The 144,179-nt window shown below is 37.6% G+C and overlaps 5 protein-coding genes across 5 annotated transcripts; 1 reads left to right on the top strand and 4 right to left on the bottom strand.

Annotated features, from left to right (window-relative positions):
• Positions 1-26,300: 26,300 nt before the first annotated feature.
• LOC132849129 (uncharacterized) lies at positions 26,301-108,727 on the bottom strand. Its single transcript, XM_060875332.1, has 17 exons — positions 108,635-108,727; positions 43,642-43,710; positions 42,356-42,467; positions 42,007-42,119; positions 40,891-41,002; positions 40,542-40,654; positions 39,804-39,915; positions 39,455-39,567; positions 38,935-39,046; positions 38,623-38,735; positions 31,480-31,521; positions 30,983-31,024; positions 30,340-30,408; positions 29,826-29,867; positions 28,715-28,752; positions 26,566-26,634; positions 26,301-26,430 (listed from the first exon to the last, which is right to left on the bottom strand). The coding sequence occupies exons 2-16, from the start codon at positions 43,700-43,702 to the stop codon at positions 26,587-26,589; spliced, it is 1,242 nt and encodes a 413-aa protein (XP_060731315.1). The 5' UTR covers positions 43,703-43,710; positions 108,635-108,727; the 3' UTR covers positions 26,301-26,430; positions 26,566-26,586.
• On the top strand, positions 46,145-47,790 carry LOC132849269 (uncharacterized). Its single transcript, XM_060875521.1, has 3 exons — positions 46,145-46,401; positions 46,536-46,604; positions 47,120-47,790. Exons 1-3 carry the CDS (start codon positions 46,194-46,196, stop codon positions 47,788-47,790), a joined length of 948 nt encoding a protein of 315 aa, XP_060731504.1. The 5' UTR covers positions 46,145-46,193.
• LOC132849127 (uncharacterized) lies at positions 62,130-82,898 on the bottom strand. Its single transcript, XM_060875331.1, has 17 exons — positions 82,869-82,898; positions 75,037-75,251; positions 73,772-73,883; positions 73,412-73,524; positions 72,300-72,411; positions 71,953-72,065; positions 71,214-71,325; positions 70,865-70,977; positions 70,345-70,456; positions 70,033-70,145; positions 67,461-67,502; positions 66,987-67,028; positions 66,282-66,350; positions 65,788-65,829; positions 64,677-64,714; positions 62,405-62,473; positions 62,130-62,259 (listed from the first exon to the last, which is right to left on the bottom strand). Exons 2-16 carry the CDS (start codon positions 75,095-75,097, stop codon positions 62,426-62,428), a joined length of 1,242 nt encoding a protein of 413 aa, XP_060731314.1. The 5' UTR covers positions 75,098-75,251; positions 82,869-82,898; the 3' UTR covers positions 62,130-62,259; positions 62,405-62,425.
• Positions 91,793-103,037, bottom strand: LOC132849270 (C-C motif chemokine 3-like). The gene is made up of 3 exons (XM_060875522.1): positions 102,811-103,037; positions 100,978-101,089; positions 91,793-91,913 (listed from the first exon to the last, which is right to left on the bottom strand). Exons 1-3 carry the CDS (start codon positions 102,878-102,880, stop codon positions 91,793-91,795), a joined length of 303 nt encoding a protein of 100 aa, XP_060731505.1. The 5' UTR covers positions 102,881-103,037.
• A 22,724-nt stretch (positions 108,728-131,451) lies between the features above and the next one.
• Positions 131,452-134,516, bottom strand: LOC132848048 (type-2 ice-structuring protein-like). The gene is made up of 7 exons (XM_060873561.1): positions 134,437-134,516; positions 134,276-134,355; positions 133,827-133,850; positions 132,927-133,036; positions 132,004-132,138; positions 131,763-131,874; positions 131,452-131,651 (listed from the first exon to the last, which is right to left on the bottom strand). Exons 2-7 carry the CDS (start codon positions 134,334-134,336, stop codon positions 131,581-131,583), a joined length of 513 nt encoding a protein of 170 aa, XP_060729544.1. The 5' UTR covers positions 134,337-134,355; positions 134,437-134,516; the 3' UTR covers positions 131,452-131,580.
• Positions 134,517-144,179: the final 9,663 nt, after the last annotated feature.

Genomic DNA, 144,179 nt, shown 5'->3' on the forward strand with positions numbered 1-144,179 from the left:
ACAGATGCACGCACACACATACACATGCACACACACACACACACACACACACACACACACATACACACATATAGTACACACACACACATACACACACACTGTTACAACCCTTGTATAAATACATATATATCACTGTAAAGTTGTTCAATGTTACACTGGCAGTAGAGGCTGCCCTTTTTTCTTTAGGAGTGGGTTCCTTCTTTCCCCTGTGTTTTCGTAGTGAGTTTATGAAAGTTCCACTGTATTTTTATTTTCTTTGCTTTCAGGTAAGAATAGTCTTTGTCCATTTATTAAAAGGTAACAAATCACTGAATCCCGAGCTCTAACTCTGTACAGCTCAACCCATAGACTGGGATGTAACAACACACACACTAATACACTCACACACTAATACAATCACACACACTCACACACGCACACTCACACTCACTCATGCACACTCACACACACTAACACACTCACTCACGCACACTCACACACACACACACACACACACACACACACACACACACACACTCACACTCACACTCACACAGACACACACTTGTCCTGTTCCTGTTTTTGCCACCATTTCAATAAATTAAAAAGCCCCTTATTCCAAGAAGATTTGTGTTTTTGTTTTTCTACAAACACACAGGACAGTGATTAGTGATCTGACTTTACTATAAGTATCACGATATAAAAGTACAAAATAAAGAACAAACATTGGTGCTTGGTGATATTTCTATAAGTAACATTTTTATTTATTTTATTTATTTTTTGCATTTTTTCTACTTTTTTCTTGTTTTTTTTGAGAAAGAGTTTTAAACTATTTGTAATATTTGTACAGTGTTGCTGCATCCTAGAATTATTGTTAACAAACCTTCATAATGTTTAGGAATCCAGAAACATTCAGTCATTTTACTGCAGAGGTTTTATTATGATGCAACAATGGGGTTTCTGGTATGTTGCAGACATCCTGCAGCCTGTTGAATACAACCGCTGACCTCGAAACTTGCTGAGAAGGTGTTGATTCGTTTTTTTATAACAGCAGCTCTGGTTTATATTACTGCGCTCATTTAGATATTTTATGTTTCCATAAACTTCTCTGTCCTGGAGAAGTTCCAGCTTCTTCCTTATATGTCTGATGCACACAGTTGTATTGAATGTCTCAGTTTGCTGCAGCTTTACACTTTCCCTTAAAACTCAGGGACACAAACCCTTCTCCAGCACGACAATGCTGCTGTGCACAAAGCACAGAGCTCCATTAAGAAACAATGTGGAGATGAAGGTTGGAGTGAAGAACTCGAGGGTCCTGCACTGAGCTCTGACTGTGACTTAACCCCACTGAACACCTATATAATGAACTGGAACTGGAGTCTCCTCAACATCATCCTGAACATCAAAGTCTGATCTCACTGATGCTCTTGTAGCTGAATGAACACTAATCCACACACACACACACACTCCAACATCTATTGGTAAGACTTCCAGAAGAGAAGAGAAGAATGGAGCTGGTTATAACAGTAAACACTCAGGGACCTACACATGTAAGTGTGATGATCGGGGGCACAAAGTTTTCTCAAAATGATCAAAATCCCATAATATTATTTTAAATTAGAAATGACTTTTAAAGGAAATAGAAATGTCCAGGATGAAAATTTCTGCATTAACTTCTGATTCTTTTTAATATCTTATGAGAAATAGTCAGAGTGTGTGTGTGTGTGTGTGTGTGTGTGTGTGTGTGTGTGTGTGTGTGTGTGTTTTAATCTTACAGTTTTATTGAAACCTGACATAAACATACTCAGTTCTGAAAAGTATTTATTTTTTTCTTAAATCTCCATGAACATGGTTTGCATTAAAATGTAAAAACATAAATATTAACTTAAATATCCTTTTAATACATTTAATGCATATATTTTTAAAAAATCACAAATTTAAAATAATAAATAATGTTAGAATAATTTAAGCAAAGGATTTATATAGATTAAATAAAAACAAAGGCATTCTTATTGACCAAAAGAAAAATAAAAAGAGCATACAGATATAAACACTGGTATTAATGGACAAAGGATTTAAAGACTGGTGATTGCTGGTCAAGTTTGTTCATGTGGCTCTTCACCCAGTCGACGTGGGGATCTGCACACACCTGACGAGTGTCTTTCATGGTAAAGCTGCGGAGCAGAGAGAACATTTAAACAAGAACATCAGCAATTTGAACACTGAAGTTAGATTCTATTAAAGTTATATGATATTAAACTTCACTATAAAACATAAGCTTACATGATTCCAGGTTTTGAACACTGAGATTCTGTTATTTCATATTTTGTGATATATTTTACAGGGATTTGATTTGTCTGATAAGTGAAACAGCATTTCTTTGGTCCGTTTGCATCTGTGGAAAAAAAAAATTATTTTAGTTCTGTGATTAAATGATTTAAAAAAAAAACAACAACTCTAAACTCAGCACAGTTGAGTTCTGGCTCCTGATTGGTCAGAAAGTGTTGATTAGTTTTCCATAACAGTAGAATAGCTTTATATTAATCCGCTCGTTCTGATACCGTGTGGTTTCTATAGCAACAGCTCCTTCAGATTAAAAACGACTCTGTACAGAGATGTTTATATGTTTAGTTAAAGCTGTAACACCATCTTAATGACAAAATCAAGTCCATGAATGTTTATTGGTTGAAATAAATAATGGTGATTATAAAAATAAGTCCAAACAATAATGGATAATAAGTATAAAAATTAAATCTTACTCTGAGCCGTTGTGAAGGACTGAAGACAGGCGAGAACCAGCAGAACCAGCAGGAGAGAGCGAGAGATCATGACTGATGATGATGATGATGATTATGATGATGCTCTGGATGTGAAGAGATTAATGCAGATATCACTTCAGTCTTGAGTATATAAGCTGAATGGGGCGGGTCGGGGGGGGGGGGGGGGGGGGTTAGTTTTGGTGTCGAAAAAGCCAACATCCAAAAAAAAAAAAAAAAAAAATCCACCTCTTTCACAAGAAACGGCTGTGGTTTTCACCTACAATGAGGAAGAACTAAAAGAAGTGTTTAAATAGAACATAAATAAGTTCCTTTTTTTTTTTTTTTTTTTTTAGAAAATAATTAAATAAATAAAAACTCTGGGTTACAAACCCTAATATAAGGACATAATAAATAATTTAAATCATTTGCAGAAATTTGCATAATTATAAACAAAGCCATATTTTTTTTAAATGGGTGAAACATGAATTAAATACAAAGAATTCTTTTATATACAGTATATTTGAAAATTCCCTTGTGTAAATTCCCTTGTGATTATTCACCTGAGAAGTTCACAGTGAGCTACAAACATTCGCACGTGAATCAGTCTGGACTTGTGAGAGAGGAAGTGCATCATTTTTATCACGTAGCACAAAAATTTTGTAAGAGCATGAATGAGTGGGATGAGGATGACACACTGATTAGGGATTTGGACTCATTTAATCTGAACGCAGTTAAATGCTTAAATCTAATTGGTCAGAAAAACTGAATTATTTCTGTGTTATAGAAATTAACACTTTATTAATATGCTGATACTTATATGTTATCGTTTCCATAGTAACAGCTCATTGACCTGAAAAAAAAGATAAAAACAAAAAACAAAAAAGAAACCACCAACCACATTATTATCATCTATGTCATGGTCAGTGGGTTATAGAGTGTCATAAGGACTTTATAAGAATGGAAACTACAGAGGAAGAGATGGGGGGTGAACAGGAAGTAGATGAGGTCATGTATTTATATGACCAAGCTGAATTACACACACTTCCCTTTTATTATTACAATATGTCAATCTGGAAATTATTCCTCAGTCAGAAAGAATCGTCAGTAATTAATGATATCATTTTTATCTTCTCTTCATGACTCAGATTATTTATTTATTTATTTTTGCATCATAGCCTCAAAGAAATAATGCAAACTGGTTCAACTTGAGCTCCAAGACATTATCATAAGATTACTAAAATAACATATCAATGTCAACAAAGATCAAAATCAGATGGTTTTAAAAACATAAATCTACAAACACAAATTTTTCAATAAGAAAACAAATCTTGTTGAAACACTACACAGTCTGAAAAAAGAATTGAAATGGATGGAAAGCATCAGAAAAAAATTATGGGTAAAAAGAAATGAGTGGACATTAATGGATGGATAGATGGATGGATGGACAGTTGTATGGGTGAATATATGGATGGTGGGTTGAAAGTTAAAGTGGGTCAGAAGAAAACAGACAAGCAGATATTTTCTGAACAGAAGAGTAATGAATGAAGAAATGACAGGGTGGATGGATGGATGGATGGACAAGGGGACAGATGGATGAATGAATAGATGGATGAGAGAGCTTTGTGTCCTAATCACCGCTAAGCTGAACCACAGCAACAGCCCCTTCTTAGTGTCTAGTCTAGTGTCAGAATACAGGATATAAAGCAGCTGACTCTAGTTCTGTAAGATTCTGACAGATTCTGTGTGTTAAAGAAATGTGAAGAACATAAAAATATTTCTTACTATGAGACCTTACAGAGATTTTGTCTTGTGTGCAGGATAGGGACCCAAATGCAGGATAGGAAAACGGAACAGGGGTTTATTAACCAAATAGACACTAAACAGGACACAGACGAAGACAACAGTGGACAACACAGTAGATTCCACGCTGCACAAGGCAACGCGGCACGGTTAAATAGACAGGTAATTACAATAGGAAACAGGTGTGTGGAAACAGGAGGAGCAGACAAAGGCGGGGCAGACACGTGACGAGGAACATAAAAATGCACATGGCCAAAAGTCCTGACAGAGCTCCCCCCCAAGGCGCGGCTCCTGACACGCCAACCCGTCTTGATAGTCCCGATGGGGTCCGGGTGGGGGGAGCAAGGTACACGGCTAGGCAGGTGGGGGGAGCAAGGTACACGGCGAGACAGGTGGGGGGAGCAAGGCACACGGCGAGGCAGGTGGGGGGAGCAAGGCACACGGCGAGGCAGGTGGGGGGAGCAAGGCACACGGCGAGGCAGGTGGGGGGAGCAAGGCACACAGCGAAGCAGGTGGGGGGAGCAAGGCACACGGCAGCGTAGCCAGAGAGGGCCGAACGACGTCCACAGCTGAGCTGAAGGGCCGAGCAACGTCCACAGCCAAGCTGAAAGGCCGAGCGACGTCCACAGCCGAGCTGAAGGGCCGAGGGCAACCCCCTACACGAGTCCAGAACACCAGGAGGGGGGGAGGGGGGAAAGTCTTCCGCCCCGGGACAAAAAAAAATTATAATAATAAACAAATAAATAAAACAAAAATCCCCCTAGGGCAAAAACATACGGGCCTGCCACACCCCCCGCGGACAGAAAGTGGGGCGGCGTCCTCCACGGGAAAACCAGGAAGTGGAGCGACGTCCCCCACCAGACAGGTGCGGGGCAATGTCGCAGGACACCGAGAGAAACAGAAAAACCAAAAAATCGGGCTGATGACATGGACCGCAACCAGGAAGTGAGGCGACGCCCCCCCGCCGAATACCGGAAGCGGAGCGGCCCCATGCGGCCCCATGTCACCCACAAAACAAAAATCCCAAAAAACAAAACAGTCCAAAAGAACAAAATTACTCCCACAAAAAGCCGGTCCAAGCTGGTGTCCTATCCTGCTGGGTCCTAAAGTGGCGGAATCTTCTGTCATGTGTGCAGGATAAAACGGGACCCAAATGCAGGATAGGAAAACGGAACAGGGGTTTATTAACCAAATAGACACTAAACAGGACACAGACAAAGACAACAGTGGACAACACAGTAGATTCCGCACTGCACAAGGCAATGCGGCACGCTTAAATAGACAGGTAATTACAATAGGAAACAGGTGTGTGGAAACAGGAGGAGCAAACAAAGGCGGGGCAGACACGTGACGAGGAACATAACAAAGGCCAAAAGTCCGGGCTGAGTCCTGACAGATTTCAGACACCTTTCACTATACAGTAATACCTCGAGATACGAATTTAATTCATTCCGTGACCTTGCTCATATCTCAAATTGCTCGTATCTCAAAGCAATTTTCCCCATTTAAATTAATTGAAATCCCATTAATCCGTTCCAGCTCGCAAAATTCCACTCCAGTTGTTTTGTTTATGTGTTTTGAATATGAAAAATGTACAGTACCTGTATTTATAAATATTGTATAAAAACATACAGTGATAAAAGAGAATGTTAAAAAAAAATAAACTGGTTTTACTTTACGGATGATGCGCACGGAGGTTGAGGGAGGAGTAAACAGGCGGAGGAGTTAGGAGGAATTTTGTCTCGTACGTACACTTTCACTTTCGTTCACTTACTCGCTACTGTACAATCTTAATGCTACTTTACACTTAAATGGAACTTAACTAAACTTCACTAAAATTAACGAACTTAAATCAAGCATCGCGTTCAGGCAGGCCACGTCGTCAAGCATGCATCAGCTGTTAATCAGCTGTCCACGACGTGCACAATCCGGTCACGACATCCATATTACCCGACAATTTATATTCCCATTCATAGAGCTCTAGCGCTTCGCTGCTGCTGCAATCTAAACTCCCTCCTGCAACCCCGACTCCACCATGCCGGAACCCGTGTTCATTGTACCAGTTTACATGATAAATCTCCACATATTTTTCTCTCTCTCCCTCTCTCTCTAATTATCTAATTATTTATTTATCCATTCATTCATTTATTACTTTCCAAAAACGCGTAAGCGAGCATATCTAACACTATGCATGATTAATGGTTCTGTTATACGGGGGTCTATTATATTTTCTAGTCGCTGCTCTCCCAGCTCTGTCCATGCATGTGGTTTTTGCCCAGAACAGAACCATACCACAAACACTAACTGTATGCATATCATCTAATAAATTCTCTTTTGACAAAGTGGTTCTGACAGAACTGAAATTCTCTTAACTGAACTTAATTGCTACAATTTCTGTTTTCTTTAAATTAATTTTGCTTAATTTTCTTCATCGCTTTTCTCTTCACTTGTTTTTGCCTTTTTTGTCACTCTTTCCTCACTAACATCTGCCGGTCCTTTTAATAAAAACCTGTCCGGTCGGCATATCGGATGCGGTGTAGTCGCACAAGTTAAAATTTTTTAACGTATCCAACGCTCAAAACGGATCCGAAAATTACAGATCCGCAGATGGTCGGCACCTCACGCACCCCTTTGCGACTCTCCATAGGAAATGAATGACTTCCAATTTATCAGCCGTCGTTTGTCATGTGCAGTGGAAAGGCGGCTTTAACCGAGTGAGACGCGGGAAGCTGAGGTGGGGGAAACAGAGCACAAGTGGTTGTTGGGGATCTTTATCTCAAAAATTTGCTCGTATCTCAAGGCAAAAATTTGGTTGAATCACAGCTCGTATCTCAAAAAATTTGTATGTCAAAGCACTCGTATCTCAAGGTATCACTGTATTTAATAATAAATAATATATAAAAAAACATACTTAAAGCAGAACCTGTATAGTGACATATAAAACTGTTGTATTAAATATACTCAAAAATATTAAATATTAAACTATTTTGAGAACATCTTTTTCTCAGTCTGACTTTAATTCGCTGCTTTAACAAGTCCAGAAAGTGATTCAGAACCACAGCATCAGGAGTCATGATCATTATTAATGTATAGAACCAACAATTGAGGACGCTGCTGCCCAGGAAGAGTAGAGAGTACACACACACACACATACACACAAACAGTGGAAATTCCAGCTCTTTTCATTGAGTCAGCACATTTGGGCCCTTAGACGGCACTGCATCACATACAGGAATGCTACTGTAATGGAAATCACAACATGGGCTCAGGAATACTTCCAGAAAACATTTCCGGTGAACACAATCCACCGTGCATTCGCGGTTACTGTTGTATATCGTTCGATACACGTTTTGGTATCGCCACATCCAATTTATTTGTTCTCTCAGCGTCCGCTTCTAGCCGGCTAGCATAACTAGCCTGTTAGCCCGGCTACCGCTAGTGCACCTTTTCACACCAATTATGTCTGTTGTCCTTGCTCTATAACATCATGTTGGTTATGTCTCTGCCTTTGAGTGCAGGTGAGGACACATTCGAGCTGCACTCGGTGGAACTGGAGCTGGAGGCCGTGGAGAAGCAGATCCGCGACCTACAGGTGAAGCAGGCCGAGCTGCGGGAGTGGAAGCTCCCCAGTCGCTCCCCGGTCGGTCGCTCAACTGTCTCAGGTAAACTCCCGGCGTGTAATTACTACTCCCTCCACCTCTGCCCCGTGTGTTTCTCTGTCCAGGCCCAACGCACCCAGGAAGTGGTCTGTCCAAGCGCTGTTCACTCTGGCGCCAGGACACCGCGGATCCTGGGTGCAGCAGCGGAGGATGCCGGGCCCCGTTCGAGGACCTCTCCCCCCTCTACCGCCGCTGGTCTTTGAGATCCCCACTCGGAACTGCTTCGCCCCCCTTCGCGAGTCGGACCACGACACTGTGATCATCGGAGACTCCATCGTCCGATATGTCCGTGCTACTGTGGCTAAAGGTAAGGCCCGCACTCACTGCTTACCTGGTGCTCGTGTTCTTGATGTCGCTGCACAGGTACCTACGGTCATGAGCAGGAACATCGGAGCTGTGGTACTTCATGCCGGCTCGAACGACACCAGCCTGAGGCAGTCAGAGATCCTGAAGAGGGACTTCAACACCCTGGTGGAAACTTTTCGCATCACAGCGTCCACTGCAAGTATCATCGTGTCCGGACCGCTTCCAACGTACCAGCGAGGAATTGAAAGGTTCAGTAGACTTTTCGCTTTAAATGAATGGCTTCAGTCATGGTGTCAGGCTCAGAATCTACTCTTTGTTGATAACTGGAATGTTTTCTGGGAGCAGAAGTTGGAGCAGATCCCAGGGATCCCAGCAGAGTTGGAGCAGAGATCCTCTCGGACCACATCTCCAGGGCGCTGCACACCCTCTGACTGGTAAACTACGCTTTAAATCCAAAATTCTATAGCCATCCTTCACCTCAACACACTGACACAAATGCACACATAACTCATCCGATAGAAACAGTGTCTGTTCCCCGAGTAGTGAGATCAAAAAATAAATACATGGGAAATTCTCAAAATAATCTTACTGCAATCAGACCAGAAAAATGCCAAAGAAACATACAAAAACAGTTCCTAAAGTTTGGGCTCCTGAACATTAGATCACTTGCACCCAAAGCCCTTATTGTAAATGTAATCATCTCAGATAATAGCCTTACCGCACTCTGCCTTACCAAAACTTGGATTAAGCCAAATGACTACATCGGTCTAAATGAGTCTACACAATCAGGATATACCTATAAGCATGAGCCTCTCAGACTGGTCGTGGAGATGGTGTTGCCACTATCTTCAGTGATTTTCTCACCGTTACCCAGAGAACACAGTATAGATTTAATTATTTTGAAGTGCTTGTCCTTAATGTTACACTATCGCACATGCACACAAAAAAATCCCTGATGTCTCTTGCTCTAGCAACCGTGTATTTTCTTAGAGAATTTGCAGATTTTCTTTCAGACCTATTGGTTAACTTTGATAAAGCGTTAATTGTAGGAGATTTTAACATTCACGTTGACGACACAAACAATGCTTTACGACTCACATTTATGGACTTACTAAACTCATTTCGGGTTAAACAAAATATCACTACAGCAACTCATCGTCATAATCATACAGTACACTACTCACACTCACTCATTTTCTACCGCTTATCCGAACTACCTCGGGTCACAGGGAGCCTGTGCCTATCTCGGGTGTCATCGGGCATCAAGGCAGGATACACCCTGGACGGAGTGCCAACCCATTGCAGGGCACACACACACACACACACACACACACACACACACAATTTTCACAAATGTGTTTCACAAAAGACACAAATGTCTTTGCACCGGAGGAGGAAACCGGACTACCTGGAGGAAACCCCCGAGGCACGGGGAGAACATGCAAACTCCACACACACAAGGCGGAGGTGGGAATCGAACCCCCAACCCTGGAGGTGTGAGGCGAACGTGCTAACCACTAAGCCACCGTGCCCCCCAATCATACACTAGATTTAATAATATTACACAAAATAGACATCACTGATATAGATATCATACCTCAAAGTGATGACATCACAGACCATTACCTCATAACGTACACACTACCTGTAGAACAGACTAACTGTGTCTCACCACATTATCGACTCGGTAGAACTATTACTCCGACAGATTCAGATTAGTCAGATTCACAAATAACCTGCCTGATCTGTCTGGACATCTTACTGTACCCTTAGACACAAATGATCTAGATGTAATGACTAACAGCATAGGCGCTATATTCACTACCAAATTAGTCTCTGTTGCCCCAATCAGATTACAGAAGGTTAGAGATACAGTAAAATGCTTGCACCGTGGTATAATAGTCATACTTACACCCTCAAGAGAGAAACCCGTAACCTCAAGCGAAAGTGGACGAAAACTAAATTAGAGGTTTTTAGAATCGCGTATAAGGAAAGTATGTCCAACTATAGACAGGCTCTAAAAGCTGCCAGGGCTGAGCACCTGATCAAACTCATAGGAAATAACCAGAACAATCCTAGGTTTTTATTTAACACAGTGGCTAGATTAACAAAAAAACAGAAATCTGAACAAACTATTCCAGCTCAGTTGAGTAGTGAGGACTTCATGAGATTCTTCACTGATAAGATCGAAAGTATCAGGAATAAAATAGGTGATGCTCAACATACGAAAGCAACTAGTGACCCAGTCTCACCTAACCCTGCTGAAAAATCCAGCATAAACCAGCATGAATTCCATGCTGGTCCAGGCTTGTTTTTACTGGTTCATGCTGGTATAGTGCTGGTGTAATGCTGGTCAGTGCTTGTATAGTGCTAGTATAGCTGGGTGGCCAGCATAGTCATGGTGTTATCAAGCAAAACGGGGCTGGTGTAGCTGATTAACCAGTATGATCTTGCTGGAATGAGCTTCATGGGAACAAAATTTATTTTTGCTTGTGTATGTTTCTATGTAACACATTAATATAAGATTAAAACACAATATATTGGAATATATTTAATTATAAGTGTGTTATTTCTTTTGCTCCCTCTTTTGAATAAAGAACTGAAATAACAAAGCTCAAAAAGCTTTGAATAACAAAGAATAAAAACATTTAAAAATCGTTCGTTAGGGATTAAAGTGTCTCCACAAATTAAATATAGTAATACCAACAAATGTTGAGTATATATTTAAATATGTATATAAATAAATAAATATATATATATTTATACATATGCATATATAAAATAAAGAAGACATAGAGCAGGAGTTGTCTAAAGGCAAATGACTCTGGGTAGCACCTCCTAAAAAAACATGGTCATTGCCACCACATACTACTTGTTCCTCACTAAAAGAGAGAGCGGAAGCTAAGACCGAAAATGTGTGTTGTAAATTTTATATTGTGTAACGTTATTTGTGCACATGTGTATATTACAGTGTGATGGCAAATGTCATTATCCAATAAATATTTTAAACAAACTATATATATATATATATATATATATATATATATATATATATATATATATATATATATATATATAAATATGTATATAAAGAAAGCCATGTAAATGATAGGAATATCCAGAATGTTTTTCTTTATTAAAAAGTTAATTGCAATTCTCTAGAAAATTATCTTGGTCTTTATTTAACTATGAATATGCACTAAGAAATGTGATATGTAACAAATGGGTTTTGTTGTGGTCTTGTTGGGATTATACTAGCATCCAAAAGACAATATATGTTGACCAGCACACCACCATCCCAGGCTGGTCGGCCAGCACACCAGCAACCAGCAACTAATGCTGGACCAGCATACCACCATCCCAAGCTGGTCCCAGCATGCAAAACATACCTTATGCTGGACCAGCAATGCTGTCTTATTTAGCAGGGAAGGTTCTAGACACACAACTACAGTGCTTTACAAGTACAGGACAGGAAGAGTTAGATACACTTATTACAACAGCTAAATCAACAACTTGTTCACTAGACCCAATTCCAACTAAATTACTGAAAGAAGTGTTACATAAAGCTGGTGAGCCTCTTCTTTATATTATTAACTCCTCGCTATCTTTAGGTTATGTCCCTAAATCCTTCAAGTTGGCAGTCATTAGGCCACTCATCAAAAAACCTAATTTAGATTCAAATGACCTATCAAATTACAGACCTATTTCACATATTCCGTTTATGTCTAAAATACTTGAAAAGGTAGTGTCTGTTCAACTGAGCTCCTTCCTACAGGAGAACAATATCCTGGAAGAGTTTCAATCAGGTTTCAGGCCCCATCATAGCACAGAAACTGCACTTGTGAAAGTCACAAATGACTTGTTCTTAGCTTCAGACAAAGACTGTATGTCACTATTAGTTCTACTTGACCTTAGTGCTGCCTTTGACACTATAGCTCACAACATTTTCCTACAGTGTATTCATGGACAGGCAGGGCCGGCCCTGCACATAGGCAGAATAGGCAAATGCTAAGGGCGCCGCCCACCACTAGGGGCGCCCGAGCGCCCAAATTATTATTTTTATTAATATATATATATATATATATATATATATATATATATATATATATATATATATATATATATATATTTTTTTTTTTTTATATTAATATATATGTATATATATTTTATTACCTGAGAAGTATTTTATTTATATATTTATTATATATATTTTATTGCTGTAAGAAAGGCAAGGAAAGCAAGGTCTACGTAATATAGTTTTTTTTATATAGTTTGTGTGTGTTTCCAAAATATTTTCAAAATAAAGAAAAACAGGACAAAGCTGTGCAGTTTGTTTCTGTGTAAGTTTATGAACAAAATGATCGGAACACAATTGTCTGTGATTCCAGGGGCACCAGGTGAAATCTTGCCTAGGGCAGCAAATTGGCCAGGGCCGGCCCTGTGGACAGGCTTTAAGATGGTTTAGATCCTACCTGTCTGATCGATACCATTTTGTAGAATTAAATGGTGTATCCTCCAGTTTATTACCAGTTAATCATGGGGTCCCTCAAGGATCAGTTCTAGGACCTCTGCTTTTCTCGATATACATGCTTCCATTAGGGAACATCATTAGAAGACATGGGATTAGTTTCCACTGCTATGCTGTGGAATACAGTCATATATCTCATCAAAACCAGATGAAATAGCTAAAGTGTCCAAATTAACTCAATTCCTTAGAGAGATAAAAGACTGGATGAGCTGAAATTTTCTGTTGTTAAACTCTGATAAGACAGAAATACGACTTATAGGTCCAAAAACCAGTACACAGAAACTCTCACAATTTAACTTCCATTTAGAGGGATGTACTGTTACTAGTAGCTCGACAGTGAAAGACCTGGGTGTTATATTCGACAGCAACCTGTCTTTTGAAAATCACATCGTCCATACCACAAAAACAGCCTTCTTTCACCTTAGAAATATTGCCAAGCTGAGAAAGACCCTGTCTGTATCTGATGCTGAGAAGCTAGTTCATGCATTCATGACCTCTAGACTGGACTATTGTAATGCATTACTAGGTGGTTGTCCTGCATCTTTAATAAATAGGCTACAGTTAGTCCAAAATGCAGCTGCCAGAGTTCTCACTAGGACAAGAAAGTATGACCATACAGTATAACCCCAATTTTATCATCTCTAAACTGGCTACCTGTTAAGTTTAGAATTGATTACAAACTGCTGCTACTTACGTACAAGGCTCTTAATGGTTTAGCTCCCATGTATCTAACTAGTCTTCTAACACGTTACATTTACATTTACATTTACATTTACAGCATTTGGCAGACGCCCTTATCCAGAGTGACGTACATAAGTGCTTAAATCTCTAACATTGAATACATTAATGCTGGCTCACTAAGTTACATACTTAAGATACCATGAGTTTAAAACATTTGTTCAAAGTTACAATGAAAGTGTCAAAGGTGTGTTTTTTTTTTTTGTTTGTTTTTTTTTTTTTTTTTTAAATGCAAAAGATAATGAAAGAAGTGCTAGTTGAAGTGTTTCCTGAATAAGTAGGTCTTCAACCGCCGCTTGAAAATAGCCAGTGACTCAGCTGTCCGGACCTCTAGGGGAAGTTCGTTCCACCACCTTGGTGCCAGTAGAGAGAAGAGTCTTGTAGTATACACGTTACAATCCTTCACGCTCTCTGAGATCACAAAACTCAGGACTTCCGGTAGTTCCCAGAATATCTAAGTCCACTAAAGGTGGTAGAGCACTTTCTTATTTATCTCCCAATCTCTGGAATAATCTTCCTGATAGTGTTCGGGGCTCAGACACACTTTCCGAGTTCAAAAGCATTTTAAAAACTCATCTCTTTAGTCAGGCATACACATAATAAATCCCATAATCTTATGCACTATTACATTAGACACATTTTTATGAACAGCAGATATGTTAATCCCTCTCCACTGCTTCTCTCTTTCTACCCCATCCCGAGGCATCCAGACATTGTATCAGCTCCGATCGTCTTCCATGCAATGAAGATCTCGGACCTCCACTGAGATGAGGCCAACTCTGTGAGAATCATGAGACATCTACAGATCTACCAGCTCCAGTTGGACTCTGTGATACTAAGAGGAGATCTGAACTCCATGTGATCCCTACACCAATACAACATTTGTCTGACTGTATATTTGTAATCACACCCTCTAGCGTCACCCATATGAGGATGGGCCCCCTTTTGAGTCTGGTTCCTCTCAAGGTTTCTTCCTTAACAATTTAAGGGAGTTTTTCCTTGCCACTGCTGCCTGAGTCACCTCAGACTTGCTTATTGGGGATAAACACATATACATACATACATACATACATACATACATACATACATACATACATACATACATACAGTGAACTATATATATATCTTGAATTTTTATTATATTAATTCTTTATACTTCTCCTTATGTTTACCTTCTGCTCTATGTTTATGTTCTGTAAAGATGCTTTGAGACAATGTCCATTGTAAAAAGCGCTAAACAAATAAACTTGAATTGAATTGAATTGCTGGCTAAAACTCTATAGGTCAAAAAAGAAGCCATATCTAAACATGATCCAGAAGCGCAGGCGTTTTCTCTGTGTCAAGGCTCATTTAAAATGGACTGTGGCAAAGTGGAAACCTGTTCTGTGGTCAGACAAATCAAAATTTGAAGTTATTTTTGGAAAACTGGGACGCTATGTATGGAGGAGTAGGCCAAAATCCCTGCTGCAGTGTGTGCAAACCTATTCAAGAACTGCAGGAAACATATGATCTCTGTAATTGCAAACAAAGGTTTCTGTACCAAATATTAAGTTCTGCTTTTCGGATGTATCAAATATTTATGTCATGCAATAAAATGCAAATGAATTACTTAAAAATCATACAATGTGATTTTCTGGATTTTTGTTTTAGATTCCGTCACTCACAGTTGAAAATTACAGACTTCTACATGCTTTGTAAGTGGGCAAACCTGCAAAATCGGCAGTGTATCAAATACTTGTTCTCTCCACTGTAGGAGCGAATCCTGTCGTTCTGAAAACGAGGACGAAGGAAGGATAGGCGATTGCTGTAAGACAAACGGGAGTCTGGAGCTTGAATGACTGCAGAGAAAATCATGTTAGTACATGCAAGACCAGACAATGAGTGAGTGACTGAGAGTGGCTTATATAGTGTGTGTTGATTGATGAATGAGGAACAGGTGGTGCTAATTAGTACTCAGGTGAATGTGAATGCTGGTGAGTGAGGGAATGACCTGGTGACTCCCCTGCTGATCCGCTCCTGAGGACAGGGGAACACCAGAGCATTGAGGTGGCCTCTGGGTCATGGTGCGGGCCTGCCAAGATGTGACTCATGGAAGTCCTGGAGAAGATTGGAGTCTAGGATATCATTCCGGGGTACCCATGAACGTTCTTCAGGTCCATACCCAGCCCAATCGACGAGATACTGTAAAATTCCACCTCGAAGTCTGGAATCCAAGATCTCCTTTACTAAATAAATCCCAGCGTCTTCTTCAAGGATAGGTAGGAGGAGTACTACTTTAGCACCAGGACCTGGGAGAAAGGGAAGAGAGACAGGCGAGTAATACGGTTTGAAGTGAGATACGTGAAAGACTGGGTGTATCCAATGTTTATTGGATTTCAAAAGTCCGATGTACCGGGACTCAGTTTTTTGCAGGGAAGCTTGAGACGGATGTTCCTCATGGACAACCATACCTTCTGACCCACTTGGTAGGATGGAGTGGATGAACGATGAGTATCTGCTGCCCTTTTGTGACTACTAATGGCCCCCTGCAACTGATGATGCCCTCTCACACTCACAGAACCAGTAATCGATTGACGGAACATCCGAAGGTTCATCTGACCAGGGAAAGAAAGGTGGCTGGTAGCCGAGTACACACTGAAATGGCATTAAGCCATTGTTTTTTTGCCTCAGGGAGCTCTGTGCATGCTCAGCCCTTGGGAGGAACTGACCCCAGGTGTCCTGGTGGAGTTGACAGAACGCTCAAAGGAATACTTGACAGAACGCTCAGAGGAATCTACTGATGTCTTGGATCTTCCTCTTAGTCTGACCATTGGGGATGATTGGGGATGATATCCGGAGGAGAGACTGACGGCCACACCTAGGCATTGGATGAAAGCCTTCCAGACTCTGGAGATGTTTTGCACATACTGTCCAACATTTCAGTCATTTGCTGTTTTGCAGAATCCTATACATTTTCTCAGGGACCTGCTGTCAAGAAACTGTGTTCATTATAGTTTTACTGCACGCAATATTGTAGAACATACAGTATTTACACTGGTCGGCGCTGTTTCTGTTTATTGTCTTTTGTGTATTGTCTTTTTTGTATTTTTTGTCTTGTCACGTTTTGTCTGCACTGTCTTTTGTTCTGCACTGTCTTGTCTGTCTTTTCTGTCTTGTTTGTCTTGTCCTGCACTGTTTGCACCAGGTTGCACAGTTGCATTTTCTGGCTAGGACTACTTACTAAGTCCTAAGCCCTGTCTTTGGTTTATATAGCACCACAATCCTGGAGAAGCGTTGTCTCATTTCACTATGTACTGCAACAGCTATATATGATTGAAATGACAATAAAAGCTTCTTGACTGGACTTAACTTGAATTGGGTACCACGATCAGAGGCAATATCTTTAACGATTGCCTTACTGTTACCCAGAGAACACAGTATAGATTTAAGTCTTTTGAAGTGCTTGTCCTTAATGTTACACTATCGCACATGCACACGAAAAAATCCCTGATGTCTCTTGCGCTAGCGACCGTGTATAGACCTCCAGGGCCCTACACCGATTTTCTTAGAGATTTCACAGATTTTCTTTCTGACCTACTGGTTAGCTTTGATAAAGCATTAATTGTAGGAGATTTTAACATTCATGTTGACGACACAAATGATGCGCTAGGACTCACATTCATGGACTTACTAAACTCAGTTGGGCTTAAACAAAACGTCACTAGAGCAACTCACCATCGTAATCATACGCTAGATTTAATAATATCACACAGAATAGATGTCACTGATATAGATATCATTCCTCAAAGTGATGATATCACAGACCATTATCTCATAATGTACACACTACCTGTAGAACAGACTAACTGCGTTTCACCACATTATCGTCTCGGTAGAACTATTATTCCGACCACTAAAGACAGATTCACAAATAACCTGCCTGATCTGTCTGGACTTCTTGCTGCACCCTTAAACACAGACGATCTAGATGAAATTACTAACAGCATAGGCGCTATATTCACTAGCACACTAGACACTGTTGCCCCAATCAGATTACAGAAGGTTAGAGATAAAACGCTTGCACCATGGTATAATAGTCATACTCACACCCTCAAGAGAGAGACCCGTAACCTCGAGCGAAAGTGGAGAAAAACTAAATTAGAGGTTTTTAGAATTGCATATAAGGAAAGTATGTCCAGCTATAGACAGGCTCTAAAAGCAGCCAGGGCTGAGCACCTGAGCAAACTCATAGAAAATAACCAGAACAATCCCACGTTTTTATTTAGCACAGTGGCTAGACTAACAAAAAAACAAAAATCTGAACACACAATTCCATCACAGTTCAGTAGTGAGTAGTGTTCAGTTTATGAGATTCTTCACTGATAAAATCGAAAGTATCAGAAATAAAATAGGTGACGCTCAACACATAAGAGCAACTAGCATCCCGGTCTCACCTAAGGTTCTAAACACACAACTACATTGCTTTACAAGTACAGGTCAGGAAGAGTTAGTTAAACTTATTACTACAGCTAAATCAACAACTTGTTCACTAGACCCCATTCCAACTAAACTACTGAAAGAATTGTTATATAAAGCCGGTGAGCCTCTTCTTAATATTATTAACTCCTCGTTATCTTTAGGTCACGTCCCTAAATCCTTCAAGTTGGCAGTTATTAGGCCACTCATTAAGAAACCTAATTTAGATCCTAATGGACTTTCAAATTACAGACCGATTTCACACCTTCCGTTTATGTCTAAAATACTAGAAAAGGTTGTGTCTGTTCAACTGAGCTCCTTCTTACAGGAGAACAATATCTTTGAAGAGTTTCAGTCAGGTTTCAGGCCCCATCATAGCACAGAAACTGCACTTGTTAAAGTTACAAATGACTTGTTCTTAGCTTCGGACAAAGACTGTATGTCACTATTAGTTCTACTTGACCTTAGTGCTGCATTCGACACTATAGATCACAACATTCTCCTAGATCGCTTACAAAATTACACAGGTATTCATGGACAGGCTTTAAGTTGGTTTAGATCCTACCTGTCTGATCGATACCATTTTGTAGAATTAAATGGTGAATCCTCCAGTTTATTACCAGTTAATTATGGGGTCCCTCAAGGATCAGTTCTAGGACCTCTGCTCTTCTCGATATACATGCTTCCATTAGGGAACATTATTAGAAGACATGGGATTAGCTTCCATTGCTATGCTGACGACACACAGTTATATATCTCATCAAAACCAGATGAAATAACTAAATTGTCGAAATTAACTCAATGCCTTAGAGAGATAAAAGAGCTGTAACTTTCTGTTGTTAAACTCTGATAAGACAGAAACACTACTTATAGGCCCAAAAACTAGTACACAGAAACTCTCACAACTTAATTTCCAATTAGAGGGATGTACTGTTACTAGTAGCTCGACAGTGAAAGACCTGGGTGTTATATTAGACAGTAACTTGTCTTTTGAAAATCACGTCGCCCAAACCACAAAAACAGCCTTCTTCCACCTCAGAAATATTGCCAAGCTGAGAAACATCCTGTCTGTATCTGATGCTGAGAAGCTAGTTCATGCTTTCATGACCTCTAGACTGGACTATTGTAATGCATTACTAGGTGGTTGTCCTGCATCTTTAATAAATAAGCTACAGTTAGTCCAAAATGCAGCGGCCAGAGTTCTCACTACGACAAGAAAGTATGACCATATAACCCCAATTTTATCATCTCTACACTGGCTACCTGTTAAGTTTAGAATTGATTACAAACTGCTGCTACTTACGTACAAGGCTCTTAATGGTTTAGCTCCCATGTATCTAACTAGTCTTCTAACACGTTACAATCCTTCACACTCTCTGAGATCACAAAACTCAGGACTTCTGGTAGTTCCCAGAATATCTAAGTCTACTAAAGGTGGTAGAGCGTTTTCTTATTTAGCTCCCAAACTTTGGAATAGTCTTCCTGATAGTGTTCGGGGCTCAGACACACTTTCACAGTTTAAATGTAGATTAAAAACTCATCTCTTTAGTCAGGCGTACACATAATACATCCCATAAATATTGTGCACTATCACACTAGACTTGCACATTCTTATGAACAGCAGATATGTTAATCCCTATGCACTGCTCTTCTCTTCTCTTTTTCTACCCATGCTGAGACACCCATGCTAAGATCTTCTTCCGTGCGTTGAAATTTTTGGACCTCCACTGAGACAAGGCTGACTCTGTGAGAACCCTGAGACATCTACAGATCTACCGGCTCCAGTTGGACTCTGTGATACTTGTATATTTGTAACCACACCATCTAGTGTCACCCATTTGAGGATGGGTTCCCCTTGAGTCTGGTTCCTCTCAAGGTTTCTTCCTTTACCAATCTAAGGGAATTTTTCCTTGCCACTGTTGCCTGAGCCTCAGACTTGCTCATTGGGGACAAATACACATACACACATACATACATACATACACACTGTGAACTGTATATATCTTGAATTTTTATTATATTAATTCTTTATATTTCTCCTTATGTTTATCTTTTGTTTTATGTTTATGTTCTGTAAAGCTGCTTTGTGACAATGTCCATTGTAAAAAGCGCTATACAAATAAACTTGAATTGAATTGAATTGAATTGAATATCTTCAGGAATTCCAAAATACCTGAAGACATGCTCAAAGAGGAGTTCTGCAGTTTCCATTGCCATGGGGAGGTCTTTGAGGGGGATTAGCCTGATGGATTTAGAGAAACAGTCGACCACAACGAATATGCAGCTCTTACCGTCAGAGGCCAGCAGATCTGTGGCGAAGTCAATCCCTAAGTGTGACCATGGATGGTTGGGAATGGGAAGAGGGTGAAGTTTTCCAGTGAGCAGATGATGAGTTGTTTTGGTGTTGGCACAGACTGAGCATCCTAAAACGAACCTCCTGACATCTTGGCCCATCTCTGGCCACCAGAACTTACCCTGGAGGAGTGAGAGGGTTCAAATGATACCAGGGTGACCAGTGAAAACAGAGGTATGTATTTGATTGATGAGGGGCATGCGTTGAGATGAGGGTATGAACCAAACATTGGGTGAACATTCCGGTGGTGGATTTACAGGACTTTCCTCTGCAGGACTCCACTGAATGGGACTGATGAATATGGAGGATGAAAGAATGGTCTCTGGCGTAGTGGTCAAATGGGGCATGAGGTGATAGTATGCTGCGAAGCTCCACAGTAAAGACACAATCTTTGATTAAGTCTCCGCTGACGTTCTGAAAGTGAGAGATGAGTGGAATTGCATGGGTGTAGGTTCTGGAGGAGCGAACTCTGGCCAGCTGGGAGAAACAGTTGGTGAATTTTCCATCGTAGGACAACCTAGTCGGCGATGATCCGTGCAAATGGACAGTTGAATAAATTTCTCCAATCCCATTAGATCATCATAAGAGGCAAGATGTATCCGTAATGACAGATTCAATCTATTACGATATGCTGTCATCAACAAAGCTTCATTCCACCCACTCACTGCAGTTAGGGTGCGAAACGTTACAGCATAGTCAGTGACATTCATGCCCCCTTGTTGCAAGTGATACAATTCATCAAGTGCAGAGGAATCAGCATCAGAAAAATGAAAAACTTTCTTGAAATGAGAGAGGAATAATGGATATGACTGTACCGTCGAGGAGTTTTGTTGCCACAATGAGTCTGCCCATTGGGGAGCCTTCCCTCAGAGATGTGAAATGATGTAAGCAATTTTAGAGCGTTTGGTGGGATATTGTTGCGGTTGCATCTCGAACATCTGGTGCAATTCTCCGCAAAACCAGAGTAGGGCGCCAGGCTGGGCATGGGGGATGTGACTACGGTGGCAGAGGAAGACGTTCCTGTGACAGGTGCGGTGGTGCTGGATTGTAGCGATGAGTGAAGAAGATCCACTAGTTCATAAATGGGATCCAATGCTGGGATTTTCATCTTGCTTCCGGTATTTGGTCTGGTCTGTAATGATACACATGCTACAGACCAAGGGGGATTGCCATAGTACATATGATATTTATATAAACCCATTTAGAGTGAGGTTCATGTAAATTTACCATTCTCTATCTGTTTATCTTCCGACAGTGTAAAATTACAAGCGTGCTCCAAAGCATCCTTTGCCTGTTAGACGGGGGAATACTGCAGACCATCATGGAGTGCACGGTCCATGAAGCCCGCAGAACAGAGCTGGACTGGAATTGGCAATTCATGAACTGATGCCATTCATTTCAATTCTGTTTGTAAGAGCAATCATGTGTCCCGTTGGTGCCATTGTGGATTGCTGGTCAGAAAGCTTTCTGGTGCCATTAATCAAAGTGACAATGCCCTGAGATAGATTCATTTCAATTATGCAACACCTTCGATTTGATGACAAGGACACATGGGCAGAACGGGTGAAAACAGACAAATTTGCTGCGATCTCCGTCATCTGGACACGTTTCAACAAGAACTGTGCTGAGAGTTTTTACTCCAGGAGAACTCATGACCATAGATGAAAAGCTGTTCCCTACCAAGGTTCGCTGTCCATTCACACAGTATATCACAACCAAGCCAGACAAATTTGGGATCAAGTTCTGGATGGCCACGGATTTGGAGACCAAATATGTCTGCAATGCATCTCCTTACTTGGGAAAGGACTGCAGTCGTCAGAAGGGAGAGAGGCTGGCAGAGAGTGTGGTCATGAATCTGATGGAGCCATTTTTGGATGATGGGAGAAATGTCATGACGGACAATTTCTTTACTTCACTGTCACTGTCGCACAGACTGCTGCAGGGCAAAACAATGCTACTGGGCATGGTGAATAAAGTCCGGCGTAAACTTCCTCAACTTGCAAAAGACACTGCACAGCGAGAGGTATTCTCCACTTCAGTGCTTAGAAGTGTCAGTGTCTCCTTGACAATTTATGCACCTAAAAAAAACAAGACTGTGTGTGTTCTAAGTTCCATGCACCAAGACGTGACGATCAGTGACGGCAGAAAGAGGAAACCCAACACGATAACAGACTATAACCACATGAAGGTATGCGAATGTGTGTATAATTTTACACCAGTGCTACAATGTTTTCTGATGTGTACTATACCACTAGATTTACTGACTTTTTTATTCTCTGGTGCGGTCCCGAGGTGTGATTCCCCCCTGTTGAGATTTTCACAGTTCTTCAGCCATATATTGTGAATGTGTGTGTATGTATGTGTGTGTGTGTGCGCATGTGTGTGTGTGTGGTGTGTGATTTGAGTGCGTGTGTTAGTGGACATTTTATGTGTGCATTTTTGTGTCTGTATGTATGTTCATTGTGCTGAAAAGGGCAAAAGTGTGACCAATTGCCCCACTAAATGTGGCCGGGTCAAATTGACCCGCGAGGACTTGAGGAGGAAAGTATTTATTTTACGAACACATACTTCAACGAAAATAGAATTGCCATGCAGCTGCATTTTGGATCATTTGTAGAGGACATATTGCATTCATAGGTAGACCTGACTGCAGTGAGTTGCAGTACTCCAGTCTCAAATGTATAAAAATTTTCAAATGCTTCTCATGTTATAGAGAAGAAACTGAGCTGTGACTAAATGGGAGATCAGATCATTTTGTAGGGATATAGCCTTGTGGGACACCAGTGGAAAGTCTGCTTTGAGAAAATGTCACTACCCTCCATGTTTTCTGATACCAAATGCTAAATGCCTGATAGTGACCTTCCAGGTAGGACGCAAACTATTCTCATGCTGATCCACCGATTCCAAAATTCCTTAGGGTGGACAATAGAGTCTTATGGTTGACTATCAAATGCCACTGAAAGGTCGAGAAGGATGAGGATAGTTAAAGTTTGCACTGATGAAAATAGGACCACAGAATGCCCCGGAGGCGTTTGTGGACCTCTGAGCATGCCACGCAACTGTGAGGCTGGTCCAACTCGCAGTGGGTTGTCTGAGGCTGCCCCTATTTTTATCCATAATGAAGAAGCTCACTGCACTGGGGCCAGAAGCCTTGCTAAAAACCTCTTTGAATTCCTGGTACACATGAGATAGTTGGAAACTTTGGTCTCTTTGGACACAGAGGTGGATACCACTAATAATGTATGCCTGTTTGGACAGTGGTTGGCAGTATGGGGACAATCAGGTAAGTTGCCCCCTATGACCAGGACAGATAGGGGTTATGGAGCTCCATCCACGGCAGGCCCGGTATGACTGGGTATTTATTGGAGATAGAAACCAGCAGCTGAAGGTGCTCTTGATGGAGAGTGCAAAACTGGAGAAGTGGAGACTCTGTGCTATGGAAAATGAGGCCCCTCCAGTGGGCCCCCATTAATGTCTTGGATTATTATGGGTCGAAGGCAGTGGATCAGTGAGGAATCTGAGATCTGAATAGATCTGTTTGGCTTGACCTGCCATGTACTGTGATTAAATGCTTGGTAAGAAACTAGACATTTTTACATATAGTACAAGGTGTGCAATGAGCAAAAACAGTGTGCAAAAACTGTGAAAACTGTGTATCGCCATATCATTGATATGGTGATCAATTCTTTCAGGACAGAGGAGTTTATGCTTTGCAGTTTCCTGGTAAAATGACAATGTCTTATTAATTTGAAGAGGGAATTAAACAAAGCTGGTGAGGAAACCACTGTTTATAACAGTTAAATAACATAAATTGAATGACTGAAATAGGGATGTATCGATCCGATATTTTGGATCAGTATCGGTGCAGATCCAAGCATTCTGAGTGGATCGGGTATCAGTGGTGCGTGACCGATCCAAATCCGATACCCGTGGTCATGCGCGTCGGAACCGTCGGACAAGACCCACCCACATTTTAAGACCAATAATATTGGACCCACCCACTTTTACCGTCTCTATTCAGCGCATGTCTTTTTTTTATTACTTTTATTTTTATTATTTAGCGCTGCCAGTCGAATCCATTCTGCTTGAGGAATGCCCTAATAAATTAAACTCCATTCCACGTTTTACCTACAGCATTGCCCATGCTCCTGCTTCCTGAAATCCATGGGCGTCTGAACCATTATATGTGAATGGGACAGGACCCTTTTTATTTACTTCCGACGCCCATGCCTGTGGTGGCTGATTAATGAACAGCAAACATCATAGACTATTGCTTAAATTATAAGAAAAATACATTTATATATTAAATTACATTAATGAAAATAAATATAATAAATTGTATAGGAAATATGTTGCACAACCACCTGTGACAGACAGGCAAGTTTAGCAGGAACCTTTTCCATTTACCTCAGCGCATTAAACATGTCGCTCATTTGGGTGCAAGGATTACTGTTTAATATATTTTGCATTGTGTTTCAAGAGTTCTAATTTAAGATTCACTTTAAAATATTGCCTTTTCTACAGAAAATAATTTAATTTAATAATTGCAGTATATATGGTTTAGATTGTTATACCACTAACTGTTAAAAGTACTGTTTGCTACTGCATTAATACTTTTTTAAGGTTTCTTGTGTTTTCATTTTTCATCCAGTAATGAGCATTTTTGTTTTTCTTTGCCAGAAACAAATAAATCTTAACTAAACAAGTTGTATACATTATTTAGTTTTAAAGTTAGAAAAGAACACAGATATCGGATCAGTATCGGTATCGACCGATACTAGCGAAAGCTGGTATCGGTACATCCCTAGAATGAAACAGGACATGGAAGCCTTTATTATCTCCACATAAACATTAGAGCACAGTGAAATTCTTTTCTTTGCATATCCTCAACTGGGATATGCAAAGAAAAGAATTCTTTGATGTAGCTCTGATCATTTTACATGACCATATAATGCTAACTGATAAGCACTATACCACATATTTTACCACATGTATTGAGACATGATTTGATGATCTACAGGCATGGATAGGCAAGAAGTTTCTGATGTTGTTTGTTTTGTTAAGGTATAGATTGTGGTAAATAGATCATGGTCCTAATAAGATTTATTGATTTATTTAAGTGTTTATTTATCTTATCTCATCTTATAATTGTTATGTTAGAATTATACCATCTCTCTTTTCCTGGATCCAAGCCAAGTGCAAGCTACATGAAATCGCTCTTTGCCCCCTGGAACCGGCAGCACCACTGAGTGTGGCTCAGAGTGTGAGTGTGAGTGTGGACAAAAGTTAGTAAGAAGGGGTCAATAAGGTGAGGCCTCTAACTCCTCACCCTACAGGAGAAGGCAAGCTAGGAAGGTCTTGCTCAGCATTAGGGGATGTAAAGGTTTAAGTTTCCAGAAAGGAACTAATTGTGTGCAATTCCATCTGTGTGTGTCTGGAGATTCGCCTGACTAGAAACACAAATCTTCCCACTCTCTAAGTCGAGCCACGATCCTGGTACTGCCTTGCTGCCTCCAGCTTCACTGCACTCCCCAGCGCTGTTCAACTGCTGCAAAGATTTTCACCATTGGCTTTAAACTTTCATGTTAATAGAAATAAAAGAGCACTAGTTTCTTCTCACTGCCGTGGGTGTTACCAGAGATAAAGAAATAAATCATGCTTTGCAGCTTCATCATTGTATGGGAAATCTTTAATTTTAACAAAACACAGATTCAATACATATGCATGAATGTGCGTGTAATTGTGTACCTACAGTAAATATTTTGTTATTTGTGTATAAAAGTATATGAATTTGTGTTAGACACATAAACGTCTTTTTAATTCAACTAAGATGAAATTGGACCACACACAAACCTGCAATAAAAACAAAACAAAAAAAATTAAAATACTTGCAGTAAATAACTAACAGTAATTAGGTATCATAACATACATTTTAAATACTAGTAACTACCCTCCAAAGGGAAGAGTAACAACTGGTTGAAAACTTACATGGCTCCAGCTTTTGGTTGTTCACTTTCCTCCAGTATGTGAAGCAATACAAAACTCCTCCATTTTAACCTGTGTGAAAACATCTCTGCATTCATTTATCAGGAACAACAATACCTTGTTGTGAAACCAATAAAAATCCAGAAAATGCTTATCTAATACATTTGTTTGATTATTTATATAATTATTAGCTGCCTTCAGAATACTAATTTATAAGTCAAAGTGAGTATATTCGAAGTTAAATGTTAAATGGAGGTTTACTGTTAATAAATAGAAGATATAGAAGGGGAACATTTCCTAGGAGTGTTTCCTTGTCCTATTGTCTTATGTGATGCAATTATGTAATGAAAATTCTGTGTTTCATGATTTATTCGGATTTTCTGACCTACTGTATAATAAACATGGTGAAAGGTTAATGACTGAATTTTAAGACCCCATGCACAAGAAGAACATCCGTTTTTCAGTCACTTCCACCATTCAATGAAAATAGAAATGACTATGCTCCTGAACAGAAACATGCAAAATTATAAATAGGTGGATAAAGAGACGGGAATCTGTGGAAGGAAGCCAATAGTCCAACGCAGACAAGGAAGAATGTCAGTAGCCAAGCGATGACCTCAATAGGAAGTCATGGTACACAGTCAGAGACCCAAAGCGGCTACCCACTATGCCATAAAGGGAGTTGCCTGCTGCATTTACATGCTGTGAAGACGAGGGGCAGAGACACACTCATCACTGCTAATTTAATAACCACTAGCTTCTTCTCCTGCTCATCAAACATGGGATGAGGTAGCCAAACTGTCATTCAAAAGGTGACATACCCAAAGAGTGCCACAGTGTTTCATGGGCATACTCCACCCACATTAGGTGTTTTGCCAACATTAAAGGGTTCGAGAAAGCCAGATAACAGAGGGAGTGCACCAAATCTTGGTTAACCCTGTCTGTCTGGCCATTTGACTCCAGATGGAATCCCGAAGATAGGTTCAACCGTAGCACTTATTAGACAGCAAGATGCCTTCTAGAACTGACTAACAAATTGAGGGCATCGATCAAAAACCGAGTCAGATGGAAAGATATATGTCATTACTACATGCTGAAAGAGGAGCTCAGCAGTCTGCTTGGCTCAGGGGAGTTTGGGCATTGGGAAAAAAATAAAAATAAAATAAATAAGTGTGTCTCAGCAACTGTGGGATCACTGGCTCTACAAGACTGGATTGGGGGCTTTTTCTCGGGACAGTGACTGTAGAAGAAGCTTACTGGGGCTGCAGCAGGGCCTGGATCTGCCCCAGTCATATTACTATTTCTCAAACTTCAATAAACAAGGTTGCCAGGGCCTGCTCAGGTTTTCCCAGAGCATTGGCTTGGCAAGATGCAGCCCACCCTATCTACTCCTGATCTGCACACTTGTGGTCTGGTGCAGACATACTGTTAAAGAGGAAGGATACAGAGTGGAAGTGAGTGCTGAGCATGGCCCGTGATACGATTGGAAAAAGAGGTGGGAAACTGTGGACAGGAAGCCGGATCAATAGTCCAGCACAGATATGGAAGAATGCCACTTGCCAAGTGATGACTTCAATAATAATAATAATAATAATAATAATAATAATAATAATAATAATAATAATAATAATAATAATAATGATTTATAGGAATGATGGCAAGATCAGGACTCGAACCAAGCATTTTGTGTGAATTGCCATTTTAGTTGAAGGCATACATATATACATATATGATTATTAGAGTTTTTTTGACTTGTATGCCTGCTTAATTTCATAGAAGGGCCCCAGAGATACGGTAGTGAGTGTAAAAAAAATTACATTGGGGTCTGTGCGTGTTTATTTTTCATTAATTGATTTGATGGCACAGTGCACATTTATGTTTCTTTTAAATTGAATGGCACAAAGGCATAACAATTCTATGTTTGAGCCATTCTGTTGAGCTAGTTACCCTGGATAAGGACAAATGCTCTAAATGTACTGCTATTTTTACTCTAATACTAATACTGTGTTAGTCACAATTCCCATATTATACTAAAACAGTAAAATTACAGCCATACCCCCCACAACTATATAATTGCTTTATACTACAGTACTAATTAGGACCCTAGTAGAGATAATAAAATGTAAATTGTGTGGTTAATTAATTTACGTACCATAGTTAGTGTGACAGGAGAATCTGTCTTTCCAGACTCTGGTTTGAAAACAAAAAGCTGATTATAATTTTACATTAATTATAACAACATATACTGAAACACACAACTGTCTGTAATACTAGACAAACACCACACCACTGTAGAGACCACTATACTATATAATGTAGTTTACTTCCTATTATGCAAAGATGTTTTAGATTTTAATTTATTTGCTGTACTTTATGTCAGCAGTGTGTCTTTGTTAGGAATTGTTATTAGCTACTTGGACATTTCCCTGCCAGACCAACAGAAAGTGCTGGCAGGCATTTCTTCATAGCCGGCTTTCTGTTTGTTATTCCCCACGTGAGCTGTGCTTTACCCTTCCTATTGTTCCACATTTCAAATTATGTCACCTGTTCCTTATTTACCCTAATGTTTTGCTCTATCTATATCAGCCCTTTTCTATCTCTCTTTGTCAGTCATTGTTTTGTGTTTGCACAGTACATTCAGATGTGTTTCTAGGTTTCCATGTCATTGTTATATTTTGTTTTTAAGTTGTATTTGTCCCATGTTGGTTGTAAGTCTAATTGTATTTTATTTGTATTAATTAAAGCTGTGCTTTATTTGATCCTTCATTTGGGTTTGCTTCTCTGCACACAGGTGATCATGATTACCACAGAGACCGGGTTTAATCCCTGCTTTGGGTTGTTTCTCTCAAATGTTACAGAATTACTAACCTTCTGCAGGCCCAGCAGGATTGCACAGGTAGTTTCCTATTTTATTCCTAATGAAAAAATGAGCTGGCAACAATGGTAAAAGCTGGTAAAAGCCCTGGACTATATATATATAGCCCTTTTATATCTGTCTGTCAGTCACAGCTTTTTGTATGCACAGTACGGTCAGATGTGTTTTGAGGTTACCATATCATTGTTATGTTTTGTTGTTTGAGTTGTATTTGTCCCTTGCTTTATTTGATCCTGCATTTGGGTCTGATTTTGTGGGTGATTGTGATTACTGCAGAGATCTGCATTTGATCCCCACTTCAGTTTGTATCTCACTCAGTTACAGGAATCCATTAGAGGGAAAAATACTGCAGACACACATACTAAAAAAATAACAAATAACAAATTACCCAATTCCTCTGAGTCATCTTGCTGAGTTGGATGACTTTTAGCTAAAATAGAAAACAGCAAAACTTTACCAAGAGACAACAAGTGGAACCATAAGCTGTGAGGTAGTAATACTACACACTGTGCTAATTTACTGCAATTTTAGTTTATGCTATAATTATTCAGACCTGCTACCTTTACCACTCTTCCAAATGAGGCATCAGTACAGTTTTATGAGAGAAAAAGTGAAGACTGCTATGCTAACATTAGACCACTAGAGTTGTTGTTGTTATTATTATTATTATTATTATTATTATTATTATGTGGTATATTTGACGTATCATGATAGACACTACACTTCCTAGTACAACTACAGAAATGGTCTCTGTACCAGTTATGACCAAGCTGTTGTTTATTCTGTTATCCTTTTTTTTTGGTTTTTGTCTGTTTGTTGTTCTCTGATCTTGATTATGTTGTTTGTACATTGCTGACTTGTGGTTGTTTATAGATTATATGTTCAGTAAAAGCATTAGGTACCTGCACTTGTGTCCATACCCAAGTCCTGACTGGCTGATGAAGTAGAAACTTGTTCAGTAGTAACAGGCTCTGGTTAAAACAATAGTTATATAGTTATGTATAGTTATGTATACCAACATACAGTAAAACAGTGCAACAGTCTATACTACTATACTAACACCATTCCACTATAGATACCACTATGCAATGCAATTTGTTCAGATACACTTGTCCAGATCAATTTACATCATGTTTTATTTAATATTTATATATCTGAACACCGTCCTTCTATTTATATCATTATAATGTTAATTATAATACTGTTCCATGTATACCCTAATAACCCTATACGACTGTAGATACTAATATGGCATTGCAGATAAAGCTTTAGATATCACAGTACAATACAAGCAAATACTGTATAAATGATTACTTCCTATTTACTTACTGTATATATAATTAAATCACTTTTTGTACTATGTATAATAATTTATGTAATACCAAAATAGCAGTATACAACTGTAGATAATTTACTATTGTAGATAAAACTATACAATACCAAAAATCTAAATATTACAATACAACTATAGATATTAAAATATAATGCTACAATAAATACTAATATAAATACTTATTTACATGTGTAGGTGATTCATTTACTTACGTTCTATATTATCTGAGGTGATTAAAACTGGTTTGTCAGGCTCTGGTTAAAACAAGAAAAGATCATATAAGTCATTTTCCCTTCATACTAACATATACAAAAGCCATACAAAGGCCTATGCTACTACATTAACACTGTAATACTATTTATGCTACTCAACTTATACTTTCACTTTATAAATACTATAACACTAAGACTATACCACTATTCTAACACTATAAATACTTCTATTTTAGCAAAACTCAGATAGATTTATTAGATTTATATTTGTAACCATTATCCCTCTGTTTATATTATAATAAGAGATAATACTATACCATTTATACTAGTGTAGGTACTACCATAATAACAGTATAAACTGTAGATACAATTGATACTATGCCATTGTAGATAAAACTATACTATACTAGAAATCTAGAGATAACCATATAAGTAACAATAGCTACTAATATAAATACTTATATTCTACAAGAATTATTGTATATGTGATTACTTACGTTCAATTTTGTCTGAAGCAGGTAAAACTGGTTTGATAATCTCTAGTCAAAACAACAAAAAAAATCATATAATAAGTCATTTTGCTCATTCTCTAATATACAAAAATGTCTCAGGTTATGTACGCTGGTGAGAAAAGGTTTGGAAACACCTACACACTTATATTATTACACACTACACACACCTTTATGGATTAACCCTGATATAAAGAGAAGAAGAGGGTTTTTAAATCAGAAAACAATGAGGAGCTGTAAACGTTACAGAGGGAATTGAGAAAGAAGTTCAGGAAAGGAAAAGCATGCTGTTGTGTCTGCAGTCAGATAAATAATAACACGACACCATCGCTTGCGGTGCAACTCAGTTATTTCCTATTTACTGAACCGGAACTGAATGCAAAATAATACATCATTATATAGATCACCACTAGGGGGCAGGCTTATCACAAAACTATGACTCGCGTTATATAGTACATACATTACACTTTCCTCCCCCACTAGATTAATTATACTGAGAAACATGAAACACAAAACCAAAACGTACTGCATTACATCAACAGGTACTCTAACAAAATGTTTCTAATTTAACATAGCTACAAATCAAGCCTTTGAGGAGGTTTTCTACATCTCTCAGGATAACGTCTCTGTAAGCCTAGGTGAGATTCAGGTGCAGGTGCAGGCGCAACCGGCATTGTGACATCTGGTTCATCTTCATGCGACTCAGATTCATTCACGTTAACTGATGTAGGAGGGACAGTGTCGACAGCATTGTTGTCCTTGGCATGCGAATCAGGGGCAGGTAAAGGTGAGGATTTTGTCTGGCGATCCACCAACTGATCTACATGGCGTCTCCAAGTATTTTCTCCAACCTTCACTGTGTACGTCAAGGGTCCCGTTCTGGTGGTGATAGTACCTGGTTGCCACTTTTCCAGTCTGTAGTCGCGTGCTAAGACCTCTTGTCCAACTCGGAAATTTCTTGTAGGTCTGTCCTTTATCTGCTCAAATTGTTTATTTTCCACGTCACGTCGAACATTTGGTCTGATGAGATCCAAGCGAGATCTTAAGTTTCTTTTAAGGAACATCATCGCTGGTGTTTGGCCTGTCGTGGCGTGTGCTGCATTCCTGTACATGAAAAGAAAGTTGTCTATTTTGTGTTGTAGCGAAATGCTGTCATTGTCCATTGCTTTTATTGCTTTCTTGAAAGTCTGCACAAACCTTTCCGCCAAGCCATTAGTGGCAGGATGGTATGGCGCAGAAGTGATGTGTTTGACTCCATTCAGCTTCATGAATTTCCGAAACTCGTCTGAGACGAACTGTCGTCCATTATCTGTGCATATCTGCTCTGGCAACCCATTCCTGGAGAATATTGTTCTCAATACCGAAACAGTGTTTTCAGATGTGGTTGTCTTCATCGGAACAACTTCAGGCCATTTAGAATGTGCGTCCACGGCGATCAAGAACATGGAGTCCCTAAATGGACCAGCAAAGTCAACGTGCACTCGTTGCCATGGTGTTGACGGCCATTCCCAGGGATGCAAAGGAGCTAATGGTGGAGAGTTCTGGGTCCGTTGACATCCAGGACAAGCCTTTGCCAGATCCTCAATCTGCTTGTCGATTCCCGGCCACCACATATAACTACGTGCAAGATTCTTCATTTTTACTGTGCCCAAATGCCCTTCATGTAACGTGTCCAACATCTTACTACGCAATTTGGAGGGAACGACAACTCTTAATCCACACATCAGCGTTCCTTGACACACAGAAAGCTGTTCTCTTCTCGCTGAGAATGCTGGATACAGTGAGTTGCCGTGTGCTGGCCACCCGAGAACTGTGATGTCATAGACTTTGGACAATGTGGGGTCATTACGGGTTTCTTTCTGAATAGTGGCATTTGTTACAGGTAACTGACTCACAATTGTGGTGTGAAACACGTCAGCTGGATCCACACTATGTGACTCGTCTGTTGACTTCAGAGGCAGACGTGACAAGCCATCCGCGTTACCATGTAGTTTGGTGCCTTTGTACTCAATATCATATTGGTGAGCACCCAAGAAGAGTGACCAACGCTGCAGCCTAGCTGAGGCCATCGCTGAGACACCCCTCCGCACATTAAAGATCGAGACCAAGGGCTGATGGTCCGTGATCAGGGTGAATCTTTGACCATACAGGTAATGGTGGAACTTTTTTACACCCCACACAAGGCTAAGTGCTTCTCTGTCTATTTGTGCGTAGTTACGTTCTGCTGCCGTTAGTGATCTCGATGCAAAGGCTATCGGTTTTTCTGTGCCTTCTGGAAACTTGTGTGACAGCACAGCGCCAATTCCATACGGCGATGCGTCACATGCCAGCCTGATGGGTATGGATGGATCGAAATGAGTCAGCACTATATCAGAAGTTATGAGCATCTTGGTCTTCTGAAAAGCTTGTTCGCAACTGTCTGACCATTTCCACTGTGTTCTTGTTTGCAACAGTGTATTCAATGGGTGTAGCACGGTCGAGAGGTTTGGAAGAAATTTGTGATAATAGTTCACAAGTCCGAGATATGATCGGAGTTGAGACACATTCTGTGGGTGTGGTGCATTTAACACAGCTTCGATTTTGTCCTGTGACTTGTGTAGACCATCTTTGTCTATCACATGACCACAATAAGAAATCCGAGACTTGAAGAACTCACATTTCTCTTTGTTAGCTCTTAGTCCATACTCACACAGTCGAGTCAGCACACGTTGTAAGTTTTGGAGGTGATCTGCATCGTCCTTCCCTGTTACAATGATATCGTCCAGGTAACACTGCGTTCCTGGAATACCCTGCAGCACCTGGTCCATCGCTCTCTGCCACAAGGCAGGGGCTGATGCAATTCCAAAAACAAGACGGTTGTACTGATAGAGCCCTTTATGTGTGTTGATGGTCAAGAATTTCTTGGATTGCTCATCCATCTCCATCTGGAGGTATGCTTTGGCCAGGTCAATTTTTGAGAAGTGTTCTCCCCTGGACAAGGATGCGAAAATATCTTCAATGCGTGGCAGGGGATACTGTACTACATGAAGAGCTGGATTAACGGTCACTTTAAAGTCCCCACAAATACGCACATCCCCTGTCTTACCCTTTTTGATCACAGGAACTATGGGCGTTGCCCATTCACTCCGTTCAATTTTAGTCAGGATTCCTGTTCTTTCCAAATGATCCAGCTCTGCCTCCACCTTGGGACGAATTGCATATGGGACTGGGCGGGCTTTAAAGAATTTTGGAGAAGTGTCTTCTTTTAACTCCAGAGTCCCTTTTATTCCTTTAAGTGTTCCTATCCCTTTCCGAAACACAGCTTCTGCATTTTGTACAATTTGCGTTAAAGTAATTTGTGTCTCTTTGTTTGTAATTTGCTGGGACATATCCAAGTTTTTTATTGCGTGCCAGTCCAGAGGTATTTTCCTCAGCCATTCACGTCCGAACAATGCAGGCCCTCCATTTTCCAGTACATACAGGTTGAGCTGTTGCTGATTTTCTTTGTAATTCACAGTTACTGGTAATTTTCCTTTTGGAGACACTTTTTCACCAGTATAAGTCTTTAATATCACTGATGTCTGTTGCAGTGGTATTTTTGAAAACAGTCGTTTGTAATCAGCTGCTGAGATGACCGATAAGGCAGATCCAGTGTCTAACTCCATCTTGAGTTTAACACCTGATACTTCTGGCGTAAGCCAAATAACTCTTCGATCTGTCTCTTTAATACTGTACAGTTCCAGGCATGAGAGATCATCAGTATCTGAACTTGTGTTCGCTTCATTTTCAGTTACTTGATGTACAGTGGCAGATTTACGTTTCACTTTGTACATTCTGTCTTTCTGTACCTTCTGTTTATCCATTTTGCATGCTCTCTCGATGTGCCCCTTTTTATGGCATCTTCTACACTCTTTATCCTTGAACCAGCAGTCATTTGCATCATGAGACATTTTTCCACAGCGATAGCATTTTTGTTTTCTTTCCGATTTCAGTGCCAGTTTATTTGTTGCACATTCTATTGATTTTTGTTGCAATTCTAATGCATCTTTTGCTGCAGTCTCCATGGATATTGCAATGTTCAATGCACGATCGAGCGTCAAATCTTTTTCTGTCAGCAGTCTTTTTTGTGTACTTTCATTATGCATACCACAAACAAGTCTGTCTCTTAATGCATCTGCCAGCCCAGCTCCGAACTGACAATGCTCTGACAATCGGCGTAACTCAGCTATGTATTCGGAAACACTTTCTCCTTTAGCTTGGTTCCGCTTGTGGAATCTGAATCTTTCCGCAATTAGTAAAGGTTTGGGGCTCAAATGTTCATTTAAAATGTCCACTACTTGCTGGAACGATTTATCCGCTGGCCTTTCAGGGGTTAACAGACTACGAAGTAGTCCATAAGTTTTCGCTCCCATCACGCTCAGCAAAACAGCCACTTTCTTATCATTCTCAATGTCATTGGCCTCACAGTATAGCTCCACCCTTTCCACATAAGTTCCCCAATCCTCAGCATTACTATCAAATGCGGTGATAGTTCCAATCATTGACATTTTCGCTGGTTTGCAGTTTCACATGAGACATTAATTGGCTTCTCTTTCTGTTCAATGTAACTCACGCGCTCTTATCATGAATATTCCTTTCCGTTTCCAGACCATTCAGGTCTTTTTGTTGCATCCGTGTTTGTCGGTCCGAAAACTCGTCGCCAATTCTGTTGTGTCTGCAGTCAGATAAATAATAACACGACACCATCGCTTGCGGTGCAACTCAGTTATTTCCTATTTACTGAACCGGAACTGAATGCAAAATAATACATCATTATATAGATCACCACTAGGGGGCAGGCTTATCACAAAACTATGACTCGCGTTATATAGTACATACATTACACATGCTACAGGAGAAAGATGGAGTGTTAGTGGTGTGTGGAAGGGGCTCAAAACCATCACAGGTCATATGTCGCCCAGCTCTCAGGCTGAGGGTGACCTGAAGTGGGTAAATGACCAGAATCTTTATTTAACAGAACTAATCAGCTAAACACCCCTGCCCCCACTCAGTCCAGACAGCATCCGCTCCAGACTCCTTAAGACCAGTGCAGACCAGCTGTGCTGTGTATTGTTGTACATGTTTGGTCTGAGCCTGAAGTTGAGGAAGGTGCCACAGCTGTAAAAGACATCCTGCATGGTACCTGTACCAAAGGCGTCACGTCCAAAAGACTTTGGGGACTACAGACCAGTACCACTGACCTCACATCTGATGAAGACGGAGCAGCTCTGACTTCTGGTGAACCCATCAATGGATCCACATCAGTTTGCCTACCAGCCTTGAGCCATTGGAGTGGAAGACGCTGTCATCTTTCTCCTTAATAGGGCTTTTTCAGACCTGGAAAAGTTTGGGTTTTTTGACTTCCTCTGATATCCTCTGAATAACTCTAAACAGCCATGGAACTCAACCAAAGCCAGGCATTTTAGGCTCTCTTGTTTCAAGAGGTTTAACTTCTTGCTGTCTTACGTCATCCCAGCACCAAAAACAGCAAGCCCAACACTCTCTCTTGTAAGGTTGCCCCAGACCTTGCCTTGAAATCTGTATGCCCCCGATCACCTACGATCCCAGGTCCTTCATTGGAGCCACAGCTCCTGCCTGCTTTGTCACCCCAGGTTTCCCCACAATCTTTCAGTCCTCCAGCAGCGCCTTTTGTGGCTTAACTTCAAGAAGGATGTCCAGGAATTTGTGGCAGCATGCTCTGTCTTTTCCCAACAGGAAAACATTCAAGACTCCCCCAGCTGACTATCTCCCAAACATCAGCACAAACATATTGCATAGGCACACCTTGGATAAAGACTTTAATGAAGCCTACATGCCTACAGTGGAAGGCAGATTGTGCACCCCATAGGCCAGGAAATCGGCTCAAGTGCAGTATAAAGTGCAATAATATATAATACATATGTTATTATAATATGTAATAAAAAAATACAAGCAAAAAATTTTGTATATGAATCATACAGGGGGCATGGTGGCTTAGTGGATAGCATGTTTGCCTCACACCTCCAGCTTTGGGGGTTCGATTCCCGCCTCCACCTTGTGTGTGTGGAGTTTGCATGTTCTCCCCGTGCCTCGGGGGTTTCCTCCGGGTACTCCGGTTTCCTCCCCCGGTCCAAAGACATGCATGGTAGGTTGATTGGCATCTCTGGAAAAAAAATTGTCCGTAGTGTGTGATTGTGTGAGAGAATGAGAGTGTGTGTGCCCTGCGATGGGTTGGCACTCCGTCCAGGGTGTATCCTGCCTTGATGCCCGATGACGCCTGAGATAGGCACAGGCTCCCCGTGACCCGAGAAGTTTGGATAAGTAGTAGAAAATGAATGAATGAATGAATGAATGAATGAATAAATGAATCATACATGTACCACTTATATGTTACCATGCTAATAATATACCACTATAGACACCTCTATATGAGCATATATACTAACAGACACAGATATATTAACAGAAATAATGTATATCTGATCAGTTTTCTTCTGTTCTATATTGGCTGAGGCAGAAGAAAATGGCTTGTCTGACTCTAAAATAAAACAATAAAATACCAAATTAAATTTAACAGATCATTTATTTCTTATACCAAATTATGAATTCTGACAGTACAACTGTCTACACTATACTACACTAACACTATACTGTACATTTCTAAGTTCATTATATAGACAACATGCCTATTGCTATCATAACAGGATAAAATTCATAGAGCTAAAAAAGTTTGGAATCAAATTCTGTACTTTCTGATCATCTTCAGCTCCTGTCAGCAAATGTCTCATCCAGACTTTTTTGCTGTTCTGCTGTTCTTTTTGTAAATTAGGGAATAATTGCATAAAAACTTTTGATATTTTGTCATTTAATTATAAGTTTAACTAAAAGTTTATGAAAGAAAAAAAAATACAAAACAGCTGCTTAAACCTGATGTAAATAGGCTTATGATATTTTTCTAACAACAGAAACAGGTAGGTTTGTTATATATGAATTTATATAAATAAATCAAGCAAAAAATGTCAGTTTATATTAAAAAAAAATTCACCTGCTCCATTACAGGAAATGATCCATAAAATGATATTCTGTAAAATTAATAATAATTTTGTTATTAATGGATAAAGATTCCCTTACTACCTTCATTTTTCATTTTCAGAAGGTAAAACTGTAGCTCAATTTTGTTTATGTTGTTCTTCACCCACTCAACTTTGGGATCTGCACACACACGACGGCCATCGTTCTGGATAAAGCTGTAGAGGAGAGAGAAGATTTACATCAGTGTGAAACTGTATATTATCTTGGAGGTCATGAAGCATGTCAGATTGTCTGATTTTATTACAATTAGATTATATTACTCACTAATATAAAGAAACAATATACATGAAAAACAAAACACATTTTATTATGAATTCAAATTAATTGAAAAAAATAAAGTAGCTGAACACTTACATGATTCCAGGTTTTAGACACTGAAGCTCTGTTTCTCTATACTCTGTAGTGACTCCTACAGGGATTGGTTGTGTCTGAAATCTCACACAACACCGAAAATGTCCAAGTGCATCTGTGTGAAAACATTTCTACATTTAGTTCTGTGATTAAATGTTCAGTAAGAAAATATTAGACACTTTTATATCTAGTATCAGATGCAGATTATTGTAGCTATTAAACTGTATTATCTTAATGTAAGTGAGAACAGGAACTAGCTTGTATATAAAAAGTTTGTAATCAATTCCTGTATGAAAGACCAACAAAGTGTCTTTTAATTACAAGTTTACAATATTAGAAACAGGTATGTTAGTGTATTATATTATATTATTTAAATAATGGTAGAATAAATCAAGAAAAAATAATTTAAAAATGATTTAGATTTATTTATTTTTTTTAAATAACGTATTCCACCTGCTCTTTTACAGGACATTTTGTACAAAATAAATAACAATTTGATATTAATGGATAGAGGTTTACTAACCTTCAGTGTTGTTCAGATTAATAAGCAGAAGCTGGTCAATTCTGTTCATGTGATTCTTCACCCACGTGTCTTGGGGATCTGCACACAAAGGACGACCGTTCTGTAGAGTAAAGCTGTAGAGGAGAGAGAAGATTTACATCAGTGTGAAACTGTAATAAAATCAGAAAATCAGACACTCTGACACGCCTCAAACCTCCAAGATAATATAAAGTTAGATTCATATATAAGATTTATAAGTTAGATTCAGTACCAAGATCAATTCTATTACACATAAACATAAAGAATTAATAGACATAAAAATATTAACTTTTATTATTAATTAAAAATAAACAAGGGACTGAACACTTACATGACTCCAGGATTTGTACACAGAATATCTGTTTCTTTATAATATGTAATGACTCTTATAGGGATTGGTCGTATCTGAAAGCTGAAACAGCACTGATCTGGTCCAACTACAACTGTGTGAAAACATTTCTACATTTAGTTCTGTGATTAAATGTTCAATAAGAAAATATTAGACTCTTTTATATCTAGTATCAGATGCAGATTATTGTAGCTATTAAACTGTATTATCTTAATGTAAGTGAGAACAGGAACTAGCTTGTATATAAAAGTTTGTAATCAATTCCTGTATGAAAGACCAACAAAGTGTTTAATAAATAATAAATAATTCATTACTCCTGATACTTTCTGATACTCTTCAGCTCCTGTCATCAAATGAGTCTCATCCAGTTTTATTTGCTGTTATTTTTGTAAATTAGAGAATAATTACATAAATAATTTTGATATTTTGTCTTTTAATTACAAGTTTACAATTTTACAAGTTTATGGAAAAAACCAACAGACAAAAAGCTGCTTAACCTGCTTTAAATATGCAGAACTTATTTATTTTTCTAAAAACAGAAACTATGTTATTGTATTATATTATATTATGTATATAATGGTAGAAAAAAATGATTTGAAAAATATCTAGAAATTAAGTCAATTTATAGTTAAAAAAGGACAGTATTCCACCTGCTCTATTACAGGAAATAATGCACAAAATAAATAATAATTTGTTATTAATGGATAGAGATTCACTCACCTTCAGTGTTTCTCAGGCTGTAAAACAGATGCTGCTCAATTGTGTACATGTGATTCATCACCCACAAGTCTTTGGGATCTGCACACACAAGACGACCGTCCTGTAGAGTAAAGCTGTAGAGGGGAGAGAAGATTTACATCAGTGTGAAACTGTAATAAAATCAGAAAATCAGACACTCTGACACGCCTCAAACCTCCAAGATAATATAAAGTTAGATTCATATATAAGATTTATAAGTTAGATTCAGTACCAAGATCAATTCTATTACACATAAACATAAAGAATTAATAGACATAAAAATATTAACTTTATTTATTCATTAAAAATAAATAAGGGACTGAACACTTACATGACTCCAGGTTTTGTACACAGAATATCTGTTTCTTTATAATCTGTAATGACTCTTATAGGGATTGGTCGTATCTGAAATCTGAAACAGCACTGATCTGGTCCATCTACAGCTGTGTGAAAACATTTCTACATTTAGTTCTGTTATTAAATGTTCAATAAGAAAACATTAGACACTTTTATATCTAGTATCAGATGCAGATTATTGTAGCTATTAAACTGTATTATCTTAATGTAAGTGAGAACAGGAACTAGCTTGTATATAAAAAGTTTGTAATCAATTCCTGTATGAAAGAACAACAAAGTGTTTAATAAATAATAAATAATTCATTACTCCTGATACTTTCTGATACTCTTCAGCTCCTGTCATCAAATGCATCTCATCCTATGTTTTTAATGTTCTTTTTGTAAATTAGTGAATAATTACAGGGGGGGCACGGTGGCTTAGTGGTTAGCACGTTCCTCTCACACCTCCAGGGTCGGGGTTCGATTCCCACCTCCACCTTGTGTGTGTGGAGTTTGCATGTTCTCCCTGTGCCTCGGGGGTTTCCTCCGGGTACTCCGGTTTCCTCCCTCGGTCCAAAGACATGCATGGTAGGTTGATTCGCATCTCTGGAAAAATTGTCCGTAGTGTATGAGTGCGTGAGTGAATGAGAGTGTTTGTGTGTGCCCTGCGATGGGTTGGCACTCTGTCCAGGGTGTATCCTGCCTTGACGCCTGAGATAGGCACAGGCTCCCCGTAACCCGAGGTAGTTGGATAAGCGGTAGAAGATGAATGAATGAATAATTACATAAATAATTTTGATATTTTGTCTTTTAATTACAAGTTTACAATTTCACAGTTTCAAAGTTTACATGAGGAAAAAAACAAAAAGCTGCTTAACCGGCTTTAAATATGCAGAACTTATTTCTTTTTCTAAAAACAGAAACAGGTATGTTATTCTATTATATTACATTATGTATATAATGGTAAAATAAATAAAGAAAAATGATTTTTAAAAAAAATTTGAAATTAAGTCAATTTATAGTTTAAAAAACATATTCCACCTGCTCTATTACAGGAAATGAAGCACAAAATAAATAATAATTTGTTACTAATGGATAGAGATTCACTCACCTTTAGTGTTGTTCAGGCTGTTAATCAGACGCTGCCCAATTCTGATAATTTGATCCTTCACCCACTTGTTTTTGGGATCTGCACACACATGACGACCGTCCTGTAGAGTAAAGCTGTAGAGGAGAGAGAAGATTTACATCAGTGTGAAACTGTAATAAAATCAGAAAATCAGACACTCTGACACGCCTCAAACCTCCAAGATAATATAAAGTTAGATTCATATATAAGATTTATAAGTTAGATTCAGTACCAAGTTCAATTCTATTACACATAAACATAAAGAATTAATAGACATAAAAATATTAACTTTAATTATTCATTAAAAATAAACAAGGGACTGAACACTTACATGACTCCAGGATTTAGACACTCAGGATCTGTTACATTATAGTCTGTAATGACTCTTGCATTGATTGGTTGTGTCTGAAATCTGAAACAGCACTGATCTGGTCCAACTACAACTGTGTGAAAACATTTCTACATTTAGTTCTGTTATTAAATGTTCAATAAGAAAATATTAGTATCAGATGTGTGATACTCTTTTATATCTAGTATCAGATGCAGATTATTGTAGCTATTAAACTGTATTATCTTAATGTAAGTGAGAACAGGAACTAGCTTGTATATAAAAAGTTTGTAATCAATTCCTGTATGAAAGACCAACAAAGTGTTTAATAAATAATAAATAATTCATTACTCCTGATACTTTCTGATAATTACAAGTTATTTCTGTTTAGGCCTGTGACTGTTACTTTCTTTGTTATATTATCCCTTGCTACTATCACCATCAATTCCCTTGTCTTTTTCTATATTAAAACCTATGTGATTGGGAGTTATGTGCGTTCTGCATCTTTAGGTTCATTCCCCCTGCTCGCTGAGAGCTCTGAACTCTGAACTCTGAGCTCTGTAACGCAGGTTTATATTAATGTACTTATTCTAATAGGTTATTGTTTCCATAACAACCACCCATTCACAACGATGTGTAGAGCAGATGTGACATTTAAACTGCTTAAAATAAATGTTTAACACATTTGACACATTTGTTTAACATAAATAGAATAGCATTTATTTATTGACTCCAGTGTCAGGGCTTCCTTTGTCCACCATTCCAACATCTTCAGTACAGACGAGTTTACACTTTGCAGTTTCTTAGTAATATGACAAGATGTATTTTTGTTTTGTTTTATTAAATTGAAGAGAGAATAAAAGAGCAGCTGGTGAGGAACTAATGTTTATAATTGGTCTAATGTGAGTGAGAACAGGAACTACAGGGTAGCTTGTCTCACTGACATGTTCAAAACATGGGAAAGGTTACACTTTAAGACCTATATATTGTAACCGTTGAACATTTGCTGTGGTTTAAGAGAATAAAACAGTTGTGGACGTTCTGTTACAGAACAATCCTCATCTTTTCAGTGTAACAGTAACTCTGCTTCATCACACCACCACATCACTCAGTATTTTACTGTAACAGTGTGACAAACACACAGTGGTTTATTAATGCTGCTTATTTACAGAAACCTGATCAGCTTTTTAGGAAATTCATAATAATAATAATAATAATAATAATAATAATAATAATAATAATAATAATAATAATAATAATAATAATAATAAAGATTAACTTTATCTTACACTGGGCTGTTGTGAAGAGCTGAATGCAGGCGAGAACCAGCAGGAGAGAACGAGAGATCATGACTGCTGCTGATGATGATAAAGATAATGAGGATGTTGATGGTCAGATGAGCAGGCTTAGTTATTAGTGCAGATCTCACCTCACACTTCAGTCTTATATAGCTGGTGAGAGGTGAGGGAGAGTGTGGTTTGGGTGTTATGGTGACAAAAAGAAAAAAAAAACTCTCATAGGAAACACGTCTGTGGTTTTCAGCTAAGTGAGAAAGAACTGAATGTTTAACATGTTGTAACCAACCTCATCTTACACTACTGCATTAGTCATAAAATAAAAATTAAAGAAAATTGTCAGACGTCAATAAGATTTGTCTATAATGTCAGCTCTCTGTGAATACACAGAGATTTTTTAAAAAAACTCTTGTTATTAAAAGTCGTATATTTATTTTTCTTTTCTTACTTTATAAACAAACAGTTTTTTTAAATTATACATCAATTTTACACATAAAGGTTGTTGAAGGAAATTGGAGAAAGGATTGCAAAGGATTATCGCAAGAAGGAACATAACTCAATTCCTATAAGGAAACAGAGTAAGGTTAAATGGGCTAGAAGAGAAAAGCTCAAAATCAGAAAAGATAGACAGGAAAAGATAAATGAAAATAGATGACAACCTAATTAAGATAGAGTGCCTAGTAGAGATGGTGAGGAACTTAAATATTAATATAAAATAAAATGTTAGTATGAAACGAAGTATGATCATCTTTGTCGGGCTCTTCATGCTTTTTCTGAAGAGCCCGACAAAGATGATCATACTTCGTTAAGTTTTGTTTTTCAGAAGTTTAAGAGAACTCTGAGTCATTTTCTTTTATTACTTTTATGTAACTTTGTATAACCTGATATATAACTTTTTAGATTGTATGTAGGATTAAGTTGCAGCGAGCCTTGACTTAGATGAGTTTATGATTATCTTGTGCACTTGCAGAAGAGCACTGTGACCTGGATATCTTAACCACAGGTTTAACCAAATGTATATGACTATTGCTTGCTTAGCAGGGACATGTAACCAGAGCTTAGCAGCAAGAAAATTTAACTGTGTCAGATATATAACCATAGATGGCCATTTAAGTCTTTTGAATGATAAACCGGAAGAGACTCTGATGTACAGAGGGTATGGATGACAGAAAGAAATAGTGGTGACAGCAAGAGTTGCTGCGACCTATGTGTAATGTTGAACAATAACTGATGTAGAAAATGTGTATAAAAACCTATCTTGAAATATACACAGTGTGCATTCTAGTGTAGCCAGGCTCAGAGTGTGTTATACTCTGTGTGCATCAGAAAACAAACGCAAGCATACACTTGGAGAGTGTTTCTTGGTTTGTTACTGTTTTTGCATTTTAATTACGTTTACTTATTCTAATATTGTTTGATTATTTGATTATTATTTTATTTGTACTTTTCTTTTATTTTACTTTACATATGTAACACACATTTATCTGTATTACACTACTTTTAATAAAAACAAGGCTTCCCATTGTGAGGACCTTGAAAAGACAAGAAGGTCTAAGTCTGACTCCTTCATCTAAAGATTCAAACAATAGATTAGGTAGAAGAACTTGAAGAAGATCCTTTGTTAGAAGACCGAGGGACTTTGAAGGACACCGGCGTTCAAGGTAAAACCAACTCTGATAGTTGATCTTGTGTTTTCAAAACTAACCCGTGCAAACTAGGACACATTCCTAAGTGCGATTGTGGAAGGGTTTCCTACGCAGTTCGAAACAAGTGTCACTAAGGGACATGTATGTCAGTATAAATTACTTCATGGTCAATAAAGGTCCCACTTAGCAACCTTTTATATTTTCTCATTTTTAAATGATATTTAAGACGGAAAATAATTATTGCTATTCATCTGCCAGAAATTTAAAAAACATTGTTGAATTCATCTATTTGATATATCGTCGCTGTCGGGTGGAAACCTCCTATGTCCAAATTTGGTCAATTTCATATTTTTTCACATATCGATGCTATTGGTCAGTCCCCACGTGGGTCTGTTATTTTTACAAGTTATTAACCAATCTAAAGTCTTGAAAATAGCTTGAGCACAAATCTCTTAACTCCATTGGACGCTTCAACTGTCTGAGAAATCTCGTAACTCCACCTCTTCTTCACTCCGCAGGAGAGCTTCGCGGCATATTACTCCTCAAGATTAAGAGTTGCAACGAATCAACACGTCTTCTGAGGTAAATGTCTTCAAAACACTGGTTATTCATGATTCAGTTATATGAATTGTATAATAACAGTTTATATATTATATATAACATTTTTATCTCGAAGTAATGGTAACTTTTAGTGCTAAGGTGTAATGTACTGTATCGTTTCTGAGGCTGCTAGGCATGTCAAGGCAAACCATTATGTTCAACAAGTAGCTGCCTTTGCCGTCATGCTTATCACTTTAAGCAAGCTGGCTGGCTTTTTGCCTCGTTATTATATGCAAACATGGCGTATAACGTAGTGAAACGATAATTTGACCTTTATTAATTTTATTTTTTGCAGCAACCATGTCTGTGTCCTTAAAGGAACTCTGTCAGATGGTCAATGTGCCATATGATCAGGCAAGGGCCCTAATAGATAGTGAGAGCTCTGATGGTAGTGAGAGCTCTGATGGAGAGAGTGTAGAGAGAGAGGAAGCAACAGTGGTGGAGGATACAGTTGTGCAGGATACAGTGGTGCAGGATACAGTGGTGCAGGATACAGTGGTGCATGCTGGTAGAGAAAATTTCTGAGAGATATTTATGATTTCACATGCCAAAATGTATAAGTTTTATGCAGATGGATTTCACAACAATAGACTTTTCTTTAAAAATAAATTTTCACACTAATTGTACCATGTGTTTGAAAAGATTTCTCTGGTGGTCTGGAAGGAGAGGAGGCCTCGCTGCTGGCTGCAGGGCAGGTGCAGTTTGACACAGGTAGGTTAGATGCTTTTCTATCATTTGGATAAGGTCTATCAAAGGTAACACTTTACAATAATGTTCAGTTATAAGTCACATAATTATAAATTATTAGTAATTGATGAACTAATCATTTACCAAATGACTATATGTTCATAAATGATTAATAAGTGATATGATAACATTTTATGAATGTTGTATAAACTCAGTTATAAGTTAGTTTTAAATTATTAGTTAATACGTTCACAAATGATTAATAAGTGGTATGCTATACTGCATATCTGTATATATCAGTGATGAATAGTTTACACTTCTGATTAAGGGCTTCAGAAAGCTTTGTGAATAATTTATAAAATGTTAGCATGTCACTTGTTAATTATGTATAAATGTATAGTCATGTTTTGTAAATTATTAGTTCATCATTAACTAATAACTTATAAGTAAGTTATAAAGTGTTAGCTAGCCCTCAATGTTGACAGTTTATAAAGATGTAACTCATTCATGCACGTTTGGTTTGTGTGTGTATTTTGAAGTTTGCCATGGTGGAAGCGAAGAGGACCTGGATGCAGAGAATTTGTGCTCAGACGCTGAGGAAGATGCACCTCCAAGGAAAAGACTGAGAGCTGAAAACACCTGGAAGAAAGTCATCAACAAGAAAAGAAGAATGGTTGGGAAGTCATACACTGGAAAACAGAAGCAGAAGGAAATAATGAGGGAGCCACGGGCTATTGGGCCTAGATGTTTATCAGCAGCATGTGCCAAGTCAGCTAAACATCACTGCAGTGCAATCGGCGAGCCTGAGCGGAATAGCATATTCAATTACTTTTGGCAACATATGACCTGGGAGGAGAAGAGGATGCATGTGCATGCTCTAATTGATGTGGTCCCCGTGCCAAGGAGAAGGGGGACTGAAAATTCCCGAAGATCAAATTCCCTGTTGTTTTTTTTACGGGTCAGCGGGCAGAGAAGATGCGTCTTCAAAAGTATGTTTTTGTCTACCCTAGGAATAGGCGAGTGGTCTGCCCTAAACTGGGCAAAGGAGGGATACACGCAAGCAGACACTGAGGGACAAACACACAACAACGCACGTCGTTCAGTGGCAGGCCATGAATTCATCCGCAGCTTTTTGCAGGACCTGCCAAAGGTGCCCTCACACTACTGTAGATCCACAACATCCAAACAGTATCTGGAACCTGTGTTTTAGTCGATGGCTGATCTGTATGCAGTGTATTGTTGCGTTGCAGCAGAGAAGAATGTAACACCTTTGTCAAGGCAAGTGTTTACAGATGAGTTCAAGCGTCTCAACCTAGGCATTTACCACCCAAAAAAGGACCAGTGCAACATCTGTTGTGCTTTCAAGACCAGCAACTTACCTGATGACAAGTGGCAGCACCACCTCCTTCAAAAAGAAGAGGCCCGCACCGAAAAGCTGTCCGACAAAAGCAAGGCCAGCAACAAGATCATGGTCATATGTATGGACTTACAAGGCCTCCTTTTGTGCCCAAAGCTAAAAGCCTCTTCCTTGTATTATAAAACAAAGCTTGCGGTTCACAATTTCACCATGTACAACATGCTGACACACAGTGCTACATGTAATGTCTGGCATGAAGGTGAGGGATCCCTGTCTGCCAGTGAGTTTGCTTCATGCATTGTTGACTACCTCTCTGCACACACTGAGGCTGACACATTTATTCTGTTTAGTGACGGCTGCGGGTATCAGAACAGGGCACTAGAGAAAGGGCATACTCAGATGGAATGCGACTCCGTTCACAGCGTCATCGAGAGGCGTCTGAGGGACCAGGATGTGTATCTCCCAGCGGAGTATGTTAACTTGATGAAGAGGGCCCGTGTGAAGCCTCATCCATACAAAGTCAAGTACATCGACCACACCTTCTTCCAGGACTTCACCAAGCGGAGGCTCTGCAAGTCTCTGCGCTCTGGAGTAAGGCCTGGTGACCTAACTGTCCATGATATCAGAGCCATCAGGTAATTGCCAATGTAAATCTTATGTCTTACCAATATACTGTAGGCATGACATTATGATGTTGCATATTTTTTAATGAAACAGTGATTACAGTGATTACTTTGTTGTGTTATATTTTGTGCTATTAGGTACAATAACAATGGAATGATGGACTTGAAAATAAACCATTCTGATGACTGGCGTCCACATCCGAGTCACAAACTCCGAAACTCCACCTCAGACAGCCACACAGTCACCCCACTCTATTCAGACAGCCTGAAGATCAAAGAGCTGAAATTTTAAACATCTCCAAGACCTGAAGGAAGTCATCTCAAAGGACTTTCACAGCTTTTATGACAATTTGCTCTACTAGTTTAATACACACAGAGCATCACAGATACATGCACACAGACACACAGACAAGGGCTCACCCTACTCACAAACACAAATACACTCAGCAATGGGCTTAGTAAAGCAAGTCTTAAAAGGATAGTTCACCCAAAAATAAGAATTCTGTCAACATTTTCTCACCCTCATGTTGTTACAAACCTGAACACAAAGGAAGATATTTTGAGAAATGTTTGTAACCAAACCATTCATGGACCCCATTTACAGTACTTCCATAGTATTATTTTTTCCCTACAAGTTTTTTCCCAATCCTGGAAGTGAACGGGGTCCACGAACGGTTTGGTTACAAACATTTCTCGAAATATCTTCCTTTGTGTTCATCAGAACAAGGAAATGTATACAGGTTTGTAACAACATGAGAGTGCGTAAATGATGACAGAATTTTCATTTTTGGGTGAACTATCCCTTTAACTATGATTTTATCTATGTTTATCTGTGTTATTGATGAATTTTAAATATCTTTATATTACTATTTATTACTGCTTATTATACATGTTCATTGACGTTTTATAATGTTTCGAATATAATATTTGAATTAAATTGAATGTTTTGGATTCCACTATTAAATTATTGTTTTTATTATTATTTTACTGACTTTAAGTCAGCCTACTTATAGACAATGCCTCTCTTGGCACTGTGCATGTAAAACACTGTTTTTTCTAACAAGTGAACATAGTTAGGTTAGATACATTTGAGTAGGCCTGTTTTGTTAAAAATCAATAGCTGTAATGCTTCTGTGCAGAAAGAAACCCGTGAGCCACGGAGGTAAGTTTGCGAGCAGATTAGACTAATTTCCACCTATTACACAGCCTAATCAGCTTATCGTGTTTTGTATTGCATCACTTATAGCTCTTAGACCTTTAAAATAGAGTTTAGGAGTTCAGCGACGTCTGTGTCCGTACCATTCTTATCAATGACAGCATAATCTCGTATCTCCCTGCTCCCAAGTCATAAAGCTTGTATCTTCGATAAAACGTGACTTTGGGAAAATGTTGTGTTCATGTTGGTACACAACAGTATATGATAGCAATATAAGGTATAATAACAACTTTAACGATACAATGTTTAATAACTCAAAAAAATATGCCATTTTTAATTTCCTGAAAAATAATGGTTTTGGAGATACGAGGATTCCGCCCGACAGCGACGATATGTGAGTATATATATATATATATATATATATATATATATATATATATATATATATATATATATATATATATTTATTTATTTTTTTTTTAAACATGAAAATATTATATTGGGAAAGATAACTGGACATAATATTCCAATGTACGTTATATAAAAGTCTAGACGATTTTATGTCATTTTATATCTGTCAGTGTTCAGTTTTGGACATCAAAGTTTTCTGTATCTCAGTGACGATATTATAATAATTATATACTTGATCAACGCTTTGATGTGCATTTGAAAATATTTTTGTGCTTTTGATTTTCTTTAATGTTAACATGGCTGGTCCCAGTCATTCTAGTGTAACAGTTAAATGGTTGTAAATATATTGCATGAAGAAAATAAGGCAGTTCTTAGTCCTGATTCAGAGTCTGAAATATCTGATGCGTACGATCTAGACTTTGTGCCATAGGGTCAATCTGGAATGTCGCACATCAAAGTATGCTGCTACGATTTGTCACTTCAAAATACGCATTTTAAAAAACCATTGATGCCTTTGAGTTCAACTGTCTGTGCATTTGCGCACCAGGCAATGCACCTATGGGGTAACTGCATTGGGCAACAACCTGTGAAAATAATAATTCGACTAATCATAGCGCCAGTTTAAAACTCTTCAATGCTACAAGAGGAGAGCCGTCAAAACGAATGTGGTTTTCATCTGTCTCTGTCCGTCTTCAATTCTTCTTACAGTGACTGTTTTTTACAAGTGAGGACTTAACGTTTCAAAGGTAAATGGCCAGAATTGTGAATTTCATCCATTTTAATAAGCCTGCCGAACCACAGGCGTCGTTAGACTCCTTTGGGCATGTGCCCAAGTGTCCGGTGTTGTGCCTCAAGTTTTACGCACAGATCAAGTTTTACTTTATTTGCCAGTATTTATATAGGAAACGTAAGTCATGCCTGTAAATGCATTGCCGTCATACTTTAACGGAAAAGACAATCTGGCGCGAGCACGCAGAAATCAATATCCGCAAGCATCTGTGTATCCCTTTTATAGCAGTCATGCTATAACATGACGAAACTAATGTCATTTTTTAAATATCAATCGTATTCTGACTCGATTGTTACTGGCTCCTGTAGATCACATCTGATGGACATCAGATTTTTTTGTGGAAAGCAGTGAAATAGAAGCAGAAAGTAGAAATGATGAGGGAGGTATTATTATATGATCAGCCAGTCAAAACCATAGTGAAGTCTAGAGTCTTGCATTATTGCTGAGAAAATTAACACATGTATGTGTTGTCAGATATGAAGTTACTGTTTAGTTCATTAAATCTAATTTATGCCAATACATAAAGAGTTGTTAAAATAGTATGCAGATATTATACACAAACGATCATGCACATAACGTTATACTCTATATTTTAGTTGCTACTCAAAAGTAAAGTAAGTTGAGTAAGTTGCTACTCAAAAAATTTTTCCAAGGTTGGCAGGTCTTCAAATAGAAAAGTTCTGAAATGAATACGAATGAACAACTGAGAGAGAAAAAGTGGTTATACATACATATATATATACGTATATGTGTGTGTGTGTGTGTGAGGGTCAAGTGGTAATGCAAAGATGACAGTAATTAGCATGCTATGTAGCATGTAAATCACACAGAAGTGTATTACCATGAAACATTATCATTTCTATAGTAACTGCTCATTGACAAGGACAGGATTTGAAATGTGTCCCCATTTTGAAAACTCCCTCGAGTTTTCAGATCCACATTGGCATGATAATTTTTACTGCATAGAACCACCACTTGGGGGCGCTGCTGCTCAGGAAGCATAGAGAATACACAGACATGATAGGAATTCAATCTACTTTTAAAGGGATGGTAAAACACGTTTTTTCGAAGGCTTGATTGTGTTTGTGGAGTGCACTGTAACATGTGTTCATGCTTCGTTTTTTAAAAAATTGCATTATTTTTCATATTTTTCCTTTATTCTACACTGCTCTGTCCCTCCTTGTAAAATGGTCTGATGGTTTCCGGGTTCTATGAAGCCAGTCCCTCAAAAATAGCAATGGGCTTAGATTGGTTAGCTGTGGCCCAGTGTGTTGTGATTCGCTAACCGCCTAGTGCACGTTTTTCGGAAACATCACAAGCCTTACCTTTACCAGTAGTCTTATTTAATATTCTCAGAGGAGGGGTTTATGTAAATATTGGGCTTAGTGACGTCAGCAACCCTGGAGGAATGTTGTGTAGTCCCTACCGGCCGTTTGCTGTAGTCCTTAGAAATGGATTTCTTTAAAAGCAAATATCTCCCTTTGCTTAAAACTTTGAACGTTGTAACTTTGAAGATGTTGTTTATGCTCAAACAGGAACATTACACACTAGCTAAAGTTAGAAAAGTGAAATCATGTTTTACCACCCCTTTAATTGAATCTGCATTGAATGAAGCTAAGAGTCGATTCCATCTGCTCACAAATGATTCATTTCCATTTTCCCTAAAATGGATAGTCTATGATCTGTGATCTAAACAGTGACCTCTATAATGACCGGTGATTGTGCTTCTTTGTCTAACTGTGGACAAATTTTACATACTCTCATTAGACTGTACAATACGGTGGCCGAGAAGTGCAAAACACATTAACAAATCTGAAAACAAAACAACAAATGCAAAAACAAATGAACAAATCCGAGAACACATTAACAAATCCGAAATTCCCTTGTATTTTTTGCATCTATACAACATTTATCAGACTGTATATTTATAATCACACCCTCCAGTGTCACCCATATGAGGATGAGGTTCCCCTTTGAGTCTGGTTCCTCTCAAGGTTTCTTCCTTTATCATCTAAGGGAGTTTTTCCTCCCCACAGTCACCTGAGTCACCTCAGATTTGCTCATTGGGGATAAATACATACACATTGTGATCTAAATATATCTAATATTAATCTTGAATTTTGTATTCTATTAATCTTTATATTATTCTTTATATTAACCTTTTGTTCTATGTTTATTTTCTGTAAAGCTGCTTTGAGACAATGTCAGTTGTAAAAAGCGCTATACAAATAAACTTGAATTGAATTGAATGGGGTGGAAATGCGGATAAGAATGTTATATATTATTTATTTTGTATTGATAATGTTCAAAATATGTAAAGTGAAGGCAAAGAGAGTTAAAAGTGATGTGTGCAGTGTGCAAAGTATGGTGATCGAAAAGGTTCGTCGAGGTAGTAATGCCATGTGTGAGTATGAGTCCATAGACATCTGGTTCTAGGTGTACTGTTGGTTCACGAATTGGATGGCCTGTGGGAAGAAGCTCCTCCTCGTTCTCTCTGAGTTTGCCTTCAGAGAATGGAAACGTTTTCCTGACTGCAACAAAGAAAGGAGTCCATTGTTGGGATGGCTGAGGTCCTTTACAATCTTCCTGGCTTTGTTCCATCATCGCTTGCTGTAGATTGACTTCAGTTCAGGACTCGTCAGTGGCGGCTGGTGCGTTCGGCTGATCCTCAGGATCACTTGAGTCCGGGTCCAAAAACAGCGGTTGTTGAGTTTGTTGTACACCAATAGAAATAAAAGTGTCTCTGTCATATGTAATAATGGCCATCGTGAAGATATGTAGCTGTCTGGGCTAGAAAAACTGCAAAATATTTACAAAAATGAACAAAGTGTGATCGGAGCAGTCGCGATGGCAGCAGACCTCACCGGCGCCATTCCCATTTGAAATGTGTCCCCATTTTTAGAACTTTTCAGATCCACATTTTTGAATCGTACCTTTTTTCAGAACCACAGCGTCAGGTGTCATGATCATTTTTACTGCATGGAACCACAACTTGGGGGCGCTGCTGCTCATGAAATATAGAGAGTAAACAGACATGACGTGAATTCAGTCTGCTTTAATCTAAGCTCAGGGGGCACGGTGGCTTAGTGGTTAGCACGTTTGCCTCACACCTCCAGGGTTGGGGGTTCGATTCCTGCCTCCGCCTTATGTGTATGGAGTTTGTATGTTCTCCCCGTGCCTCGGGGGTTTCCTCCGGGTACTCCGGTTTCCTCCCCCGGTCCAAAGACATGCATGGTAGGTTGATTGGCATCTCTGAAAAATTGTCCGTAGTGTGTGATTGCGTGAGTGAATGAGAGTGTGTGTGTGCCCTGCGATGGGTTGGCACCCCGTCCAGGGTGTATCCTGCCTTGATGCCCGATGACGATGCCCGATAAGCACAGGCTCCCTGTGACCTGAGGTAGTTCGGATAAGCGGTAGAAAATGAGTGAGTGAGAGAGAGAGTAATCTAAGATCAATGAAGCGAAAAGTCGAATTCCATCAGCTCACAAACGATTTATTTATTTTATTGCCATTTTCTGTGGCCAAATCTTAAATATTCTCATTAGACTGTACACCCTTCTGTTTGGTTCATTTTCTCTCTTTTCTTTTAAAAAATAAATTAAATAAAATAAATAAATAAATACATAAATAAATACCATTTAAATAAAATATTAATAAAATATGAAGTATCTTTTTGGGGTTATTTGTATGTTATCTGGTCCATCTCCATCTGTGTGAAAACAGGGGGGATGTGGTAGCCTAATGTTTAAGGTGTTGGGCTACCAATCGGAAGGTTGTGAGTTCGATTCCTGCATACGCCAAGCTGCCATTGCTGGGCCCCTGAGCAAGGCCCTTAATCCTCAATTGCTCATTTGTATAAAAATGAGATAAAAAATGTAAGTCGCTCTGGATAAGGGCGTCTGCTAAATGCTGTAAATGTTAAACATTTCTACATTTAGTTCTGTGATTAAATGTCCAATAAGAAAATATTAGACTATTTTATAACTAGATTTCAGATGCAGACTATTGTAGCTATTAAACTGTATTATCCTAATGTAAGTGTTATAGACTGAGCTATGGATGATTGACCTGTAGGGGGCGATCTATTGCCAATCTATCAATCTATTTGACCTGGGTTAAATACTCCCCCCCCAACTGCTCCCTGGGCGCCACAACATAAATGGCTGCCCACTGCTCCGGGTGTGTGTTCACGTCACTACAGCAAAGAAGAAGATGTTAATTGTGGATATAATCCACCTGTGATCCTGTGAAATGTGTGTGTATGGTTTGCCTGGTTCCTCCTGACTAAATTGCCTCTTGATCAGATATGTCTCTCTCAAGTTATTACATTTTGGCGACAAGGGCGAAAGCAAGGAGAATAAAGTTTTGAAAAGGTGAAAAAGCTGGATCCGTACAAGCGGGAGCTTTGGAAAAGATGGCCAACATGGTAGGAACACTCACACCATTTGATAATCAATCGCAATCTTGGGAAGAATATTGTGAAATCTTGCAACATTTCTTTGAAGCAAATGAGATTACAGATGCAGCAAAGCAAAAAGCTATACTGTTGATCATTGTAGGAAATCAAACATACAGTCTACTGGGAATTTATTGAGTCCAGTTAAACCAGGAACAAAGACTTTTTTTTAGAATTAGTGGATTTACTGAAATCCAAAACCCAGTGAGATTGTTCAACAGGATAAATTCAATTCAAGATCAAGAGATGACGGGGAAAGTGTTCTTGAGTATGTGGCAGTATTAAGGAAATTGGCTAATGATTGTTATTATGAAGAAAAATTAACAGAGATGCTGTGGGAGAGACTGGTCTGTGGAATAAATGCTGACCGTATTCAATGTAGACTGCTGGCAGAATCAGAGTTAACGTTTGAGGAGGCGTTGAAAATAGCTCAAGCATTGGAAACAGCCAATAAAGATGTAAAGGATTTGCAAGCTCAACATTCAGAAACCTCCATTTCAATGAGAGTGCATAAAATGTCAGTAAAGCAAGATAGTCAAGGTATAGCATGTTACCGATGTGGGAATTTGCAACATTTGGCCAGTGAGTGTAGATTTATTTAAGAGAAATGTCAGAAATGTGGGAAACAAGGACATATAATGAAAGTATGTAGATCAAAAATTTCCATCAAAGAAACAAGCTTTCAAGGGGGAGAAAGACACAAGCAAGTTGTGGCCAGAAGAGGACAGAGATCACATTATGTCAGCAGAGATGAAAAAAGTGAATCCGATGAAGAAGGTATTTTTACAGTGTACAGTTTGAAAGAGACAGAGATTCCTAAGATTGCTCCTCTGACTATTACATTGGCTGTAAATGATTCAAACATACCTTTTGAAGTGGATACCTGCTGTGGCGTGACTGTAATGAATGGGTCAATTTTTTGCAAATTATGGGAAGAACATAAAAATCCAGAAAGACCTGTTCTTTGAAGTTAAATACTTGTACTGGTCAAGCCCTACCAGTGGGGCATGATGGGGCATGAGGTGATAGTATGCTGCGAAGCTCCACAGTAAAGACACAATCTTTGATTAAGTCTCCGCTGACGTTCTGAAAGTGAGAGATGAGTGGAATTGCATGGGTGTAGGTTCTGGAGGAGCGAACTCTGGCCGGCTGGGAGAAACAGTTGGTGAATTTTCCATCGTAGGACAACCTAGTCGGCGATGATCCGTGCAAATGGACAGTTGAATAAATTTCTCCAATCCCATTAGATCATCGTAAGAGGCGAGATGTATCCGTAATGACAGATTCAATCCATTACGATATGCTGTCATCAACAAAGCTTCATTCCACCCACTCACTGCAGTTAGGGTGCGAAACTTTACAGCATAGTCAGTGACATTCATGCCCCCTTGTTGCAAGTGATACAATTCATCAAGTGCAGAGGAATCAGCATCAGAAATATGAAAAACTTTCTTGAAATGAGAGAGGAATAATGGATATGACTGTACCGTCGGGGAGTTTTGTTGCCACAATGAGTCTGCCCATTGGAGAGCCTTCCCTCAGAGATGTGAAATGATGGAAGCAATTTTAGAGCGTTTGGTGGGATATTGTTGCGGTTGCATCTCGAACATCTGGTGCAATTCTCCGCAAAACCAGAGTAGGGCGCCAGGCTGGGAATGGGGGATGTGACTACGGTGGCAGAGGAAGACGTTCCTGTGACAGGTGCGGTGGTGCTGGATTGTAGCGATGAGTGAAGAAGATCCACTAGTTCATAAATGGGATCCAATGCTGGGATTTTCATCTTGCTTTCGGTATTTGGTCTGGCCTTCTGTAATGATACACATGCTACAGACCAAGGGGGATTGCCATAGTACATATGATATTTATATAAACCCATTTAGAATGAGGTTCATGTAAATTTACCATTCTCTATTTGTTTATCTTCCGACAGTGTAAAATTACAAGCGTGCTCCAAAGATTCCTTTGCCTGTTAGACGGGGGAATGCTGCAGACCATCATGGAGTGCACGGTCCATGAAGCCCGCAGAACAGAGCCGGACTGGAATTGGCAATTCATGAACTGATGCCATTCATTTCAATTCTGTTTGTAAGAGCAATCATGTGTCCCGTTGGTGCCATTGTGGATTGCTGGCCAGAAAGCTTTCTGGTGCCATTAATCAAAGTGACAATGTCCCGAGATAGATTCATTTCAATTATGCAACACCTTCGATTTGATGACAAGGACACGCGGGAAGAACGGGTGAAAACAGACAAATTTGCTGCGATCTCCGTCATCTGGACACGTTTCAACAAGAACTGTGCTGAGAGTTTTTACTCCAGGAGAACACATGACCATAGATGAAAAGCTGTTCCCTACCAAGGTTCGCTGTCCATTCACACAGTATATCGCAACCAAGCCAGACAAATTTGGGATCGAGTTCTGGATGGCCACGGATTTGGAGACCAAATATGTCTGCAATGCATCTCCTTACTTGGGAAAGGACAGCAGTCGTCAGAAGGGAGAGAGGCTGGCAGAGAGCGTGGTCATGAATCTGATGGAGCCATTTTTGGATGATGGGAGAAATGTCATGACGGACAATTTCTTTACTTCACTGTCACTGTCGCACAGACTGCTGCAGGGCAAAACAATGCTACTGGGCATGGTGAATAAAGTCTGCCGTGAACTTCCTCAACTTGCAAAAGACACTGCACAGCGAGAGGTATTCTCCACTTCAGTGCTTAGAAGTATCAGTGTCTCCTTGACAATTTATGCACCTAAAAAAAACAAGACTGTGTGTGTTCTAAGTTCCATGCACCAAGACGTGCCGATCAGTGACGGCAGAAAGAGGAAACCCAACACGATAACAGACTATAACCACATGAAGGTATGCGAATGTGTGTATAATTTTACACCAGTGCTACAATGTTTTCTGATGTGTACTATACAGGCCTATAGAAAAAAAGCACATATACTCATGACTCTCTCTCTCTCTCTCTGTTTTTACAGTGTGGTGGCCAGTAGCGGTTTTTTTACAATATGCTGGACCTGGCGGCGGTGAATGCCTACATTTTGTACAAGGCATGTACAGGGTGGACAGGCAAAAGAAGATTGTTTCTGAGTCTTCTAGCTAAGGAACTTCATTGCCGATTCATGCAGCACAAGGAAATACTGGCACAGAGGCCTTCTGCTGAAGCTGCTGCAGCTGCTGTGCCAGGGAGTGTACAGACAACGCAGTGCCAGGTGCAAGAGAGCTGCAACAGGAATCGCAGCAGGTTTACCTGTGCAACATGTCAGAAATTCACCTGTGCCAAATGCAGGGATGATGGACACTGGGTCTGCAAACGCTGTGAAGTTTGAAACACTTTAATATAAAACAGACTTGTGTATCCATATATTGTGAATGTGTGTCTTTTGTATAAATTCGGCAGGCATTTCTGAAGGTTTCCATGTCACACACAAAGGTTCGGCCTGCCTTGGTTTGAGCTAACAAATGCAAATGTGCCAGGCCTCACAGGTAATGGGTGTATTTGCACAACAAAAGCAGGAGAACAAAAAAGCTGGTCCATTTTTGGATTTATAGGCAATCAGTGTTTTCAACCTGATGCATGCAGCTACCAGAAACCAGTGGAGGAGAGCAGCAGTGGGGTGGTGTGGTGAACTTGAGCAGGTTGAAAACAAGTAATGCAGCTGCATTTTGGATCATTTGTAGAGGACATATTGCATTCATAGGTAGACCTGACTGCAGTGAGTTGCAGTAGTCCAGTCTCAAATGTATAAAAAATTTCAAATGCTTCTCATGTTATAGAGAAGAAACTGAGCTGTGACTAAATGGGAGATCAGATCATTTTGTAGGGATATAGCCTTGTGGGACACCAGTGGAAAGTCTGCTTTGAGAAAATGTCACTACCCTCCATGTTTTCTGATACCAAATGCTAAATGCCTGATAGTGACCTTCCAGGTAGGACGCAAACTATTCTCATGCTGATCCACCGATTCCAAAATTCCTTAGGGTGGACAATAGAGTCTTATGGTTGACTATCAAATGCCACTGAAAGGTCGAGAAGGATGAGGATAGTTAAAGTTTGCACTGATGAAAATAGGACCACAGAATGCCCCGGAGGCGTTTGTGAACCTCTGAGCATGCCACGCAACTGTGAGGCTGGTCCAACTCGCAGTGGGTTGTCTGAGGCTGCCCCTATTTTTATCCATAATGAAGAAGCTCACTGCACTGGGGCCAGAAGCCTTGCTAAAAACCTCTTTGAATTCCTGGTACACATGAGATAGTTGGAAACTTTGGTCTCTTTGGACACAGAGGTGGATACCACTAATAATGTATGCCTGTTTGGACAGTGGTTGGCAGTATGGGGACAATCAGGTAAGTTGCCCCCTATGACCAGGACAGATAGGGGTTATGGAGCTCCATCCACGGCAGGCCCGGTATGACTGGGTATTTATTGGAGATAGTAACCAGCAGCTGAAGGTGCTCTTGATGGAGAGTGCAAAACTGGAGAAGTGGAGACTCTGTGCTATGGAAAATATGGGCCCAGTGGGCCCCCATTAATGTCTTGGATTATTATGGGTCGAAGGCAGTGGATCAGTGAGGAATCTGAGATCTGAATGGATCTGTTTGGCTTGACCTGCCATGTACTGTGATTAAATGCTTGGTAAGAAACTAGACATTTTACATATAGTACAAGGTGTGCAATGAGCAAAAACAGTGTGCAAAAACTGTGAAAACTGTGTATCGCCATATCATTGATATGGTGATCAATTCTTTCAGGACAGAGGAGTTTATGCTTTGCAGTTTCCTGGTAAAATGACAATGTCTTATTAATTTGAAGAGGGAATTAAACAAAGCTGGTGAGGAAACCACTGTTTATAGCAGTTAAATAACATAAATTGAATGAATGAAATAGGGATGTATCGATCCGATATTTTGGATCGGTATCGGTGCAGATCCAAGCATTCTGAGTGGATCAGGTATCATGGGGTGCGTGACCGATCCAAATCCGATACCCGTGGTCATGGGCGTCGGAACCGTCGGACAAGACCCACCCACTTTTTAAGACCAATAATATTGGACCCACCCACTTTTACCGTCTCTATTCAGCACATATGTCTTTTTTTTATTACTTTTATTTTTATTATTTAGTGCTGCCAGTCGAATCCATTCTGCTTGAGGAATGCCCTAATAAATTAAACTCCATTCCACGTTTTACCTACAGCATTGCCCACACTCCTGCTTCCTGAAATCCATGGGCGTCTGAACCATTATATGTGTGTGGGACAGGACCCATCCACTTTTTATTTACTTCCGACGCCCATGCCTGTGGTGGCTGATTAATGAACAGCAAACATCATAGACTATTGCTTAAATTATAAGAAAAATACACTTTTATATTAAATTACATTAATGAAAATAAATATAATAAATTTTATAGGAAATATGTTGCACAACCACCTGTGACAGACAGGCAAGTTTAGCAGGCGCCCTTTCCATTTACCTCAGCGCATTAAACATGTCGCTCATTTGGGTGCAAGGATTACTGTTTAATATATTTTGCATTGTGTTTCAAGAGTTCTAATTTAAGATTCACTTTAAAATATTGCCTTTTCTACAGAAAATAATTTAAGTTAATAATTGCAGTATATATGGTTTAGATTGTTATACCACTAACTGTTAAAAGTACTGTTTGCTACTGCATTAATACTTTTTTAAGGTTTCTTGTGTTTTTTTACATTATTTAGTTTTAAAGGTAGAAAAGAACACAGATATCGGATCAGTATCGGTATCGACCGATACTAGCAAAAGCTGGTATCGGTACATCCCTAGAATGAAACAGGACATGGAAGCCTTTATTATCTCCACATAAACATTAGAGCACAGTGGAATTCTTTTCTTCGCATATGCCAGTTGAGGAGGTTGGGGTACTTGAAACTGTTTTTTGTCATATATTTGCAATAGTGTGTTGATGTAGCTTTGATCATTTTACATGACCATATAATGCTAACTGATAAGCACTATACCACATATTTTACCACATGTATTGAGACATGATTTGATGATCAACAGGCATGGATAGGCAAGAAGTTTCTGATGTTGTTTGTTTTGTTAAGGTATAGATTGTGGTAAATAGATCATGGTCCTAATAAGATTTATTGATTTATTTAAGTGTTTATTTTATCTTATCTCATCTTATAATTGTTATGTTAGAATTATACCATCTCTCTTTTCCTGGATCCAAGCCAAGTGCAAGCTACATGAAATCGCTCTTTGCCCCTTGGAACCGGCAGCACCACTGAGTGTGGCTCAGAGTGTGAGTGTGAGTGTGGTCAAAAGTTAGTAAGAAGGGGTCAATAAAGTGAGGCCTCTAACTCCTCACCCTACAGGAGAAGGCAAGCTGGGAGGGTCTTGCTCAGCATTAGGGGATGTAAAGGTTTAAGTTTCCAGAAAGGAACTAATTGTGTGCAATTCCATCTGTGTGTGTCTGGAGATTCGCCTGACTAGAAACACAAATCTTCCCACTCTCTAAGTCGAGCCACGATCCTGGTACTGCCTTGCTGCCTCCAGCTTCACTGCACTCCCCAGTGCTGTTCAACTGCTGCAAAGATTTTCACCATTGCCTTTAAACTTTCATGTTAATAGAAATAAAAGAGCACTAGTTTCTTCTCACTGCCGTGGGTGTTACCAGAGATAAAGAAATAAATCATGCTTTGCAGCTTCATCATTGTATGGGAAATCTTTAATTTTAACAAAACACAGATTCAATACATATGCATGAATGTGCGTGTAATTGTGTACCTACAGTAAATATTTTGTTATTTGTGTATAAAAGTATATGAATTTGTGTTAGACACATAAACGTCTTTTTAATTCAACTAAGATGAAATTGGACCACACACAAACCTGCAATAAAAACAAAACAAAAAAAATTAAAATACTTGCAGTAAATAACTAACAGTAATTAGGTATCATAACTTATCATAACATACATTTTAAATACTAGTAACTACCCTCCAAAGGGAAGAGTAACAACTGGTTGAAAACTTACATGGCTCCAGCTTTTGGTTGTTCACTTTCCTCCAGTATGTGAAGCAATACAAAACTCCTCCATTTTAACCTGTGTGAAAACATCTCTGCATTCATTTATCAGGAACAACAATATTCATATGTTTTACACAAACATTTATAGAGAAAAAGTATTCAGACTCACTCCATAAATTACCAACATTAGTACCTTGTTGTGAAAGCAATAAAAATCCAGAAAATGCTTATCTAATACATTTGTTTGATTATTTATATAATTATTAGCTGCCTTCAGAATACTAATTTATAAGTCAAAGTGAGTATATTCGAAGTTGATATATTAAATGGAGGTTTACTGTTAATAAATGGAAGATATAGAAGGGGAACATTTCCTAGGAGTGTTTCCTTGTCCTATTGTCTTATGTGATGCAATTATGTAATGAAAATTCTGTGTTTCATGATTTATTCGGATTTTCTGACCTACTGTATAATAAACATGGTGAAAGGTTAATGACTGAATTTTAAGACCCCATGCACAAGAAGAACATCCGTTTTTCAGTCACTTCCACCATTCAGTGAAAATAGAAATGACTATGCTCCTGAACAGAAACATGCAAAATTATAAATAGGTGGATAAAGAGACAGGAATCTGTGGAAGGAAGCCAATAGTCCAACGCAGACAAGGAAGAATGTCAGTAGCCAAGCGATGACCTCAATAGGAAGTCATGGTACACAGTCAGAGACCCAAAGCGGCTACCCACTATGCCATAAAGGGAGTTGCCTGCTGCATTTACATGCTGTGAAGACGAGGGGCAGAGACCCACTCATCACTGCTAATTTAATAACCACTAGCTTCTTCTCCTGCTCATCAAACATGGGATGAGGTAGCCAAACTGTCATTCAAAAGGTGACATACCCAAAGAGTGCCACAGTGTTTCATGGGCATACTCCACCCACATTAGGTGTTTTGCCAACATTAAAGGGTTCGAGAAAGCCAGATAACAGAGGGAGTGCACCAAATCTTGGTTAACCCTGTCTGTCTGGCCATTTGACTCCAGATGGAATCCCGAAGATAGGTTCAACCGTAGCACTTATTAGACAGCAAGATGCCTTCTAGAACTGACTAACAAATTGAGGGCATCGATCAAAAACCGAGTCAGATGGAAAGATATATGTCATTACTACATGCTGAAAGAGGAGCTCAGCAGTCTGCTTGGCTCAGGGGAGTTTGGGCATTGGGAAAAAAATTAAAATAAAATAAATAAGTGTGTCTCAGCAACTGTGGGGATCACTGGCTTTACAAGACTGGATTGGGGGCTTTTTCTCGGGACAGTGACTGTAGAAGAAGCTTACTGGGGCTGCAGCAGGGCCTGGATCTGCCCCAGTCATATTAATATTTCTCAAACTTCAGTAAACAAGGTTGCCAGGGCCTGCTCAGGTTTTCCCAGAGCATTGGCTTGGCAAGACGCAGCCCACCCTATCCACTCCTGATCTGCACACTTGTGGTCTGGTGCAGACATACTGTTAAAGAGGAGGGATACAGAGTGGAAGTGAGTGCTGAGCATGGCCCATTATCCGATTGGAAAAAGAGGTGGGAAACTGTGGACAGGAAGCCGGATCAATAGTCCAGCACAGATATGGAAGAATGCCACTTGCCAAGTGATGACTTCAATAATAATAATAATAATAATAATAATAATAATAATAATAACAATAATAATAATAATAATAATAATAATAATAATAATAATAATAATAATAATAATAATAATAATGATTTATAGGAATGATGGCAAGATCAGGACTCGAACCAAGCATTTTGTGTGAATTGCCATTTTAGTTGAAGGCATACATATATACATATATGATTATTAGAGTTTTTTTGACTTGTATGCCTGCTTAATTTCATAGAAGGGCCCCAGAGATACGGTAGTGAGTGTAAAAAAAATTACATTGGGGTCTGTGCGTGCGTATTTTTTATTAATTGATTTTATACATTTGAATGGCACAGTGCACATTTATGTTTCTTTTAAATTGAATGGCACAAAGGCATAACAATTCTATGTTTGAGCCATTCTGTTGAGCTAGTTACCCTGGATAAGGACAAATGCTCTAAATGTACTGCTATTTTTACTCTAATACTAATACTGTGGTAGTCACAATTCCCATATTATACTAAAACAGTAAAATTACAGCCATACCCCCAACAATTATATAATTGCTTTATACTACAGTACTATTTAGGACCCTAGTAGAGATAATAAAATGTAAATTGTGTGGTTAATTAATTTACGTACCATAGTTAGTGTGACAGGAGAATCTGTCTTTCCAGACTCTGGTTTGAAAACAAAAAGCTGATTATAATTTTACATTAATTATAACAACATATACTGAAACACACAACTGTCTGTAATACTAGACAAACACTGTACCACTATAGAGACCACTATACTATATAATGTAGTTTACTTCCTATTATGCAAAGCTGTTTTGGATTTTAATTTATTTGCTGTACTTTATGTCAGCAGTGTGTCTTTGTTAGGAATTGTTATTAGCTACTTGGACATTTCCCTGCCAGACCAACAGAAAGTGCTGGCAGGCATTTCTTCATAGCCGGCTTTCTGTTTGTTATTCCCCACGTGAGCTGTGCTTTACCCTTCCTATTGTTCCACATTTCAAATCATGTCACCTGTTCCTTATTTACCCTAATGTTTTGCTCTATCTATATCAGCCCTTTTCTATCTCTCTTTGTCAGTCATTGTTTTGTGTTTGAACAGTACATTCAGATGTGTTTCTAGGTTTCCATGTCATTGTTATATTTTGTTTTTAAGTTGTATTTGTCCCATGTTGGTTGTAAGTCTAATTGTATTTTATTTGTATTAATTAAAGCTGTGCTTTATTTGATCCTTCATTTGGGTTTGCTTCTCTGCACACAGGTGATCATGATTATCACAGAGACCGGGTTTAATCCCTGCTTTGGGTTGTTTCTCTCAAATGTTACAGAATTACTAACCTTCTGCAGGCCCAGCAGGATTGCACAGGTAGTTTCCTATTTTATTCCTAATGAAAAAATGAGCTGGCAACAATGGTAAAAGCTGGTAAAAGCCCTGGACTATATATATTTAGCCCTTTTATATCTGTCTGTCAGTCACAGCTTTATGTATGCACAGTACAGTCAGATGTGTTTTGAGGTTCCCATATTATTGTTATGTTTTGTTATTTGAGTTGTATTTGTCCCTTGCTTTATTTGATCCTGCATTTGGGTCTGATTTTGTGGGTGATTGTGATTACTGCAGAGATCTGCATTTGATCCCCACTTCAGTTTGTATCTCAGTCAGTTACAGGAATCCATTAGAGGGAAAAATACTGCAGACACACATACTAAAAAAATAACAAATAACAAATTACCCAATTCCTCTGAGTCATCTTGCTGAGTTGGATGACTTTTAGCTAAAATAGAAAACAGTAAAAACTTTACCAAGAGACAAGTGGAACCATAAGCTGTGAGGTAGTAATACTACACACTGTGCTAATTTACTGCAATTTTAGTTTTATACTATAATTATTCAGACCTGCTACCATTACCACTCTTCCAAATGAGGCATCAGTACAGTTTTATGAGAGAAAAAGTGAAGACTGCTATGCTAACATTAGACCACTAGAGTTGTTGTTGTTATTATTATTATTATTATTATATTTGACATATCATGATAGACACTACACTTCCTAGTACAACTACAGAAATGGTCTCTGTACCAGTTATGACCAAGCTGTTGTTTATTCTGTTATCCTTTTTTTTTGGTTTTTGTCTGTTTGTTGTTCTCTGATCTTGATTATGCTGTTTGTACATTGCTGACTTGTGGTTGTTTATAGATTATATGTTCAGTAAAAGCATTAGGTACCTGCACTTGTGTCCATACCCAAGTCCTGACTGGCTGATGAAGTAGAAACTTGTTCAGTAGTAACAGGCTCTGGTTAAAACAATAGTTATATAGTTATGTATAGTTATGTATACCAACATACAGTAAAACAGTGCAACAGTCTATACTACTATACTAACACTATACCACTATGGATTCTCCTATGCTTAACTCTTGACACTGTATATACTACTATACTAACACCATTCCACTATAGATACCACTATGCAATGCAATTTGTTCAGATGCACTTGTTCAGATCAATTTACATCATGTTTTATTTAATATTTATATATCTGAACACCGTCCTTCTATTTATATCATTATAATGTTAATTATAATACTGTTCCATGTATACCCTAATAACCCTATACGACTGTAGATTCTAATATGGCATTGCAGATAAAGCTTTAGATATCACAGTACAATACAAGCAAATACTGTATAAATGATTACTTCCTACTTACTTACTGTATATATAATTAAATAACTTTTTGTACTATGTATAATAATTTATGTAATACCAAAATAGCAGTATACAACTGTAGATAATTTACTATTGTAGATAAAACTATACAATACCAAAAATCTAAATATTACAATACAACTATAGATATTAAAATATAATGCTACAATAAATACTAATATAAATACTTATTTACATGTGTAGGTGATTCATTTACTTACGTTCTATATTATCTGAGGTGATTAAAACTGGTTTGTCAGGCTCTGGTTAAAACAATAAAAGATCATATAAGTCATTTTCCATTCATACTAACATATACAAAAGCCATACAAAGGCCTATGCTACTACATTAACACTGTAATACTATTTATGCTACTCAACTTATACTTTCACTTTATAAATACTATAACACTAAGACTATACCACTATACTAAGACTATAAATACTTCTATTTTAGCAAAACTCAGATAGATTTATTAGATTTATATTTGTAACCATTATCCCTCTGTTTATATTATAGTAAGAGATAATACTATACCATTTGTACTAGTGTAGGTACTACCATAATAACAGTATAAACTGTAGATACAATTGATACTATGCCATTGTAGATAAAACTATACTATACTAAAAATCTAGAGATAACCATATAAGTAACAATAGCTACTAATATAAATATAAATGTGATTACTTACGTTCAATTTTGTCTGAAGCAGGTAAAACTGGTTTGATAATCTCTAGTCAAAACAACAAATAAAATCATATAATAAGTCATTTTGCTCATTCTCTAATATACAAAAATGTCTCAGGTTATGTACGCTGGTGAGAAAAGGTTTGGAAACACCTACACACTTATATTATTACACACTACACACACCTTTATGGATTAACCCTGATATAAAGAGAAGAAGAGGGTTTTTAAATCAGAAAACAATGAGGAGCTGTAAACGTTACAGAGGGAATTGAGAAAGAAGTTCAGGAAAGGAAAAGCATGCTACAGGAGAAAGATTAGTGGTGTTAGTGGTGTGTGGAAGGGGCTCAAAACCATCACAGGTCATATGTCGCCCAGCTCTCAGGCTGAGGGTGACCTGAAGTGGGTAAATGACCAGAATCTTTATTTAACAGAATTAATCAGCTAAACACCCCTGCCCCCACTCAGTCCAGACAGCATCCGCTCCAGACTCCTTAAGACCAGTGCAGACCAGCTGTGCTGTGTATTGTTGTACATGTTTGGTCTGAGCCTGAAGTTGAGGAAGGTGCCACAGCTGTAAAAGACATCCTGCATGGTACCTGTACCAAAGGCGTCACGTCCAAAAGACTTTGGGGACTACAGACCAGTACCACTGACCTCACATCTGATGAAGACGGAGCAGCTCTGACTTCTGGTGAACCCATCAATGGATCCACATCAGTTTGCCTACCAGCCTTGAGCCATTGGAGTGGAAGACGCTGTCATCTTTCTCCTTAATAGGGCTTTTTCAGACCTGGAAAAGTCTGGGTTTTTTGACTTCCTCTGATATCCTCTGAATAACTCTAAACAGCCATGGAACTCAACCAAAGCCAGGCATTTTAGGCTCTCTTGTTTCAGGAGGTTTAACTTCTTGCTGTCTTACGTCATCCCAGCACCAAAAACAGCAAGCCCAACACTCTCTCTTGTAAGGTTGCCCCAGACCTTGCCTTGAAATCTGTATGCCCCCGATCACCTACGATCCCAGGTCCTTCATTGGAGCCACAGCTCCTGCCTGCTTTGTAACCCCAGGTTTCCCCACAATCTTTCAGTCCTCCAGCAGCGCCTTTTGTGGCTTAACTTCAAGAAGGATGTCCAGGAATTTGTGGCAGCATGCTCTGTCTTTTCCCAACAGGAAAACATTCAAGACTCCCCCAGCTGACTATCTCCCAAACATCAGCACAAACATATTGCATAGGCACACCTTGGATAAAGACTTTAATGAAGCCTACATGCCTACAGTGGAAGGCAGATTGTGCACCCCATAGGCCAGGAAATCGGCTCAAGTACAGTATAAAGTGCAATAATATATAATACATATGTTATTATAATATGTAATAAAAAAATACAAGCAAAAAATTTTGTATATGAATCATACAGGGGGCATGGTGGCTTAGTGGTTAGCATGTTTGCCTCACACCTCCAGGTTTGGGGGTTCGATTCCCGCCTCCACCTTGTGTGTGTGGAGTTTGCATGTTCTCCCCGTGCCTCGGGGGTTTCCTCCGGGTACTCCGGTTTCCTCCCCCGGTCCAAAGACATGCATGGTAGGTTGATTGGCATCTCTGGAAAAAAAATTGTCCGTAGTGTGTGATTGTGTGAGAGAATGAGAGTGTGTGTGCCCTGCGATGGGTTGGCACTCCGTCCAGGGTGTATCCTGCCTTGATGCCCGATGACGCCTGAGATAGGCACAGGCTCCCCGTGACCCGAGAAGTTTGGATAAGTAGTAGAAAATGAATGAATGAATGAATGAATAAATGAATCATACATGTACCACTTATATGTTACCATGCTAATAATATACCACTATAGACACCTCTATATGAGCATATATACTAACAGACACAGATATATTAACAGAAATAATGTATATCTGATCAGTTTTCTTCTGTTCTATATTGGCTGAGGCAGAAGAAAATGGCTTGTCTGACTCTAAAATAAAACAATAAAATACCAAATTAAATTTAACAGATCATTTATTTCTTATACCAAATTATGAATTCTGACAGTACAACTGTCTACACTATACTACACTAACACTATACTGTACATTTCTAAGTTCATTATATAGACAACATGCCTATTGCTATCATAACAGGATAAAATTCATAGAGCTAAAAAAGTTTGGAATCAAATTCTGTACTTTCTGATCATCTTCAGCTCCTGTCAGCAAATGTCTCATCCAGACTTTTTTGCTGTTCTGCTGTTCGTTTTGTAAATTAGGGAATAATTGCATAAAAACTTTTGATATTTTGTCTTTTAATTATAAGTTTAACTAAATGTTCATGAAAAAGAGAAAGATTACAAAGCAGCTGCTTAAACCTGATGCGCACAACATATTTTTCTAAAAACAGAAATAGGTAGGTTATTTTTTTATATTTATTTATATAAATAAATCAAGCAAAAAAAAGTTGATTTAAAAAATGTCAGTTTATAGTAAAAAAAAAACTCCACCTGCTCCATTACAGGGAATGATGCACAAAATGATATTCTGTAAAATTAATATTAATTTTGTTATTAATGGATAAAGATTCCCTTACTACCTTCATTTTTCATTTTCAGAAGGTAAAACTGTAGCTCAATTTTGTTTATGTTGTTCTTCACCCACTCAACTTTGGGATCTGCACACACACGACGGCCATCGTTCTGGATAAAGCTGTAGAGGAGAGAGAAGATTTACATCAGTGTGAAACTGTATATTATCTTGGAGGTCATGAAGCATGTCAGATTGTCTGATTTTATTACAATTAGATTATATTACTCACTAATATAAAGAAACAATATACATGAAAAACAAAACACATTTTATTATGAATTCAAATTAATTGAAAAAAATAAAGTAGCTGAACACTTACATGATTCCAGGTTTTAGACACTGAAGCTCTGTTTCTCTATACTCTGTAGTGACTCCTACAGGGATTGGTTGTGTCTGAAATCTCACACAGCACCGAAAATGTCCAAGTGCATCTGTGTGAAAACATTTCTACATTTAGTTCTGTGATTAAATGTTCAGTAAGAAAATATTAGACACTTTTATATCTAGTATCAGATGCAGATTATTGTAGCTATTAAACTGTATTATCTTAATGTAAGTGAGAACAGGAACTAGCTTGTATATAAAAAGTTTGTAATCAATTCCTGTATGAAAGACCAACAAAGTGTCTTTTAATTACAAGTTTACAATATTAGAAACAGGTATGTTAGTGTATTATATTATATTATTTAAATAATGGTAGAATAAATCAAGAAAAAATAATTTAAAAATGATTTAGATTTATTTATTTTTTTTAAATAACGTATTCCACCTGCTCTTTTACAGGACATTTTGTACAAAATAAATAACAATTTGATATTAATGGATAGAGGTTTACTAACCTTCAGTGTTGTTCAGATTAATAAGCAGAAGCTGGTCAATTCTGTTCATGTGATTCTTCACCCACGTGTCTTGGGGATCTGCACACAAAGGACGACCGTTCTGTAGAGTAAAGCTGTAGAGGAGAGAGAAGATTTACATCAGTGTGAAACTGTAATAAAATCAGAAAATCAGACACTCTGACACGCCTCAAACCTCCAAGATAATATAAAGTTAGATTCATATATAAGATTTATAAGTTAGATTCAGTACCAAGATCAATTCTATTACACATAAACATAAAGAATTAATAGACATGAAAATATTAACTTTAATTATTCATTAAAAATAAACAAGGGACTGAACACTTACATGACTCCAGGATTTGTACACAGAATATCTGTTTCTTTATAATATGTAATGACTCTTATAGGGATTGGTAGTATCTGAAAGCTGAAACAGCACTGATCTGGTCCAACTACAACTGTGTGAAAACATTTCTACATTTAGTTCTGTGATTAAATGTTCAATAAGAAAATATTAGACACTTTTATATCTAGTATCAGATGCAGATTATTGTAGCTATTAAACTGTATTATCCTAATGTAAGTGAGAACAGGAACTAGCTTGTATATAAAAGTTTGTAATCAATTCCTGTATGAAAGACCAACAAAGTGTTTAATAAATAATAAATAATTCATTACTCCTGATACTTTCTGATACTCTTCAGCTCATGTCATCAAATGAGTCTCATCCAGTTTTATTTGCTGTTCTTTTTGTAAATTAGAGAATAATTACATAAATAATTTTGATATTTTGTCTTTTAATTACAAGTTTACAATTTTACAAGTTTATGGAAAAAAACCAACAGACAAAAAGCTCCTTAACCTGCTTTAAATATGCAGAACTTATTTATTTTTCTAAAAACAGAAATTATGTTATTGTATTATATTATATTATGTATATAATGGTAGAAAAAAATGATTTAAAAAATATCTAGAAATTAAGTCAATTTATAGTTAAAAAATGACAGTATTCCACCTGCTCTATTACAGGAAATAATGCACAAAATAAATAATAATTTGTTATTAATGGATAGAGATTCACTCACCTTTAGTGTTTCTCAGGCTGTAAAACAGATGCTGCTCAATTGTGTACATGTGATTCATCACCCACAAGTCTTTGGGATCTGCACACACATGACGACCGTCCTGTAGAGTAAAGCTGTAGAGGAGAGAGAAGATTTACATCAGTGTGAAACTGTAATAAAATCAGAAAATCAGACACTCTGACACGCCTCAAACCTCCAAGATAATATAAAGTTAGATTCATACATAAGATTTATAAGTTAGATTCAGTACCAAGTTCAATTCTATTACACAAACATAAAGAATTAATAGACATAAAAATATTAACTTTATTTATTCATTAAAAATAAATAAGGGACTGAACACTTACATGACTCCAGGTTTTGTACACAGAATATCTGTTTCTTTATAATCTGTAATGACTCTTATAGGGATTGGTCGTATCTGAAAGCTGAAACAGCACTGATCTGGTCCATCTACATCTGTGTGAAAACATTTCTACATTTAGTTCTGTGATTAAATGTTCAATAAGAAAACATTAGACACTTTTATATCTAGTATCAGATGCAGATTATTGTAGCTATTAAACTGTATTATCTTAATGTAAGTGAGAACAGGAACTAGCTTGTATATAAAAAGTTTGTAATCAATTCCTGTATGAAAGACCAACAAAGTGTTTAATAAATAATAAATAATTCATTACTCCTGATACTTTCTGATACTCTTCAGCTCCTGTCATCAAATGAGTCTCATCCTATGTTTTTAATGTTCTTTTTGTAAATTAGTGAATAATTACAGGGGGGGCACGGTGGCTTAGTGGTTAGCACGTTCCTCTCACACCTCCAGGGTCGGGGTTCGATTCCCACCTCCACCTTGTGTGTGTGTGGAGTTTGCATGTTCTCCCTGTGCCTCGGGGGTTTCCTCCGGGTACTCCGGTTTCCTCCCTCGGTCCAAAGACATGCATGGTAGGTTGATTCGCATCTCTGGAAAAATTGTCCGTAGTGTATGAGTGCGTGAGTGAATGAGAGTGTTTGTGTGTGCCCTGCGATGGGTTGGCACTCTGTCCAGGGTGTATCCTGCCTTGACGCCTGAGATAGGCACAGGCTCCCCGTGACCCGAGGTAGTTTGGATAAGCGGTAGAAGATGAATGAATGAATAATTACATAAATAATTTTGATATTTTGTCTTTTAATTACAAGTTTACAATTTCACAAGTTTACATGAGGAAAAAAACAAAAAGCTGCTTAACCTGCTTTAAATATGCAGAACTTATTTATTTTTCTAAAAACAGAAACAGGTATGTTATTGTATTATATTACATTATGTATATAATTGTAAAATAAATAAAGAAAAATGATTTTTAAAAAAATTTAGAAATTAAGTCAATTTATAGTTTAAAAAACATATTCCACCTGCTCTATTACAGGAAATGGTGCACAAAATAAATAATAATTTGTTACTAATGGATAGAGATTCACTCACCTTCAGTGTTGTTCAGGCTGTTAATCAGACGCTGCCCAATTCTGATAATTTGATCCTTCACCCACTTGTCTTTGGGATCTGCACACACATGACGACCGTCCTGTAGAGTAAAGCTGTAGAGGAGAGAGAAGATTTACATCAGTGTGAAACTGTAATAAAATCAGAAAATCAGACACTCTGACACGCCTCAAACCTCCAAGATAATATAAAGTTAGATTCATATATAAGATTTATAAGTTAGATTCAGTACCAAGTTCAATTCTATTACACATAAACAAACAATTAATAGACATGAAAATATTAATAATAATATTTAACTTTAATTATTCATTAAAAATAAACAAGGGACTGAACACTTACATGACTCCATGATTTAGACACTCAGGATCTGTTACATTATAGTCTGTAATGACTCTTGCAGGGATTTGTCCTGTCAGAAATCTGAAACAGCACTGAGCTGGTCCAACTACAACTGTGTGAAAACATTTCTACATTTAGTTCTGTGATTAAATGTTCAATAAGAAAATATTAGACACTTTTATATCTAGTATCAGATGCAGATTATTGTAGCTATTAAACTGTATTATCTTAATGTAAGTGAGAACAGGAACTAGCTTGTATATAAAAAGTTTGTAATCAATTCCTGTATGAAAGACCAACAAAGTGTTTAATAAATAATAAATAATTAATTTCTCCTGATACTTTCTGATAATTACAAGTTATTTCTGTTTAGCCCTGTGACTGTTACTTTCTTTTTCTGTTTTCTTTGTTATATTATCCTTTGCTACTATCACCAAACAATTCCCTTGTCTTTTTCTATATTAAAACCTATGTGATTGGGAGTTATGTGCGTTCTGCATCTTTAGGTTCATTCCCCCTGCTCGCTGACAGCTCTGAACTCTGAACTCTGAGCTCTGTAACGCAGGTTTATATTAATGTACTTATTCTAATAGGTTATTGTTTCCATAACAACCACCCATTCACAACGATGTGTAGAGCAGATGTGACATTTAAACTGCTTAAAATAAATGTTTAACACATTTGACACATTTGTTTAACATAAATAGAATAGCATTTATTTATTGACTCCAGTGTCAGGGCTTCCTTTGTCCACCATTCCAACATCTTCAGGACAGACGAGTTTACACTTTGCAGTTTCTTAGTAATATGACAAGATGTATTTTTGTTTTGTTTTATTAAATTGAAGAGAGAATAAAAAAGCAGCTGGTGAAGAACTAATGTTTCTAATTGGTCTAATGTGAGTGAGAACAGGAACTACAGTGTAGCTTGTCTCACTGACATGTTCAAAACATGGGAAAGGTCACTCTTTAAGACCTATATATTGTAACTGTTGAACATTTGCTGTGGTTTAAGAGAATAAAACACTTGTGGACGTTCTGTTACAGAACAATCCTCATCTTTACAGTGTAACAGTAACTCTGCTTCATCACACCACCACATCACTCAGTATTTTACTGTAACAGTGTGACAAACACACAGCGGTTTATTAATTTATTAATGCTGTTTATTTACAGAAACCTGATCAGCTTTTTAGGAAATTCATAATAATAATAATAATAATAATAATAATAATAATAATAATAATAATAATAACTTTATCTTACACTGGGCTGTTGTGAAGAGCTGAATGCAGGCGAGAACCAGCAGGAGAGAACAAGAGATCATGACTGCTGCTGATGATGATGAAGATGATGAAGATATTGATGGTCAAATGAGCAGGCTTATTTATTAGTGCAGATCTCACCTCACTCTTCAGTCTATATAGCTGGTGAGGGAGAGTGTGGTTTGGGTGTTATGGTGAGAAAAAGTTCCACTTTGACTAAGAGATAAAAGAAAAAACCTCTTATAGGAAACACGTCTGCAGTTTTCAGCTAAGTGAGAAAGAGCTGAATGTTTAACACTTTGAAACCAAACTCATCTTACACTACTGCATTAGTCATAAAATAAAAAATAATAATAATTTGTTAGATGTCAATAAGATTTGTCTATAATGTCAGCTCTCTGTGAATACACAGAGATTTTTTAAAAAAACTCTTGTTATTAAAAGTCGTATATTTATTTTTCTTTTCTTACTTTATAAACAAACAGTTTTTTTTAATTATACATCAATTTTACACATAAAGGTTGTTGGAGGAAATTGGAGAAAGGATCGCAAAGGATTATCGCAAGAAGGAACATAACTCAATTCCTATAAGGAAACATAGTAAGGTTAAATGGGCTAGAAGAGAAAAGCTCAAAATCAGAAAAGATAGACAGGAAAAGATAAATGAAAATAGATGACAACCTAATTAAGATAGAGTGCCTAGTAGAGATGGTGAGGAACTTAAATATTAATATAAAATAAAATGTTCCTGACAAATGAAGACATCACGGATCAGACACTGTACCTAGACAGTTAGAAAAAGCATGAAGAGCCCGACAAAGATGATCATACTTCGTCGAGTTTTATTTTTCAGAAGTTTAAGAGAACTCTGTGGCGTTTTCTTTTATTACTTTTATGTAACTTTGTATAACCTGATATATAACTTTTTAGATTGTATGTAGGATTAAGTTGCAGCTAGCTTTGACTTAGATGAGTTTATGATTATCTTGTGTACTCACAGAAGAGCACTGTGACCTGGATATCTTAACCACGGGTTTAACTAAATGTATATGACTATTGCTTGCTTAACATGTAACCAGAGCTTAGCAGCAAGAAAATTTAACTGTGTCAGATATATAATCCATAGATGGTCATTTAAGTGTTTTGAATGTTAAACCGGAACTCTGATGTACAGAGGGTATGGATGACAGAAAGAAATAGTGGTGACAGCAAGAGTTGCTGCGACCTATGTGTAATGTTGAACAACAACTGATGGTGTAGAAAAAATGTAGAAAAACCTATCTTGAAATATACACGGTGTGCATTCTAGTGTAGCCAGGCTCAGTGTGTGTTATACTCTGTGTGCATCAGAAAACAAACACAAGCATACACTTGGAGAGTGTTTCTTGGTTTGTTACTGTTTTTGCATTTTAATTACGTTTACTTATTCTAATATTGAAGGAGATTTTATTTGTACTTTTATTTTACTTTACATATGTAACACACATTTATCTGTATTACACTACTTTTAATAAAAACAAGGCCTCCCATTGTGAGGACCTTGAAAAGACAAGAAGGTCTAAGTCTGACTCCTTCATCTAAAGATTCAAACAATAGATTAGGTAGAAGAACTTGAAGAAGATCCTTTGTTAGAAGACCGAGGGACTTTGAAGGACACCTGCGTTCAAGGTAAAACCAACTCTGATAGTTGATCTTGTGTTTTCAAAACTAACCCGTGCAAACTAGGACACATTCCTAAGTGGGATTGTGGAAGGGTTTCCTACGCAGTTCGAAAACAAGTGTCACTAAGGGACATGTATGTCAGTATAAATTACTTCATGGTCAAAAAAGGTCCCACTTAGCAAAAAACTTTTATATTTTCTCATTTTTAAACGATATTTAAGACGGAACATAATTATTGCTATTCATCTGCCAGAAATTTAAAAAACATTGTTGAATTCATCTATTTGATATATCGTCGCTGTCGGGCGGAAACCTCCTATGTCCAAATTTTGTCAATTTCATATTTTTTCACATATCGATGCTATTGGTCAGTCCCCACGTGGGTCTGTTATTTTTACAAGTTATTAACCAATCTAAAGTCTTGAAAATAGCTTGAGCGCAAATCTCTTAACTCCATTGGACGCTTCAACTGCCTGAGAAATCTCGTAACTCAACCTCTTCTTCACTCCGCAGGAGAGCTTCGTGGCATATTACTCCTCAAGATTAAGAGTTGCAACGAATCAACACGTCTTCTGAGGTAAATGTCTTCAAAACACTGGTTATTCATGATTCAGTTATATGAATTGTATAATAACAGTTTATATATTATATATAACAGTTTTATCTCGAAGTAATGGTAACTTTTAGTGCTAAGGTGTAATGTACTGTATCGTTTCTGAGGCTGCTAGGCATGTCAAGGCAGACCATTATGTTCAACAAGTAGCTGCCTTTGCCGTCATGCTTATCACTTTAAGCAAGCTGGCTGGCTTTTGGCCTCGTTATTATATGCAAACATGCTGTATAACGTAGTGAAACGATAATTTGACCTTTATTAATTTTATTTTGTGCAGCAACCATGTCTGTGTCTTTAAAGGAACTCTGTCAGATGGTCAATGTGCCATATGATCAGGCAAGGGCCCTAATAGATAGTGAGAGCTCTGATGGTAGTGAGAGCTCTGATGGAGAGAGTGTAGAGAGAGAGGAAGCAACAGTGGTGGAGGATACAGCTGTGCAGGCTACAGTTGTGCAGGATACAGTGGTGCAGGATACAGTGGTGCATGCTGGTAGAGAAAATTTCTGAGAGATATTTATGATTTCAAATGCCAAAATGTATAAGTTTTATGCAGATGGATTTCACAACAATAGACTTTTCTTTAAAAATAAATTTTCACACTAATTGTACCATGTGTTTGAAAAGATTTCTCTGGTGGTCTGGAAGGAGAGGAGGACTCGCTGCTGCCTGCAGAGCAGGTGCAGTTTGACACAGGTAGGTTAGATGCTTTTCTATAATTTGGATAAGGTCTATCAAAGGTAACACTTTATAATAATGTTCAGTTATAAGTCACATAATTATAAATTATTAGTAATTGATGAACTAATCATTTACCAAATGACTATATGTTCATAAATGATTAATAAGTGATATGCTAACATTTTATGAATGTTGTATAAACTCAGTTATAAGTTAGTTTTAAATTATTAGTTAATACGTTCACAAATGATTAATAAGTGGTATGCTATACTGCATATCTGTATATATCAGTGATGAATAGTTTACACTTCTGATTAAGGGCTGCAGAAAGCTTTGTGAATAATTTATAAAATGTTAGCATGTCACTTGTTAATTATGTATAAATGTATAGTCATGTTTTGTAAATTATTAGTTCATCATTAACTAATAACTTATAAGTAAGTTATAAAGTGTTAGCTAGCCCTCAATGTTGACAGTTTATAAAGATGTAACTCATTCATGCACGTTTGGTTTGTGTGTGTATTTTGAAGTTTGCCATGGTGGAAGCGAAGAGGACCTGGATGCAGAGAATTTGTGCTCAGACGCTGAGGAAGATGCACCTCCAAGGAAAAGACTGAGAGCTGAAAACACCTGGAAGAAAGTCATCAACAAGAAAAGAAGAATGGTTGGGAAGTCATACACTGGAAAACAGAAGCAGAAGGAAATAATGAGGGAGCCACGGGCTATTGGGCCTAGATGTTTATCAGCAGCATGTGCCAAGTCAGCTAAACATCACTGCGGTGCAATGGGCGAGCCTGAGCGGAATAGAATATTCAATTACTTTTGGCAACATATGACCTGGGAGGAGAAGAGGATGTATGTGCATGCTCTAATTGATGTGGTCCCCGTGCCAAGGAGAAGGGGGACTGAAAATTCCCGAAGATCAAATTCCCTGTTGTTTTTTTTTACGGGTCAGCGGGCAGAGAAGACGCGTCTGCAAAAGTATGTTTTTGTCTACCCTAGGAATAGGCGAGTGGTCTGCCCTAAACTGGGCAAAGGAGGGATACACGCAAGCAGACACTGAGGAACAAACACACAACAACGCACGTCGTTCAGTGGCAGGCCATGAATTCAACCGCAGCTTTTTGCAGGACCTGCCAAAGGTGCCCTCACACTACTGTAGATCCACAACATCCAAACAGTATCTGGAACCTGTGTTTTAGTCGATGGCTGATCTGTATGCAGTGTATTGTCGCGCTGCAGCAGAGAAGAATGTAACACCTTTGTCAAGGCAAGTGTTCACAGATGAGTTCAAGCGTCTCAACCTAGGCATTTACCACCCAAAAAAGGACCAGTGCAACATCTGTTGTGCTTTCAAGACCAGCAACTTACCTGATGACAAGTGGCAGCACCACCTCCTTCAAAAAGAAGAGGCCCGCACCGAAAAGCTGTCCGACAAAAGCAAGGCCAGCAACAAGATCATGGTCATATGTATGGACTTACAAGGCCTCCTTTTGTGCCCAAAGCTAAAAGCCTCTTCCTTGTATTATAAAACAAAGCTTGCGGTTCACAATTTCACCATGTACAACATGCTGACACACAGTGCTACATGTAATGTCTGGCATGAAGGTGAGGGATCCCTGTCTGCCAGTGAGTTTGCTTCATGCATTGTTGACTACCTCTCTGCACACACTGAGGCTGACACATTTATTCTGTGGAGTGACGGCTGTGGGTATCAGAACAGGGCACTAGAGAAAGGGCATACTCAGATGGAATGCGACTCCGTTCACAACGTCATCGAGAGGCGTCTGAGGGACCAGGATGTGTATCTCCCAGCGGAGTATGTTAACTTGATGAAGAGGGCCCGTGTGAAGCCTCATCCATACAAAGTCAAGTACATCGACCACACCTTCTTCCAGGACTTCACCAAGCGGAGGCTCTGCAAGTCTCTGCGCTCTGGAGTAAGGCCTGGTGACCTAACTGTCCATGATATCAGAGCCATCAGGTAATTGCCAATGTAAATCTTATGTCTTACCAATATACTGTAGGCATGACATTATGATGTTGCATATTTTTTAATGAAACAGTGATTACAGTGATTACTTTGTTGTGTTATATTTTGTGCTATTAGGTACAATAACAATGGAATGATGGACTTGAAAATAAACCATTCTGATGACTGACGTCCACATCCGAGTCACAAACTCCGAAACTCAGAAAACCTCAGACAGCCACACAGTCACCCCACTCTATTCAGACAGCCTGAAGATCAAAGAGCTGAACTTTTAAACATCTCCAAGACCTGAAGGAAGTCATCTCAAAGGACTTTCACAGCTTTTATGACAATTTGCTCTACTAGTTTAATACACACAGAGCATCACAGATACATGCACACAGACACACAGACAAGGGCTCACCCTACTCACAAACACAAATACACTCAGCAATGGGCTTAGTAAAGCAAGTCTTAAAAGGATAGTTCACCCAAAAATAAAAATTCTGTCAACATTTTCTCACCCTCATGTTGTTACAAACCTGTATACATTTCCTTGTTCTGATGAACACAAAGGAAGATATTTTGAGAAATGTTTGGAACCAAACCATTCATGGACCCCATTTACAGTACTTCCATAGTATTATTTTTTTCCCTACAAGTTTTTTTCCCATTCCTGGAAGTGAATGGGGTCCACGAACGGTTTGGTTACAAACATTTCTCAAAATATCTTCCTTTGTGTTCATCAGAACAAGGAAATGTATACAGGTTTGTAACAACATGAGAGTGCGTAAATGATGACAGAATTTTCATTTTTGGGTGAACTATCCCTTTAACTATGATTTTATCTATGTTTATCTGTGTTATTGATGAATTTTAAATATCTTTATATTACTATTTATTACTGCTTATTATACATGTTCATTGACGTTTTATAATGTTTCGAATATAATATTTGAATTAAATTGAATGTTTTGGATACCACTATTAAATTATTGTTTTTATTATTATTTTACTGACTTTAAGTCAGCCTACTTATAGACAATGCCTCTCTTGGCACTGTGCATGTAAAACACTGTTTTTTCTAACAAGTGAAAATAGTTAGGTTAGATACATTTGAGTAGGCCTGTTTTGTTAAAAATCAATAGCTGTAATGTTTCTGTGCAGAAAGTTTGCGAGCAGATTAGACTAATTTCCACATATTACACAGCCTAATCAGCTTATCGTGTTTTGTATTGCATCACTTATAGCTCTTAGACCTTCAAAATAGAGTTTAGGAGTTCAGCGACGTCTGTGTCCGTACCATTCTTATCAATGACAGCATAATCTCGTATCTCCCTGCTCCCAAGTCATAAAGCTTGTATCTTCGATAAAACGTGACTTTGGGAAAATGTTGTGTTCATGTTGGTACACAACAGTATATGATAGCAATATAAGGTATAATAACAACTTTAACGATACAATGTTTAATAACTCAAAAAAATATGCCATTTTTAATTTCCTGAAAAATAATGGTTTTGGAGATACGAGGATTCCGCCCGACAGCGATGATATGTGAGTATATATATATATATATATATATATATATATATATATATATATATATATATATATTTATTTATTTTTTTTTTAAACATGAAAATATTATATTGGGAAAAATAACTGTACATATATGAAAAAGTCTAGACAATTTTATATCTGTCATTTTATATCTGTCAGTGTTCAGTTTTGGACATCAAAGTTTTCTGTATCTCAGTGACGATATTATAATAATTATATACTTGATCAACGCTTTGATGTGCATTTGAAAATATTTTTGTGCTTTTGATTTTCTTTAATGTTAACATGGCTGGTCCCAGTCATTCTAGTGTAACAGTTAAATAGTTGTAAATATATTACATGAAAAAAAATGAGGCAATTCTTAGTCCTGATTCAGAGCCTGAAATATCTGATGCGTATGATCTAGACTTTGTGCCATAGGGTCAATCTGGAAAGCCACATTGAAGACATCAAACACATGTCTGATGAGTCCTCTGTAGAGGAAACTGAGTCCCAGTCTAATAGACTGAATAAAAAGGGGTCATGAAACCATCAAAACTGAGGGAGAAGTGTTACAGGTACCGGCTGGCGACACATAAACAGCGTATATATGCTCTCTCTGGAAATAGGAGAAATAAATCAGACAGGGCAAACTCTGCATCCGTTTTCTCATCTCGCTCAGCAGAAAGAGACAAAGAGGATTTATTATACATTCACAATTTACATCCTCCTCAGTTACCAACACTCAATGTCCACTTTGACATAAACACAGTTAAATACAAAAAATATTACATAAACACAAAAATACCATTTGTCCTTTTTTTTCCCTTCATCTTTCAGCAAATACTGAGTTTTAAGTTTGGTGTGATTACATAAATCAAAATAACAATAACCAGTGTTACTCTATAAGTTGTCTTTTTAACTCAAAATAAAACTTGTCATCATCTACATATGGTTCCTAAATGCATTTTGCATTTCCAGATAAAAGTTATCTTTACTCTCCCTAAAATACTTGAGCTGACGGATTTTTAACTTCTGTTTTAACCACTTATAAAATTTATCACATTTGTTTTTATCCTTAACTTCCAACCATGACAAACATTAACATTAGCTTTTAACATTTTAAACAATATCAGACGTTCCAAAAGTATTAAAATGTTTGAGGAGCTAAAAATAGATCTCTGTCTGACGTGACTTTGGCTGCAACAGGTGACGTCATCAGGCGCGAAAATGTGACTGCTGCTATATATACACATATATATATATCCCCATTTTCGTAACACAGCCTTATTAACGGACATTCAAACATTCGGAAACATTTTACCATATTAAACTTTAGGTACTTAGCTTAATCTACTATTTCACCAACCTGGAAACAGGAGAAATAAATCAGACAAACTCTGCATCCGTTTTCTCATCTCGCTCAGCAGAAAGAGGAAAACCGCAAAGCGGACCGAACTGACGCAAAGCCCCCTGGAGCACGATAAGCGCCATATTACCCCCCGCTGGCGAACTCCACAATTACTCCTGACATTTATAAAAATGATTTACTGCAAGAATGGTGGGACCAGTTCCATTACAGCTGAACAAATATCCACAAACATTAATTCCAATGAACGAATATTCACAAACAATAATTATAAAATTATAGAAATTACCACAAATGTGATAACACTTTGGTGGGCATCACAGAAGCATAGCTAAGAATGTGTATTCAGTGGCAAGTAGACCGTGATAATCTATGTGCCAGAGAAGGGAAAGGCTGTTGTCCTCCTGAGCACCATGCATGATGACAACAGCCTTAAGAAGAAACCAGAAATGGTCCAGTACTATAATGAAGCTAAAGAGGAGTGGACACAATGATCAGATGGTCACACCTACTCATGTAAGTGTAAAACACAGAGGTGGTCCATGGTGCAATGGTACAATGTGCTAGATGTTGCTACTCTCAGTGCCTACACCAGCGTCACTGCACAACAGATTACATGGGATTACATTCACATATGAAGAGGTGCTTGGATACCTACCTTTGGATACCTGAAGTTATACCTTCATATAACAGAAGCATTGGGAAGATGTGGGATAAAATAACAAAACGCAGATACCACCTGGCCACAGGAGGACATCAGACAGTAGGGGCAGTAAAAGATAAAGGGGTGCAGGATCCGCCCAGCTGCTGGAGACAGAAAAACCAGCAGCTAGTGTTCCCATTGCATCAGGCCTGTGTGTAAGGAGCACAAATATGTAGTATTTGTGAGGAATGTTAGCACTGAGATGGCAATTTGTGATGGCACCGTGATTTTATTCAGTCACATTCATTACAATTCTCTACAGTTGCACATGATATGTTAATCATGCATGCATAGATAAGTTATTTTTGACCCATCTAATTAAACTTGATGTAGAGACAAAACCTAGGAACAGTACAATACACCATGATGGAATCACACCACTTGCAAAGATTGTGAAGTCCTTCACAACTTCAAACATCAGACCCTTCTTGATTTGCATGATGTGGTAAAAAATCATTCTAAAGTGAAATCTTTTGAAGCTAATCTATCTGACTCCAATCACCACACTGACCAGACTAGCTCAGTCGAACAAGAACACTAAACTAAAATAAAGAACAAAAGACAATTCTTCATTCTGGATAATTACAGAGATGAGGTTTACTGTAATCAGCACTAAGTACAAGTTATCATCTGCTCACAAAAACATCCCATCAACCCCATGACCTTCAGTTTAAAAGCTCAGTGCTTATGTTCATGTGTTTTATCACACTTGATGACCTCAGCCTAATTCACCAAGACAAAATGCTCCAACTATTTTTTTCTTTTTGGGCATTCCCCTGACACATTTATTATACATTTCCTATCCCCATTATAATTAAGCTTTAATACATAACATATATGTTATAACTTAAATTATAATGGGAAATCAATGATGTCAACTGTGAGGTAATTGGAATGGATAGAGGCAGGTTTATTGCTTCAATCTCCTCAAACTGTGTGGAGAGGTGATTCCTGTGGCTTTGGCAAGTTCAGTCTACAAATGGCAGTTAATTCCAAGCCAATTTCCAGGCAGAGAAAATTGACAGGTTTACATTTTGCTGATTGACATTTTATATGACATGTTTTTGCCTCTGTTTAGTTGTACTATTTTCACAAAGCACCACATAGAGATGCCCCCAGGGGTGGTGGTAAACAGCCACCTCTTACAACCAAGGCTATACTTGATAATAACTTTAGTAATTCATGTAAATTACACACAAAAACAATGCTCCATATTCAGAAACCTCTTAACAGGAAAGTTGACCACATTTGGCAACTTACATTTATCTCATTTATACAGCTGAGCGAATCAATGGCTCAGGGGCCTTGCTCAGGGGCCCAGGAGTTATAGCTTGGTGGACCTGGGATTAGAACTCACAATCTTCTGATCAGCAGTCCAACACCTTGACCACTAAGCTACCACATCCCCATATGGACAGATTATGCTAATAAGTGGCTAGTAAATCACTGGGGCTCCAACCAACCAAAAAGAAAGGGTCACAAAATGGTGTAACCCGAATGCAGTTCAGTTTTATTTAACACTGAATTTAACCAGGGCATATTGGCATATCCCCTTTACCTCTTGGGAAAACTGCCCTTTTCTCTCCATTTGGGATACACCATTTTGTTTGTTGGATAAAGCCCCAGTGACATACTAGCCACTTATGAGCAGAATTCTCCGTTCACATGCCGCTTATGATGTGCAGCTCTTGCAGCATCTGAGGGATTTCCTGAGATTGCTGAAACCAGCAGGACTCATCTAAAGAAATGTACGGCTGGACGAGTGGAAGTAGAGTGTATGGGTCTCCACTTGGACCATTGGCAGATACATACCCAAATTGCTGTGTGTATCTTCAGCATCATTAAAACCAATATAATATTAGGTTCAGAAAACTATGAATAAAGGAAGTGAACATTATCATAGTCTGAGCCATTGTGAGGATTTGATGGCATGCAAGAACCAGTGGAAGAGAACTTGACTGGTGATGATGATGAAGGTGATGATGATATAAGCACAATTCTCCTTTTGCAGAGATCAGCTCTGATCCTATGATTGGAATATGATATGATCTGTAGAGTGTGGTTTAGGTTAAAGGGGAAAATGTTTTAGTTTTTAGAAATGTGTTTTTTTAGAAGAAAAAAAACACACACGTCTTCCACAGGAAATCCAGCTGTGGTTAAAGTGAGACAGATCTGTGCAGACTTTAACACGACTTTAACACGACTTTAACACAGCTAAACTTACATCAATGCACAAAATAAAATAGATAAAAATGAGTGCAGTTTTATTGGGGTGAAACAATAAAGAGTCCAAACTCAGATCTTATGTTAAACAACACACCACATTACACAATACAGACACAGCCACCAAAGTTACACAAAGGTTTATTTAAGTTAGAAAGGTACATAAAATATCTTGTTTACAAAGGTTTGGATAAATGATTAGCAAAGCTGAATGTTAGTTTTTTTGGATTAAAGACAAATCATAGTGATTTTTGTTCCATAGTATAACTAATTATTAGCATGAAGTTTTTAAAAAGTAGCTTTTCAAAAGTCAGAAAAAAATCAGATATGTCAAGATAGCAAATACAGACCTGCCAACCTTTACATATTTTGTGTAGCAGATACGCATTTAGACATCAAAGTATGCTGCTACGATTTGTCACTTCAAAATACGCATTTTAAAAAACCATTGATGCCTTTGAGTTCAACTGTCTGTGCATTTGCGCACCAGGCAATGCACCTATGGGGTAACTGCATTAGGCAACAACCTGTGAAAATAATAATTCGACTAATCATAGCGCCAGTTTAAAACTCTTCAATGCTACAAGAGGAGAGCCGTCAAAACGAATGTGGTTTTCATCTGTCTCTGTCCGTCTTCAATTCTTCTTACAGTGACTGTTTTTTACAAGTGAGGACTTAACGTTTCAAAGGTAAATGGCCAGAATTGTGAATTTCATCCATTTTAATAAGCCTGCCGAACCACAGGCGTCGTTAGACTCCTTTACTGGGGCATGTGCCCAAGTGTCCGGTGTTGTGCCTCAAGTTTTACGCACAGATCAAGTTTTACTTTATTTGCCAGTATTTATATAGGAAATGTAAGTCATGCCTGTAAATGCATTGCCGTCATACTTTAACGGAAAACAATCTGGCGCGAGCACGCAGAAATCAATATCCACAAGCATCTGTGTATCCCTTTTATAGCAGTCATGCTATAACATGACGAAACTAATGTCATTTTTTAAATATCAATCGTTTTCTGACTCGATTGTTACTGGCTCCTGTAGATCACATCTGATGGACATCAGATTTTTTTGTGAAAAGCAGTGAAATAGAAGCAGAAATTAGAAATGATGAGGGAGGTATTATTATATGATCAGCCAGTCAAAACCATAGTGAAGTCTAGAGTCTTGCATTATTGCTGAGAAAATTAACACATGTATGTGTTGTCAGATATGAAGTTACTGTTTAGTTCATTAAATCTAATTTATGGCAATACATAAAGAGTTGTTAAAATAGTATGCAGATATTATACACAAACGATCATGCACATAACGTTAGACTCTATATTTTAGTTGCTACTCAAAAGTAAAGTAAGTTGAGTAAGTTGCTACTCAAAAAATTTTTCCAAGGTTGGCAGGTCTGCAAATAGAAAAGTTCTGAAATGAATACGAATGAACAACTGAGAGAGAAAAAGTGGGTAAACATACATATATATATATATATATATATATATATATATATATATATATATATATATATGTGTGTGTGTGTGTGTGTGTGTGTGTGTGTGTGTGTGTGTGTGAGGGTCAAGTGGTAATGCAAAGATGACAGTAATTAGCATGCTATGTAGCATGTAAATCACACAGAAGTGTATTACCATGAAACATTATCATTTCTATAGTAACTGCTCATTGACAAGGACAGGATTTGAAATGTGTCCCCATTTTGAAAACTCCCTCGAGTTTTCAGATCCACATTGGCATGATAATTTTTACTGCATAGAACCACCACTTGGGGGCGCTGCTGCTCAGGAAGCATAGAGAATACACAGACATGATGGGAATTCAATCTACTTTAAAGGGATGGTAAAACACGTTTTTTCGAAGGCTTGATTGTGTTTGTGGGGTGCACTGTAACATGTGTTCATGCTTCGTTTTTTAAAAAATTGCATTATTTTTCATATATTTTACCTTTATTCTACACTGCTCTGTCCCTCCTTGTAAAATGGTCTGATGGTTTCCGGGTTCTATGAAGCCAGTCCCTCAAAAATAGCAATGGGCTTAGATTGGTTAGCTGTGGCCCAGTGTGTTGTGATTCGCTAACCGCCTAGTGCACGTTTTTCGGAAACATCACAAGCCTTACCTTTACCAGTAGTCTTATTTAATATTCTCAGAGGAGGGGTTTATGTAAATATTGGGCTTAGTGACGTCAGCAACCCTGGAGGAATGTTGTGTAGTCCCTACCGGCCGTTTGCTGTAGTCCTTAGAAATGGATTTCTTTAAAAGCAAATATCTCCCTTTGCTTAAAACTTTGAACATTGTAACTTTGAAGATGTTGTTTATGCTCAAACAGGAACATTACACACTAGCTAAAGTTAGAAAAGTGAAATCATGTTTTACCACCCCTTTAATTGAATCTACATTGAATGAAGCTAAGAGTCGATTCCATCTGCTCACAAATGATTCATTTCCATTTTCCCTAAAATGGATAGTCTATGATCTGTGATCTAAACAGTGACCTTCTCTATAATGACCGGTGATTGTGCTTCTTTGTCTAACTGTGCACAAATTTTACATACTCTCATTAGACTGTACAATACGGTGGCCGAGAAGTGCAAAACACATTAACAAATCCGAAAACAAAACAACAAATGCAAAAACAAATTAACAAATCCGAGAACACATTAACAAATCCGAAATTCCCTTGTATTTTTTGCATCTGTACAACATTTATCAGACTGTATATTTATAATCACACCCCCAGTGTCACCCATATGAGGATGAGGTTCCCCTTTGAGTCTGGTTCCTCTCAAGGTTTCTTCCTTTATCATCTAAGGGAGTTTTTCCTCCCCACAGTCACCTGAGTCACCTCAGACTTGCTCATTGGGGATAAATACATACACATTGTGATCTAAATATATCTAATATTAATCTTGAATTTTGTATTCTATTAATCTTTTTATTATTCTTTATATTAACCTTTTGTTCTATGTTTATGTTCTGTAAAGCTGCTTTGAGACAATGTCAGTTGTAAAAAGCGCTATACAAATAAACTTGAATTGAATTGAATGGGGTGGAAATGCGGATAAGAATGTTATATGTAATTTATTTTGTATTGATAATGTTCAAACTATGTAAAGTGAAGGCAAAGAGAGTTAAAAGTGATGTGTGCAGTGTGCAATGTATGGTGATCGAAAAGGTTCGTCGAGGTAGTAATGCCATGTGTGAGTATGAGTCCATAGACATCTGGTTCTAGGTGTACTGTTGGTTCACGACTTGGATGGCCTGTGGGAAGAAGCTCCTCCTCGTTCTCTCCAAGTTTGCCTTCAGAGAATGGAAACGTTTTCCTGACTGCAACAATGAAAGGAGTCCATTGTTGGGATGGCTGAGGTGCTTTACAATCTTCCTGGCTTTGTTCCATCATCGCTTGCTGTAGATCGACTTCAGTTCAGGACTCGTCAGTGGCGGCTGGTGCATTCGGCTGATCCTCAGGATCACTTGAGTCCGGGTCCAAAAACAGCAGTTGTTGAGTTTGTTGTACACCAATAGAAATAAAAGTGTCTCTGTCATATGTAATAATGGCCATCGTGAAGATATGTAGCTGTCTGGGCTAGAAAAACTGCAAAATATTTACAAAAATGAACAAAGTGTGATCGGAGCAGACCTCACCGGCGCCATCTTGGATTCTATCCAAGAAATGTATACACAAACATTACATAAAATTAAGAAACCATTTTCTTGTTTAATAACTCAGTCATCTACCTTCATCTGATTTGACTGTCTCTAGAATCTCCCCTTTATGTAAGAGAATAGCCACCCCAGCTGAATGCCTATAGTATATTGAATTACCCCATTGATTTTTCAAACTTTTAGTGTCTGACTCACCTGAATGTGTCTCCAGGAGCAGTAAAATCACAGAGTCTAAGAGAAATTCCTGCATCTCAAAATAAAGGTACATTTAAGCTGTTTATTTGTCTCACAGCTCGTCACCCAACAACTATGTACCACTAGCAGTAATGTACAATATCCTGAAGTTAACTGTAAATAATTTATCATTCATTTACTCTAATTGTGATAACTTGTAAAATAAATTTTTTTTTGTTATTAATGTTCACAAACCATCCCTATGTAGCATGTAAATCACACAGAAACATTACCTTTGAAACATTATCGTTTCTATAGTAACCGCTCATTCACAGGGACTCATCCCCATTTGAAATGTGTCCCCATTTTTAGAACTTTTCAGATCCACATTTTTAATCGTTGCTTTCTTCAGAACCACTGCATCAGGAGTCATGATCATTTTTACTGCATGGAACCACAACTTGGGGGCGCTGCTGCTCATGAAATATAGAGAGTAAACAGACATGACGTGAATTCAGTCTGCTTTAATCTAAGCTCAGGGGCCACGGTGGCTTAGTGGTTAGCACGTTTGCCTCACACCTCCAGGGTTGGGGGTTCGATTCCTGCCTCCGCCTTATGTGTATGGAGTTTGTATGTTCTCCCCGTGCCTCGGGGGTTTCCTCCGGGTACTCTGGTTTCCTCCCCCAGTCCAAAGACATGCATTGGTAGGTTGAATGGTAGGTTGATTGGCATCTCTGAAAAATTGTCCGTAGTGTGTGATTGCGTGAGTGAATGAGAGTGTGTGTGTGACCTGCGGTGGGTTGGCACTCCGTCCAGGGTGTATCCTGCCTTGATGCCCGATGACGCCTGAGATAAGATAAGCACAGGCTCCCTGTGACCTGAGGTAGTTCGGATAAGCGGTAGAAAATGAGTGAGTGAGAGAGAGTAATCTAAGATCAATGAAGCGAAAAGTCGAATTCCATCAGCTCACAAACGATTTATTTATTTTATTGCCATTTTCTGTGGCCAAATCTTATATATTCTCATTAGACTGTACACCCTTCTGTTTGGTTCATTTTCTCTCTTTTCTTTTAAAAAATAAATTAAATTAAATTAAATAAATAAATAATTAAATAAATAAATAAATAAATAAATAAATAAATAAATAAATACCATTTAAATAAAATATTAATAAAATATGAAGTATCTTTTTGGGCTTATTTGTATGTTACATCACAGGAAACTCATTTTATCATCTTTTTAACAATATATTTTATTTTTCTTTAATTCCTTTAACTTCCTCTCTATATGTATATTTCTGTATCAGTTAGTCTAAATAAATACAGAGAAATGTTGAGGATTTCAACTTCTGCATGAACCACAAACACGTCTCATAATACAGCGATTATTTATTGAACTTCATTCTTCTACTATTTTATAACAATTCAAATCACTAGTGAGAGAGAAAGAAGAAAAGATATGATGTAAATCTGCACGAAGACAGAAACAAATCAGACACAATTTTAAGTGTGAAACTGTAATAAAATCAGAAAATCAGACACTCTGACACGCCTCAAACCTCCAAGATAATATAAAGTTAGATTCATATATAAGATTTATAAGTTAGATTCAGTACCAAGTTCAATTCTATTACACATAAACATAAAGAATTAATAGACATGAAAATATTAACTTTAATTATTCATTAAAAATAAACAAGGGACTGAACATTTACATGACTCCAGGATTTAGACACTCAGTATCTGTTACATATAATATAATTAATTCCTGTATGAAAGACCAACAAAGTGTTTAATAAATAATAAATAATTCATTACTCTTGATACTTTCTGATACTCATCCAGTTTTATTTGCTGTTATTTTTGTAAATTAGAGAAAAACTGCATACATAATTTTGATATTTTGTTTTTTATTTACAATTTTACAAGTTTATGAGAAAAAAACAGACAAATAACTGTTTTCAATAGGCAGAACTCATTTATTTTTCTAAAAACAGAAACAGGTATGTTATTGTATTATATTATGTTATATAAATATAGGTAGAATTAAAAAAAGTTTTAGAAAATAAGTACATTTATTTAGAAAAAAGTATTTCCCCTGCTCTATTACAGGAAATGATGCACAAAATAAATAATAATTAGAGATTAGATAGAGATTCACTCACATTCAGGTTTGTTCAGACTGTTAAATAGATGCTGGTCAATTTTCTTCATGTGATTCTTCACCCACTTGAAGCTGGGATCTACACACACATGACGACCGTCCTGTAGAGTAAAGCTGTAAAAACTGTAATAAAATCAGAAAATCAGACACTCTGACACGCCTCAAACCTCCAAGATAATATAAAGTTAGATTCATATATAAGATTTATAAGTTAGATCCAGTACATTGTTCAATTCTATTACACATAAACATAAAGGATTAATACTTACATGACTCAACACTTACATGACTCCAGGTTTTGGACACTGAAGATCTGTTACTTCATACTCTGTAATGAAGCTTATATTGATTGGTCATGTCTGAAATCTGAAAAAGCACTGATCTAGTCCATCTCCATCTGTGTGAACAGGGGGGATGTGGTAGCCTAATGTTTAAGGTGTTGGGCTACCAATCGGAAGGTTGTGAGTTCGATTCCTGCATACGCCAAACTGCCATTGCTGGGCCCCTGAGCAAGGCCCTTAATCCTCAATTGCTCATTTGTATAAAAATGAGATAAAAAATGTAAGTCGCTCTGGATAAGGGCGTCTGCTAAATGCTGTAAATGTTAAACATTTCTACATTTAGTTCTGTGATTAAATGTCCAATAAGAAAATATTAGACTATTTTATATCTAGATTTCAGATGCAGACTATTGTAGCTATTAAACTATATTATCCTAATGTAAGTGTTATAGACTGAGCTATGGTTGATTGACCTGTAGGGGGCAATCTATTGCCATTTGACCTGGGTTAAATTATTGTAACATTTAATCTTTTTATCATTTAACATTTAACATTTATCTTGCAACATTTCTTCGAAGCAAATGAGATTACAAATGCAGCAAAGCAAAAAGCTATACTGTTGATCATTGTAGGAAATCAAACATACAGTCTACAGGGAATTTATTGAGTCCAGTTAAACCAGGAACAAAGACTTTTGGAGAATTAGTGGATTTACTGAAATCCAAAACCCAGTGAGATTGTTCAACAGGATAAATTCAATTCAAGATCAAGAGATGACGGGGAAAGTGTTCTTGAGTATGTGGCAGTATTAAGGAAATTGGCTAATGATTGTTATTATGAAGAAAAATTAACAGAGATGCTGTGGGAGAGACTGGTCTGTGGAATAAATGCTGACTGTATTCAATGTAGACTGCTGGCAGAATCAGAGTTAACGTTTGAGGAGGTGTTGAAAATAGCTCAAGCATTGGAAACAGCCAATAAAGATGTAAAGGATTTGCAAGCTCAACATTCAGAAACCTCCATTTCAATGAGAGTGCATAAAATGTCAGTAAAGCAAGATAGTCAAGGTAGAGCATGTTACCGATGTGGGAATTTGCAACATTTGGCCAGTAAGTGTAGATTTATTTAAGAGAAATGTCACAAATGTGGGAAACAAGGACATATAATGAAAGTATGTAGATCAAAAATTTCCATCAAAGAAACAAGCTTTCAAGGGGGAGAAAGACACAAGCAAGTTGTGGCCAGAAGAGGACAGAGATCACATTACGTCATCAGAGATGAAAAAAAGTGAATCTGATGAAGAAGGTATTTTTACAGTGTACAGTTTGAAAGAGACAGAGATTCCTAAGATTGCTCCTCTGACTATTACATTGGCTGTAAATGATTCAAACATACCTTTTGAAGAGGATACCGGCTGTGGCGTGACTGTAATGAATGGGTCAATTTTTTGGTGGTCGTCAGACACAAGGGAACAGTGAAGGAATTGCCAGTAGTGGTAGTGCCTGGAACAGAACCTAATTTATTGGGCAGAGGTTGGATCAAGGAGCTGGGCATGAAATGGGAGGCTATACACAAGATTCAAGTGGATGAAAAGTTAACCTTGCCTGACGTACTTAGCAAACATACAGAACTGTTCAAAGAGGAGTTGGTGAATGGAAAGGTCCACCAGCAAAGATTTATGTGGACAAAGAAGCCATCCCCAGATTTTTCAAAGCCAGACCAGTTCCTTATGGAATGAAAGCAAAGGTAGAAGTTGAAATAGAACGCCTGTTAAGAGAACACATTATAGAACCTGTTAAACATTCTGAACAGGCTGCACCTGTAGTGCCAATTGTAAACCCTGATAACACAGTATGACTGTGTGGTGATTACAAGCTAACAGTAAATCGAGTTTCAAAGTTGGAACAGTACCAAATCCCTTGATTAGATGATCTGTTTGCAACATTGTAAGGAGGGCAGAAGTTCACCAAACTGGATATGAGTCATGCTTGCCATCAGATTGCATTAGATGCCGTTATCTATCTTCCAAAGGACCATGGAGGGAGTACTGCAAGGTCTTCCTTATGTGGCAGTTTTCCTGGATGACATCTTGCTGATCGGTCACAATGATGTGGAGCATCTTCAAAGGCTGGCCAGGGTATTGAGAAGGTTGCAGGAAGCAGGACTGCATTTGAAACGGAGTAAATGTACATTCATGGAAAAATAGGTAATGTACTTGGGTCATAAAGTAGATGGGACTGGCCTACATCCAGTACCCGAAAATGTGACTGCTATTCAAAATGCTCCCTCGCCAAAGACTGACTGAGTTGAAGGCCAATTTGGCACTGTTAAACTACTATAACAAATTTACTGTTTTAAAGCAAACAAGAAGCTGCATTTGTTCAGTCTAAACAATTGATCCAATCAGTACAAGTTGTGGTCCATTATGACCCCCAGAAGGATGTGATTTTATCATGTGATGCTTCTCCTTATGGCTTAGGTGCCATTCTGTCACATAAGATGCCAGATGGTAGTGAAAGACCCATTGGATTTATGTCACGGACATTGAATCAAGCTGAGTGGAATTATTCACATTTGGACAAGGAAGGATTGGCTGTAATGTTCGGCTTACAGCACTTTCATAAGTATTTGTATGGTCGGAGGTTTACCATCGTTACAGATCATAAACCCTTGTTGTCTTTGTTTAACGAGTTAAAATCTGTTCCTCAAAATGTCATCTCCTAGGATCCAGCGATGGGCTGTGACATTAAGAGCATATGAATACAACATAATCTACAAACCTGGCAAAGATCATGCAAATGCAGGTGTCTAAGTCGGTTACCCTTGCCAACAAAATCTGTCTCTCAACAGGAGGAAAGAGTACTAATGCTGGAGAATGCAGACATAAACTTGATTACAGCAGAACAGGTGAAAAGTTGGACACAAAAAGACCCGGTATTATCCAGAGTGAGAGAAATGGTGCAATGAGGATTCCTGCAGGAATTAATAGGAACAAAGTTTGATCCATTCACATCAAGAAAAGATGAATTAAGTGTACAGGATGGTTGTGTGCTTTGGGGCTCGTGTAATCATGCCCAGTGTGGGTAGATCAGAAGTCTTGAAACAGCTGCATCAGTTTCACCCTGGAGTGGCTATGAAAGTGTTAGCCCGAAGTTACAGTATGTGTGGTGGCCTAAATTGGACCAGGATGTGGAAAGGTTAGTTAAAACCTGTATCTGTCAAGAACATAGAAACATTCCCGCTGTAGCTCCACTGCATCCTTAGAATTGGCCCAAAAAACCATGGCAAAGACTGCATGTGAATTATGCAGGACCCTTCATGGGGAAAATGTTCTTGGCCTTGATTGATGCACATTCAAAATGTGTATCCTGTGAACTCCGCTACATCTGCTGTAACCATTCAATGTTTGCATACTACTGTAGCTTCAGTAACCATGGACTACCTGAACTGATTGTATCAGATAATGCCACTTGTTTTGTGAGTGCGTAATTCAAAGAGTTCCCGAGAAAAATGGAGTACGACATGTTACTTCTGCACCCTATCATGCGTCCAGTAATGGGTTAGTAGAACGGGCCGTGCAAATTGTTAAAGGCATGTTTAAAAAATGTGTTGAAGGAACAATGGCAACTAAATTGGCTCGAGTGTTATTCAGTTACAGGATTACTCCTCAGACCACCACAGGACCTTCTCCAGCTGAACTGTTGCAAGGACGGAAATTGCGATGTTCTTTGGATTTTATACATCCTGATTTAACAGGGAAGATTCAGGAACAACAACAAAAGCAAAAAGTTCATGATAACAAAAAGGCCCATGAACGTAGCTTTGGTGTTGGAGATCCAGTACTTGTACGGAATTTTACTTATGGACCAAAATGGATTCCGGGACATATTGAGACTGTGACTGGACCACTGTCTTATAAAGTGATGCTGGGTGATGGGAGAGTGGTCCGAAGACATTTGGATCAAATTCATGCCCGACAGAAATTGCTTGTGAGCCTTTCAGAGTAGGTTATGGACTGTAAATATCCTGATTTGGACTTCTCTGATAACTCAGCTCCTGTAGTGGCTAAAGAGACTGATGGAACAGAGACTGAGGACATTTCTAATGAGACTAATCCCATTGAGATAACTGGGGATTCTGCTCAACTTGGTGAGATAACCACTGAATCACTGACAAAATCCTTTAGCCCTGTTGTGAGACAGTCAGAGAACCAGGAAATTGCCTGGTCATTTAAAATATTATGAACTGAATATTATGAAGTAAAAAAAAAAAAAAAAAAAAAAAAAAAAAATTAGTGAATTATATTGTAACATGTTTGTTGAATGAAGTTTATTGTATTGTGATATCTGAAGAAATATTGCTATGGTTGATTGACCTATAGGGGCAATCTATTGCCGTTTGCCCACGGTTAAATAGAGCAAAGAAGATGTTAATTGTACATACTGTATAATCCACCTGTGATCTTGTGAATTGTGTGTGTATGGTTTGCTGCTGGTTCCTCCTGAGTAAATTTCCTGTAATTATAATAATAATAATAATTAATTACTCCTGATGTTTTCTGATAGTGATGGCAAAGTGAAGCTTTATTGAAGCAGTAAAGCTTTCAACCCAATTGTATCGGAAAAAGGTTCATTACTCAAAGCTTTTCAAATCAGAGCTCAATGAGGACCTCTGCTGGTGAAAGAGCTATCACAAAAAGTTCCACAACCAAACAACGTATTAATTTTAGAAGCAAAAATTAATGGATTGACAAATTAAGGATAGATTAATAAATAAATGTATCAATATATTAAATACATGACCAAAGCATGTTCCATTCCATATGCATGGTAACCCCAAACAAAAATGTAATAAAGATAACTTTTTCTATGGTGAATGTGGACATTTTGACTGTTTTTAGAAAAAAAAAATCAAACTCATGAATCTTGAAGGTACATAAGTGCAGACACACTTTTACACGATTACAAATCTGCCTTACAGACTACTGTACTGTAGGCCAGATGGATGCTTTGTGCTTAATTATGTTTTATTAAAAATCAGCAATCAGCTGTCCACCTGTTCAGCATGACTATATACTGTAGACACACAGTCTTATTTATAAGTGTGAACTCGTGAAATGGAGATTGTAAGTGTTATTGAATGAGTGACATGGATGATGTATTATTATTATAGTCCAGCTGCTGGGAGCAAATCAAACACTGGACCTAAAAACAGATTAAGGATAGACCTTGTCTCAAAAGTATAAAGTGTGAACCATTTAAAAAAAGATCACGGTATTAAGCGCTGCACAAAAGGCTTTTCTTGCATTCCTATATTTTATTAACTTATTACTATCCAATAAATATATATATGACAATATATATGACATGAAATGTTGTTGATGCTGTTCTACACTGCAGTCATTGAATCGGTCCTGTGCACATCCATCACCATCTGGTTTGGTGCAGCAAATAAACAGGACAGAAACAGACTGCAACGCACAGTAAAAACAGCAGAAAAAATAATTGGCGCCCCCTGCCCACTCTCCAGAACTTGTACGACACAAGAACCAGAAACCGGGCAGGAAAAATCACCACTGACACTTCACACCCTGGACACAACCTCTTTCAGCTCCTCCCTTCTGGCAGCGCTACAGAACTCTGCTTACTAAAACTGCCAGACTCAGGAACTGTTTCTTACCCCAGACAATCACCCTGATCAACAACTCACCATAATTATATTCACTGCTTCTTATCATAAGTACTGCATTATCAGGACTGTCAGTCATCACAACATCTGTATATTACACACTACTGCTGTTGTATATTGTACAAAAGCATAATATTGCACAATATTTGCACTCCCACACTTTATGTACATAACTGATCTGTCATATTCTTTATTCATATTTTATACATTTTATTCATTCTATATTCATATTCTATACTCATTCTGTCTATGTTGTATCCCATCGTATGTATTGTCTTGTATAGTTTGTATAGTATTGTGCATGTCTGTACTTTTGAGAGTCACAATCTGCTGGAACCAAATTCCTTGTGTGTGTCAACACAACTTGGCCAATTTTTGTTTTATTGGCTTTTTTGAGCCAATAAAATTGAGCCAATTTTATTTTTGCTCTAACCTGTTTTTTTTTTTGTAACAGGCTCCATTGACAACTAGTAACAATAAGGCCTCCTAAACTCGCTATACAGTAATAGATTCCGTGTAATGCTCCAATACAACACACGAGCCGCGTGTCGTGCACGATTTTAAACCTTTGAATCAGATAACGAAGCAGTCACGCGAGTGTGTGTGAAACGAAGCTTAGGACGTCATTGGTCACATGGTTTTGCCAGAACGAATCAAGCTTCGATACAAGCATCAATGAAAATCGGTTCATTTTTTTTGACACACGCCTCAGAGCTTCGGTGTCACTGGTAACATCACTACTTTCTGATACTCTTCAGCTCCTGTCATCAAATGAGTCTCATCCAGTTTTATTTGCTGTTCTTTTTGTAAATAGAGAATAATTGCATAAATAATTTTTATATTTTTTATCTTTTATTTAAAAGTTTACAATTTTACAAGTTTATGAGAAAAACAGACAAAAAGCTGCTTAACCTGCTTTAAATATGCAGAACTTATTTATTTTTCTAAAAACAGAAACATGTATGTTGTTGTATTATATTACAATATCTATATAATTGTAGAATAAATCAAGAAAAAATGATTTAAAAAGATTTAGAATATGAGTCAATTTATAATAAAAAAAAACTAAAATATTCCACCTGCTCTATTACAGGAAATGATGTACAAAATAAATAATAATTTGTTATTAATGGATAGAGATTCACACACCTTCAGTGTTGTTCAGACTGTTAAACAGACGCTGGTCAAAGTACATGCGATTATCCACCCACATGTCTGGGGGATATGCACACATATGACGACCGTTCTGTAGAGTAAAGCTGTAGAGGAGAATGAAGATTTACATCAGTGTGAAACTGTAATAAAATCAGAAAATCAGACACTCTGACATGCCTCAAACCTCCAAGATAATATAAAGTTAGATTCATATATAAGATTTATAAGTTAGATTCAGTACCAAGTTCAATTCTATTACACATAAACATAAAGAATTAATAGACATGAAAATATTAACTTTTATTATTAATTAAAAATAAACAAGGGACTGAACACTTACATGACTCCAGGTTTTAGACACTCAGGATCTGTTACTTTATACTCTGTAATGACTCTTACAGGAATTCGTTGTGTCAGAAACTTGGTACAGCACTGATCTGGTCCCTCTACAACTGTGAAAACATTTCTACATTTAGTTTTGTGATTAAATGTTCAATAAGAAAATATTAGACACTTTTATATCTAGTATCAGATGCAGACTATTGTAGCTATTAAACTGTATTATCTTAATGTAAGTGAGAACAGGAACTAGCTTGTACAGTATCTGACACTTTTTTTAGTGAGTGTACAGCTTGTATAACAGTGTAAACAGTTAAACAGTGACTAGCAGATTAAGGACATGGATTACTGGAACCCTGTCCTGTGGTCTGATGAGACCAAGATAAACTTATTTAGTTCAGATGGTGTCAAGCGTGTGTGGCAGCAACCAGGTGAGGAGTAAAAAAGCAAGTGTGTCTCGCCTACAGTCAAGCATAGTGGTGGGAGTGTCATAGTCTGGGGCTGCATGAATGCTGCAGGCACTGGGGAGCTACAGTTAATTGAGGGAACCATGAATGCCAACATGTGCTGTGACAGACTGAAGCAGAGCTTGATCCCCTCACTTCAGAGACTGGGCCGCAGGGCAGGATTCCAACATGATAAGGACCCCAAACACACCTCCACGATGACCACTGCCTTGCTAAAGAAGCTGAGGGTAAAGATGATAGACTGGCCAAGCATGTCTCCAGACCTAAACCCTATTGAGCATCTGTGGGGCATCCTCACATAGAAGGTGGAGGAGCTCAAGGTCTCTAACATCCACCAGCTCAGTGATGTAAACATGGAGGAGTGGAAGAGGACTCCAGTGGCAACCTGTGCTGCTCTGGTGAACTCAATGCCCAAAAGGGTTATGGCAGTGCTGGAAAATAATGGTGACCACACAAAATATTGACACTTTGGGCCCAATTTGGACATTTTCACTTAGGGGCATACTCACTTTTGTGGCCAGCGGTTTACACATTAATGACTGTGCGTTGAGTTATTTTTAGGGAACGCAAATTTACAATGTTAAACAAGCTGTACACTCACTACTTTATATAGCTTGTATATAAAAAGTTTGTAATCAATTCCTGTATGAAAGACCAACAAAGTGTTTAATAAATAATAAATAATTAATTACTCCTGGTACTTTCTGATACTCTTCAGCTCCTGTCATTAAATGAGACTCATCCAGTTTTATTTGCTGTTCTTTTTGTAAATTAGAGAATAATTGCATAGATAAATTTTAGATAAAGCCAACTTATTGTTAAAAAAGTATTCCACCTGCTCTATTAAATGAAATGATGTACAAAAAATATTTGTTATTATTGGATAGAGTTTCACTCACCTTCACGTTTGTTCAGGCTGTTAAACAGATGCTGGTCAATTCTGTTCATGCGTCCTTCACCCACTTGAAGCTGGTATCTGCACACACATGATGACCGTTCTGTTGAGTAAAGCTGTAGAGGAGAGAGAAGATTTACATCAGTGTGAAACTGTAATAAAATCAGAAAATCAGACACTCTGACACGCCTCAAACCTCCAAGATAATATAAAGTTAGATTCATATATAAGATTTATAAGTTAGATTCAGTACCAAGTTCAATTCTATTACACATAAACATAAAGAATTAATAGACATGAAAATTATTAGCTTTTACTATTAATTAAAAATAAACAAGGGACTGAACACTTACATGACTCCAGGTTTTGCACACCGAAGCTCTGTTACTTCATAATCTGTAATGACTCTTACAGGGATTGGTCGTGTCAGAAATCTGTAACAGCACTGATATGGTACATGTCCATCTGTGTGAAAACATTTCTACATTTAGTTCTGTGATTAAATGTTCAATAAGAAAATATTAGACACTTTTATATCTAGTATCAGATGCAGATTATTGTAGCTATTAAACTGTATTATGTCACAGTTGAGTTCTGGACTCTGATTGGTCAGAAGGTGTTGATTAATTCTCTATAACAGCAGCTCTGACTGTAGTGCAGGTTTATATTAATGTACTTGCTCTGATACCTTATCGGTTCTATTGTAACAGCTCATTCACAGGGATTCGTATGGCAGACACAACACATAAACAGATGTAAAAACCTGTGTGATCATTGATGTAGTGAAGTTTTCTCTAAGGAGACTTTTATCTAACAGTTTAACATCTTCAGCACAGAGGAGTTTACACATGAAGAGAGAATAAAGATAGACTGATGAGTAACAACAGTGAGAATAGGAACAAACTTATTTAATAAACCTGTTTCTGTGACATTAAATGTAACTATAAACAGAAAAAACATAAAATTCTTTTATTAATAGATAAATATTGTAACGTGTTATAAAACACTTGTGGACGTTCTGTTACAGAACAATGTTCTGTACTGTAGATGTAGATGTAGATGATTACAAAGCCTTTGCAATTTGATGTTGAGGAACATTGTTTTTAAAGTATTCCACAAGCTTTTTACACACTCTTTCATAGATTGGAGAATCTCTGCCTATCTTTACTTCTAAGAGATTCTCTAACACATCACTTTTATAGCTAATCATGTCACAGACCTGATATTAATTAACATCATTAGTTGCTGGATGTGGGGGTCACGGTGGCTTAGTGGTTAGCACGTTTGCCTCACACCTCCAGGGTTGGGGGTTCGATTCCCGCCTCCACCTTGTGTGTGTTGAGTTTGCATGTTCTCCCCGTGCCTCGGGGGTTTCCTCCGGGTACTCCAGTTTCCTCCCCCGGTCCAAAGACATGCATCGTAGGTTGATTGGCATCTCTGGAAAATTGTCCGTAGTGTGTGATTGCGTGAGTGAATGAGTGTGTGTGTGTGCCCTGCGATGGGTTGGCACTCCGTCCAGGGTGTATTCTGCCTTGATGCCCAATGACGCCTGAGATAGGCACAGGCTCCCCGTGACCCGAGGTAGTTCGGATAAGCGGTAGAAAATGAGTGAGTGAGTGAGAGTTGCTGGATGTTCTCCCAGATGAATCTTTGCAAAATGTCTTGATTTTTCAGCCATTTATTGCCACGTGCCAACTATTTTGTGACTTGTAACATGCTTAAAATTTGAAATAAGCTCATTTATTGAAAAAAGTCTAAACTTTCTCAGTTTACACATTTGTTATGTTATATATGTTCTATATTGAATAAAATATTGGCCCATGTGATTTTAGTCTTCAATTTATTCAAATGTTTGCAATTGCAGTTGAGTTCTGGACTCATATTAATTCTTCTATAAGTGTTATACAACACTTATGGACGTTCAGTTATAGAACAATCCTCATCTTTACAGTGTAACAGTAACTCTGCTTCATCACACCACCACATCACTCAGTATTTTACTGTAACAGTGTGACAAACACACAGTGGTTTATTAATGCTGCTTATTTACAGAAACCTGATCAGCTTTTTAGGAAATTCAGCATCAGTATAAACCAGGGGTTTAATATTACTACTGATAATAATAATAATAATAATAATAATAATAATAATAATAATAATAATAATAATAATAAACTTGATCCTACTCTGGGCTGTTGTGAAGGACTGAAGGCAGGCGAGAACCAGCAGAACCAGCAGGAGAGAACGAGAGCTCATGACTGATAATGATGATGATGATGATGATGATGATGATGATGATGATGATGATGATGATGAAGAGAATGATGAAGATAGTGATGGTCAGGAGCAGACTGGTATTAGTGCAGATATCACCTCACTCTTCAGTTTATATAGCTGGTGAGAGGGGTAGGAGAGTGTGGTCTGGGTGTTTAAGTGACCAAAGATTTCCGCATTGACTTAAATATAAAAAAAAATCCACCTCTTTCACGGGAAACCCAACTGTAGTTTTCACCTACAACAAGGAAGAAGTGAATATTTAACACCTTGTAATCAAACACATCTCACACTAATCTATTAAACTCATCAATTAAAATTGAATCAAATATGTGCAGCTTTATTGGAGTTCAACATTAATTCAGTGAAGTCCAATCTCAGATCTTATATCAAATCACAAGTCATCCACAATACAGAGAGCAACACAAGCATTAAGCTTTAACTCATTAATAAATGTTAAATGTTAACATTACATAAGGAAATGTTACAGCTTAAAATATATTTTTGTATTTTTTATTCAGATCAAAGCAATTTTAGTAGAAATAAGCTGTGCTTAATGGACACTAGTGAAACACACATATTAACAGTCAAATAGTCACATATCATCATAAGCATGGTAGACACACTCACAAACACACACACACACACACACACACACACACACACAGAGGGAGAGAGAGAGAGAGAGAGAGAGAGAGAGAGAGAGAGAGAGAGAGAGAGAGAGAGAGAGAGAGAGAGAGAGAGAGAGAGAGAGAGAGAGAGAGAGAGAGAGAGAGAGAGAGAGAGAGAGAGAGAGAAGCTTTTCTAAATATAATAGATAGGAATTTCTTTAATGGGTAAATTCAGTGACAGAAGTGTTGAGTAGGGACTTTCAGAACTGAAACACACACAGTTGCTCTCTCTTTCTCTCTCACACACAGACATCCATATTAAGCCTTTACAATTATACAAGGTGTGAATTTTCCTTATAATGCAAATGATTAGAAGGGACTTTTAGAACTAAAATGCACATCCACACACACACATACACACACAACACCAACCCACACACCCACCAACCCACACACACACACACACACACACACACACACAAACACATTCTAAGCCTTCCTAATTATAAAATATGTGAATTTCCCTCATAACAGTATGATATTGTAAGAAACATATTTATAAGCAGAGAGTTTTAGTGCTTCAACAAACAACTGCATTACACTGAGGTACACATATAGTATAGTGTAGTACAACTGGAATACACCTGTAATATAGTGTAGTACAACTGCAGTAAACATGTACAGTAGTATAGTGTAGTACAACTGCAGTACACCTTAGTATAGTGTAGTACAACTGCAGTACACATGTAGTATAGTGTAGTACAACTGCAGTACACATGTAGTATAGTGTAGTACAACTGCAGTACACATGTAGTATAGTGTAGTACAACTGCAGTACACCTGTAGTATAGTGTAGTACAACTGCAGTACACCTGTAGTATAGTGTAGTACAACTGTAGTACACCTGTAGTATAGTGTAGTACAACTGCAGTACACCTGTAGTATAGTGTAGTACAACTGCAGTACACATGTAGTATAGTGTAGTACAACTGCAGTACACATGTAGTATAGTGTAGTACAACTGCAGTAGACATGCAGTATATTGTAGTACAACTGCAGTACACATGCAGTATAGTGTAATACAACTGCAGTACATCTGTAGTATTGTGTAGTACAGATTCTAATTAAAGAACATGCAGTAGGACATGTAGGACAACTGTCACAAACACAAGGTTGTTCTAAACCATTATCACGTGAACCATCATTTCTGAATCATTTAATATAATTACAGTACACAACACTGGGTATTTTATTTTATTCACGTCCTTTACATTTAAAAATCATGAAGCTTGGCTTTAAAGCCGAGAGTATACCACCCCTCACCTAAAGACCTGTTAAAGGCTATAATTCAACCTGCTTTCTAAATTTAGCTCTTGTGGATTTAAGAAGTTTGAACCATTAAATAGACCTTACATCATTAGTCAAGAAGTCAATAGGTTTACAAATGATACCATTTCTCATTTCCTTTCCATCACCCTCAACCACACTGATAGCAACAAATAGAACTATGTGATGCTGCAGATCAGTACAGATCAGCCTTCAAGATGCAGCCCACACACATGTTGGCCTCTAAGAACATGACCCACAGACTTGAGTCAATAGTGTGTCATTGAATGCTGGCTTGTATTAGTCTTGGATTTAACAAAATATTCATTCATTCATTCATTTTCTACCGCTTATCCGAACTACCTCTGGTCACGGGGAGCCTGTGCCTATCTCAGGCGTCATCGGGCATCAAGGCAGGATACACCCTGGATGGAGTGCCAACCCATCACAGGGCACACACACATTCTCATTCACTCACGCAATCACACACTACGGACAATTTTCCAGAGATGCCAATCAACCTACCATGCATGTCTTTGGACCGGGGGAGGAAACCGGAGTACCCGGAAGAAACCCCCAAGGCACGGGGAGAACATGCAAACTCCACACACACAAGGTGGAGGCGGGAATCGAACCCCCAACCCTGGAGGTGTGAGGCAAACGTGATAACCACTAAGCCACCGTGCCCCCCCTTAACAAAATATGTAAAAGGAAAATATTTTGGCTAGAGAGACTTTCCCACATTTTTTCCTTTCATATGCAACGTAGAATTACATTTTGGTCATTATTTATATTTATATTTAAATTTACATCATTCGCAGACGCCCTTATCCAGAGTGACGTACAAAAGTGTTTATATATTTGATATCTTATTTTAGATCATTAGTAGGAATGATGCAATCACTATTAATTAAGCTTTAAACGGTAACTTGTATCACTGTCATTTTAGTTGCTTCAACATCCAATAATTATGCACAACCCGAATGAAATGAATATTGAGACATTTATTAAAATTTGATTAAAATGAAAACTAAAAGACTTTCAAATCACATGAACCAATATTTTATTCACAATAGAACATAGATAACATAAATGTTTAACCAGAAAAAAATGACACTTTTGCCCATTAATACACTGCTCAAAAAATATAAAGGGAACACTTAAACAACACAATTTAACTCCAAGTCAATCACACTTCTGTGAAATCAAACTGCCCGCTTAGGAAACAACACTGATTGACAATCAATTTCACATGCCATTGTGCAAATGGAATAGACAGCGGAAATGGAAATATAGGCAATTAGCAAGACACCCCCAATAAAGGAGTGGTTCTGCAGGTGGTGACCACAGACCACTTCTCAGTTCCTATGCTTACTGGCTGAAGTTTTGGTCACTTTTGAATGCTGCTGGTGCTTTCACTCTAGTGGTAGCATGAGAGATCTAAACATGGCGGCACGAGGACCTGCTGCGGCCACTCCGGGTCCCAAAAACTTTGTTTTTATTCTGTTAGTCTTGTCCCCCCCATCCCCGGACCCATCAGTAAATCATCAGAACAACTGGAAATACATTTACAATCGACAGAGCCTCTTAGAAATCGGCAGCACGTACAAACAACAGCTGTCGCTGGAGACCACCGAAAGGCTAAGAGGCCTCTGTTTGCTGCTGGAGCTGAACCCCCAGACCCCGGACTGGCCTATTGAAACTATCCGCCCAAAGCACGTAAAGCACGGAGGCATATGAGCTAGGCTAAGGGCTAACCCCACCAGACCAGCGATTCCATCCATCATGACATCTTGACCATCCAACTAGACTTAATCCAACTCAGTCGCTCAACATACCGCGAGACAAGGGATTGTTGTGTGTTTGTTTTCACTGAGACATGGCTGAACAACAACATACCAGACTCCATCATTCAGCTACACGGGCTAGCAGGCTATCGGCACTAGCAGACTAGCTATAGCAGACAGGAACAAAACACTGTCTGGTAAGTCACGTGGAGGTGGACTGTGCGTGTATATTAATAAAGACTGGTGCAATAACGCTGTGGTGGTAAAAACTCACTGCTCATCACTGGTGTAGTTTATGTCTGTGAAGTGCCGACCGTTTTTATCTGCCAAGGGAGTTTAAAGCCGTTGTTATTGTAGCGGTGTACATTCCCCCATGTGCTAATGCTAAGGACGCGCTGCACGAGCTGTACAGCGGCATTACCAAACTTCAAACACACAGCCCCGATGCCTTTTTCATAATAGCCGGTGACTTTAACCACGTCAACTTAAAGACAGTGTTACCGAAGTTTTACCAACATGTGAACTTTGGAACAAGGGGAAATAATATACTGGAATTGGTTTACACTACAGAGAAGCATGCATACAGAGCCGAGCCAGCAGAGCCGATGTCAGCAGAGGTTCATGAGCTGCTAAAGACCAGAGATGAAGCTCTGGAGAGGTCAGGAGATAAAGCAACTCTTAGAACAGCAAGAGCAAATCTGTCATGTGGCATTAAAAAAAGCTAAACGAACATATGCAGACAAAATCAACAGCCACTTCACAGACAGTAAAGACACACGGAGCCTGTGGAAAGCCATCCAAACTATCACAGACTACAAGCCCCCACCACAGGCCTGTAAAAACAACACATCACTCCCTGACACACTGAACCTTTTCTACTCATGGTTTGACGTGCAGAATAACACACCTGCACAAAAACTGCCCACATCGCCCAACGACCATGTGCCCTGTATCTCTCCAGCTGATGTAAGGAAAACCCTATCCAGGATTAACTGAAGCAAGGCTGCGGGTCCCGACGGTATACCAGGCCGGGTACTGATAGACTGTGTGGCACAGTTGACTGATGCCCTTATAGATATCTTTAACACCTCACTGAGCCAAGCAGTTGTCCCCACATGTCTCAAGTCCACGACCATCATACCGGCTCCAAAGAAAGCACCTGTGTCCTGTTTGAATGACTACCGTCCCATAGCACTGACTTTAATCGTGATGAAGTGCTTTGAGAGGCTAGTCATGAAAAATATAACAACCAGTCTCCCCAACACCCTCGATCCGCTCCAGTTTGCATATCGACAGAACCGATCCACAGACGACGCAATTGACCTTAGCCTCCACCTAGCCCTCACACACCTTGAAAACAAAAATTTCCATGTCAGAATGCTGTTTATAGATTTCAGCTCAGCATTCAACACAATCATCCCACAACAGCTCATTCAAAAACTGCAACTGCTGGGCCTTAGCAACTACCTCTGTAATTGGATCCTGGACTTTCTAACTGGAAGACCACAGTCAGTGTGTAATGGCCAAAAAACATCGAGCACTACAACACTGAGCACAGGCGCACCACAAGGCTGTGTGCTTAGCCCACTGCTCTTCATGCTGCTGACACACGACCGCACTGCAAAGTTCAGCTCCAACCGCATCGTCAATTTTTCTGATGACACAACTGTCTCATTTGTGCAAGGAGGAACAGGAAGAGCACTGCTAGAGCCCTTCAAAATTACCTCCAGCAGGCCACAAATGTGCATGTGTCTGCTCAAACGGTCAAAAACAGACACCATGAGGGTGGTAAGAGGGCCCAACAACCACAGGTGGGGGTTGTGCTTACAGCCCAACACCGGGCAGGACGTTTGGAATTTGCCAGAGAACACCAAGATTGGCAAATTCGCCACTGGTACCCTGTGCTGTTCACAGATGAAAGCAGGTTCATCTGAGCACATGTGACAGAGGTGACAGAGTCTGGAGACACCCAGATGTGCTCAGTGTGAAATAAAGAACAGGAATAAACTTACCCAAGTTACTCGAGGGGAGAGCCACAGTACATCCACAGGGTCATTAACCCTCAGTGTGTACAGTACTCACAGTCTGAGACTGACGCATAGTTCATGAACCCTGAACACAGGAAGTGCTGCAGTGCTTCTTATACAATGACATGTCAACCAAAAAAATAAAACATTGGAAAGGGTATAATTTAAGTAGATAATACAGGAAAACAAAGAAAAATAAATCTCCCCAGCTACAGTGATTCCATCTCGTTCCTCTGTTTAAGATGTTTAGAAGAGTGAGAGAGTGTAGTTTGGGTGTCTAGGTGATGAAAAACCTCTCAAACACAAGAAATCCAGCTGCGGTTTTCACCTAAAATGAGGGAGAATCTGATTGTTTAAAACACTGTAACCAAACATATCTCACTCTACTGGTATTAATAGTGTAAAATAAAATGAAGATAATTAAGTGGCTCTTTATTAAAATATTAATCTTGTAAAGATTTGTTGTTTTAAAGTATTGTGTAGATCTTTGTCTGTACTCATGACTACATTATTTTTGTTCATATGTATAAGCACAAAGTCAAATGTCGGTAAATTTGAAGCTGATAGATGCACTGGAAATATAAATAAATAACAAAAACAATAGTTTCATTGGTTAAGTAATTAAACGGATGAGAATGTCATGAGTTCAAATCCCAGCACCACCTTGATGCAACTGCTGGTCGCTTGCACGCGGCCTGTAACTCTGACCCTCTTAACTGTTCAGCTGTATAAATGAGATTAATGTCAGTTGGTGTGGATAAGGGCATCTGTTAAATATTGTAAATGTACTCCACTACGTACACTACACCACTATAGGTACTCCAATTATTACATCCTACCACCATTGTAGAAAATACCATAAACTAAAACTATACTACGGTGGCCGAGAAGTGCAAAACAAAATAACAAATCCAGAAACCACAATGAAAATTAAGAAAATGTAAGGGAGATATGGGAGAGGGATATCCTCTTCAGGACTAAGCTGAACCAGGCCAAACAGCCCTGCATTAGTGTCTCTAATAACATAAAATATATGGAGCCTGATTCCTTTAACATTGTATGTTAAATAAATATGTATTCTGTTACCAGGAGCTTTGATAACAGAAATTTCAGTGATTTAGGCTCATGGTATCTGGAGTCTGGAGCCTAGTGAACCAGAATTCATACACACATAAATATCTCAGCTTAGCACTTATTTTAGAGACAGTAAATGTTTTTTCTACTACTATGAAACCAATTATAATTTATTTTAAATATGTTTCGGGGGGGGGGGGGGGCACGGTGGCTTAGTGGTTAGCACGTTCGCCTCACACCTCCAGGGTCGGGGTTCAATCCCCGTCTCCACCTTGTGTGTGTGGAGTTTGCATGTTCTCCCTGTGCCTCGGGGGTTTCCTCCGGGTACTCCGGTTTCCTCCCCTGGTCCAAAGACATGCATGATAGGTTGATTGGCATCTCTGGAAAATTGTCCCTAGTGTGTGATTGCGTGAGTGTGTGTGTGCCCTGCGATGGGTTGGCACTCCGTCCAGGGTGTATCCTGCCTTGATGCCCGATGACGCCTGAGATAGGCACAGGTTCCCCGTGACCCGAGGTAGTTCGGATAAGCGGTAGAAGATGAATGAATGAATGCATGTTTCTGGGGGAGATGTGGTGTTTGGGGGTGTACTTTGAGGATTTCTAATATAAAATAGTGCCGTGAATTAGTGCATTCCACTAAAAATCCCTTCCATTTCTTTATTTCTTATTTTATTTCTTGGCACAAGTGAATGTTTTAATTTTGTTTTGAATCATATTATCCACCTTCTGCAACACATGATGACCACAACAGACTCAGGGAATTGTGACAGACACATTGTATTAAAAATAAAAAGCAACAGAATATACCGTTAAAAAAATGGACAAAACTATAAAGTGTTGTTATTATGTCTTTTGAAATGTTCCTGTGGTATAAGAGAAATAAAAAATGAATAAAACACTTGGTGAAATGCTGTTAAAGGAAAATCAACACTACATAAGATAACAGTAACTCTGCTTCATCACACGACCAGATTACTCAGTATTTTACTGTAACAGTGTGACAAACACACAGTGGTTTATTAACATTGGTCACTTACAGAATCCTGCTCAGCTTTTCAAGAAATTCAGAATAAATAAGGGGTTTTGTGTTGCTTCTAAGAGATCATCATCATCATAGAAAAAAGTGAAATATTAAAAAGTTGAACTTTATCTTAAGCTTGGCTATTGTAAAGGACTGAAGGAAGGCAAGAAAAAAATGAGAGAAACAATGTTTAAAAGATCATAACCATATAAGCATAATGTATGAGGCTGGAGATTCTGGCTTGTCAGCCTCTGGTTAAAAAAATAATAGATTATTTTTCATTTTAAATCGCCCCTCGTTTGAAGAACCAATGATTCAGCTGTTCAGATATCTAGGAGAAGTTCATTCCACCACCTCAGTGCCAGAACAGAAAGGAGTCTTGCTGTATACTTAAATCTTATCCTGAGACATGGTGGGACCAGTCGAGCAGTGCTGGTAGCTCTGAAGGTGCGAGGTGCAGTGTGAGTAGTGACAAGAGCTTTGAGGTAAGAGGGAGCTGGTCCATTTTTGGATTTGTAGGCAAGCTTCAGTGTTTTCAATCTGATGTGTGCAGCTACCAGACTCCAGTGGAGGAGAGCAGCAGTGGGGTGGTGTGGAGAACATGGGCAGGTTGAAAACAAGACATGCAGCTGCATTTTGGGTCATTTGTAGAGGACATATTGCATTCATAGGTAGACCTGACAGAAGTGAGTTTCAATAGTCCAGTCTCGAATATATAATTTTTTTTAAATCCTTCTGACGTTGTAGAGAAGAAACTGAGCTGTGACTGAATGGGAGATCAGATCATTTTGTAGGGATATAGCCCTGTGGGACACCAATGGAAAGTCTGCTTTGAGCAAATGTCACTACCCTCCATGTTACCTGATACCAAATGCTAAATGCCTGATAGTGACTTTCCAGGTAGGAAGCTATTCTCATGCTGATCCACCGATTCCAAAACTCCTTAAGGTGGACAATAGAGTCTGGATGAGGATAGTTTAAGTTTGCACTGATGAAAACAGGACCACAGAATGCCCCGGAGGCATTTGTGGACCTCCGACTAACCTCTGACCAAGTGTGAGGCTGGTCCGAATCCCAGTGGGTTGTCTGAGGCTGCCCCTATTTTTATCCATAAAGAAGAAGCTCAGTGCACTGGGGCCAGAAGCCTTGCTAAAAACCTCTCTGAATTCCAGGTACCCATGAGTTAGTTGGAAACTTTGGTCTCTTTGGACACAGAGGAGGATACCACTAATAATGTATGCCTGGGAGGACAGCGGTTGGCAGTATGGGGACAACCAGGTAAGTTGCCCACTATGACCAGGACAGAAAGGGGTCATGGAGCTCCATCCACGGCAGGCCCGGTATGACTGGGTATTTATTGGAGATAGTAACCAGCAGCTGAAGGTGCTCTAGATGAAGCGTGCAGAACTGGAGAAGCGGAGAATCTGTGCTGTGGAAAATGAGGCCCCATTAATGTCTTGGATTATTATGGGTCGAAGGCAGTGGGTCAGTGAGGAGTCTGAGATCTGAATGGATCTGTTTGGTTTGACATGGCATGTTCTGTGATTAAATGTTTGATAAGAAAATAGATATTTTTTTTTACATACAGCATGGAAGGAGATGTGCAAAGAGCAAAAACAGTGTGCAAAAAAGCATACAGGCCAGAAGCCTTGCTAATAACCTCTCTGAATTCCTGTTTTTTTCAGGACAGAGGAGTTTATGCTTTGCAGATTCCTGGTAAAATGACAAGCTGAATTTTATTTGTCTTATTAATTTGAAGAGGAAATTAAACAAAGCTGGTGAGGAAACCACCGTTCATATCAGTTAAATATCTTTATTTACTTGAATGAATGAATGAATGAATGAATGAATGAATGAATGAATGAAACAGGACATGGAAGCCTTTATTATCTCCACATAAACATTAGAGCACAGCGGAATTCTTTTCTTTGCATATCCCAGTTGAGGAGGTTGGGGTACTTGAAACTGTTTTGTGTCATATATTTGCAATAATGCGTTGATGTAGCCTTGATCATTTTACATGACCATATAATGCTAACTGGTAAGCATTATACCACATGTATTGAGACATTATTTTATGATCAACAGGCATGGATAGGCAAGAGGTTTCTGATGTTGTTTGTTTTGTTAAGGTATAGATTGTGGTAAATAGATCATGGTGTGGTGGCAGATACAAACAACCCACAGAGAACTGATACATAATTCACATATCACCGACAAACACACACACAAACATATTTGGCATTTCCCCTTTAAGAAGTGGGAGAGTTAGTTAGTTGGTTGATGAGTTGTTCCTGCGCAGGAAGTTTAATAAAAATTATGACCATTCTGGTCACATGCAGCAATCCTGACACTGTGTATCTTTGATAGCTTACAAAGCTACAATGGTTCTAATAAGATTTATTGATTTATTTAAATGTGTTTTTTTTATCTTATCTCATCTCATAATTGTTATGTTAGAATTATACAAGCTCTCTTTTGTTGGATCCAAGCTAAGTGCAAGCTACATGATATCGTTACATGATACCAAGCTACCTGAACCAGCAGCACCACTGTGTGGCTGTACTGTAAGGCAGAGTGGTCAAAAGCCAGTAAGAAGGAGTCAATAAGGTGCAGCATATAACTCCTCACCCTCCAGGATAAGGCAAGCTGGGAGGGTCTGGTTCAGCATTAGGGGATATAAGGGTTTAAGTTTCCGAAAATGAACAAATTGTGTGCAATTCCATCTGTGTTCCACCTGACTAGAAAGACAAATCTTCCCACTCTGCTAAGTCGAGCCACGATCCTAGTACTGCCTTGCTGCCTCCAGCTTCCCTGCACTCCCCAGCGCTCCCACAGCACTCCCCAGCGCTGTTCAACTGCTGTAAAGATTTTCACCATTGCCTTCACACTTTCACGTTAATAGAACTAAAACTTCATCATTGTGTGGGAAATCTTTATTTTTAACAAACCACAGATTCCATACATATGCATGAATGTGCATGTAATTGTGTACATATATTTTTTTTTATATTATTTGTTTATAAAAGTATATGAATTTGTGTTAGACACATAAACGTCCTTTTAATGTAACTAAGATGAAATTGGACCACACACAAACCTGCAATAAAAACGAAAACAAAAAAAATTAAAAATACTTGCAGTAAATAACTAACAGTAATTAGGTATCATAACTTATTATAACAAACATTTTAAATACTATTACTGTAAGTGCCCTCCAAAGGGAAGAGTAACAACTGGTTGAAAACTTACATGGCTCCAGCTTTTGGTTGTTCACTTTCCTCCAGTATGTGAAGCAATACAAAACTCCTCCATTTTAACCTGTGTGAAAACATCTCTGCATTCATTTATCAGGAACAACAATATTCATATGTTTTACACAAACATTTACAGAGAAAAAGTATTCAGACTCCATAAATTATCAACATTAGTACCTTGTTGTGAAACCAATAAAAATCCAGAAAATGCTTATCTAATACATTTGTTTGATTATTTATTCAATTATTTGCTGTCAAAGTGAGTATATTTGAAGTTGATATGTTAGCTGGAGGTTTACTGATAACAAATGGAAGATATACAAGGGGAACATTTCCTAGGAGTGTTTCCTTGTCCTATTGTCTTATGTGATGCAATTATGTAATGAAAATTCTGTATTTCAGGATTTATTCTGATTTTCTGACTTATAATAAACAGAGTGAATGGTTAATGACTGAATTTTAAGACCCCATGCACAAGCAGAACATCCGTTTTTCAGTCACTTCCACCATTCAGTGAAAATAGAAATGACTATGGTCCTGAACAGAAACATGCAAAATTGTAAATAGGTGGATAAAGAGACGGGAATCTGTGGAAGGAAGCCAATAGTCCAACGCAGACAAGGAAGAATGTCAGTAGCCAAGCGATGACCTCAATAGGAAGTCATGGTACACAGTCAGAGACCCAAAGCGGCTACCCACTATGCCATAAAGGGAGTTGCCTGCTGCATTTACATTCTGTGAAGATGAGGGGCAGAGACCCACTCATCACTACTAATTTAATAACCCCTAGCTTCTTCTCATGCTAGTCAAACATGGGATGAGGTAGCCAAACTGCCATTCAAAAGGTGACATACCCAAAGCTGAGTGCCACAGTGTTTCATGGGCATACTCCACCCACATTAGGTGTTTTGCCAACATTAAAGGGTTCGAGAAAGCCAGATAACAGAGGGCGTGCACCAAATCTTGGTTAACCCTGTCTGTCTGGCCATTTGACTCCAGATTGAATCCCCAGGATAAGTTCAACCGTAGCACTTCTTAGACAGCAAGATGCCTTCTAGAACTGACTAACAAATTGAGGGCATCGATCAAAAACCGAGTCAGATGGAAAGATATATGTCATTACTACATGCTGAAAGAGGAGCTCAGCAGTCTGCTTGGCTCAGGGGAGTTTGGGCATTGGGAAAAAAATAAAAATAAAATAAATAAGTGTGTCTCAGCAACCGTGGGGATCACTGGCTCTACAAGACTGGATTGGGGGCTTTTTCTCGGGACAGTGACCGTAGAAGAAGCTTACTGGGGCTGCAGCAGGGCCTGGATCTGCCCCAGTCATATTAATATTTCTCAAACTTCAGTAAACAAGGTTGCCAGGGCCTGCTCGGGTTTTCCCAGAGAATTGGCTTGGCAAGACGCATCCCACCCTATCTACTCCAGATCTGCACACTTGTGGTCTGGTGCAGACATACTGTTAAAGAGGAGGGATACAGAGTGGAAGTGAGTGCTGAGCATGGCCCATTATCCGATTGGAAAAAGAGGTGGGAAACTGTGGACAGGAAGCCGGATCAATAGTCCAGCACAGATATGGAAGAATGCCACTTGCCAAGTGATGACTTCAATAATAATAATAATAATAATAATAATAATAATAATAATAATAATAATAATAATAATAATAATTTATAGTAATGATGGCAAGATCAGGACTCAAACCGAGCATTTTGTGTGAATTGCTATTTTAGTTGAAGGCATACATACAGTATATACATATATGATTATTAGAGTTTCTTGATAGACTTGTATGCCTGCTTTTTTTCATTTCATAGAAGGGCCTCAGAAATACGGTAGTGAGTGTAAAAAAAATTACATTGGGGTCTGTGCGTGTTTATTTTTTATTAATTGATTTTATACATTTGAATGGCACAGTGCACATTTATGTTTCTTTTAAATTGAATGGCACAAAGGCATAACAATTCTATGTTTGAGACATTTTGTTGAGCTAGTTACCCTGGATAAGGACAAATGCTCTAAATGTACTGCTATTTTTACTCTAATACTAATACTGTGGTAGTCACAATTCCCATATTATACTAAAACAGTAAAATTACAGCCATACCCCCAACAACTATATACTGTATACAGTATAATAATTGCTCTCGACTACAGTTCTTATTAGGACCCTAGTAGAGATATTAAAATGCAAATTGCATGATTAATTCATTTACGTACCATAGTCAGTGTGACAGGAGAATCTGTCTTTCCAGACTCTGGTTTGAAAACAAAAAACTGATTATAATTTTACATTAATTATAACAACATATACTGAAACACACAACTGTCTGTAATACTAGACAAACACTGTACCACTATAGAGACCACTATACTATATAATGTAGAGTAATAAACTATTATATATATACTTTTTATATATAATAAACTATTATGCAAAGATGTTTTAGATTTTAATTTATTTGCTGTACTTTATGTCCACAGTGTGTCTTTGTTAGGAATTGTTAGAAGCTACTTGGACATTTCCCTGCCAGACCAACAGACAGTGCCAGCAGGCATATCTTCATAGCCAGCAAAGTACAGTCAGATGTGTTTTGAGGTTCCTATATTATTGTTATGTTTTGTTATTTGAGTTGTATTTGTCCCTTGCTTTATTTGATTCTGCATTTGGGTCTGATTTTGTGGGTGATTGTTATTACTGCAGAGATCTGCGTTCGATCCCCACTTCAGTTTGTATCTCCCTCAGTTACAGGAATCATTAGAGGGAAAAATACTGCAGACACACAAACTAAAAAAATAACAAATAACAAATTACCCAATTCCTCTGAGTCATCTTGCTGAGTTGGATGACTTTTAGCTAAAATAGAAAACAGTAAAACTTTACCAAGAGACAACAAGTGGAACCATAAGCTGTGAGGTAGTAATACTACACACTGTGCTAATTTACTGCAATTTTAGTTTTATACTATAATTATTCAGACCTGCTACCTTTACCACTCTTCCAAATGAGGCATCAGTACAGTTTTATGAGAGAAAAAGTGAAGACTGCTATGCTAACATTAGACCACTAAAGTTGTTATTATTATTATTATTATTATTATTATTATTATTATTATTATTATTATTATTATTATTATTGTGGTATATTTGACGTATCATGATAGACACTACACTTCCTAGTACAACTACAGAAATGGTCTCTCTGTACCAGTTATGACCAAGCTGTTGTTTATTCTGTTATCCTTTTTTTGGTTTTAGTCTGTTTGTTGTTCTCTGATCTTGATTATGTTGTTTGTACATTGCTGACTTGTGGTTGTTTATAGATTATATGTTCAGTAAAAGCATTAGGTACCTGCACTTGTGTCCATACCCAAGTCCTGACTGGCTGATGAAGTAGAAACTTGTTCAGTAGTAACAGGCTCTGGTTAAATCAATAGTTAAACCAAAAATTGTACTTTTATACTAACATACAGTAAAACAGTGCAACAGTCTATACTACTATACTAACACTATACCACTACGGATTCTCCTATGCTTAACTCTTGACACTGTATATACTACTATACTAACACCGTTCCACTATAGATACCACTATGCAATGCAATTTATTCAGATGCACTTATCCAGATCAATTTACATCATGTTTATAAATATACTAACATTCATTCATTCATTCATTCATTCATTCATTCATTCATTCATTCATTTTCTAGAGTTGTGAGGCAAACGTGCTAACCACTAAGCCACCGTGCCCCCCCCCATCTGAACACTGTCTTTCTATTTATATTATTAATAATGTTAATTATAATACTGTTCCATGTATACCCTAATAACACTATACAACCGTAGATAATATGGCTAATATGGCATTGCAGATAAAGCTTTATATATCACAGTACAATACAAGCAAATACTCTATAAATGATTTCTTCCTGCAGCGTTTCTACTGAGTGGAGACTAATATACATACAGAATTGCTGTATATATAATGAAATCACTTACCATTTCTACTGGGTGAGGCAGTAGAGACTGGATTATCACGCTCTGGATGAAACAATAAAAGATCATAGTAAACATAATCACATACTAAAATACTACTATACTAGTGATAACACCAGCTGCATCCCGTCTGTATGGGCAGGCGTTACAGTGTCCCACCAAAATATTCATCTACTTGAAAACATACAACTTGTACTGAAACACAATAAATACTATGTGTGCATTCTGTGATAACATTCCATGGCACCACCCTCAGGCTAAAATATGCAAGGACACTAGACCTCTGTTAAAAGTGTTCTACATGTGTTTAGTCAATTGAATGTAAAACAGCCTACTAGCAGTCAATTATAGTTTATTCATGTAGCCTACGATACAAAGCAGAATCTGCCTCACTTTAATATATAGTCTGCAGCTGCTACTGAATAGTCAGCTATACATTACTCTGTTAACTCTGCTAACATTATCCAACTATTTATAGTGTAATGTTAAAGATAATATTGTACTATGTATAATAATTTATTTTGTACTACCAAAATAGCAGTATACAACTGTAGATACTATTGTAGATAAAACTATACAATACCAAAAATCTAGATATTACAATACACGTGTATTATTTACATGTGTACGTGATTCATTTACTTACGTTCTATATGATCTGAGGTGGTTAAAACTGGTTTGTCAGGCTCTGGTTAAAACAATAAACACTTATCCAGATCAATTTCCATGATGTTTTTATAATATTTATACATCTGAACACTGTCCTTCTATTTATATTATTATATTCTTAATTATAATACTTATTTACATGTGTAGGTGATTCATTTACTTACGTTCTATATTATCTGAGGCAGTTAAAACTGGTTTGTCAGGCTCTGGTTAAAACAATAAAAGATCATATAGGTCATTTTCCCTTCATACTAACATATACAAAAGCCATACAAAGGTCTATACTACAACACTAACACTGTAATACTATTTATGCTACTCAACTTATACTTTCACTTTATAAATACTACAACACTAAGACTATACCACTATACTAACACTATAAATACTTCTATATTTGCAAAACCCAGATAGATATTACTCTTCTATACTAATATTTACATTTAGAGAATTTGGTAGATGCAATAATCCAGAGAAAAATACATTTTCCCTCTGTTTATATTATAATAAGAGATAATACTATACCATGTATACTAGTGTAGGTACTACCATAATAACAGTATAAAGCTGTAGATACTATTGATAATATGCCATTGTAGATAAAACTATACTATACTAGAAATCTAGAGATACAGAAACTGTATACATATCTATAGATACTAATATAAATACTTATATTCTACAAGAATTATTGTATATGTGATTACTTACGTTCAATTTTGTATGAAGCAGGTAAATCTGGTTTGTTAAACTCTAGTCAAAACAACAAAAAATCATATAAGTAATTTTGCTCATTCTCTAATATACAAAAATGTCTCAGGTTATGTATGCTGGTGAGAAAAGGTTTGGAAACACCTACACACTTATATTATTACACACTACACACACCTTTATGGATTAACCCTGATATAAAGAGAAGAAGAGGGTTTTTAAATCAGAAAACAATGAGGAGCTGTAAACGTTACAGAGGGAATAGAGAAAGAAGTTCAGGAAAGGAAAAGCATGCTACAGGAGGAAGATGGAGTATTGGTGGTGTGTGGAAGGGGCTCAAAACCATCACAGGTCATATGGAGCCCAGCTCTTAGGCTGAGGGTGACCTGAAGTGGGTAAATGAAAATTCTGGGAGCAGAGTTTTTTGACTTCCTCTGATATCCTCTGAACACCTCTGAGCAGCCATGGAACTCAACCAAACATGGAACTCAGCCAGGCATGTTAGTCTCTCTTCTTCAGGAGGTTCAACTTCTTGCTATCTTACCGTCATCCCAGCACCAAGAACAGCAAGCCCAACACTCTCTCTTGTGAGGTTGCCCCAGACCTTGCCTTGAAAACTGTATGCCCCCGATCACCTACGATCCCAGGTCCTTCACTGGAGCCACAGCTCCTGCCTGCTTTGTCACCCCAGGTTTCCCCACAATCTTTCACAATCACCTCTGGCGGCTTCAAGAAGGATGTCCAGGAATTTGTGGCAGCATGCCCTATCTTTTCCCATCAGGAAAACATTCAAGACTCCCCCAGCTGACTATCTCTCCAACATCAGCACAAACATATTGCATAGGCACACCTTGGATAAAGACTTTAATCAAGCCTACATGCCTACAGTGGAAAGCAGATTGTGCACCCCATAGGCCAGGAAATCGGCTCAAGTATAAAGTGCAATAATATATAATACATATATTATAATATGTACAAATACAAGCAAATAAATGAATGAAGAGGACTTGATATAAAGAAGATCACATACTTAACAAGTACTTTATTCCTCATATCAACACATACTACTGTATATCCATACATCTGTTTATACAATAACAACACTAACACTTTACCACTATGGATACTGCTATGATAACTTCTAAACACTACAGGTCAGGAGTGTCCAATCTTATCTGCAAAGGGCCAGTGTGGGTGCAGGGTGCAGGTCAAGCAGGAGCCACACATGATTCCACATGTTAAATCAGTTGATCTTGGCTTTGAAAAGACTCAGATGTGGTTTCTGCTTGGTTGGAATGAAAACCTGTACCCACACCGGCCCTTTCTGGATAAGACACACATTCTGTAGATGCCACTATATTAAAATTAACAATATGTTACCATGCTAATAATATACTACTATAGACACCTCTATATGAGCATATATATTAACAGACAGATATATTAACAGAAATTATGTATATCAGTTTTCTTCCATTCTATATCGGCTGAGGCAGAAGAAAATGGCTTGTAAACAATAAAATACCAAATTAAACTTAAAAGATCATTTATTTCTTATACCAAATTATAAATTCTGACAGTACAATTGTCTACACTATACTACACTAACACTATACTGTACATTTCTAAGTTCATTATATAGACATCATGCCTATTGCTATCATAAGAGTATAAAATTCATAGAGCTAAAAAAGTTTGTAATCAAATTCTGTACTTTCTGATCATCTTCAGCTCCTGTCAGCAAATGTCTCATCCAGACTTTTTTGCTGTTCTGCTGTTCTTTTTGTAAATTAGGGAATAATTGCATAAAAACTTTAGATATTTTGTCTTTTAATTATAAGTTTAACTAAACGTTTATGAAAAAGAGAAAAATTACAAAGCAGCTGCTTAAACCTGATGTGCATAACATATTTTTCTAAAAACAGAAACATGTAGGTTATTGTTTTATTTTTATTTATATAAATAAATCAAGCAAAAAAAAAGTTGATTTAAAAAATGTCAGGATTGGTAGGATTGGTTGTGTCTGAAATCTCACACAGCACCGAAAATGTCCAAGTGCATCTGTGTGAAAACATTTCTACATTTAGTTCTGTGATTAAATGTTCAATAAGAAAATATTAGACACTTTTATATCTAGTATCAGATGCAGATTATTGTAGCTATTAAACTGTATTATCTTAATGTAAGTGAGAACAGGAACTAGCTTGTATATAAAAAGTTTGTAATCAATTCCTGTATAAAAGACCAACAAAGTGTTTAATAAATAATAAATAATTCATTACTCCTGATACTTTCTGATACTCTTCAGCTCCTGTCATCAAATGAGTCTCATCCAGTTTTATTTGCTGTTCTTTTTGTAAATTAGAGATTAATTGCATAAATAATTTTGATATTTTGTCTTTTAATTACAAGTTTACAATTTTACAAGTTTATGGAAAAAAAAAAACAGACAAAAAGCTGCTTAACCTGCTTTAAATATGCAGAACTTATTTATTTTTCTAAAAACAGAAACATGTATGTTATTGTATTATATTACATTATGTATATAATGGTAGAAAAAAAAGATTTAAAAAATATTTAGAAATTAAGTCAATTTATAGTTAAAAAAGTAAAGTATTCCACCTGCTCTATTACAGGAAATAATGCACAAAATAAATAATAATTTGTTATTAATGGATAGAGATTCACTCACCTTCAGTGTTTCTCAGACTGTTAAACAGACGCTGGTCAGTTGTGTTCATGTGATTCTTCACCCACATGTCTTTGGGATCTGCACACACACGATGACCATCCTGTATAGTAACGCTGTTGAGGAGAGAGAAGATTTACATCAGTGTGAAACTGTAATAAAATCAGAAAATCAGACACTCTGACACGCCTCAAACCTCCAAGATAATATAAAGTTAGATTCATATATAAGATTTATAAGTTAGATTCAGTACCAAGTTCAATTCTATTACACATAAACATAAAGAATTAATAGACATGAAAATATTAACTTTAATTATTCATTAAAAATAAACAAGGGACTGAACACTTACATGACTCCAGGTTTTAGACACTCAGGATCTGTTACATTATACTCTGTAATGACTCTTACAGGAATTTGTTCTGTCAGAAACTTGGTACAGCACTGATCTGGTCCAACTACATCTGTGTGAAAACATTTCTACATTTAGTTTTGTGATTAAATGTTCAATAAGAAAATATTAGACACTTTTATATCTAGTATCAGATGCAGATTATTGTAGGTATTAAACTGTATTATCTTAATGTAAGTGAGAACAGGAACTAGCTTGTATATAAAAAGTTTGTAATCAATTCCTGTATGAAAGACCAACAAAGTGTTTAATAAATAATAAATAATTCATTACTCCTGATACTTTCTGATACTCTTCAGCTCCTGTCATCAAATGCGTCTCATCCTATGTTTTTAATGTTCTTTTAATTACAAGTTTACAATTTCACAAGTTTACATGAGGAAAAAACAGACAAAAAGCGATGCAGAACCTATTCTTATTTATTTTTCTAAAAACAGAAACATGTATGTTATTGTATTATATTACATTATGTATATAATGGTAGAATAAATCAAGAAAAAAATGATTAAAATAAAAGATTTAGAAATCAAGTCAATTTATAGTTAAATAACATATTCCACCTGCTATATTACAGGAAATGATGCAGAAAATAAATAATTTGTTACTAATTGTGAATAGAAATTTTAGGAGTGGAGTAACTGCCATATCACATGTAACTGCCATACAACATGCACCTGGTTATCCTTATGTGACAATCTCATCAAATACTATAAAGAAACAGAGTGAAATTAATGCAGCAAAAAGACAGAAACGAAACAAAAGACAACAAAGACAGAGAGCAAAGAAAAAGGAAGCTGTGGAAAATAAACTAAAAGAAATGGGCAAATTGTTATATGACATAAAGAAATTGAATATATCTGATTAAAACTGTGAAGAAAAGGACCTACAACAGAAGGAACCTGAGCCAACCCAAAGAGGAACAGACACTGTACCTAGACAGTTGGATCAAGACCCATCATCTTGCAGAAAGAAGACTATAGAATTGTTATAAGTTTCATTTACCTTTATATGAACTTTCTTTTCCATTTTATAGAATGATAAGTTTCATTTACCTTTATATATGAATTTATGTAACCATTGTGTGATTAAGAAATGATATAATGCTTTTAGATATTAAGACAGAAAGTAACAATGGAAGTTTAAAAAAGAAATCACGAGTTTTGTGTCAGCAGCTTTGTAAGAATACACAGTCAGCCGTGCAGCTTAGGAGACCTATCAGGATGTTTTTCAGAAGCATGAGATCATCAGAGACCTGATAGAATGTTGACAGAAGCAGAATGACCATTATGAGATCATACTAAGAAATGTTATAAATAGGGTTTTAGAACAGTTATCAGTGGGCATTCACCTTGAGGCGAGCTCATTGTGTTATACTCTGTTATTGCTTATAGAGGGTGCATCAGGAGAACAAACGCAGGCTTACACTAGCTGAGTGTTTCCTGGTTTGTTTTATCTTTGCATTTTATTTCTTTCTACTTACGCTAGAATTGTTTGACTATTTGAAGGAGATTTTGTTTGTAATTTTCTTTTCTTTTACCTTACATATATTACACATATCTATTTGTATTACACTACTTTTAATAAAAACAAGGCCTCCCATTGTGAGGATCCTGAAAAGACAAAAAGGTCTAAGTCTGACTCCTTCATCTAAAGGTTCAATCAATAGAATAGGTAGAAGAACTTGGATCAGAACCTTTGTTATTAGACCGAGGGACTTCGAAGGACATCTGCGTTGAAGGTAAGAGCAACTCTAATTGTTGATCTTGTGTTTTCAATACTAACCCATGCAAACTAGGACACATCCTTTAGTGGGATTGTGGAAGGGTTTCCTACGCAATTCGAAAACATGTGTCACTAAAGGACACGTATGTCAGTATAATTACTTCATAATGGATAGAGATTCTCTCACCTTTGGTGTTCAGATTAATAAGCAGAAGCTGGTCAATTCTGTTCATGTGATCCTTCACCCACTTGTCTTGGGGATCTGCACACTCATGACGACCATTCTGTAGAGTAAAGCTGTAGAGGAGAGAGAAGATTTACATCAGTGAGAAACTGTAATAAAATCAGAAAATCAGACACTCTGACACGCCTCAAACCTCCAAGATAATATAAAGTTAGATTCATATATAAGATTTATAAGTTAGATTCAGTACCAAGTTCAATTCTATTACACATAAACATAAAGAATTAATAGACATGAAAATATTAACCTTATTTATTCATTAAAAATAAATAAGGGACTGAACACTTACATGACTCCAGGTTTTGTACACTGACGCTCTGTTTCTTTATAATCTGTAATGACTCTTACAGAGATTGGTTGTGTCAGAAAATCGGAACAGCACTGAGCTGGTCCATTTTCATCTGTGTGAAAACATTTCTACATTTAGTTCTGTGATTAAATGTTCAATAAGAAAATATTAGACACTTTTATATCTAGTATCAGATGCAGATTATTGTAGCTATTAAACTGTATTATCTTAATGTAAGTGAGAACAGGAACTAGCTTGTATATAAAAAGTTTGTAATCAATTCCTGTATGAAAGACCAACAAAGTGTTTAATAAATAATAAATAATTCATTACTCCTGATACTTTCTGATACTCTTCAGCTCCTGTCATCAAATGCATCTCATCCTATGTTTTTAATGTTCTTTTTGTAAATTAGTGAATAATTACATAAATAATTTTGATATTTTGTCTTTTAATTACAAGTTTACAATTTCACAAGTTTACATGAGGAAAAAACAGACAAAAAGCTGCTTAACCTGCTTTAAATATGCAGAACTTATTTATTTTTCTAAAAAACAGAAACATGTATGTTATTGTATTATATTACATTATGTATATAATGGTAGAATAAATCAAGAAAAAATGATTAAAATAAAAGATTTAGAAATCAAGTCAATTTATAGTTAAATAAAACATATTCTACCTGCTCTATTACAGGAAATGATGCAGAAAATAAATAATAATTTGTTATTAGTGGATAGAGATTCACTCACCTTCAGTGTTGTTTAGGCTGTTAAACAGACGCTGTCCAATTCTGATAATGTGATTCTTCACCCACTTGTCTTTGGGATCTGCACACACACGACGACCATCCTGTAGAGTAAAGCTGTAGAGGAGAGAGAAGATTTACATCAGTGTGAAACTGTAATAAAATCAGAAAATCAGACACTCTGACACGCCTCAAACCTCCAAGATAATATAAAGTTAGATTCATATATAAGATTTATAAGTTAGATTCAGTACCAAGTTCAATTCTATTACACATAAACATAAAGAATTAATAGACATGAAAATATTAACTTTAATTATTCATTAAAAATAAACAAGGGACTGAACACTTACATGACTCCAGGATTTAGACACTCAGGATCTGTTACATTATACTCTGTAATGACTCTTACAATGATTGGTTGTGTCAGAAAGCTGAAACAGCACTCAGCTGTTCCATGTCCATCTGTGTGAAAACATTTCTACATTTAGTTTTGTGATTAAATGTTCAATAAGAAAATATTAGACTCTTTTATATCTAGTATCAGATGCAGATTATTGTAGCTATTAAACTGTATTATCTTAATGTAAGTGAGAACAGGAACTAGCTTGTATATAAAATGTTTGTAATCAATTCCTGTATGAAAGACCAACAAAGTGTTTAATAAATAATAAATAATTCATTACTCCTGATAATTTCTGATAATTACAAGTTATTTCTGTTTAGCCCTGTGACTGTTACTTTCTTTGTTATATTATCCTTTGCTACTATTACCAAACACTTCCCTTGTCTTTTTCTATATTAAAACCTATGTGATTGGGAGTTATGTGCGTTCTGCATCTTTAGGTTCATTCCCCCTGCTCGCTGACAGCTCTGAACTCTGAACTCTGATCTCTGTAACGCAGGTTTATATTAATGTACTTATTCTAATAGGTTATTGTTTCCATAACAACCACCCATTCACAACGATGTGTAGAGCAGATGTGACATTTAAACAGCTTAAAATAAATGTTTAACACATTTGACACATTTGTTTAACATAAATAGAATAGCATTTACTTATTGACTCCAGTGTCAGGGCTTCCTTTGTCCACCATTCCAACATCTTCAGGACAGACGAGTTTACTAATGTTTATAATAGGTCTAATGTGAGTGAGAACAGGAACTAGCTTGTCTCACTGACATGTTCAAAACATGGGAAAGGTCACACTTTAAGACCTAAATATTGTAACCATTGAACATTTGCTGTGGTTTAAGAGAATAAAACTCTTGTGGACGTTCTGTTACAGAACAATCCTCATCTTTACAGTGTAACAGTAACTCTGCTTCATCACACCATCACATCACTCAGTATTTTACTGTAACAGTGTGACAAACACACAGCGGTTTATTAATGCTGCTTATTTACAGAAACCTGATCAGCTTTTTAGGAAATTCAGCATCAGTATAAACCAGGGGTTTAATATTACTTATTATAATTATATAATAATAATAATAATAATAATAATAATAATAATAATAATAATAATAATAATAATAATAAAGATTAACTTTATCTTACAACGGGCCGTTGTGAAGGACTGAAGGCAGGTGAAAACCAGCAGGAGAGAACAAGAGATCATGACTGCTGCTGCTGCTGCTGCTGATGATGATGATGAAGATGATGATGATGATGATGATCATCCTTTGTTAGAAGACCGAGTAAAACCAACTCTGATAGTTGACCTTGTGTTTTCAAAACTAACCCGTGCAACCTAGGACACATTCCTTAGTGGGATTGTGGAAGGGTTTCCTACGCAATCCGAAAACATGTCACTAAGGGACATGTATGTCAGTATAAATTACTTCATGGTCAAAATGTCCCAGATAGCAACCTTTGATATTTGCTCATTTTTAAACGATTTTTAAAGAAGGAACATATTTATTTCTATTCATCTGCTAGAAATTTTAAAAACTCAATATAGTTGAATTCATCTATTTGATATATGTGAGTACATATTTTTTCTTTTTTTAAACATGAAAATATTATATTGGGAAAGATAACTGGACATAATATTTCAATGTACGTTACATAAAAGACAAATTTTATGTCATTTTATATCTGTCAGTGTTCAGTTTTGGACCTCAAAGGTTTCTGTATCTCAGTGACGATATTATAATAATTATATACTTGATCAACGGTTTGATTTGAAAATATTTAACGGTTTGATTTGAAAATGATTTTCTTTAGTGTTAACATCGCTGGTCCCAGTCATTCTAGTGTAATGGTTAAATGGTTGTAAAGATATTGCATGAATAAAATGAGCCAATTCTTAGTCCTGATACTTAGTTTATTACCAGAGTTCAGTCTACAAATGGCAGTTAATTCCAAGCCAATTTCCAGGCAGAGAAAATTGACATGTTGACATTTTGCTGATTGACATTTTATTTGACATGTTTTTGACTCTATGTAGTTGCAGTAATTTCAGAGAGCACCACATAGAGATGCCCCCAGGGGTGCTCCACATTCAGAAACTGCCTGACAGGAAAGTTGACCACATCGAGGTTCAGGGCCTTGCTCAGGGGCCCAGGAATGATAGCTTGGTGGACCTGGGATTAGAACTCACAATCTTCTGATCAGAGGTCCAACACCTTAACCACCAAGCCACTACATCCCCATGTGGACAGATTATGCTAATAAGTGGCTAGTAAATCACTGGGGCCCAAACCAACCAAAAAGAAAGGGTCACAAAATGGTGTAACCCGAACGTAGTTCTATTTAACACTGAATTTAACCAGAAATTCTATTTAACCTGAATTTAACTTCTTAGGAAAACTGCCCTTTTCTCTCCATTTGGGATACACCATTTTGTTTGTTGGATAAAGCCCCAATGACATACTAGCCACTTATGAGCAGAATTCTCCGTTCGCATGCTGCTTATGATGTGCAGCTCTTGCAGCATCTGAGGGATTTCCTGAGATTGCTGAAACCAGCAGGACTCATCTAAAGAAATGTACGGCTGGACGAGTGGAAGTAGAGTGTATGGGTCTCCACTTGGACCATTGGCAGGTACATAACCAAATTGCTGTGTGTATCTTCAGCATCATTAAAACCAATATAATATTAGGTTTAGAAAACTATGAATAAAGGCATTGAACATTATCATTGCCATTGTGAGGATTTGATGGCATGCAAAAACCAGCAGGAGAGAACTTGACTAGTGATGATGATGAAGGTGATGATTATATAATTCTCTTTTTGCAGAGATCAGCTCTGATCCTATGATTGGAATATGATATGATCTGTAGTGTGTGGTTTAGGTTAAAGGGGAAAATGTTTTAGTTTGACTGTGAGAGAAAAAAACACACACGTCTTCCACAGGAAATCCAGCTGCAGTTAAAGTGAGACAGATCTGTGCAGACTTTAACACGACTTTAACACCTTAACACAGCTAAACTTACATCAATGCACAAAAACAAATAGATAAAAATGAGTGCAGTTTTATTAGGGTGAAACAATAAAGAGTCCAAACTCAGATCTTATGTTAAACAACACACCACATTACACAATACAGACACAGCCTTCAAAGTTACACAAAGGTTTATTTAAGTTAGAAAGGTACATAAAATATCTTGTTACAAAAGTTTGGATAAATGATTATCAAGCATCATCAAGCATTCAGTCTACTTTAATTGAATCTAAGTTGAATGAAGCTGAGTTGATTCCTTCGGCTTCCAAATGATTCATTGCCATTTTCTCTAAAACGGACAGTCTATGACCGGTGACTGTTCTTCTTTGTCTGTTTGCCCCCCCAAAACATAACTGTGGTTTATCACACCTGAGTTCAATTTCTCTAGCCACACCCAGGCCTGATTACTGCCACACCTGTTTGCAATCAAGAAATCACTTAAATAAGACCTGACTGACAAAGTGAAGTAGACCAAAAGATCCTCAAAAGCTACACATCATGCCGAGATCTATAGAAATTCAGGAAAAAATGAGAAAGAAAGTAATTGAGATCTATCAGTCTGGAAAAGGTTATTAAGCCATTTCTAAAGCTTTAGGACTCCAGTGAACCACAGTGAGAGTCATTATCCACAAATGGTGAAAACATGTAGGTTTGGATTTTGTTTTAATAATAAAAACAGTCATTTAAAAACTGCATGTTATGTTTACTTATGTTATCTTTGACTAATATTTAAATTTGTTTGATGATCTGAAGCATTAACAGTGTGACAAATGTGTAAAAAATAAAAAAAAATCAGGAAAGGTGCAAACACTTTTTCACACCACTGTATTTAGAATCAGAAAGAGCTTTATTGCCATGTATGTTTTACATACGAGGAATTTGTTTTAATGACAGAAGCTACACAGTGTAACAGAATGACATAGACATGAACACATATAATATAGACAGTAGGGATGAGCGAGTACAGCATTATCTGTATCTGTTAACCATATGAATTATCTGTATCTGTACTTGGAGTGGGTGGGGCCTAACCCAGAAGTAGGCAAGGCTTGTATTGAAATGGGCGGGGCTTTAACCGGTATGTTATTTTAAGCATGCAATTGATATGGGTTGATCAGAAATTAGAAAATCAGAAAGCTAAAGGGGAAAAACCAACATTAAGAAACCAGCTGGGCAAGAAATAAGTCTGTTTTTACATGCGAAATCATTAAGAGATTATTTAGCAGCCGGGTTTTCCTAATTAAAGCATAAAGACTACACTACATCAGCCCTACATGTGTGTGTGTGTGGGTGGGTGTGCATGTGCTCCTAATGCACTGCATACCACCCCGCTGCTGAGATCCCTCCACTGGCTTCCGGTAGCTCACGCATCAGATTCAAAACTCTGATGCTGGCCAACAAAGCCAAAAATGGACCAGCTCCCTCTTACCTCAAAGCCCTCATCACTCTTCGCACTGCACCCCGCACCCTCCGATCTACCAGCACTGCTTGACTGGTTCCACCATCTCTCAGGGTAAGAGGCAAGTATACTACAAGACTCTTCTCTGTTCTGGCACCAAGGTGGTGGGATGAACTTCCCCTAGAGGTCCGGACAGCTGAGTCACTGGCTATTTTCAAGCGGCGGTTGAAGACCTACTTATTCAGGAAACACTTCAACTAGCACTTCTTTCCTTATCTTTTGCATTTAAAAAAAAAAAACACCTTTGACACTTTTTCATTGTAACTCTGAACAAATGTTTTAAATTCATGGTATCTTAAGTATGTAACTTAGTGATCCAGCATTAATTTATTCAATGTTAGAGATTTAAGCACTTATGTACGTCGCTCTGGATAAGGGCGTCTGTCACATGCTGTAAATGTAAATGTAAATGGTGAGACTGGCCATGCTGTATGGTTTAGAGACAGTGTCACTGAAGAAGAGACAGGAGTCAGAGCTAGAGGTATCCGAGCTGAAGATGTTGAGGTTCCCTTTGGGAGTGACAAGATTGGACAGGATTAGGAACGAGTACATCAGAGGGACAGCTCATGTTGGATGTTTGGGGGACAAAGTTAGGGAGACAAGATTAAGATGGTTTAAACATGTTCAGAGGAGGGGGAGTGAGTATATTGGTAGGAGAATGATGGACATGGAGCTGCCAGGCAGGAGGCAAAGAGGAAGGCCAAAGAGGAGGTATTTGGATGTAATTAATGAGGATATGAAGCTAGTACAGATTTCAGGGAAACTTCAGTACAGTATTATATCTGGCTATATAAATATTAATAAATATTATACCTCTCAGACCCCGGTGTCCCCAGAACCCATTTTAAAATATCGCCTTAAGGGATCTTGGGATGTTTTGACAAAACAATTCTGCATGTGTGATTCTGCATGTGCTAGATGGATCTATCTTTCTGAGAGTGTATTTAAAAATGACAATAAAATGATAACCATGAAGAAAATAAAATCATACACAACGAATAATATTTTTTTTATTTATTTTTATTTATTCATATATATATATATATATATTTTTTTTTTAATTTATTTTTTTTTAGATTTTTTTATTGCTGAAGTTATGGTAGTCTGCCACAGAATCATTTTATAAATTCATCAGTGACGAGGAAAATATTGTATTATATTTGGTGAGATGCAGTTGGAAGCATTTCAGCCACTTTTCTTGGCACACACAAAGGGATAGGGGTTGTCACAAGGAATATCGTTCCAGTTTTTAGCGGCTACAGATAACAGAAAAAATAAACTTGTAAATGTCACGGTATTTGAGTTCAGGCAAAAGCAACACACCACAAGCTATTAAGATTAAGACAGCTGTAAGAATTTTTACTTACTAGCAGCATTCATATGCACACAGCACTCTTTGTTATTATAATTATCTGGTTGTGCTGGATTCCACTTGGTGAACGTCAATTTGGTGCCATCAGACCAAAAAAATTCAAAAGGCTGAAAGATGAACAGAGGAAATCACAAGGTTTTATAGTTGATAAAATTTTACCAACGTTCCCATGATTTTTTTTACCATGTTTAAGTCAATAAATCATGCACCATACAGTCAGATAATCCCCTGCTTACCTTCTGACAGTCACTGAGGCCGATGTATGTTAGATCCTCCGTGGGGTCATAACTACGGATAAGAGACTTTACATGCTGATATTCATTCTCGCTGTGTATTGAGACCAAGTGTGCATCAAATTTCTGACAGAATTTCTAGAAAAACAAACAGAACTTATGCACAATTTAGGAACTGACACTGTATGCATCTCATAAATAAATCTTATTTTAAACTTTATACAGGTACAAAACAGCTATAGTAGATATTGACCAAGACATAGTCATTCATCCATTTTAAAATAAATATTAAATTTTCTGTCCTGTCCTGTTACTATGTTACTGTTCACAGCCTTATATTACTAAGAATCAGTATTATATTAGTATATTAGTAAACTTATCTGAACTACCTCGGGTCATGGGGAGCCTGTGATTGATGCACAAAATGATATTCTGTAAAATTAATATTAATTTTGTTCTCTCTCACTCACTCATTTTCTACCGCTTATCCGAACTACCTCGGGTCACGGGAAGCCTGTGCCTATCTCAGGCGTCATAGGGCATCAAGGCAGGATACACCCTGGACGGAGTGCCAATCGCAGGGCACACACACACTCTCATTCACTCACACACTCACAGACTACGGACAATTTTTCAGAGATGCCAATCAACCTTCCATGCATGTCTTTGGACCGGGGGAGGAAACCGGAGTACCCGGAGGAAACCCCCAAGGCACGGGCCGAACCTGCAAACTCCACACACAAAAGGTGGAGGCGGGAATCAAACCCCCAACCCAGGAGGTGTGAGGCGAACGTGCTAACCACTAAGCCACCGTGCCCCCCCATTCCACCAGTGATATGCTAATAAATAATCCTTTCACAATTTTTTTTTTCACTTTTGTGTAAATAGAGCAAATGTAAAAATGTTTGGAAAGAATTAAAATAAACCTCTGCAGAAACCCAATCCAGTCTGACGCCGTTGTACATGTAGCAGCGACCGGAATAGGAGGTCCATCCAAATGGGCATTTTTCAGAATATGCATTCTTTAATGCCTGAACTAAAAAGATAAACAATATTTTATGTATTTATGTATGTATGTATGTATGTGTATATATATATATATATATATATATATATATATATATATATATATATATATATATATATATATATATATACATGCTCACGCAGGTACATACAGGTACATACACACACTAGTCTTGATATGCTACAGCAATACAGTTTTTCTTCACTGGAACTAAGCATTACAATTTTCCTTCACTAGAACCAGTATGACAATGTCCCTGTGCACAAAGACATGGTTTGCCAAAAGTGGAGCAAAAGAACCCAAGTGTCCTCTCTGGACCTTGTGGAGCTTACTTTACATCAAAAGGGGACTAAAGCTAGAACGTTCAAAAAGCATATTCTAGCCGTAAAGTATACTTTACTGTATACAGTATATACAGTACAGTACTGTGCAAAGTTTTTTCGCATAAAATCTTTCTGTTTCAACGTATATCCCAAGACAGACTCAATGATGTTGTGATCAGGTCTAAATGGAAGATATTTCTTAACAACATGATTCTTGCTTTAGTCTTTTGGCTTTTGGTCTCAGTATATTCATTTTTGGCTGCTATAAATTTATTTATTTATAAAAGCCCTTATTCGTCCAGTTATGGCCTTAATACATTAACTTGCAGCCTTAAGACTCTGTGGTGACATATATTTATAACTTCTGTAATAGGAAATAATCAGTTTGAGTAAATTAATTAATTAAAAAGAAAGTAAAGCTGGTACAAATGAAGTATTCTTAATAGCATACTGATCTGTGCAGGTATTTTAATTACCTTTCACAATGTCAGGATCAGCCTCTAGAAACCAGAAGAAAGAAAAGAGTAATGTAAGTCCTGGTGGATACAATTACAATTTAGCTGCTTTTCAAGATTTTAATATTTTAATTCACCACAGCTTAAAAGGAAATTGGGGAAAGGACATCATTTTTGGTCAATTATTTTTTCGATGTTATTTATAGATACAGATGACAAATTTTAATGATGTTCAAAAAGAAAAAAAGAAAAAAAATTAAAAAGAGAGCGATCTGCCAATCACACAATAACAACCACATTATATTTTTATTAATAATATGATATTTTCAAACAACCAAAAATGAAAACAATAATATTTTATTATATAACAAAAAAAACAGTTAATATTTTACGTAAAATGTATATCATATTCACTAACAATTTTATTTTTAGTTTTATCCTAATATCCTTAATAGAGTTAAGATTCTTACCCAAAGCTGTTCCTGCTGTGGCAAGAATAAGAAGCATCACCACTTTGGTCTGAGAAGCCATAGTTCTTTGTTTTCACGCACTGGAAGAAAAAAATCATGATTTGTGTTAATGTAATGAGAATTGTGCATGTTATACAGTACCTCACCGTAACTCCACTTACATCTAATCAGGAGGTTTTACTCGCTTGATGTAACAAATGAAGGTAAGTGATGATGCTTATATAGTGGTACTGTCAGGAACTTCCTCTTTCCAAAGAATTTTTTTTTGGCTTGAGTTAAAGTATTTAACTGCAAAACAGCAATTGAAATGTGAGACAACATGTTCGAAGAGCAAAAAACAGTGTCCAAAAACAGCATGTAAACAGGTTGTTGGATGTATATTGAAAGAGTGTCTATTTGTTGTAGGTCTGTGCAGTCCATGTGCGGTGATGTGCGTGTGTGTGTTGTGCTCAGTACAGTTCAGTTCAGTTATTAAGGAGCCTGATAAAATTATATACATTTTATGATAGTGAATATAATAATTCTCGGTGTGTGGACAACAAACGTTGGTACTCTCATATTCTCAGTCGCCAGACTTTTAATTGAACCCGCCTGGTCCTCTTTTGTGTGTTTGGTTCTTTTCTATTTCTCCCTATATTAAGTGCCTGGGTTTGGTATATGCTGAGTTTCCTATGATTTATATTGTTGTTAAGCCTTTGTATTTGAAATCTGAGTCTTTTCTTGTTTTTAGATCTTGTTTTCGCTTGGATTTGTTTTTTTTTTGGCTCTGACTGAACCTTGCCTGTTTTTTACCTGTTTGTCTGGATTCCAATTTGGAAGTTGTGTGTTTCATTACTTTTGCATGTTCAGGTTATTTTGAATGCATCACCTGTTTTTTGTGTGTATCTTGCCCTTTTGTACTTGCCCTTTGGAACTGTTAGGTCATTTGATCAGTTTAAATTTTTCACTCTTTCAAGGTATTTTTCATTTAACTTCAGATTTGGACTGTTTCAGGTCTATTAGATAAAATCCATTCATTCATTCATTCATTCATTTTCTACCGCTTATCCGAACTACCTCGGGTCACGGGGAGCCTGTGCCTATCTCAGGCGTCATCAGACATCAAGGCAGGATACACCCTGGACGGAGTGCCAACCCATCGCAGGGCACACACAGACACTCTCATTCACTCACATACTAGGGACAATTTTTCCAGAGATGCCAATCAACCTACCATGCATGTCTTTGGACCGGGGGAGGAAACCGGAGTACCCCGAGGCACGGGGAGAACATGCAAACTCCACACACACAAGGTGGAGGCGGGAATCGAACCCCGACCCTGGAGGTGTGAGGCGAACGTGCTAACCACTAAGCCACCGTGCCCCTAGATAAAATCCAAATAAGCAGAAATTTGAATTGCAGGTTGTAAAGCAACAGGAAATTTTTTTGCGTATCAGACAATATTTTTGCATATCATTAACCTCTGGTCTCTTCGTTTCCTGCTATCTGTGAATCTTATTTCAGTTAGGCTTTGTCATCTTGAAACAGCAGTTTGTTTCAGATGTCTGTATCACAGGAATCATCTGTTCAGTTTTTTATCTATGATGAGTGTTTTTTTTGCCACTCATGGATTACAAAGCATGATACATTAACCAACAAACTTTTGGATGAATAAAAGTACAATAACTGTGTAACCCATTCAAACTCTATTGAGTTGTGAATATCAATACAAAATCTGAAAATTTGTCTTGGGCAGCACATGACCCATGGGATTGATGTAGATTATTAGACTGTCTTTGAACTGCCATTGTGTCTGTCAGCTTTGTGCTCGGGTCTTCATCAGTGAACATTTGCAGGAAGAAATTAGTGTGTGTGTGTGTGTGTGTGTGTGTGTGTATGTGTGTTTGTGTATGTGTGTGCATGTGTGTGTGTGTATGGGTGTGTGTGAGTGCATGTTTGTGTGTGTACAGTATGTGTGTGTGCATGTGTGTGTATGTATGTGTGTGTATGTGTGTGTGTACTGTATGTGTGTGCATGTGTATGTGTGTGTGTATGTGTGTGTATGAGTGTGTGTGTGTGTGTATGTAATATAAGATCTAAAATTTCAGGTATACTGATAACAAACTAATTGTTTCTATACAGTATTTGATTAGTCATGTCCATGACTAGCTGTCAGCAAATACCATGAAGGTGAGGGAGGGGGGTATATGTGTGTACATGCGTGTGTGTGTGTTATGCATTATACCTGAATTAATGAATACGAGAATCTCTTTTTGTTGTTGATTTTTTTAGGAAACCTGCCAGCGTTATGGTGGACATTTGGTCTCAATACACAATGAAAATGAATATCAAACTGTTAAGGCTCTCATTCGCACTCATGATTATGCATAGAAGCCAACATGGATCGGCCTTTCTGACTGTCAGCAGGTTCGCTAGGTATCAAACAAGATTAATAAAATAGTAGATAGACAAAGTCAGATAAAGAAACTCTCAGGTTTTATCAAATTTCACAGCCTGTAACAGCCTGTCCACTGTTCTTCCTATCAGAAATTTAAATGGTTCTGGTCTGATGCCACCACAGTGACCTTCACCAAGTGGAATCACAGAGAACCAAATAATTTTTTAGAGATTGCTGTGTGCATATCAACTTCAGCAGTAAGCAGATCTTGAATCCTGAGCAGATGTTCTTTTCTAAATGAAAGTTTTGTGTGGCTTTTTGATTAAAATTATTTTAAATCAATGTAATTTTATATTTTGTTTTCCTTGTTCCTTGAAGCTTGGGGATCTCCCAGAAAGAAGAGAATATAGATCAGATTTTCCATTTCACCTTTGCATATCAGTTCAGTAAATCTTAGTTTCGTTGTTGTGAATGTTTTTTCACTCTCAACTGTTCTAAGGAACCCAGCAGGAATGAATTGCATAGTTTAAGTCTATAATCATAGTGTACAATCAGTGCATAGACAAAGTTCTTTGTTCTTATTGAAGAAAAATGCAACTGAAACAGGAGATGTAAAGGCAGATATGTATCTAAGCCCCTGAACACATTAAATGCATTTCTACATAATTTTATTCTCCAAAATTCAATCTATTCCTGATTAAAACAGGCAAACATAATTAGTTATAATCAATTCTATAATCGAGTCTGGGTTCGAGGGTAAAATAGCAAATAATTGTGAGAGCCAAGAACTCCAAAACAAGGAAACTAAGATATAACTTTATTTTGACGCATCATTATTAATAGAACTTTATAAGCTTGGCTTGGATGATGGCCCAGAAGAAAGGGGTCCAGAGTGATTGTCTTTACCCTTTTGCTCACTCTGGAGGAGTACAGATCTTGGAGAGTGGGGAGAGTTGTGCCAATGATTCGCTCAGAATTCCAGACTACCCTCTGTAGTCTTCTGAGGTCAGATTTGGTAGCAATGTACTATATTAACACTATATTACCATAGATACCATTGAGAATGTGGAGGCCAGGTTAGGTGTTTGGGGGTGGACTCGGAAGAAATGCCTGGGTTTGTGAATGGGGGTGGAGTCGGAACAAAGGCCTGGGAAAGGTCTGCATCTGTATGGTGAATTTTGTTTTGCAGTGAGCAGACAGCTGCTCTGTTGCAGAGCGCAGGGCATTGCAGCGGGTGGTGAAAACCGCCCAGCGCATCACAGGGACTCCACTCCCAGCCATGGAGGACATCCAGAAGAAACGCTGTCTGCGTCGAGCTCGCAGCATTCTTAAGGACTCCTCTCATCCCGCCCATAGACTGTTTTCACTTCTGCCCTCCGGCAGGCGTTTCAGTTGCCTCCGGACCAGGACCAGCCGACTAAAGAACAGCTTTTTTCCTAGAGCTGTCTCTTTACTGAACTCTGCCACTCACTGATCCTACTGTCAATGTCTTTCATACATTGTTACATCTCACATTACGTTATTGCGCTAATGGACTGTTTACAAAATGGACGTTATTGCACTAATGGACTATCACACAAACTATGCACACTTGCTCTTTTTTTTTTGCATTGCTGCTAACCATTACCTTACCATTGTATATATCCACCTGATTTGTTTATAGTAACAGCAATTTATTATAATAATAGCCATATATTTTGTTTATAGCACATACCATTCTGTAAATTTCAGTTTATACTAATAGACATCTGTATATTATGTTCATAGTACACACACACATATATATATATATATATATATATATATATATATATATATATATATATATATTCATCATATATTCATCTGTATATTATGTTCATAGTACATATACAGTGATTCCTCGAGATACGAGTTTAATTCGTTCCGTGACTTTGCTCGTATCTCAAATTGCTCGTATCTCAAAGCAATTTTCCCCATTTTAATGAATTGAAATCCCATTAATCCGTTCCAGCTTGCAAAATTCCACTCCAGTTGTATTGTTTGTGTTTTGAATATGAAAAATGTACAGTACTGTATTTATAAATGACAAATATTGTATAAAAACATACAGTAATAAAAGAGAATGTTAAAAAAAAAATAAACTGGTTTTACTTTACGGAAGATGTGCACGGAGGTTGAGGGAATTACACTTTCACTTTTGTTCACTCGCTACTGTATACTCTTAATGCTACTTTGCACTTAAATGGAACTTAACTAAACTTCACGAACTTAACTCACTCACTCTCTCACTCACTAATTTTCTACCACTTATCCGAACTACCTCGGGTCACGGGGAGACTCAGGCGTCATTGGGCATCAAGGCAGGATACACCCTGGATGGAGTGCTAACCCATCGCAAAGCACACCCACTCATTCACTCACGCAATCACACACTACGGAAAATTTTCCAGAGAAGCCAATCAACCTACCATGCATGTCTTTGTACCGGGGGAGGAAACCGGAGTACCCGGAGGAAACCCCCGAGGCACGGGGAGAACATGCAAACTCCACACACACAAGTGTGTGGACATGCTAGCTGGCAACGTAGGAGTCCATTCATTATGCTAAGCTAGCGGCGACCCTGCCAAACTATAACAATGCATGCACTGAGACAAAAATGCATTTGCCCACATATCTAAATGTAGGAAAGAAGTTTATTAAGCCTCATTTCTAAAAACGGTGGAGTGTTCCTTTAAGCAAATTGAAATGCTAGTTTCAGAGAACTGTTAAATTGTCTCCTTCGTTGAAACTGAACACATTAAGCTTGTGAATATAATTAATGTTTTATGGTCATTCCTTTACATGTTTTCTTCTGCTTCAGATTCTTCAGGACTTCACTCTCCTCTTTGGGTCAGAAACTGCTTCCAGACTTTTGGAAAGGTGGCCAACTGCTTTCAAAGCAATGGTTATCAGACTAGCAGAAACCTTGACTCCTACTCCATTGCTGAAAAGATTACTGTCATCTGCCAAACAGAACAGAGAAGGCAGCGAGGCACAAGATTCCCCAGGTAGAGTTGTACACCAATAACTTGGCTTTGCAGCTTAAATCTACTAAACTTATTATACACAGTGTCTAGCCTATCTAGACTTGCATGGCTTGCAAGAGTTGTACCAATCTGGTTTTAAATCACTTCATAGCATGGAAACGGCCCTGTTAAAAGTTTACAATGATTTATTATTGGCCACTGACGCAGGTAACTATGCTGTTAGATCTTACTGCTGTGTTTGACACCATAGTCCACAATATACTGATCTCTCACCTTGAGCATTGTGTTGGTATAAAGGGTGCCGTCTTACAATGGTTTAAATCTTATCGGGGTGAAAGAACTTTCTTTGTACGTCTTGGGGAATTTGTGTCTTCTACTGCATCTCTTGTATGTGGAGTCCCTCAGGGTTCCATTCTTGGACCGATTTTATTTTCTTTATATATATTACCTTTAGGGTCCATTTTTAGGAAACATGGCATCTCATTTCACTGTTATGCAGATGACTTGCAACTCTATCTGCCTTTGAAACGTAAGGATGCAAACTCCGTGGCACCTTTGCTGAGATGTCTTGAAGATATTAAAGCCTGGATGCCCTCCAACTTCTTAAAGTGTAATGAAGATAAAACTGAAATCATTTTATTTCGACCTGGTGGTACCATTAATACACCTGATGTAGATCTGGGTGACTTAAGGTCATTTGTGAAGCCTGTTGTTAAAAACCTGGGGGTTTTAATGGACGGTGACTTTAAATTAGAAAAACAGATTAATTTGGTAGTTAAATTGTGTTTTTATCAGTTAAGGCAATTATCTAAAGTCAAGTCATTTGTATCTTTTACTGATTTTGAGAGGGTCATCCATGCTTTTATATCATCCCAACTGGACTATTGTAATAGTCTCTATGTAGGCATTGGTGAGGCATCTCTAACACGTTTGCAGAGGGTACAAAACGCAGCTGCACATTTATTAACGGGGACACGCAAACGAGAACACAACACCTATATTGGCTTCCCTTCATTGGTTGCCCGTTCATTTTAGAATTGATTTCAAGATTTTACTTTTAGTTTTTAAATCAATAAATAACATTGGCCCTAAATATCTCTCAGATCTATTAAAGCCATATGCTCCATCCAGAGCACTTAGGTCTGCTGGGCAACTGCTTTTAGTATCCCCCAATGCAAGATTAAAGCGCAGAGGTGACCGTGCCTTTGCAGTAGCGGCCCCCAAACTCTGGAATAATTTGCCTTTGTACATTAGGCAGTCACCTTCACTGGCTGTTTTTAAATCCCATTTAAAAACATATTTGTATGGTGCAGCATACAATGCAGTATGAGAGTTACCTGTTAGGAGTTCTTTTTAAGTGTGTGCTACTAATTATTACTGTATTTATTGCATTTTTATTAGTCTTTTATTTAGTTTTTATTTACTTTATTATTATTATTATTTTATGCTTTTTAGTTCTATTGTTTATTTTATATTGTTTGTACAGCACTTTGGTGAACACCTGCTGTTTTTTAACCCTCTGGCCAGATCCAGCTAGGCGAAGAGACAATGTCTAGTTTTTTTTTTTTTCAGTAAATTTACAGTACAATACGTAAAGTGACATTTTGTTACAGTATTATGAATCTCCATGTCAAAATTTTGGGTGTGTTGACAAATAAATGAGTTTCTTCAGTCTGCAACATTGGTCTTGTGTAGCGTTTGGTGAATTTACATTATATTTGTACTTTATTGATGGTAGCCTACTCTAATCATAGGGAAGTAGAAGTGCTAAAAGTGTTTTAGGTTTATCACAGCAGAGTGTAACTCGTGCAAACAGAGTATAGTAATGTGAAACGTGTGTTTCATATGGTAACAAAGTGTGGTTTTTAAACAGAAGTGTATAGTTTTTACAAGAGTGTTTAATTATGCAAGGGATCTGTAGTGTTGTGCTAATTGTGTGTGTGGTTGTGCTAATTGTGTGTAGTGTTTTGAAAACACGGGCCCTGTTTTGAAAATCCTGCTTAAGCAATCCAAAAAAACTGTAAAAGAAATTCTATACTCAATACCTTGACTTACTTTAATGTATCTGAGAATTTTGTGCTGGATATTATGCATGATATCTTGGAAGGAGTTACACAGTATGAAGTGAAACTGCTTTTTGAATACATGAGTTGCAATCTTATTTCTTTCAATTCCATTCCTCAGAGATTGTATGCCTTCAACTATGGCTATTTGGACAAAAATAACCATCAAACTAAGGTCAACCTTCAGGAAGCAGGAAATGGCATTGGACTCAATGCAAGTCAGACATTGTATCTCATTAGGAACATCCCTCTCATATTTGGAGATGTAGTCCCTGAGGGAGATAAGCACTGGCATTTGATGTTGCTCCTCTTACAAATTGTTAATATTATATTTTCTCCTTGCATTTCTGAAGGAATGACAATATTTTTGAAGCATCTGATAGTAGAGCATCACAGATTGTTCAGGGAGTTGTATCCTTTTAGGAATCTGATTCCAAAACATCACCTTATGATTCACTACCCTGAATGCATCAGGCAAATTGGTCCATTGGTTCATGTATGGACGATGCGGTACGAAGCAAAACACAGGTTTTTTAAGAAAAATCTAAAAAATTTCAAAAACCTGACTAAATCACTTTTACAAAAAAACACCAACTAGCCATTGCCTATCACTGGGAGTCATGTACTATGAAAGGTATTGAGTCTGGCCCGGTTTCAAATGAATTGTTGTCTGACCTTGAACACTGTGATTTTATTTCACAGCAGCTCCACATTGATCCCTCTAGTGAGGTAACAGTCACACCATGGGTTAAATGTTGTGGTACTGAGTATCACTGTGGTCTTGTTGTTTGTTTAGACATGGTTGATGATGCACCTGCCTTTGGAAAAAATTGTTGAACATCTTCATGCTTTCAGTATTGTTGCACAAGAGCACGGTCTTGTACTCAGAAAGCCTGAAGAACTGTTTTACTACAAGCCATTTGATTTACAAATGTCCTATGGCAATGACAGTCTATTTTACATCATTCTGGATTGTTATTTGTAATAAATGTGATGGCTTGGTGTTCATGTGCTGGAATAAATTTTTGAAGGAGTTATATGGAGTGATGTGTTTTAATTCAAATTATTATTTTCAGATTAAATGATGAGTAACGCAGAACCCTAATAAGAAAAAAGTTCACTTCTTCAGTGTTGTTGGTATTTCTAAAAAGGTGTTCAATCAACACCAGGATGGTGTAATATTTGACTCGTATAAAGTTGAGTAGATTGTGATTTTCATTTTTCTGAAGTGTTAGGTCAACACCAAAACAGTGTAGAATTTTAACTCTGCCAGTGATTTCTACAAAGGTGCACTCAACTCTGTAACAGTGTTGTTGTTATCTGCATTGGTATTAATATTTTACTCTATTAGAAGTTTAATTGTAATGCTGTGTCGGTGTTGTGAGAGTCAACACTTTTGAAAGTGTTGAATTAACACTTTGCGGGTGGTTCCCATATATACACTTTTAAAGTGTTGAAATTAACTCTATTGGTGTTGATTTCCAGATTTCAAATTTACTGTGCAAGTTCAATTATATTACACATAAACATAAAGAATTAATAGACATAAAAATATTAACTTTTATTATTCATTAAAAATAAACAAGGGACTGAACACTTACTGTACATGACTCCAGGATTTGTATAATGAAGATCTGTTACTTTATATGTTGTTATGAAGCTTACAGTGATTTGGTTGTGTCAGAAAATTGGTACAGCACTGATCTGGTCCAACTACAACTGTGTGAAAACATTTCTACATTTAGTTCTGTGATTAAATGTTCAATAAGAAAATATTAGACTCTTTTATATCTAGTATCATATGCAGACTATTGTGTCCATTAAACTGTATTATCTTAATGTAAGTGAGAACAGGAACTAGCTTGTATATAAAAAGCTTGTAATCAATAAAAAGAAATAAAAAGAACTAGACTTGACAAAATAACTAATCTGTCAAATTTAAGTCTTGCTCTACAGCAGCAGCAGCTCTTTAGCTGTAAATATGATTCAATTAAATTTTCTTGGCTGTTTTTTCGCAGACTAGTAATGGTATTTGGCACATCTTCATATAAAATAACTTCTCCAAGATTATTTTCTCCTCCAACCATCATTTTGGTTTCTGTCCACATTAGTCATGAGTTAAAAAACAAATAAAATCTAACTTTTTTGACATATTATAAGAATGTTTTCTTGGCTTCTTTATGTACATTAATACAATTTTTTACCTGTGGTGCCCAAAATGTGTATATACAGTGGGGCTCGAAAGTTTGGGTAAAAATTTGTATTATATATATATATATATATATATATATATATATATATATATATATATATATATATATATATATATATATATATATACACGTATATATATATATATATATATATATATATATATATATATATATATATATATATATATATATATATATATATATACACGTATATATGTGTATTATATATATACACGTATATAT

The sequence above is a fragment of the Tachysurus vachellii genome, chromosome 7, assembly GCF_030014155.1.
Source record: "Tachysurus vachellii isolate PV-2020 chromosome 7, HZAU_Pvac_v1, whole genome shotgun sequence".
Lineage (NCBI taxonomy): Eukaryota > Metazoa > Chordata > Actinopteri > Siluriformes > Bagridae > Tachysurus > Tachysurus vachellii.

What these genes read in the sequence shown, in the direction of transcription:
- LOC132849129 (XM_060875332.1), bottom strand. Translation starts at nt 43,702, where the DNA reads ATGATCTCTCGTTCTCTCCTGCTGGTTCTCGCCTGCATTCAGCTCTTC. An exon ending in CACCTCAGATAATATAGAAC is followed by an intron (nt 30,409 to 30,982) that starts GTAAGTAAATGA and finishes TGTTTTAACCAG; the next exon opens with AGCCTGTTACTACTGAACAA. An exon ending in AGATGACTCAGAGGAATTGG is followed by an intron (nt 28,753 to 29,825) that starts GTAATTTGTTAT and finishes TTTTCAAACCAG; the next exon opens with AGTCTGGAAAGACAGATTCT.
- LOC132849269 (XM_060875521.1), top strand. Translation starts at nt 46,194, where the DNA reads ATGTCTGTGTCCTTAAAGGAACTCTGTCAGATGGTCAATGTGCCATAT. An exon ending in GGATACAGTGGTGCATGCTG is followed by an intron (nt 46,402 to 46,535) that starts GTAGAGAAAATT and finishes GTGTTTGAAAAG; the next exon opens with ATTTCTCTGGTGGTCTGGAA. An exon ending in GCAGGTGCAGTTTGACACAG is followed by an intron (nt 46,605 to 47,119) that starts GTAGGTTAGATG and finishes TGTATTTTGAAG; the next exon opens with TTTGCCATGGTGGAAGCGAA.
- LOC132849127 (XM_060875331.1), bottom strand. Translation starts at nt 75,097, where the DNA reads ATGATCTCTTGTTCTCTCCTGCTGGTTCTCGCCTGCATTCAGCTCTTC. An exon ending in GCTCTTCACAACAGCCCAGT is followed by an intron (nt 73,884 to 75,036) that starts GTAAGATAAAGT and finishes GTTTTCACACAG; the next exon opens with TTGTAGTTGGACCAGCTCAG. An exon ending in CAGCCTGAACAACACTGAAG is followed by an intron (nt 72,412 to 73,411) that starts GTGAGTGAATCT and finishes GTTTTCACACAG; the next exon opens with ATGTAGATGGACCAGATCAG.
- LOC132849270 (XM_060875522.1), bottom strand. Translation starts at nt 102,880, where the DNA reads ATGAGCTCTCGTTCTCTCCTGCTGGTTCTGCTGGTTCTCGCCTGCCTT. An exon ending in GTCCTTCACAACAGCCCAGA is followed by an intron (nt 101,090 to 102,810) that starts GTAGGATCAAGT and finishes GTTTTCACACAG; the next exon opens with ATGGACATGTACCATATCAG. An exon ending in TGTGCAAAACCTGGAGTCAT is followed by an intron (nt 91,914 to 100,977) that starts GTAAGTGTTCAG and finishes CAGTTTTTACAG; the next exon opens with CTTTACTCTACAGGACGGTC.
- LOC132848048 (XM_060873561.1), bottom strand. Translation starts at nt 134,336, where the DNA reads ATGGCTTCTCAGACCAAAGTGGTGATGCTTCTTATTCTTGCCACAGCA. An exon ending in CACAGCAGGAACAGCTTTGG is followed by an intron (nt 133,851 to 134,275) that starts GTAAGAATCTTA and finishes TCTGGTTTCTAG; the next exon opens with AGGCTGATCCTGACATTGTG. An exon ending in TGTGCATATGAATGCTGCTA is followed by an intron (nt 131,652 to 131,762) that starts GTAAGTAAAAAT and finishes TGTTATCTGTAG; the next exon opens with CCGCTAAAAACTGGAACGAT.